This window comes from Sorex fumeus, unplaced genomic scaffold, assembly GCF_029834395.1.
Source record: "Sorex fumeus unplaced genomic scaffold, SorFum_2.1 ptg000061l, whole genome shotgun sequence".
Classification (NCBI taxonomy): Eukaryota; Metazoa; Chordata; class Mammalia; order Eulipotyphla; family Soricidae; genus Sorex; species Sorex fumeus.
In genome coordinates this window covers 44640380-44784558 of record NW_026606118.1, presented here as the reverse complement: position 1 = coordinate 44784558, position 144179 = coordinate 44640380, and the positions used below count along the sequence as shown (strand labels likewise).

At 44.5% G+C, this 144179-nt stretch overlaps 1 protein-coding gene and 1 pseudogene across 1 annotated transcript; one reads left to right on the top strand and one right to left on the bottom strand.

Moving 5' to 3' along the window:
- Nucleotides 1–55550: 55550 nt before the first annotated feature.
- Nucleotides 55551–143102, bottom strand: FOXO1 (forkhead box O1). Its single transcript, XM_056126204.1, has 3 exons — nt 142020–143102; nt 59498–60840; nt 55551–58828 (listed from the first exon to the last, which is right to left on the bottom strand). Exons 1-2 carry the CDS (start codon nt 142725–142727, stop codon nt 59512–59514), a joined length of 2037 nt encoding a protein of 678 aa, XP_055982179.1. The 5' UTR covers nt 142728–143102; the 3' UTR covers nt 55551–58828; nt 59498–59511.
- Nucleotides 61505–61653, top strand: LOC130034885 (uncharacterized; annotated as a pseudogene).
- Nucleotides 143103–144179: the final 1077 nt, after the last annotated feature.

Genomic DNA, 144179 nt, shown 5'->3' with positions numbered 1-144179 from the left:
GTTTAGAGAGGAAAGGAAGTCTGAATTGGTGGTGGGAAATGTACACTGCAGGGACAGGTGTTGAAACATAGTATGACTGAAACCCAATCATGAACAACTTTGTAACTGTATCTCATGGTGATTCAATTTTTAAAAAAGAAAGAAAGGAAGTCTGAGAGATTTTAGAGGATATTTGCCAAATATGATAATAAATTTTAAAGTGTTCCAACAAGAACTGCCAACAAAGACAATGTATCATCTAGCATTAAATTTTAACCTTAGGAGTCATTCAGAAGAGGAGTCATTTACCTGGAGAGTTGTTAGCTGAGGGCTATTTCAGTCAGTTGAACCACAGTCCCCTCGAAAGAGAGGCTGAGAAGGACAGTCGCCTTCTGAGAATTCATTTGAAAGTTCACAGGGGCAATACCATAGTTAAATGGTAGTTTTTGTCATCATCAACTATAATTTTTTAACGGAACTTTTATTCACTACTCTGGCCTTTGTTCTAGATCATTTAGCCTTTTTCCCCAAACATGGAGTCCTCTCCACTAGGCTTGTGACCACCACTCAGAACAGCCTGTACCTCATAACCTAAGAATGTCTTGCCTTACTGCCACAAGCCATTAAACTTTAAAGCACAGAATAGTGTTCGTGTTTCCAGCTTTGGAAGGAGATAAAGCACTTCTTCATAACCATTTGTTTCGGAACTTACTCACATTACAAGCCTGAAAACATTCCACTTTGGGAGCACAAGGGGTTTCTTGAGGGAGGAGCACACCCTTTTGCAGCAAAACTGTAGTGGGAATTCTCGGGATTAACTCAAGTCTCCATGGCTTTGGCAAAAATCCCAACAGCTGGTCTCGGGGCCCCAGATAAAAGGCTATTACTGTACCAGCCCTCTTCACTGTCTGTGCAGTTGGGGATCAACTTGGAAAGAGCCACCAAAGGGGTTTGTATTTAAAAAACAATTACAAGATTATTCAACAGTGTGACCTTCACTGACAGTTCAAAGTACTTCTACTCATCCAGAGACCATGAGGCCAAACCCTGATGTACTGAAAAGCAGAGAGAAGGGGGCATAGATTTGTTACGAGACAGACGGTCTTAGCATCAACCTGAACTCACTCCAAATGTACCTCTTTGTTTCCTATTATTGTAAATTTCTTCACATAATCCAGCTAATGCCAACGCCTGGTGAACTGACAAGAAACTGTCAGTACCTGTTGGATTATTGTTTGTCAGAACAAAATTCCACAAGAACTCTAGGAGGAGGAACCCTATATTTTGTATCTTGACATCCCAATTCTTTGCAAAAATGGCCAGCACCAAGCAAGCTCCACGAAGATATTTGTGGAATGAGTCCAGCATCATACTCTGAGCTGTTCACTTTCTGAGAACTTCCCCAACTTTTGAGGAATGGTTGAAGTGATTTTACGGCTCCAGTCACCCCATAACAAAAGCTAAATATCGAGTTCCATAGAAACACGTCTCCTTTCATGCAGTTCCATTGTTTCCCTAAACTAGAAGTCAAAAAGCACGAGGATGCAGGTTTTCTTGAACACACCTCCGTGGAATTCCCAGCTTGTGTGGACGCTATGAGTAAACGTCTGACATGGGCTACCTCCATCCACAACATCCTTTTCCTCCCATTAGCCTACAGCAGATTGAACCTGAAATACCCTTAGAAGGATATATTCATCCCAGCTCATGGTCTGACTGCAACCTCAGCCAAGTGGGCAGGATGCGGGGGTCATCACACATTCCTTTTGGCTCCAGGAGGCAAAGCCCAGACCTCCCACTGCCAGGACCTTGCCAGCCAACATCCACCCATCACAATGACATTCATTTCACCAAAGACCTTGCTCACCCGCCAACTTCCTCTCAATCTATTATTCTGGAGCACTTGGCTCTCCCGGGTTCCTGTGGGGTGGCCCATGTGGAGCGCTATTTTTCACGTCGCACAAAATTGAGCTGCTGTTTCTGGCATTGTCCAGTACCTCTGTGACACTTGCCATAGGAGCTGGTTGCCCACTTGCTCTTTGAGAATTCCTTTCCTGAAATTTCTTTCCAAATTCCAGTCTCTAGTTTGGGGTGACAAATGGATATGTTTTGTGTCAAAAGTTCTACTTGGACAAATAGAAGTGAATTTACATGAAGGTGGGGTTGGGAGGGCCTTGGAACATTGGTGGAGGGAAGCAGGCACTCTGGTGATGAGGGTGGTCTTGGAATGATGCATGCATCAAAAGTGTGAGTGGCAGTGTTATAAGTCCCAGTGCCTTAATGGCATAAACGCTCTGTTGGATGACATGACTGGAAACATGAGTGCCCCCTCCCCAGTTGTTGCACTGGGACCCCCTCATCACGGGCGAGGGCAAGCAAGAGTCGAGCTTCAGCTGAGTCCTCTGGAGAAGGATCTTTATCATCGGGGTTCACACATGATACTTGTTTTATTCCTCTTCATTAGATTGTCAAGAATCTGAGAATGTATCTGCTATTTCTTTTCAAAGACTTTATCTTCTGAATGTATTATGGCTTTTGTCATGATTTGATTTTTTTGCCGTAATTTACTTGTAAATACCAGAATATTTCCAGTATCACTGTATCACTGTATCACGGTCTTCCTGTTGTTCATTGATTGCCTCAAGCAGGCCCCAGTAACATCTCCTTGGTCCTAGCCATGAGATTTTAAAAAGTGCAACATTCGAGGCTCTTTCAGGGTCAGGAGAATGAGAGAGACCCATCATTGTTACTGTTTTTTTTGGCATATTGAATACACCACGAGGAGTTTGCCAGACTCTGCCGTGTGAGCAGGATACTTTTGGTAGCCTGCCAGGTTCTCCAGAGTAAGAACTAGGCGATAAGAGCTTCTGGAAGCAGGCTTTTGTAGTCTCCGGGTCTTGGCCGTTGATGGGATTACATGACACCGGGGGCAGTAGGTGGGTGTAACGCCTACATACTGGAAGATGGGAGATCTGGGTGGAGGAGGCCCCAGTCCCAATCCGAGCAGTCTTGGAGATCTACACCCTGGGTCCCGCACATCTGGGTTCCTCTGCTGGTTCCTTCATGTGTGAGGCTCATCCGAACGTGTGGAGAGTGGTCTTAAGCATGGCTGTGGCTGGAACCAGAGGTCTTCAGCTGCTGGGGCTCCCAATCTGAGCAGGCTTGGAGATCTATGCCCTGGTTCCCATATTTCCAATATCAATGTATAAAAATAATTTTATCAGGTCCAACATAGTTATTTATGATGCACTATGAAATATACATATATGTGTGTACACATATTTTCTGGATAAGAGAGAATGTCTAAAGCAGGAGAGATACTGCTGGGGTTCAGGCACTGGCCTTGCATCAGCTGACCCTGGATTGATCCCTGGGCACTTCATATGCTCCCCAAGTACTACCAGTATTCATCTCTGAGCACAGTGCCCAGGAACACTCTCTCCAAAATAAAATGTGAGTTAACTGGAACAATTTATTCCAGAATAGTTTCTGACCTTTTCAAACCTTAATTCTCTTCCATTGCCCAATATTTATAGCATTGGCTGCCTTAGAACTGGCAACAAAGTATTTCAGGGCCACAGCTCTGGTGAAGTCAATATAGCAGCTCTGGGCATGTGTCTGGAAACTGCTTCCATGCAAGATGTTGGAGGAGAAATATTTGACTAAACACCGAGGTGACTGGGAACTTCAAAGATAAATCCCAAAATGTGTATTTACCTGCCTTTACTTCTCTTAGCCTGCTCTTCAAAATGCCACAACTCAAGGAGAAGGCCAACGGAAAGAAAGTCGTCCTAAGAAAAGATACAGAAGTCTTCACCAACCCTAGTTAACTTATCCTAGGCATACATGTCTCATAAAAACTAACAAGACAAACAAAAATAATAAAATTAAGTAAAATAAACCAAACCTACAGGACTGGAGAGATAATTCAAAGAGCTGAAACACACAACTTAAATGCTGGGGCACTGAGTCCCATCCCCAGCGGGCATCTGTAGAGACTCCAAGTACCAACTTAGAAGCTTAGAAGCTGCCAACATGTGCCCCAAAACAAACCAACAGAAAAATCATATAAACATGTAAATACTTTCAATACATCACTGTGAAAATAAAGCACTCTAATGCTAAAGGCTTGATTTTTCTTATGTAAATCCACCCCTGCACCAATCAGAACAGACCATAGACCAGCAGTTCTGTCATGTGGTGTTTGCTTGGTAAACAAGTATCACCCGGTGCTTATACAGATGCACAGGAATATCTGCGAATGATAAATGCCACAAAAGGGGCCAAGGAGAACGGTCAGAGGATGGAGCTCAGCTTTGCTTACAGGAAGCTGAAGTTTGATCTTTGATACCACAAGGTCACTAAAGCAATCCCAAGTGTGACCACTGAACAGCTAAAACCATGAGTAGCTCTTGAACACCATTGGGCGTGGTCCCAAAACAGAAAAAAAAAGAATGCCATTTAAACAAGCTTCTCATGATGAGTGGTTGAAAGCCGTTTTGCCATCCTTTAATTAAATGGTTCATTCTTGCTTTCAAGAATTTCATTCTTGCCTTCCACTCAACTCTCATTTTCCGTAGTCTTAACCTCTTTCATTGTTGTGTGATAATTGCAGCTTAATGACAATACAGTAAATATTTTAAAATATGGGTTGGACTAAGGGATTTATAAAGGCAGGATCATAGAACACACATAACTCCAAAGGAGGATATAAGAGCAGGCTTCAAATAAAAATCAAAACACAAAGATCAGGCAAAAGAAGGTGGTAAGTAAGTACTAAAGTGATGTCCCAACCAACCAAGTACCAGCATGAGGCTCACCCAAGATGAGGTCAGAAGCTGATGTAGTGTTTGCTGATTGGTTCCCAGAACATACATGGTGGAGAGCAGGGACGGAGCCCTTGGCCAGGCACCCATCATGGGCCAAGAGCAGTAAGTCTTACTACTGCATCCAGCCTGGGAAATGGTTTTTTTGTTGGTTGTGACGAGTTTTTGGCCAAGTGTGATTCTGGCAAAGCAGAGGAAATCAGATCAGAGAAATTCCGGAAGTGTTGTTTATTACGGAAACGCATTGTGGATGCCGTTGCAGGATGTAAAGCCGAGAGTGTGGAGAGTACAGCTGGAAGCAGGCAAACACCTGGAGGTACGGAGACAGCGGATTAGAGAGATGGGGTCTGACCCCACATAAGGAATAGAGCTGGGGCAATGTGGAAGGGCAGGGACCTGCCAAGATGAGTGTATCAAAAGGTTCCCAAATGGGACTAAAGAGATAGTACAAAAATTAAGGCACTTGCCTTGCATGAAGTCAACCCAGATTTAATCCCTGGCACCCCACAGGCTCCCTGGAGCTCTGCCAACAGTGATCCCTCAGTACAGAGCCAGAAGTAAGCCCTGAGCACTTCCAACTGTAGCCCATAAACCAAACCAAGATCAAACAAAAGGCTCCTGGGGGGCCAGTGACTAGCTGACTTGTGGGATGTGGGGGTCTTGGGTTTTTTTTTTCCACAGGAACTTTTTTTTTCCGGTTTGGGGGCTATACCCAGTGGTGCTTAGGGCTTACTCCTAGCTCTGTGATCACGGATCACTCCTTACAGGGCTCAGGGAACAATGTGGGGGGTGCCAGGAATTGAACCCAGGTGCCAGGAATCGAAGCAGGACTTAAATAGTTTATTTTGTATTTCTTGTTATGAATAATCTGTTAAAAATGATCCAAAAAAGTTTCCTTAGAGGAAAGTGTGTAAAGATTGCTGTATTTCATCCTAGAGCCATTAAGCTCTTGTATAAGAGATTACTAACATGTTGTTAAAGGTTGAACCTTGTGTACTAATTTATATATATATAATATATAAATTTTATATATATATATATAATTTTTTTTCGAGATTAGTTCCCTTCTACTTTACACCCCATCAAATGTGGTGTGCTACTCTTGGCATAGAGTATGAGAGAGGTATGCAAGGCAAGTGCTTTAACCTTTGTATTTAACCTAATCTTCACCTTTGCCTTCAACCTTACCATTGCACTATCCCTCTGATTTCCTTTCACAGGAACTTCTTGACCCACTGCAGGAAACTGTTTACCTCAAGGCCCACGACATCAACACAAATGAATGGGCTTCCAAGTGACAAGAGAGAATTCAGAGGCTCTTCATCCTTCCCTAAAAAGGCATGAAGTAGAGATGTTAGAGGCACTGGGTGATAGGAGAGAAAGGAATAATCTGCTAAAGATGATCCAAAAAAGTTTCCTTAGAGGAAAGTGTGTAAAGATTGCTGTATTTCACCCTGGAGCCATTAAGCTCTTGTATAAGAGATTACTAACATTAAAGGTTGAACCTTGTTTGCTAATATATATATTTTTTTCTAATATATATATTTTTTTTCTTTTTTCGAGATTAGTTCCCTTCTACTTTACACCCCATCAAATGTGGTGTGCTACTCTTGGCATAGAATATGAGTATCATGTGGCTGTGAATACAGCTCTGTGCTCCAGTAATTCTAAAATTTTAAGTAGGGTGATACAGCAGAGATTAATTTAAATTTTTTTTTAACTGGATGGCGACTTTGGGGTCTGGAAGCATCTCTGCAGGATGCTGCTCTTATGTAGCTCTCTTCAAATAAATTCTTTTTCTTTTTTATTATGAAAGTAGTTCTCAATAGTTCATTAGTTCACAATAGTTCATTACAGATAACATTCAAACACCAATCCCACCACTGAGCACCTTCCCACCACAATAAGAGGGAAGGGTGAGAGGGTTGTTGTATTTCATTCTGGAGCCATTTAAGCCCGTATGTAAGGGAACACAAGTATGTTAAAACCAAACAAATGTGTGCTAATTTTGATAAGTAAGTGAGGTAGAGTATAAGAGGTCAAACAGCCATAAACGCGGGTGCATGCTCCATGAAATTCTGCGGCGCTCTCTTCTGGGAGCTTTAGTTTATAGTCTCTGGGCTTGGCCGTTGATGAGATTACATAGTGTCAGGGGCAGTTTGTGGATGTGACTGCCAACCTACTGGAAAACTGGAGAGCTGGGAAGAAGAGGCTCAGCCCCGATCCCAGTGTGCTTGGAGATCTCAGTCACAGGTTCCCGTGTACCTGGGCTTTCCTGGCGGTCCAGTCTCAAATGAGGCTCATCCCGTCCAAGAAATTCTTTTGTGAGTCTCTGGATCATGGCTGTTAATGAGCTTATATGATGCCAGAGGCAGTTTGTGGGTGTGACTGCCAGGCTCCTGGAAGAATAGAAAGATGGGGGGAGGTCACCCATTCCCGACTCCATACAAACTGGAGATTTTGGTCACAAAACCCACATACCTGAGTTTTTTCAGCAGATTCACTCATGGATGAGGGTCATCTAAACCTATGGAGATCACCCGTGAGCATGGTGGCAAGCGAGTTCTGGAGGTTTTCTGCTGCTGGGGCTCTGTTGGGGTGGGTGGAGGGACTCACCCGCCCCCATCTGGGTTGTCCCAGATGACAATTTTTGTCATTCCTTTAACTGCAAAGCATTCATTTCTGTTCTTCACTATTTTCCAAAACTTTCTCCTAGTTCCACTGAGAATTCTTTTTGTGAGGGGATGCAAGGGATGCACAAGACCCATTTAGCGGTGCCTGGGGGGACATGGGGTGCTGGGGAAGGATCCCAGGACACCTGCTTGCAAACTAGATATTCCCAGATATTTGAGATATCTCCCAGTCCCTCCACTGAGAATTCTTAAATGATAAAACTGTTGAATGGGTAAAAAACTATGCTAAAAAGCTCTGAGGAGAGAAGTCAACCTATTATGCTCTATTTTTTTTTAATTTGCAATTTATTTGCACCTAATCTTTTTCAGCCCTTCACTTTCAAATTTCACAGTAGTCCTTTCTATAAGAGTGTTTAGTTTCCCTGGGTGAATTCCTCTGTGATTGTAATCTTTTTATTTCATATGAATTAAATATGGTTCTTTCCCCCATTGAGCAGATCTATGTTGAGTTTTAACATAATGCACAAGGTGTCAACTTTTCCACCTAGCACAATGTCACACAAATTGAACATCCACACTAAACATTTATTCAGAAATAAAGCTACTCATTTCCTCTTAAATTAGAATTGTCCATTTTTCCCTTTATGTATATTTGATTCTTTGACCTCAATATGAAGCAGAAACAGAGAGAGAGAGAGAGAGAGAGAGAGAGAGAGAGAGAGAGATTCTTTTAAAGAAAATGATAGAGCCATACACCGGCTGGCAATAAAGCTTGGAACTCCATTGCCACGTTGCCTGGCAACCTAGGAAATATTGTTCTGATTAAATAAAAACTATCTGGAGTAAATTCACAATGAAACGGCTGAAGAGCATTATTTCATTCTGCATTCCACTGAGGCATTTGCAGTCAACACCTTGTGTTCAACCCCGATAAGCTAAAAACAAAATGGCTCTCATCACCAGGAGAGACCAAGAACACACAGAACTGGGGTCAAAAGTCATGGACAAGTCTGAGTATCTTTGGGGGACCCTTTCTTGTTTTCTTCTTTCTTGTCCTTCTTAGTTTGGGGCCATTCCTAGCAGTTCTCTGGGATCACTCCCAGTGGTACACAGAGGACCATATGGTGCTGGGGATCTAACCCGTGGCTCCCACAGTCCAAGGATGCACTCAGCCTTTTGACTCATCTGCTCATTGACTTGGTCTTTTTATAGGTGAAAAGAGCAAGTAGATTAATAAACTCTAGTATGTCATGGTTCAAAATCAACGCGAAACTGGAGAGCATGGTAAACAATATAAATGAAATAATCTTTTATTTGCTAGAGCGGGCCCAGTAACGTCTCTATTGGAGACTTTGTTGTTACTGTGTCTGGCATATCGAATACGTCACGGGGAGCTTGCCAGGCTCTGCCGTGCGGGCGAGATACTCTCGGTAGCTTGCCGGGCTCTCTGAGAGGGGCGGAGGAATCGAACTCGGGTCGGCCATGTTGGCTGCGTGCAAGGCAAACGCCCTACCACTGTGCTATCGCTCCAGCTTTTATTTGCTTTTTTGTTGGCTAGTTTTTGGTTTCTGACCATGTCTGGAAGTGCTCAGGTATCATTCCTGTTGATACTCAGGGTATCATACTTGATGCCAGGGACTGAACCTGAAACAGCCGTGTGCAAGGCAAGTACCTTGCCCACTGTACTCTCTTCAGTCCAGGAATCATCTTTATAAACTGCACCATTATTATATTCACATAAGCATGAACAATGATAAAAGGTCTGCAGGGTGAAAACCTTGCACCTTAAATGAAATCCACAGCAGGGACTGGTTGGGTTCTTATAAGCTACTGGTGCCATTATTATTATTATTATTATTATTATTATTATTATTATTATTAGAAACTCCCTTTATTTTGAAAAGCAGATGCTCAGCATTATAAAAACTGCTCATCTCATTAAGATAAAAATACCTCCCAGAAATTTCTTCAAGACTATTATAGTAAGTAATCCTCAAGTCAAGGAGCTTGGCAAAATTAAAGCAATTTTTGTTGGTGGAAATCACAAATGAATGAATTATAAAGTTATCTCAAAAGAGAGACGGCAACTTGAAGAGTTGTGGCAACAAAGCTTTGCACACTGCACTATGGCATTTTAAAAGCAGCAACTCAGCTACTGGGAAGATAGTTTAGAGAACTGGAGTGCATGCCTTGCCTGTTCAAGGCCCTCAGTTTGATCTCCAGCACTGCAAGTTTCCAAACATCATAGGTGTGTTCTGAGACACGCTGGATCAAGTAATACTGCATTGCTAGGCCAAGCACAAAACATTAGGCCAGCATCTCAAGGTCAAGTATAGCCAGGAATGGTCCCTGCGGTCCAAGCAATGCTAAGGAAACCTCCCAACCCATCACATGAAATCAGAATTTCTGAGACTGGAGAGATAGAAAAAAGGGTAGAACATCTACATTGCATGCAGCCACTTCAGCTGGCCCTGATTTGAATCCCTGGCACCGCATAAGGTCCCTCTGAGCACTGCCACCAGTCACTCCTGAGCACAGAGTCAGGAATAGACCCTGAGTACTGTTGGATATAGTTCAAACTCCACCTGACCCAAAAAAACAAAAGTTCCAATGAAGGGGCAGGGAAATGGTTTCAAAGCCTGGTGATGTATGTTTTGCATGAAGAAACCCCAGGTTCTATCCCTGGATACTACACAATCTCCCCAGAACTTGCCCCCTCTAAAAAAAGTTGGGGAGAGAAAACTGGGATTCAAATTCTAGCTATACTACTTACAGGTTTTGCTACTGGTCAGTTGGGCTCTGTTTCTTGGTTCATCCACTCATATGTAGACATTAAACTAGTAACCATCCCTCCTATGTAGGTATGTAGCAATAAAATGACTTTGTAATCTACTTAGAAATATCAGTGTCATTATTATTATTTCTAGCATGAGCCTATAGTTGTTCATATCTGTGCTGAGTTAGATGGGTCTAGATTCAAAATTCAGCATTGCTAGTTAGGGTAAGCCTCTTAACCTCTCTAAGCCTCACTCTATTTATAAATAAATGGATATAGTAATGATCTAGCACTGTAAGGACTACAATGATAATATTCATAGAATTGTAAGGATTACATAAGATAATGCTTATGACAGGCACAGCACAATATAACTACCACAATATCATAACATTTAGGATTCATCAAGAAATCCTAAGAGATTTCTCTATAATTTCCTTAGTTTCTGATTCTTGTACTTTCTATGTGATTTTTTTTTAAGTAACAATGTATGCTAAGACATTTCAATTTCTTGGAAAGAATACTCCTTCATTAAATGATGCTAAAGGCTGGGCATGTAGCTCAGTTGCAGAGTACATACCTTGTATGGGTGAGGACTTGGGTTCGATCTCGAGCACCAGGTACATACAAAAGGAAGAATCAACAAATGATGCTGGGAATATTGAATGCCTATGTGCAAAAGAAGGACTTGTACCTCCTTCTCATATTACATACAGTATGAACTACAAATGAGTGAAAGTCGTAAGTATAAGTACTACAAACTATTAATCCCTTAGAGAAAACGGACATAAATCTCTGTGGCCTTGGATTAGGCCTTGGATTATCTTAGCTATGATACCACAGGATAAACAACCATTAAAACAAAATCAGCATCTTTTGTGCTCTAAATAACAAAAAGACAACCCCTGTCATGGAAGTTGTTTTCAACTATGAAATATACCTAATGAGGGATTCCATTCTAGATTATACAAAGACCACACAACATAGATGAATTTCAGAAATACGGTGTTGGAATTTTAAATCTATTTAGAAAGGGCATAAGGAGATAGGTCAAGGATCAACTACATGACTAGCACGTTCAGGGATCTTAGTTTGATCCTCTGTATCATATCATCCGAAAACCTCCAGAACCCAGCCATAGCCATGCTCAAGGCCACTCTCCACATGCTTGGATGAGACTCATGCATGAAGGAACTGACAGAGGAACCCAGGTATGCAAGACCCGTGGTTGAGATCTCCAAGCTGACTCAGATCAGGAATGGGCCTTCTTCACCCAGATCCCCCATTTTCCAGTTGATTGGCAATCACACCCACAAACTGCCCCCGGCACCATGTAATCTCACCAATGGCCAAGATCCAGAGACTATAAAACAAAGCTCCCAGAAGAAGCACCGCAGTATTTCCTAGAGCGATTTCCTAGAGCGACCTCTTATAGTCTATCCCACTGACGTACCTAAAGCAGCACACATGTGTTTGGTTTTAACATACTTGCTTGTATTCTCCGTCCCTCTTGGAAAGCCCGGCAAGCTACCGAGAGTATCCTGCCTGCATGGCAGAGCCTAACAAGCTACCTGTGGTGTATTTGATATGCCAAAAACAGTAGCAATAATGGGTCTCATTCCCCTGACCCTAAAAGAGCTTCCAATAAGGAAGCATTGGAAAAGAGGAGTAAAGAGAGGCTGCTAAAATCTCAGGACTGGGACAAATGAGACGTTACTGGTGCCCGCTCAAGTAAATAGATAAACAATGGGATGACAGTGATACAGTGATCTTATAAGCTTTCACAGAGCACCACTCTGTATGATCCCTATTTCAAATATATATATACATATTCCTGGAGAGATGGCCCAAAGGACTGGAGCACATGCTTTGTGTGAAGGTGCTCTGGGTTAAGTTCCTAGCATCTCATGATTCCCTGAGCACTGCCCAAAGTGACCCCAAACACTGAACCACAGTAGTCCCCAAGCACCTCTGGGTGTGAATTAAGGATGTTGCTTAGTGGTAGAGCACTTGCCTTGCATATATGAGGCACTGGTTCAATTTATAGGACCCCACACAAATCTATATAAAGAAAGAATACAAATAGTGTGACCCCATGTTTATAAAGCACAAACCAACAAAACATATTAAGGTTTTAGGAATATGATCAGATGTACTAAAATTATGAGAAAAAAACAAGTAAACAAAATCAAGGAGCGGACTGAGATCAAACACACAAGCATGGTGGTGAGTAGTCAATGGTAGCTTCAAGGGTGCTGATTGTGGCTTTCTTTTTTTTTCCCCCTTTTTGGGTCACACCTAGCGATGCACAGGGATTACTCTTGGCTCTGCACTCAGGAGTTACTCCTGGCAGTGCTCAGGGGACCATATGGGATGCTGGGAATCAAACCCGGGTCAGCCACGTACAAGGCAAACGCCCTACCCACTGTGCTATCTCTCCAGCCCCTGATTGTGGCTTTCTTAATTTAAATATTCCCTCCTTTTGTATTGCTCTATCTGAAGCTTACAGTATTACAGAATTTACAGGATGTAGCCAATCGTCTTAAATGTGTATGGTTTTCACTATACCCACCACCAATGTTCCATATCATCCTGTCACCAAAAAGACCCTCTACTCATTCCTCTTGCCCAATTGAGGGTATTCATTTTACTCTCATACTTCTTAAGTAATGTACATGCATATATGCATATATACACCAAATCAATCTTATACTATACTGTATAATGAAAAACATATAATAAAACTGAATGTGTGTTTAGAAAGACCACTCAAAAACCTGTAGATTATGCTTTGCAAGATAGAACTCTGGGTTTGGTCCCTGAGCACTGAGTGAGGAGTAGCCCCCCAAAATACCCCTAGGTGTGTCCCAATTGAAACAAGGCAAGCAAACAAAAATCCCTGAATGTTTCAGCTTAGAAAAAAATGAGAGAGAGAGAGAGAGAGAGAGAGAGAGAGAGAGAGAGAGAGAGGCCAGAGTGATAATACAGCTGGTAAGGCATTTGCCTTGCATATGGTCGACCTGGGTTAGATCCCCAGCACCTAAATGGTCCTCTGAGCAATCCATGAGTAATTCCTGAGGGCAGAGCCAGGAGTAACCACTGAACAATACCAAGTGTGACCCCAAAAGCAAGAAAAGAATAAAGAAAAAGAAAAAAGAGAGAGACTGTTGAGTCAGAGAGACAGTACAGGAAATAAGGTTCTTGCCTTGCCTATAACCAGCCGTGGGTTGATCCCCAGCACCGTATCTAGTCCCCTGAGCACAAAGTCAGAGGTCACTACTGAACACAGAACCAAGAATAGCCCTTGAGCCCTTCCAGATGCACCCAGCACCCACACCCCAGCCAAAAATTTAAAAAAAAAAATCTGGCATCATCCAGCAGTTTGCCCAGTGCTGCCCTGACTACTTACTCTGTCCCGTGGGTATTTCTCCACTCTCCTGCCCCATTTTCACCTGGATTCCTTCCAGGTTCCAGTCCTCATCTCCCCTCTCAAGTAGAAGCCTTGCCATGGCCTCCTGATTGGCTCCCTGGAGACTTCCTCTGCCTACCAAACCTAGAACTATCAATGTCTGTCAGGTCCTGCCTTTCACAACTCAGGTGTCAGGGCCTCCTTATGGCCCTGCACTGAAACCTGGAACCTTGCTCGCTTAGCTGGCAGTGAAGTCCCCAGAGCCCAGCTGCTTAACACTCATCAGGCAGCAGGCTTCCCTGGGAGATATCCTGAGAGCAGGTTCTCAGTGCCAGAGTGACTTCAGCCCACATATTATGCCTGCCCCTACTCAAAGCTTCGCAGGTAAGAAGAAACACTACAGAAACATGAAGAGCACTTTACCACGGACACCTTGCAGAAATGGGTGGCCACACACACACACACACACACACACACACACACATCTCTTTTTTGCAGTGGGTTTGTTCAGCAGCATCTTGCCAGAACAGGACAATGAAAACAAATCACACAGTGGTTTGTGATCTTCTGGTACTATGAATCCCTTCCAGAGCATAGCATGAACTAAGGACCTACACCCCACAAATAGAATCACTGGTCCCCTAAAATCAATAGCGTTTCTGATGTCCCACAGCTTCCATACAGGGGAAGAACTTCAGAGAGATGGGAATGGGGGGGTGTGGAGGGTACCGGAGTGGTAGTACAGCGGGTAGATTGTTTACCATGTATGCAGCCAACCCAGGTTCGATCCCCGGCATCCCATATGGTTCCCCAAGCACTGCCAAGAGTAAACTCCTGAATACAGAGCCAGGAGAAACCCCTGAGCATCGCTGGGTGTGATTCAAAATGCAAAAAAATAAAAGAGAGAGAGAGAGAGAGAGAGAGAGAGAGAGAGAGAGAGATGGGGACTCACTGGTGTCCACATTTCTGCAAGGTGTCTGTGGTAAAGTGCTCTTCGTGTGTCTGTAGTATTTCTTCCTCTTACCTGTGAAGATTTAAGTAGGGTCAGGCAGAATATGTGGGCTGAGGTCACTCTGGCATTGAGAACCCACTATCAAGACTCCTTCCAGGGTATCTTGAGATACCTAATGCAACAATGGCATGGCTGAATTGAAACTTCAAGCAGATGGTGGAGTCTCTTTTCTAAGGGAGAGTGTCCGGGACAGGGTAGAAGACAGCAAGCCCGTGGCAATGGACAGATTTGAAGACAAGTCAAATCCCAGTTCTGCAGCTCACTTTGAAATTTAAACTCACTCAGCAGCAGTTGTGCAGTCTGAAAAATGATTCCTAGCCAGGCCCACCTCCCCGGGCTGTGATTAGAGCAAAACCAGTCACAGTCTCCTAAAGGGTCGGGTCCCCGTGGCCACCTCTCCACCCCCGGGGCCTGCTCCCTGGCCATCATTCAGCAGAAGCAGTTGTTCAATGTCTATCACCCACAGGAGAGTCTGAGCTTTAGGGGGGCTTTTTTCCAATCTGTTATTCCCCAGGGCTTTCTACTCATGGAGAAATAACTGTTTTGCTCAGCTTGTGTCTGGCGCATGGTATGTGGTCCATAAATGATAGCTCTTTATTTTATTTTATAAATTCCATATTGATGGCAATCATCCCATAGCTTAGTATGTTAATTAAACTGCAAAAACATGGCTGTAATATTAAACTATTGTCATTCAAAGTCTCCACAGTCCTTTTTAGTGAGTGTAAAATTAGATGCATAGGACTTCATATAACATAAGGTTTTGGTCCAAACAAAAATGATCAGAAAAGGTACTAAATAAATAACAGGAATTTTAAATCATGGTTTATAAGGCAGAAGATGCAGAATTCTTTTCATCCTTTCCTTAGATATTTGAATATTTAAAATAGTTTTATATTTAAAGGACATATTGTTCAAGTTAACAATAAGCATGAGTACAAATCAAATTAGCTAAAAACTAACATATCATTCTTATTTCTATTTCCTGAGTATCCCACAGAAATTAATTTTCTAGCTGATTTCTTATTTTTTCCTTTTATTATTTCTGAGGTAGATTTTTCTTATTATAGTGTTGATGTTTATAATTTCAGGGTTCAGTGGTACTACACCAAATCCACCATAGACTCACCATGTCCTGAGAATGATTGTTCTTCCTATTAGCCCAAACCCACAAACACAGCAAATATTGTCCATCAAGGAATGACTGCTGAGACCATTGACCTCGGAAACCTATTGCTAAAATTGGGGGCCCCAGAGGAGTCAGAGAGATAGTATAACAGATAAGGCATGAAACTGGCACGTGGCCAAGTGAGTTGGATGCCCAGCACACCACAAGTTTCCCCAAGTACAACCAGGAGTGATTCCTGAGCACAGAGCAGAAGTAAGCCCTGAATGTCACTGATTGTGTCCCCAAAATTAAAAATAATAAAATTAAGATATTAAAACAGGGGACCCCATGGAGAAGGAAGAGGTGCTGTGCTGCCACTATCCCCAAGCACAGGAGGGGGGGTTCAGACACCCAGTCTCCCCCACCCCTGCAGACCACCAGAAAATGAGCTGCTCCCCCAGTCCAGGTTCATACAGCAGCTTTTGAAACTCAGCGGATCTTTGAGTCCCAGAATACAGGACAGCCAACTGCTGAGTTGGAGATCTACACTAGAGGCCTCGCCCTTCACCCAAAAGGTGTTACTTTTGATTTCCTTCAAGCATATACAAGGTACAGAAGGTGGTAGCTGCTAGCAGGCTGGCTGAGACTGAGCTGTGGGTTGGCTGAGTTAGTGCTGGCCAGGCTCCCCCTGGGAAGCTCCCAAGGGGAGGGGCGCACTGGCCGTTGTCAGCCTGGAAATTAACAGGTGTGACTTCAGGACCTTTGGATAGATTCTAATCTGCCTGGGTCTAATTAATGGACATTTGAAAGTACTGTAGTGTTTAGGATGAGGTCCTTTACCTTGGCCCTCTGGGTCTCCAAATGACATTATTTCCCACCTTTAACTCACATGAATATTGTTAGAATAAATAAAATGAAAATGGTAAATACACATGAAATAGTATATGAAAGAATTGAGTCGATTCTCTTGCTCTTAGTTTTATAAGCAGAATAAGATTAAAAATATATAGTATTTCAAAAATATTTCAAAAATATAAAGTATTTCAAAAAAAATATAGGGCTGGAGGGATAGCACAGCGGGTAGGGCGTCTGCCTTGCACGCAGCCAACATGGCCGACCCGAGTTCGATTCCTCCGCCCCTCTCGGAGAGCCCGGCAAGCTACCGAGAGTATTCGATATGCCAGACACAGTAACAACAAAGTCTCCAATGGAGACGTTACTGGGCCCGCTCGAGCAAATCGACGATCAACGGGAGGGCCTTTTCAAAAATATTAATGAAAAAATATTCAGGTCTGCTGGCAAGAATAGCAACTGGTTCAGCCTTCTTTTTGGAAAACAATATAAACACTTCTCCAAAAACTGAATTGAGCTTCCATATGATCCAGGAATTCCACTTCTCAGCATTTACCCCACATGTCCAAAAATTCCATCAAGAAAAAACATTCACACTTCTATGTTCATTGCAACACTCTTCACAATAGCCAAAATCTGGAAAAATAGCAAGCTACAAGAATAGAGGATTGGATAAAGAAACCATCATATAAATGCACAATAGAATACTACTTGCCCATAATAAAACATGAAATCATGCAATTTTCTGCTATGTGGATGGATTTGGAGAATGAGTCAAGTTGCTGTGTTGGTATGAGGAGAGGGAATGACACAGAATGATCTCTCCCATATGTCATATTAAAGAATAAAGTTGAGGTATAACAAACAGTCAGAGAACTCATCTTCAGCAAGAAGCTTATCACAGGGAGTGTGGGAGGACACTGGAAAATGGTGAAGGGGTGTGATACTCAATTGCATTGTGCATGACACCTTGCTATTATCAGTAGAGTAAGCCATGGTGCCTAAAACAAAATAAAAGTATTCAGTGGCAGAGAGCATTGGTACAGTGAATGATGAGCTTGCCTTGCATGTGGCCGACCTGAGTTTGACCCCTGGCACCACATGTGGTTCCCTGGGTACCATCAGGAGTGATTCCTAACCAAAGAACAGGAATAAGCCCTGTGCACATTGGTTGTGGCCCCCCTCCCAAAAACACAGAAAAAAAATTGTTTCTCCTTCTGGCTAAGACCAAGAGAAAAACACGCACACACACACACACACACACACACACACACACACAAACAATTCAAGTATGGTATTATTGTTGTCGTTGTTGTTAGTTAGTTTCTACTTTGCACCAATAAGCAGGTATCCTCATTCTTTGTGGCAAGTTTTCTTCTAAAATATGAAAATTAACTAAGGAATTAGATACTTAAATGACTTACTTGACTAGCCATGTGATCTAGGATCAGCTAAAAGAGAAGTCTTGGACAGGCCAGCAAACTCCAAGGGCTGGAGCAAGTGCATGCAGTAACCCAGCTCCCCAGCACCTTGGTTCTCCTGCCCCCCCCCCCCGTCAGTCAACATAGTGCTGAGCACCATAGGGACTTTCCCCACCCGCCCAACCACACCCCCAAAAATGATGTCCTAGAGACATTTTAAACTACCCACCACGTCCTGTTTAAAACAAGCATACAGGGGCCGGAGTGATAGTACAGCAGATAGGGTGCTTGCCTTGCACGCAGCCGACCCCCGGATTCCATCTCCTGCCCCCCAGATAGCCCCCTAAGCCTGCCAGGAGTGATCTCTGAGTGCAGAGCCAGGAGAAAGCCCAAGCACCGCTGGGTGTGAACCCAAAACCAAAATAAATGAATTAATTTTATTTAAATACTTTTTTAAAAATTTTTATTAGTGAGACACCATGAGGTACAGTTGTAGACTTACAAATTTTTGTGCTTGGGTTTCAAGTATACAATGATCAAATACCCATTTCCCACCAGTGCCCATTTCCCACCACCACAGATCCCAGTATCCCTCCCACCCCCCATTCCTCCCATCCCACCCTGTCTTCCCCTTTGTTCTCTCTCTCCTTTTGGGTGTTGTGGTTTGCAAAAGAGGCATTGAGTGGCAATCATGTTTGGTCTATAGTCTACTTTCAGCATGCTTCTCCCATCCTAGCACCTTTTATTTGGTGCTCCCTTCTCGAGAAAGGGACCCTCCTTCACTGCTGGTGAAAATGTCGACTGGTTCAGCCCTTTTGGAAAACAGTATGGACGGTTATCAAAAAATTAGAAATTGAGCTCCCATTTGACCCAGCAATACCACTCCTGGGAATATATCCCAGAGAGGCGAAAAAGTATAGTTGAAGTGACATCTGCACTTGTTTGTTCATTGCAACACTCTACAATAGCCAGAATCTACATTTTTAAAATAAGCATGCCGGGGGCTGGAGTAATAGCACAGCGGGTAGGGCGTTTACCTTGCACACGGCCGACCCAGGTCCGATTCCCAGCATCCCATATGGTCCCCTGAGCACCGCCAGGAGTAATTCCTGAGTGCAGAGCCAGGAGTAACCCCTGTGCACTGCCGGATGTGACCCAAAAAGCAAAATAAATAAATAAAATAAGCATGCCTTCCAAATACAAATTCAGGGTGATCTGGGGAAGAAATCTGGGGAAGGAGAGCCATAAGATCTCCTGCTTCCCAAACATCAACTGTCAGGGCAAACTTCTCCCACAGCGCACCCCGCCTTCTGCTGTGACTGCCGTGAGGCTAGAAAGACCATGTCCCCCCGACGGGAGCACCAACAGTCACTCATTAATGAAGATTTTCATGCTGTCGCGCCCACTATCACGACGCGTTAGGTGCATTGTATGCATTGTCGCTTACCCTCAGCACAAGTCCCAGTGTATAAACGAGGCTGAGAGCACTCAGGGAAGGTTATTCCCTGCAGCCTAGGCAGCCGAATGCCCCGCCAGCCACCCTCGTTCCACCACCCGGATCGCGAGGGTGCAGCCCCGAGTGGGCGGTGCTGTGGCCTCGGGGCGGAGCATCCGAAGATGTGGTCCAGCCGGGCATTTTTGCAGGCTGGGCTATGCTTTCCTAAAGTAGGGCACCTTCACTGCCACAAGGCCAGTATTGAACTAGACACCCCCTCATTTGAGCTCTTCTCCAGTAAAGTGAAAATTTTTAAACCAGACATGACAAAAATATTTTTTTAACTTTTTATTATGGAAAAATTTAAACACACAGGAAAGTCAAGACAGTGGTGGAAATTAACTCTTCCTCTGTCGACAACCAGGCTCCAGTGATTACCAACGTCTTGTTATTCTTGTTTTTAAGCTGTGCTCCGGCAGGCGAAGACCTCCAGAACCAGCCACTACCATGCTGAGACCACTCTCCACATGCATGAAGGTACCAGCAGAGGAACAAAGGCATGCAGGTCCCAGGGCTGAGATCTCCAAGCCTGCTCGAATCGGGACTGAGCATCCTCTACCCAGATCCTCCATCTTCCAGTAGGCTGGGGGTCACACCCACCAACTGGCCCCTCTGAGCCGTGTAATCCCATCAACGGCCAAGACCCAGAGACTATAAAACCCAGCTCCCAGAAGCACTCAGCCGCATTTGCAGCCGTGCGACATCTTGCTATCTCATTCTTACTTTGGACAACCTGGCAGGCTACCGAATGTAACCTGTCCACATGACAGAGTCTGGCAAACTCCCCGTGGTGTGCCCAATATGCCAAATACCAGTAACAATGATGGGTCTCATTCTCCTAACCCTGAAAGAGCCTTGAATATGGCACTTTTTAAAAAATCTCAGGGCTAGGACGAAGGAGACGTTACTGGGGCCTGCTCGAGGCAATCGACGAACAACAGGATGATCATGATCGTGATGATAGTTGTTTATTAACTCCAATCCACATACTACAAGATACAGTTATTTCGATACAATCTTTGCTTTGGGAATATATATATACATATATTTACATACATATATCAATAATGAAATATTATTGGTGGGTGGTCCAAGATAGTCTTTTCACAACCAGCTCAGGGATCACACCCATCCTGGCAGAGCCATTATCCATTATCCATTATCCAAGCAACATATCTCACGTTGGCTGGAATCATTTCGGAGTTATGAACTGATTCCTGTGGCTGCATAGGCACAGAGTGGATTTTCAGTGGAATGAATTATGTGAGGCACAAGGAGGGAAACAGAATGTGCGTGGAACGGGTGAGAAGTGAACTCTGATCGCAGCAGGGTTCATGCTTGTTCTACAGTAAAAGAACCGTCTCTAAACCTCCTCAGATGCAATGCAAATCACAACGGCAAGCCAGCCATGGAAAAATGCAAATGCTTCTTAAAATGAAGATCAAGTTTTATACAATCCCTTCTTTAGAAAATGAGCCAGGCCTGCACAAGTCATTTTTGTGTTTGCAATTAACACAAGAGAAAATGTGTATGCGATAAACAATATCTGCACACCCCGTGTGTCACGGTTTCTCTCACTTCAAAATGCGGTTGTGGAGTGAGGCTGATGATCGGCATGAGCTGGAGGGTTGCTGAATTAGTCACCTGTAGCAGAGACTGTGCTGTGTCACCATGTGCCCCTTCGAAACTGGAAACTGTAACTTGATCTCCAGGTAACCTGGAAGCCTGACTACAGGTGGCTCACAGTTGGGTCCTTCCCCAGGAAGTAAGATTGTTATTCACTGTCACTGTCACTGTCCTCCTGTTGTTCATAGATTTGCTCAGTGGGCCCAGTAACATTGTGAGACTTGTTTCTGTGTTTGGCATATGGAATTCCTCACTGGTAGCTTGCCAGGCTTTGCCGTGAGGGTGAGATACTCTCTACTCTCAGTAGTTTGCCGGGCTCTCTGAGAAGGGCGAAAAATAATAAAAACTATTATTATTATTATTATTATTATCATTATCATTATCATTATTATTATCTTGGTTATCACCCTGTAGTGCTTGGTGCACAGGCATCAAGGTGCCAGGAATCAACCCTGGGACACCCACATACATAGCACGTGCTCCAGCCCTTTGACCCATCTCCCTAGTCCCCAGGAGTGACCCTTGGATCAAGTTCCTGTTCCATTTTTAGGGGCTTCCCACAACCACTGACTAGCTGATGTGAAAAGCACTGAGGTGGGTGGGAGGGATATTATCCATGGTGGTGGAAAATGGGCACTGGTGGAGGGATGGGTATCTGATCATTGTATAATTGAAACCAAAGCACAAAAAATTGTAAATCTACAACTTTAAAAAAAATAAAATAAAATAAAGGGAAAAAAAAAAGAAAAAAAAAAAAAGAAAAGCACTGAGGCCCAGATCTCATACCTAAGTTGCGCTAAAGGTAGTTATTTTGGGAATGACTCAGAGTTCCACGTTGTCAAGACCTCGGAGTCCTTTACCCAATCCTAAGCCCTCCCCGTTATCAGGCAAGGCCCTCCCCGGCCCTCCCACTGAACTTCTTTCAAAAGCCTGAGTTGCAGAGTCAGTTTCCTGGAAACTGAGAAACAACTGTGTCTGGGATTCCATGATCCACCATCAGCTCATCAACAGGGACTGTGCCACATGTGTCTGACTCCCTAATGCCAACTCTCACAGACCAGGTGCAGCAGACGACATTTGGAAAGAAGCTGACTTCCTTTCCAACTCCAGGGTTCTCAGTGAAATATTACTCTGTCACTGCAATGAGGAAACCAACAAGGAATAGATGGAAACAGAAGTGATTAAGGTAAATGAAATAAGGAAAGAGGTGGAGATAAATGTTGGCCATTTCACTCAAATGTGGAATAGAAATCACTTAAAACAAACAGTGGCAAGAAGCAACAAGACCAACTCCTAAACTTGGTAAAAACCATAGTGGTTACCAAGAGGAGGGAGGGCGGGAAGAATGAGCAGAGGCGCCTTTTTCTGGTGGGATGTGCTGGAACATTCATGATGTGAGTGATAATGATTACACACAGAGAGCTGTGGAATTAAACTCCTGAAAATTCATAATACTGTAAACCAAAGATAATGTCAATAAGAAAACTTTATAATTATAAAAAAAATTATCAAAGAGTCTTGAGGTCAATAAAGCCAAGAAAATCACTCACATAATAAAAGCCAGTTTCATTTGTGGAATATAAAATATCATAATATGACAATTACACCCAAGGACAGTAGAGACAAGAGCCAGGAAGATCGCTTCACAATAGTAAGCCTGCCTTATGATCTGGGGGAGAAGACAGCTGGGATAGAGAATAGATCACTAAGTCAATGATTATTGGAGGGATCACTTGGTATGGGAGATGTGTCCTGAAATGAACAGAGCTGGAGGGTAAAGGACCAAACATGATGGTCTTTCATCACTCATATTGCAAACCATAATGCCCATAAGTAGAGAAAGAGTAAGAGGGAAATTGCCATAGAAGCAGGGGGAGGGTTGGGGATGGTGGGAGGGTTACTGGAGACATTGGTGGTGGAAAATGTGCACTGGTGGAGGAATTGATATTCGATCATTGTATGATTGGAACTCAAATATGAGAGCTTTGTAACTGTATCACATGGTGATTCAATAAAAAATAAAATAAAGGCCAGATAATTTTCATAGCTGTGGACTGTTGAAACTGTTATTCATTAAGAACCCAGAACGTACTGTCAGCAAAACTATCTAGACATGACAATGATAACAATATTTCCATGTCATAATCAACATGGCAGCAAGAACAAGCCTTTCTAAAGTCAGGTATATCATTCCGAATAGAATCTCTACCTCAGAATAAGTCTCTCACCAAGTTTCATTCTATTAAGGGTAACTTTATGCCTTTTCCATAAAAGGATTTTCAAAATAGGTTACATGTTCCCAAATATACAATTTCTTTTTTTTGTTGTTTTTTAAATTTAATTTTACTTTTATAAAGTTGTTAACAATATTTGATTACATTTAATATTCAAACACCAATCCCACCACCATTACACCTTCCCACCACCATATTTTGGATGTTTTCATCCCAAACCCCAATCCCTGCCCCAAATAATTTATTTTATATTGTTTGTTATGAATAAGACACTGAAAATACTCCAAAAACTTTCCTTAGAGGAGAGTGTGTGAAGGTGGTTGTATTTCACCCAAGGATCATTAAACCCTTCTATAAGAGATTACTAATATGTTGTTAAAGGTTGAGCCTTGTGGGCATATATATATATACAGATATATACAGATATACATATTTGTAAAAATACCCGAGTTTGATTCCTCCGCCCCTCTCGGAGAGCCCGGCAAGCTACCGAGAGTATTCGATATGCCAGACACAGTAACAACAAAGTCTCCAATGGAGACGTTACTGGGCCCGCTCGAGCAAATCGACGATCAACGGGAGGGCCTTTACCTTTTATTTCCCTAAAAGATTGGTTGTCTTCTACTTTAAATCCCATCAAATGTGGTATGCGACTCTTGGAATATGAGTGGTGTGAGGTCCGAGATGTCGGGCCCCATGGCCCAGGAATAGGTTCACTCATGGGTGAGGCTCAGCCCAAGCCTGAGGAAAGCAGCCGTGAGCATAGTGGCAGTTTATTTCTGGAGATTTTCAGCTGGTTCCCTTGAGGAGGAGAGGGGCCTCAGCGACCCCCCAACAAACCAACTGTCCAAAGATAGATAAATAACGGAGTTGTGTCACATAAGTACATTTCATTTTATTTTTTAATGAAGCCAGGTATTTTTTATTCAATGAGACTTACTTAGGTATATGTGAGAGAAGAGAAATGGGGGAAATATGTGGTCAAGGGAGACACAGGCTTCTTAAGGGAAAAAGCAAGCAAAGATACACAGAGAAAAGCAAGCACGATCTATGTTCAAGGGAGAACACAGGCTTAAAGAGCAAGTCAGAGAAGATGGGCGGCATCACCTTTCCCAATCTCAAACTCTACTACAAAGCGGTGATCATTAAAACAGCATGGTATTGGAACAAAGGCAGAGACACAGACCAGTGGAACTGGGTTGAATATCCTTACACACACTCAAATATATGATCATCTAATCTTTGATAATGGAGCAAGAAATGTGAAGTGGAGCAAGGAAATCCTCTTTAACAAATGGTGCTGGCAAAACCTGACAGCCACATGCAAAAAAAAATGGACTCAAACCTCTACCTAACACCATGCACAAAAGTCAGATCAAAATGGATTAAAGACCTCAACATTAGAAAAGAATCCATAAGGTACAATCTACACAAGGGAATACTACGCAGCTGTTAGAAAAGATGAAGTAATGAAATTTACATACTAGTGGTTCGACAGCTCAGATAGAGAAGGAAGGCAGCTCAGATAGAGAAGGAACCACCAAGTAAAGGGTGCTTTGGAGGGCCTGCTGGGGATGGGATATGCATGCTGAAAGTAGACTATAGACCGAACATGATGACCACTTCCTACCTGCATTGCAGACAACACCCTAAAGGAGAGAGAGAGTAAAAGGGAATGCGCCTGCCATAGAGGCGGGGTGGGGTGGGGGGTAGGGTGGGAGAATGGGAGGGATACTGGGAACATTGGTGGTGGAGAATGGGCACTGGTGGAGGGATGGGTACTCAATCATTGTATAGCTGAAACGTAAGCTCGAAAGTTTGTAAGTCTGAAACTGTACCTCATGGTGATTCGTTAAAAAAATAAAAATAAATTAAAAAACTAAAAAAGTTTAAAAATTTTTTTAAAAAAGCAAGCCAGAAGTTCATTTTAAAACAGAGATAACACTACTAATCTGTGGATATTAAAATGAGTAAAGAAATATTATGTAAAATTCTATTACCCCAAATTTGGCAGCTTAGATTTTTAAAAACAAAAAGGGACAAATTCCATGGAACATACAAACTAACGAACTCACACAAGAAGAAATAAATTATCTGAAACAAAGTAACAATTGTCACAATGGAGATGTTACTGAGCCCACTTAGGAGGACAGTGACAGTGACAGTGACAACCTAGATCTTTAAATGATTAGTAAAAATAACATTCCTAAAAAGAAAGTAACAGGCCCAAATAGTTTTGTTAGTGAATTCTATCAAACATATAAGGAAGAAATTCTATAAGCCTTCTGCAATCCCTTCCTGAATATAGAAACAAAAAATACTTCTTAATACCCTCTAGAAAGACAGAACTACCCAAATAAACATATTGCAAGAAAATTAAAATTATAGAATAATTCTTCTGTTGAATATAAGTGAAAAATCCTCAAAAATCTATTAGTGAATGAAAACCAGCAATACATGAAAGTCATGATAAACTGTGACCAAGTGGGATTTCATCCAGATACAGAAAAAGTATCTGACAAAATGCAACTTAATACCATGCACAGTATGAGCTCTCTTGAAAAGCTGTCAAAGTAATAAAAAAAAATACAGAAAGTCTGATAAACTATCACAACTAAGAGGAGGCATAAGGGCATGACAGCCAGAGGTAATATGATCTGCTGGTTGGAACCGTAACAGAGAAGAAATAAACTTCAGAGGAGGAAAAAAGTTCCATGACCACATTATGCAATGCTGCAAGGAGAAGTTAAAAAAGACAGAAGAAAAATGTGAAGATATTACATGCACATGGCTAAGACAGTACCACTCTCTATATTCATTACACACAAACTCTAACAAACCCTGGCTAATATCCCAGCAGGTATTTTTTGCAGTCATACTATTGATGGCTTTTTTAAGTCTATATGAAGATGCAAGAGAATTAGGTTAACCAATATTTTTTTGGTTTGGGGCCACACCCAGTAATGCTCAGGGGTTACTCCTGGCTCTGCACTCAGGAATTACTTTTGGTGGTACTCAGAGAACAATATAGGATGCCAGGGATCAAACCCAGGTCGACTGCATGCAGGACAAGTGCGCTATCCACTGTGCTATTTCTCCAGCCCCACAAAACAATTTTTTAGAAGAACAAAGTTGTAGACTAACATCTCCCAGTTCTAGTGTTTGTAATAAAACCATAATAGCTGGGGCAAATAGTGTGGAAATAATATAAAGAAAGTAAAAAAAAATCCTTATGCCTATAGTCAATTGATTCTCAACAAAAATATGAAAGCAATTCAAGGCAGGGGGAGATCAGATGGTGCTCAACAAATAAAGCTCAAACAATTGGATACTGACACATAAAAAGGTTGATTTAGACTTCTTTGCACCTGACATACACAAAAATATCTCAGAAAATGGATCCCAGACCTAAATGTAAGAGCTGAAACTGTAAAATTTGTGGAAGAAAAAAGAAAAAAATCTAAATGACTGTGGTGTGGGTAAGGATTTTTTAAAAGTCTAAATTTATTTAAAAAATCCAATAAATTGGAACTTGGGAAACAGAAACAATGAATGTGTGCATGGGGGACCTTAAAAGAGAAAGGTGAATCGAAATCCTCCCAAATAGGTTAGCCAAAAAATTGCATACTTGGCCATTCATTTTACATGGAGGGGAGAATTCTTCAAGTACAGATTTGCAATGTAAACAATGCAGAGCCTGACATTCACACACAATTATCCTGAAGTTTATAGGAGAGATGAGCAGTGGAGATGGAATCAAAGGCTTCCTCCTCCCGAGCTCTGAAGGTGCCAGTGGAATGAATCCCATTGCAATGAAACCTGGGACAAGGCTGAGTCAAGTGAAAACTGAAGCCTTAGGTACAAAATTAAAGAGTGCAAAAGAAATTTAAAAATCAATATAACTAATATTTAATGCTTAAAAAATTAAAAATCAATATTAAAATGCACAGTAGGCAATATATCGCACAAGTGTTCCTTGAAGAAGTATTTGATTCCAGATCTGGGTGCAAAATGTACCATCTTTGTCACACCACAAGAGAAGGAGATTTCAAAAACTAGTAGAGTCACATCCAAAAGAATGAAGTTACCAAGCTGATTACAATCCAGTTGACCAAAATACAACAACTGAGCATCAAAGAGAATAACCTCAATAAATGGAAATACCTCCAGAATATGTTTGAATCTTTTAATGACACTTGAAAAAAAAACAACAAAAACATTCCCCCAGCTCCCCAGTTTTCCAGTAGCTTGGCAGTCACACCCACAAACCACCCCCACTCCCCGACTCCTCCCCAACCCCCCTCCCCCCTCCCCTGTGCCATGTAATCTCATCAATGGCCAAGACTTAGTCTATAAACTAAAGCGCCCAGAAGAGAACACAGCGGAATCTCATGATCCCACTCCAGGCTGTCCTCAGTGGGGCACCTTGGGGAGAAAGGGTTGAGTTTCCCTCCCTGCCCCAAGCAGAGCCCCAGCAGCCGAAAACTGCCAGAACCCAACCACCGCCATGCTCAAGGCCACTCTCCACGTGCTCGGATGACCTCTCCCAAGGGGGGGATGAGCCTCACCTAAGATGGAATGAACGTAAGACGGGATGGACTGCCAAGAAAACCCTGGTATGCAGGAATCCGTGACTGAGATCTCCAAACCTGCCCGGACTGGGGCTGGGCCTCCGTCCCCCAAAGTCTCCAGTTTTCCAGAAGCTTGACAGTCACACCCATGAACTGTCCTGGGCACCATGTAATCTCATCAACGGCCAAGACCCAGAGACTATAAACTAAAGCTCCTGAAAAAGAATGACACAGAATTTCCTGGACATTATATTCTATCCATAACAAGCAAAACAAAACAAATCATCTAGTGTTGCCTTTTCAGCAGATTTGAGTGGTGGTGAGACTGGTGTTGAAATATCAAATGTAACCAAAGTAAAGAGAGAGTCTGCCACGCAGGCAGGGGAAGGGTTGACACAGGGATGGGAGTGGGGGAATACTGGGGATTTTGGGGGTGGAAAATGTGCACTGGTAAAGGGATGGGTGTTTGATCATTGTATGGCCGAAGCTCAAACATGAAAGCTTTGTAACTGTATCTCACGGTGAATCAAAAAAAGGGCCAGGGGAAATAAGAAGAAAATAATAAAATAAAATTAACATTCTGAATAAAAAAGAAAAAGGTAGAGAGTTCATACCCAATTCAATTAGCTTAATCAATGGCTGAATAAATAGCAGTACTCCTACATTATTTTTTAAAAAATGGCCTCAAAGGGTCACTTCTGAAGGATGCTAGGGTGATCATCTCATAATTTTGAAAAATGAGATTAGACAAGCAAAAGAATTGGGCATTTAATTTAGCTTTGTTATTTATGTTGAACCTTTGAATACCAAATGGTTTAAGAGGACAAGTTTATGTTTATAGAACTATCCCAAAGTAATATAATGAAAGAGGGAAAACTGAAATTAGAAAATCACTATTTTACTATCCTAATTATTTCCTGGATTTGGATAAGAAACAACAGAGTTTACTTTATTAAGAAAATAGAGATTACAGAAACTTGGTCTTTTTTTAAAAAAAACAGATTTTATTTGGAGGTTTTATTTGTTTGTCTTTTTGCTTCTGGGGTCACACCCAGCGATGTACAGTGTTTACTCCTGGCTCTGCACTCAGGAATTACTCTTGGCGGTGCTTGGGGGACCATATAGGATGCTGGGAACTGAACCCGGGTTGGCTGTGTGCAAGGCAAATGCCCTACCCACTGTGCTATCACTCCACACTCCAGCCCCTAGAAACTTAGTCTTATACTAAGTCCCTCTCCAGCTGAGGACTTTCTTTTTCTTTCCCTTCTACTTCTCTACTTTCCAATAAGTAAGAAAGGAATAAGGAAGGAAAAAGGAAGAAGGAAGAGAGGGAGGAAGGGAGGGAGGGTGGGAGGGAGGGAGGGAGGAAGAAAGGAAAAGAAAAAAAAGAAAATAGAGATTATGGTATGGGGATAGTTTAGCTGGTAGGCCGGCCTTGGAAGTCTGAGGCCCAGGTTTTGTTCCTGGAACCCCACATGCTAAGTGTACTTCCCAGCTTCACTGCTCTTTGGGATCCCAGCACCACCATATTGTGCTATCACCAGCTCACTGCCACCAAGTGTGCATGAAGCACCAATACCAAAGTGTGTGACCCTATCTAACACAGCAACTAAATTGTGCAAGCATAATTATCTCACAACAACCACAAAGAGAATAACTGCTAAAGAGAGATTATCAATACTACATGCTATCAAAGGTCTATTACACCGTTTACTTGTTTAAAAACGGGGGTGGGGGTGGGAGTGGCAGGACAGCAAGCAGGTAGGGCACTTGTCCTGTATGTAGCCTACCCAGGTTCAATCCCCAGCACCGCATATGGTCCCTCAAGTCTGCCAGGAGTGATACCTGAGTGCAGAGACAGAAGTAAGCCCTGAGCACTGCCAGGTGTGGCCCCAAAACCAACCCACAAAGAGAAGGTAGGGAGTTGGCTCTAAAGACTGGAGGACTCACTTTCCATGAAGAGCTCCAAGTTCAGTCTCCAGCACTGCAGGGTCTCCCAAGCCCCGAGAATAGCTTCCAGCAACACCAGATGTGGCTAAAATTAAAAAAAAAGAAGAAGAATTGAACCTGAATCTGAAAGAGTCTCTAAACCCAGTTTACATAAAATCCAGTACTTTGGAGTGGAAATGGGGCGGGGGGGGGGGGGGGTGTCTGTAGGTGTGGGAGACATGCTAAAACCACAGATCTGTATTTTGGGAAATTCCAATGATAAAGACCTAACTCTTCACTTTAAAAAAAAAGGGGGGGGTGGGGAGATACCAAGATATCATAGTATATATCTATAGAAGAAGATTTAAAAGACACCAACCAATCACAATGTCTGGACAATAATAAATCCTGATGCAAACAAACCATTAGCGGTGCCTAAGTCTTTTAAGTCTTGATTGTAGCGATGTTTGCACAACTGTATAAATTTGCTAAATAACAGACAGTGTATTTACATTGGGTGAAGTTTATAGTGAGGAAATTATACCTCAATAAAAGAGATAAAGGTGACAGACTATCAAGTAAATATTAACACTAAACGATAATAAAGGATTTTTATTGATTTTTTAAGACATGATAACTATATCGAGATTTAAAATTAAAAAAAGAAAAACACTTAGGACCTGTGGAATGGCACAGACTTTTACGTGCAAGTTTGAGGTTTAATCCATAGAACTCTAAAGCCCTTTCCTAATCATTTTAAAGATGAATATTGAAGTATTTACAAATAACAGATAACTTGGAGCATTTGTCAATGTGAGGTAAGTGAAAGCTGTAAGTACAAACAAACCTATAACATAATAAAAGCTAAAATTATTTTATTATGGTCATTATGTTATTCCACAGTTGGTGCATATTATAAGTTTTTTTAATGAGCTATAAAAAAGCTGGTTTGACCAGAAGCAATCCTCATAGCTAAGCAGGGAACAACCCTAAGAAATCCGTTCTTCCTCTGGTCATTAGTCCTTATGTTTCCAGCTTTAATATTAATGCAAGCTCAGATAGAGAAGGGAGAACCAAATAAAGGGTGTTGGGAGGATCCTCCCAGGATGGGAGATGCATGCTGAAAGTAGACTATAGACTGAACATGATTGCCACTCAATGCCGCTTTTGCAAACCACAGCACCCAAAAGGAGAGAGCGAGAACAGAAGGGAATATCCTGCCACAGAGGCAGGGTGGGATGAGGGGATGAGGGTGGGAGGGATACTGGGACCCATGGTGGTGGAAAATGGGCACTGGTGGAGTACTTGATCATTGTATAACTGAAACCGAAGCACAAAAATTTGTAAGTCTACAACTGTACCTCATGGTGTTTCACTAAAATTTTTTAAAAAATATTAATGCAAATACCTTGTACAAATAGATAGCAAAGAACACAATATAGCTCAGGCCTCGTGAATTCAAAATTATAGAAAATGTGGAACTACTATCTCCCAGCCCAGTGATTTGACCATAAAAATCCAAACCAACCACCAATGCACGAATGTGATTCCTCAAATGGGAGTTGAACTTGGAGCAACGACAAGAACATGTTGCAATCCTGGTCCATGCACCCATGCCTCCCTCACCGACATGGGCATTGGCTATAGCCAACTGGTGAAGTGGGCACCAGTTGACAGTTTCATGACCTGAATAGTCAATTCTGAGAAGAAAGGTTTTCTGGCAAAACTGGGTAAACCAACCTTGTAAAGTTTAAAAGTTCGGGCTGGAGTGATAGCACAGTGGGTAGGACGTTTGCCTTGCATGCGGCCGACCTGGGGTTCGATTCCCAGCATCTCATATGGTCCCCTGAGCACTGCTAGAAGTGATTCCTGAGTGCAAAGCTAGGAGTAACCCCTGAGCATCGCCAGGTGTGACCCGAAAAGCAAAAAGAAAAATAATTAAAAAAATAAAAGTTCTCCCCAAGCTCAACATAATGACTATCAATGGGTTTCTACAGTTTGATTCATTCCAGCCCCCTTTGTCTTGAATCCTGGATTATTAGTTCTAAATTCCTTAGTTCGAGAAAAGTTTGGACAACCACATGTCGGTGTATTCAACTATCTTCCCCTCCTGAGAACTGCCTAAGTTGTGGAATCATATCTGTCAGGTAGAAAATGTTGGCACTTGTCAGGTGGGTAACATGCTTTCCCATAACTGGACATTGTCCACTCAGTTGCCCGGGCATTAGCTAAGGGAAAGGACTTGGGCTGCCTCTGGGTTTTACAGTCAGACTACAGAACATGGTGATCACGAACCAGATCCCTGGAGTTAGACAGACAGGCTCAGATCACAGAGCTGTGCGGACCCCTGCGCCTTTCTAACCACCAGACTCAGACACTTCCTTGGGCAAATAAGAGAAAAGACACTATCTTCCCAGATTTGATGTGGGATTCACCAGATCCTGGAGGCATCGCCTCTCCCACCCTACCTGGCCCAGAAGATATTTTACCCAGCAGTTAGTGGCTAATAATTGTGCCCACCAGACTCCTAAAAAGACTTGCAGAAGAGTAAACTCTTGCAGCCTGTTAGGAAAAAAAAAAATAGGAGGCAAAGACCAGATGTGTGTGTGTCTGTGTCTGTATGTGTGGAGGTGGGGTGCGGAGGAGGGTGGGGGGGGAGTGGTGGAGAATAATAATTGTGGGCACCTGGGCTGTGGGGGTTGTAGTAAGTCCGTGTATCAATATCATAAATTTGAACACATTGCAACTTCCTAATTGTAAATTCCTGAACTATAGTCAATGAAATAAGATAATAAAATAAAACGAATAAATAAATAAACAAACCAGCCCTGGGGCACTGGATGACCTGGCAGGGCACTTGTCTGATGAACATATTTTTCCAAGGATGACTCTGCTGTGGCAAAGATATTTAAAAGTGCTTCAAAGGTCAGCCAAGGTCTCTCTGACCCCCCCCCCCCCCCCCCGCCCCAGCCCGGGCCTGAGCCATCCAGTGGGTGTGGGCCTGGCACATGCGCAGAGCAGGGCTGGCGGGTGGGGAGGTCACAAAGCCCTCAAGGCCTTGGCCAAGCCGCTTCACCTCTGCCTCCTCCTGGGAAATGACGATGTTAATCACCACCTCGCTGAGAAGCTCCGACGAGGCTGTCCTCTGTGCCTGGAGCCCACCTGGGGCCTACCAGCCCCTGCGTCCCTTCATCCTCGTGACAATCCAGAAAAGAAGGCATTATTCTCCCATTCCGGCAGTGGGGAAGGAAAAGCTCAAGGAGAAGGCGCTTGTCCCACGTTACATAACTGCCCTGCTGAGGAGCCAGGATTTGACTCTGAGGTGGAGAACAGAGCCTACCCCTTCTCCCCATTCTGCTCCTTCGGATCCCCACCCTACACACGGAGCACCCCAAGACTGTGCTCTGTCAGAACATGACCTCTTAGGTCTGTCCCCGCCTCTCTGGGGACACGAATTCCTAACCCAGTTGCTCAAAGGAAGGTGGAACAAGGCCAAGCTAACCTCCCTTTCTGGTTTTGCAGTGGACTTTCCACACAAGGGTTCACTCTCTCACATATGTGAGACCAAGAACAGACACCAGGCCCGGAAGTTTACGGGGGATATTTACTTGACACCTAGGCGATGCCTGGGGTGGAAATAGGATGACACATCTAAGGCATATTTCTTTTTCTTTTTTTTTTTGAATTATAATTATTTTATTTTATTATTACTATTATTATTTTTGCTTTTTGGGTCACACCCGGCAATGCGCAGGGGTTATCCCTAGCTCGTGCACTCAGGAATTACTCCTGGCGGTGCTCGAGGGACCATATGGGATGTTGGGAATCGAACCCAAGTCAGTCGTGTGCAAGGCAAACGCCCTCCCTGTTGTGCTATCACTCCAGCCCCTCTGAGGCATATTTCTTCAGAAAATTAATTCACAGAAGGATTGCCCCAAGTCTCAGAACAGATGATGCACAAAATCTCAGACTTCACTTTTTTTTTTTAAGTGTTCTCATGTGGCTTTTTTTTTCCCTATTTATTTCACTTATCTGTTTATTTTTTGCTTGGGGGCCACACTCAAGGTAAGGTAAGGTAAAGGCCCTCCCGTTGATCGTCGATTTGCTCGAGCGGGCCCAGTAACGTCTCCATTGGAGACTTTGTTGTTACTGTGTCTGGCATATCCAATACTCTCGGTAGCTTGCCGGGCTCTCCGAGAGGGGCGGAGGAATCGAACTCGGGTCGGCCATGTTGGCCGCTTGTAAGGCGAATGCCCTACCCGCTGTGCTGTCGCTCCAGCCCATCCGGGCTAAATCCTGACTGAACTCAGGGTAACCCCTGTCAGTGTCCAGGGGTCCATATGCAGTACCAGGTGTGGGACCCAGATCAGCCACAGGCAAGGCAAGTGCCTTTCCTATTGTACTATCTTCTCCAGCCCCCAAGACTCGAATTCTTTAAAGCTGAAGTTTTAGTCTCCAGACCCCAGGGTTAACCTAAATGGAAAACTCCTATGGCGCCTGATCTACCTCAAGGGCTCTCTGGCTGCTCTCTGGCCACGCACACAGCACAGTGCCAACTGCCTCCTGGCCAGACTGCCCTGTGACCCTGGACCACATGGTTTGGCTTCTTCTCCACATGGTCACTGGGTCCCATTGGCACTCATCCCCCTGGCAAGCTGAGTGACTGCCTCCTGCAGCTGGGTGACACTTGCCACTTCCCTCAGAACAGGCTCCTCCGCTGAATGGCCACTGTCCCTTGCTAGATGTGTCATAAGTTCTCCCAAATATTCCACTGCCACTCAGGAGCAAAGCAAATGGGACAGCAAACAGAGCCAGCGAGGGGCGTCTGGCTGTGATGTAACAACCACCCAACGCATTGCTTGAGAGAAGTGTCTGTGTCCAAATCCCAATCTGCCTCTCAGACACCTGGCAGTCACTCCAGAGGTGACATTATTTCTACTGGGACGGGCAGGAACTGGGCCAGACGCTCTCCATCCTCATCTATTACTCTGGACTTCCACAGAACCTTCCCCAACCACTGCTAGGCCCAGAGATCATATTTGGGGTCCCAGAAAGTCAAATCAATCAAAGCAGCTGACAGGGAAAATGTTCTCTCTCAGCAGGCCAGAGGCAGCCTCCTTGTGCCTCCAGGAGAGGCAAAAAACACACAAGAGCCAGAGGTGGAGCCCAGAGCTCACACTTGCTCCCACAGGCTTCGGTCTTCTCCAAACAATCAGCTTCGGGACCCCTGCCCACCTCTCCACACACACTTTGGTCTCCCACTTCTCCCTCCTCCCGGACCACAAAGCCCTCAAAGTACCCAGTTCCCGTGGCATGTGCCCGCTCACTTTGTCACCCTTGAGGCCACAAGGGTGGCTTCACATGCAGCGACCCCAAGCCCTACAGTGGCGAATGCCCCCATGCTGGCTTAAGGAGCGACTTGATCTATGAGTCTCTGACCTCAGCCTGGTCTTTAGCTTCACTTTAGCCTGAGTGCTGTCCCTGAGTCCTCCCAGGCCTTGACCTCCAGCCAAACTCCCCTACTTGCTCCATTCCTGCCCTTCTCCTCATCAACCCCTCCCCGCTGCTTTAGTGGAATTATTTATTTAGACCTTTAACCTGAATAAATAAAGGTCGTTTACTTCACAACCTTACCTACCCCACCCAAACTTGTCTAAGTTCTCCCAGCCTTGGAGGCCCAGTCAAACATTCCTGTTCCCCCCAGCCCTGGAAGGTTCCCACCTCCCCATCCTCCTCCTCCTCACTCCAGGCCCACATCTGACACCTGGGAGCAGTTATTGCCCAGCTGGGAGGAAAGGTGACTCAAAGGGTTTGTACATGCCCCATGCGATTTCCCTTAGTGCTAACTTAACCATTGCACAGAATTCCAAACCAGGACATGGGTGGTGGCTGCTACGGAGCTCTCCCACCAACAACACACAGCCTACATTTGGATTCCATTTTTTGCCCCATCCAGGTCTTTTTTCTCTTGCCAGATCCAGGATCCCCACTGCACTGAGCTATTCCATCTTCTTAGTTGTCTCACCAGTGACAGTTCTCCGTGTCTTCCATGACCTGGATGCCAAAGATCAGATTAGATGGAGCAGATTCCTTTTTAGCATGAATAGCCGGAAAGAGCTGAGTCCTCCTTGGACCTCTATCAACAAGTGTCAGAGGTCACTGGATTTCACTCGTGACAATACATCAGGATCCTTCTGCTCAGCTGCATCTACTGGATTCTCCACCAAGATCTCATTCCTTATAGTTCGAAAGTATTTAGGGAAAAACGCTTTGAGGCTACACAAATATTGTTTCCTTCTACTTATTTTTTTCTTCTTTTGTCCTTTGAGCCACACCAAAGCTTATTTCTGGCTCTGAACTCAGGAATCACTTCTGGCAGGGCTTGGGGTAACATATGTGGTGCTGGGGATTGAACGGGGGTCAGCTCTATGCAAGGCACAGAACTTATCTGCTGTACTTTTTCTCTGGCCCCTGTAATAGATAATTTTTCAGACTGAAGTCCAGTGCTAGGAAGCAGAAGACGACATCTGACCACAGAAGAAATAACTTCTTTCTCCAGTTAGGAAAGAAGATGTAAACTTCTCTGCCTATGAACCTGCCAAATGGCATGTGCCCTTGAGAAGGGGCTGCTGGGAAGGGGTGCAAACTCATTAGTCCTGCAAATTTAAACACTTTCTTCTCTCAAGTCAAAGCCAATTTTAAGCATTCTTAATAATTTCCTTCAAACATCTAGTCACTGAGATCATTTCCTCTGAAAACACACCAAGGCTTGATGAAGGTGACATGGGGACTCTCACCAAGCCAGCTGTGTTCCCGGGTTGCTGTGCTCCAGTATTTATTTGGAAGTAATCACAGACCCCAGTGTCGACCCAAGCTGTCTCCAGCCAGTCTAGAGTGGGAAATACCTCTTTGGCAACAAGTCATGACCCGTATTATTTTTTCCCATTCTACCAGGAGGAAATGAAACCATTGTCATGGGCAAACGATCAAGTCTGGCTTGAATCAGAAAGAAGCCAGACTTGGAATTACTCATGCTGTTGCCGTAGCCCTTCTCTTTCAACTTTAAAGGGAAAAGTCAACATCGTAAGAGATGAACCTTGATCCTGGGTTCATATGTTTTCACACAGGAAGATGTTTGTAATGGTATAAATATTTTCAACCTTAAGAAAGTTCAAAAAAGAGGGACGTCTTCCATGTGTTTGAGTGGGGAAAATGTCTGGGGGTTGGGGATGTAGTAGTTAAATAGCCTACCCTGCATGCATAGACCTGGTTCAGTCCCTAGGAAGGGGAGGGGAGGGGAGGGGAGGGAAAGGGGGGGAGGAGAAAGGAGGAAAAGGATGGAAGGGAAGGGGGCACTGACTTGCCCAGAACAGGGTTGCCACACTCCTTAGGAGTGCAGTAAAATGAAGCACAATAAAACATGGCATGCCTATATTTAATATAAACTACATCAGGTATACAAATTGATGTTTCAGAAAATCCTCTCCATAGAAGTTTTCAGCTGATAAGTTTAAATGAAACAATATGGGTTGCCGGAGATCAAATCTGGATTGGCTGCATGCAAGGCAAGTGCCTGACCCACTGGACTATCTCTCTGGCCCTCAAGCCAGTTTTAGAATGGGGAAATACTTCAATATACACTTCACCAAAGAAGACTCACAGATGTCAATAAGCACTTGAAAGGGCTTCACGGTCAGTAATAATCAGGGAAAGGGCAACTAAGATCATAATGAAATGCCACTATACACACCAGAATAGCTCAAATGAAAGTACGTCGAACAATTAGAACTCTCAAACATTTTCTGAGCGAAGTATGAAATGGAAAACACACTTTGGAGAATCATTTGGCATTTTCTTAAAAATGGAAACATACCTATGATGCTTCAGTCCAACATCTATGCATTTGCTGGAGAAAGAAAAATTTATGTCCACAGAAAAACCTTGCACAAAAGGTTTGGATACTAAAAGCAATCCAGATGTCTACCAACCAAAGAAAATTAATTACTACCCAAAATAATAGTGATCGGGGCTAGAGATCAGCACAATGGAATGAAAGCAGCACTGTGCTTCATGATTTGCCTGCCAAAGGCTCAGGTTCATCCCCCAGCACCACATGACCCTCTGTGCACCACTGGGAGTTATTCCCAAGCACCAAGCCGAGTGCTTTCCCAAGCACTGCCATGTGTGGCCCAAACACACACACACACACACACACACACACACAATTGTGTTTGGTATCGTGGCGCTTTGACCTGACCCATTTCAATGCCAGGGTAGCTCACAGCTTGCCCTGGGTCCATTCAGTCCATCGTCGGGACCCTGCTTTTGGGGTGCTAGGAACTAAGGGAAACTGAGTCAAGAAAGCAGATGCCCAGGAGTATTATTATTATTCAGAGTCAATCAACTCCCAAGTTACAAAGCATAATATTAACTGTCTTCCTGTGTCCATACAGAAAGGACATTGCTTATAATACAAGTTCAGTGTCCATAGGTGGGTGTGACCCGATAAATCTAAGCTACCCGAGGAAAGACAAAACAGTGTTTTCCTACATCTTTTGATCACTCAATAATTAGTGATCACTGCCAGGAGTAATTCCTGAGTGCATGAGCCAGGAGTAACCCCTGTGTATCGCCGGGTGTGGTTCCAAAAGCAAAAATAAATAAATAATTAGTGATCAAACTGCTAATACAGACAACAGAATAAAGCAAACAATGCACTAAGTGAACAAAGCCAGAAGCACACACATAGGGCATATGACTAGGGAGGTAGTTTCATTGTGAGCACATGTATGAAGCCCTGTGTTCTGTTACTAACACTGAAAAATAAAATGTAGTATATGATCCAATTTATATGAAATTCTAGACCATACATACAATAATCAGCAGAAGGGGCTGGGATGTGCATGTCGTTCAGTGATAGGCCATGTTGCTTGCATGATCCCCTGCACCAGACATAAATAAATACCAGTAGTAATAGAAAGTAGGTGAATAGTTTGCGTGTCAATGAAGGGAACTGACTAAAAGGCAGCACAAATGAATAAGCTACAAACATGTATCCTATATGCAGTTGTCAAAATAACAGCATAGTTCAATCTTAAGCATCTGTATTTTTTTAAATAACATGTCAATAAAAAAATTATGTTAAGGAGTCTCAAGGTTATACAAGCGTTAAAGTCCTTGCCTTGCTTGCTGCCAACCCTGGTTCAATCCCTGGCATCACATATGGTCCCCCAAGAACTGCCAGGAGTAACCCTTGAGTGGAGACAGGAGTGACCCCTGAGCACCACCAGATTCTGCACAAAATTTTAATTTTGCTTTAAAATATGAAAGGGTAATGCATATTTGAATAGCATGATATGATTTATGTTTTGCTTAAAAAATAATCGTGTCAAGGACAAATAAATATAAGTTGTAATTATTCAACCTGGTGATTAAAAACATGCAGGTTGATTACACTCTTTATTCTCCTTAACTTTGGTTTCATTTGATTTTCTTAATTGAAGCAATGATGGTTTATATTATTTAGTCTTCCAGAGTATGTACAGCATTTTAAATCAGCATCTGCATATAGCGCCATCAAAACTCCTCCACCATACAATTGACCCCTTTATAGCTGATATTTCCACCTCCCTTCCTCTTTCCCTTCAGCTAACCTCTGTTTTGCTCTTATAGCCTGAATTTACTCTTCTCTGATTTTGTTCATTATTTTTCATTCTTTCTTCCCTCTCCCCCCTTGGTTTTAGGGCCACACCAGTTGTGCTTGGGGCTTACTCCTGGCTCTACACTCACAGATCACTAACAGTGGGGCTCAGGGGACCCATGAGGTGCCAGGGATGGAGCCTGGTTCAGCCACATGCAAGGCAATCATGCTACCCTCTGTGTTCTTTTTGGACCTAGCTGTCTTTATCTTACAAACGAGTGAAGTCATACAGGGCTTCCCTTTCTCCATCTGACTCACATCACTTGAGAGAGGAAGGGTAGGGGTGGGGCGACAAGGACAGAGCTTGGGAGAAAGGCAGATGGAGGGAGAAAGAGAAAGAAGGGAAGAAGGGGAGAGGGTTCAACAAGCACCATGTTAACTGCCCTCAAAAACGTCTTTATACAGAAATTTGGCACAGTCGTAGATAACCCCTAGTGACAATCCTGAGCCTTCTAACATGTCAGATGGTTCTTTTCATGACACAGATTTGTGTCTCTCTTTAGGAGACACTTTAGAATCAGAACAGAAAACAGACAGGCAGTCGCAGATCAACGACTGCTAGTGATCTGGAACCTTCCCTGTTGTGGGACAGAGCTGAGCCTGAGGACACCGCCCCAGAGAAGTTCCAGCTCTTATCAAAGTGTTTGGCCCCGTACTGCCCTGGCTCACTCTGTGAATTCTACTCCTCCCTGGGATTTGGAAGGGAAGGTTTTGAATGTGGAGCTGCTGCAGGCTCAGCCCAGAAGCTAGGCTGTGTCGGCCAGATCACAGAGCTGGCCACTCACTTCCAGGGCACAAATGGGCCCTGGTCCCATTCTCTTAAAGATTGTGCATGCTGGGCTGCTTCTCTCACACCTCTTCTGTCAAAGTCCAATTCATTCAACTTACTTCACTCAGCCTTTAAAACAGGTCAGGGCGCTGGAGCAATAGTACAGTGGGTAGGGCGTTTGCCTTGCTTGTGGCCGACCCAGGTTCGATTCCCAGCATCCCATATGGCCCCCTGAGCCAGGGGTAATTCCTGAGTGCATCGCCAGGACTAAGCCCTGTGCATTGCCGGGTGTGACTGAAAACCAAACAAATAAATAAATAAAATAGGTCAGGCAGATGAAATCCTTTGATGGATGATGGTCATTGTTAGAGTCTCAGAGCCAGTTAGGAGGCCAGTATTGATCTAACACAAGTCGGCTTTTAAAGACTGCTATGCCTTCTCTCTGGGAAATCTCACCGTGGCTCTGAAGAGCCAAGGGCCCTACATGCCTCATGGGTGGACCACAGGCCTGTCCTATGCACCACAAGGTACTCGCAGTATTTAGTAGAATCTGGAACACAAGGTTCTTGATCGGTATTAAGTTGGTGGATGAATGGATGGGTGGATAGATGAGCATTCGTAAGCATGACACACCTCCACAGATTAGTGGTAGATCGGTGGTGGGAAATGTACACTGGTGAGGGGACAAGTGTTGGGACATTGCATGCCTGAAACACAATCATGAAAAGCTTTGTAACTGTGTATCTCACTGTGATTCAATAACAATATATAAAGTCACCTGAAATAGTTAAAACGCAGATTTTCTTAGCTAAATAGACCCAAACTCATACCCAAACACATGGACCTGGGAAAAAGGCCCCATAACGTGACATTTTCATATCTTCCTAAATAATTCTGTGTACAAAGTGAGCTGCTTACACTGAAAAGTTGTCTTCAATCATATTTCCCTGGAATCCTCAGTGCCTAAACTCTGCCCACTAAGAGTCATTTCCTCATGTCCGTGGTCCCTAGAGAGTAGCTTGGTCTGCTTGCTTTTATTCAAAGGCAAGCTGAAAAAACTAAAATTGTCAGAAGTGTGGGGTTGCCTTTAGGGGAACTATTATGACTGCATATTAGCTTCTAATAATCACAAGACCTTATGTCTCTCCTAATAATTCCTTCACTTTTCTTAATTACAGTTTTTCCTTCCCAAGTTTAAAAAAAAAATAACAGAAGCTTAAACTCACAGAGAAACTTGATTTCTGCATTTCCTTTATACTAACAAATGACCACCCCCAATGTCACTGAACTTCTCATAGCTCTTAAAATTTAAAAGGTGACTGGAGCCTATTCTATGACCATGTTGGCAGATTCGCCCTCCCAGAACAAGTCAGGGGACTTCCTTCTAGGCAGGACTATTCAGCACGGAAGAGGCTTCCTTGAAGACGCTTAGGTGGAAACAGCATCTTTGGAATACAATGTTAATGCAACTTTTTTCTTGCCATCAAGTACATTAAGAAATTCTAATTTCAGAGAGAGTATCATAGACTCTACTAAAGACTGAAATTTCATTTTTTTCCCTCAATTCTTGTCAGTTTCTCTAACACTCAGATATAGCAGGAGGAAAATTAATGGGTCTTTGGGTTGGGGGCAGAGAATGGAGGGGGGGTTGCTTGGGCGATCCCACGGTGATTGAGGGCTACTCTTACTTCAGTGCTCAGGGCTCGCTCCTGGTGTTCAAGGGCTTATGCCCTTCAAGAGTCCAGGCTTCCTGCATGCAAAGCAGTCATTGAGCTATCTCTCCCAGCCAATGGCTGGGTTTTGAGCCAACTCTTTGAGGAAAGTAAGGTAACTCAGACTTTCAAAGTATTACACAACAGAATACTCAGTCCTGGAAACATTCCGAAGGCTTTTTTTAGTTACCCAGAAATGACAAAGGAAATTATTGACTCCAAGAAGGTTTGCAGATTGGTATGGCTGAAGGATCCAAGAATGAATTTTTCTTGTCTTCTTCCTTTTCCTACTCCTGCCAGTGACCAAGTGACAACAGAATTATTGCTAGTCATCGCTCTTTCTTAAATCATGTGCTTTTCTTACAAAAGACAAGGACAATTGTTGTTTCCAAAAAAAGGCACATGATGGTTACATGAGATTTCATACAGCTGTTCGATGCTTCCAGCCAGCCCTATTCAGGGCTTAGGAAAATACTCATACTTTTAAAAGAATACTAATTATTTAAAACAGAAAAAAGGAGTCAGTAGGGAACTGAAGACTTAGATACTAATTTAAAATACAACGCATGGGCTCAAGGAATTTTTGAGTCCCCTCAGATATACTGATAGAGAATAAAGGACATTTTCTACCCAGGATATATTTTATCACAAATGCACAAGAATTTCTAAGCAGAAATTCTCTACTTTAGGAGTTATTTCCTTTTTTGTTTAAGGAGGTGTCATGAATGGAAGTACAATTTTTTTCTCATAAAGTAAAACAATTATATTCCTTTAGAAATTTTTTTAATAGGGATCATTCAGCACTGGAAAGATAAGGTAAATAACTTGTCTTGCACCTGGCTGTATGCAGGTTCAATCCTCAGAACCCTGTATGGTCCCCCCAACCTGTGCCAGGAGAGATCCCTGTGCTCAGAGCCAGGAGTAAGCCCTAAGAACTGCCAGGTAAAACATCAATAAGAAGGAAGAGGAGAAGGAGGAGGAGGAAGAAGAAGAGGAAGAAGAAAAAGAAGAGGAGGAGGAGGAGGAGGAAGAGGAGGAGGAGGAGGAAGAGGTGGAGGAGGAGGAGGAGGAGGAAGGAGAGGAAGAGGAGAAGGAGGGAGAGGAGGAGGAGGAGGAGGAAGGAGAGGAGGAGGAGAAGGAGGGAGAGGAGGAGGAGGAGGGAGAGGAGGACGAGGAGGAGGAGGAGAAGGGAGAGGAGGAGGAGAAGGGAGAGGAGGAGGAGGAGGAGGAGGAAGGGGAGGAAGAGGAAGAAAAGGAGGAGGAAGAAGAGGAGGAGGAAGAAGAAGAAGAGGAAGAGTAAAAGGAAGAGGAGGAGAACGAGGAGGAAGAAGAAGAGGAGGAGGAACAAGAGGAGGAGAAGGAGGAGGAGGAGGAGAGGGGAGGGGATATTTCAAGCATTGTAAGTAAGGTGATATGTTTTTAAAAATCAGAAAGTGAAAGTCACATTTTATCCAATTCTACTTGGGGAGAAGTTGGAAAAGCTCCAATGACACACACTTAGGAAGCATTATAAATGACAGTGCTCATGGTTTTCTCAGATAGAAGTCTGGTGACAATAAATCAGTCACTGTCTCTGCAGGACCACCTTCCTTTAAAAATAAAAGTCTTGAGGCTGGAGCAATAGTACAGCAGGTAGGGCGTTTGCCTTGCATGCAGTCGACCTGGGTTCGATTCCCAGCATCCCATATGGTCCCCCGAGCACCGCCGGGAGTAACTCCTGAGTGCATGAGCCAGGAGTAACCCCTGTGCATGGCCGGGTGTGAAACAAAAAGCAAAAGAATAAAATAAAAAATAAGAGTCTCTAACACCCAAGAGTGGCTGAGATTAGTACCAGGAATTTTGCTCCATGGCTTGGAGGCCAGCCACATATACCAGGGGAAAAGGGAGCTCAGATAGAGAAGGGAGCACCAAATAAAGGGTGTTGGGAGGATCCTCCCAGGATGGGAGAAGCATGCTGAAAGTAGACTATAGACCAAACATGATTGCCACTCAATGCCTCTCTTGCAAACCACAGGACCCAAAAGGAGAGAGAGAGAACAAAAGGGAATGCCCTGCCACAGAGGCAGGGTGGGATGAGGAAGATGGGGGCTGGGACCCGTGGTGGTGGAAAATAGGTACTGGTGGAGGGATGGGTACTCAACCATTGTATAACTGAAACCCAAGCACAAAAATTTGTAAGTCTACAACTGTACCTTATGGTGTTTCACTAATAAAAATTAAAAAATAAAAATAAAAAAATAAGTCTCTGCCACTTTCAGGCTTGACACCTCCAGACTGTTTTCTAGACAGGCAGGTGAGTGAATTGGGCATCTCGGCCATTGTTAATGGCAGCACTGGTCACTCATGGGAAGGAACAGGCTGTGGTGTCTCACACAGCAAGGGAAGGCTTAGAGTTTGGGGGATACCTCACTGCAAGGAAAACCAATGATCTCCTTCAGGCATTTCATTGTTGGTCATTACCTCTCTGACCTTTGAACTTCCCTTGGTGGGAGAAAGCAAGTGACATCCACAGACTTGTCAAAATGCCTTGAGTGGCTCCGTCTGCTTTTCTGTGTCGTAGTGTTGGCCGCCAAGGACAGCTCAGCAAATAGGAATGTCCCTGGCGGTGTCTGGGGGTCAGGTGCCCTGGCCCCTACTGCTACAGACTCCGTGGGAGCTGGCTGATGCCCCCAGAGGCAGGCCTGGTTCAGAGTTTTTCAGAGAAATGGCGCTAGGGCTGCTTTGGGAGGTCATTGAAGTCGCTTACCTACCACCTGGCTTCTTGGACGGTGGGCCTCAACCCTTATGGGGTCACATAAGGGAATGTGGGGGTCGCCTTATACAGAGAATGTAGGATTATCAGTATGTATCTCTCTATACACTTGGGGTCGTGTGAAGAAAGTTGAAGAATCCTGATCCCAACCCAGGCTGCTATGTTTGTACCTGCTGATACTCAGGGTAGGGAGAGGTCTGAAGGGCAGAGCAGACATGAAGCTGATTTCAGTTCCTAAGGAGAGGACAGGACCCAAGCAGTAGTCCAGGGAGCAGGGTGTTTACCTTGCACATGACTGTTCCAAGATTGATCCCCATCCACGGTCAGGAGTGATGTGAGTACAGAACCAGGAGTCAGCCCTGAGCACTGCTGGGTATGGTCCTCACCAAGTGAAACAAAAATGAGAGGAGAGGGGTTGTCAAGTATTTCTTCCCCAGCATGTGAAAGAGCTGGAAACAGAAAGGCAGGTGTCTCAGCTGGCCCAAGAGGACGGTCAGGAAGGATGAGAAAGACCAACTTCAATCTATCCTCAGCTTCTGGCTAGCATGTCTTTGGAATAACGTTCCAGTCTTTCGGGGGAGTGAGAAGCTGGTAGTTCAGCCCTTGACCCACTGAGGGCTTTAGGCACATGGTCCACTGGATCGTGAAGGCTTGGGGGATTCACTGAGATTCAGGCACGGCAAATAGGGTGAGCCTCGATTTACCCATCCCAAACGTGAATGCTTCAGAGTGCCGGGGGTAGCAATGGGAGCCAGGGAGTGTTCGCCCAAGCCTCTCCTGGAGAGAGCAGAAGGTTGCTGAAGGTCTGCCACCCTATTTTTTTTTTTTACAGTTACATAAATATTTACATGTTTTAGGGATACAGTGGAGCCCAGTCCACCGGAGCCAATGATATGGAACAGGCCACAGGGCGGAGGGCGAGAGGGGAGAGGTGCTTTTTGCTCTCAGGGATGGGTGGGCCTGCAATGCACAGAATGAAATAGGTCCTCACTTGGAATCAGGATGCCTGGCTGTCCCTTGGTGACCTTCTCGCACACGCTCTCGGCACCACACTCCCCCCTGTGCACCGTCATGGAGTGGCTGTACTCCCCTCCAGATCCAGAGACCTTCCCGTGGCAGGGCACTGTGCTCAGAGAACAGCCTAGATCATGTTCTCTAAATGATTGATTAGCTATTCTCATTCATGGTGAACACAATTTTTATCTTATTTTGCTTTCTGGGTCACACCTGGCGATGCTCAGGGGTTACTTCTGGCTTTTCACTCAGGAATCACTCCTGGCGGTGCTTGGGGGGACCATATGGGATGCTGGGAATCGAACCGGGTCGGCCACGTGCAAGGCAAACACCCTACCCTCTGTACTATTGCTCCAGCATAATTTTTAAAAGGGAAATAAACTGAGAACCTAGCAATATGGCTTCCTCGAGGGGCTCCCTGGACTACAAGGGTGGACCCCTGGCAGCTTCCTGTCTGCAGGTGACTCACAGTACACCTCCTTGTGGAATGCAAGGTGTGGGGGTGGGGGGGTAGAGACTCCCAAGCAGTTTTCTGGTAGGCCGGGGGCCATTCCTAGCAATATCCAGCCAGCCACACCCATTGCTGTGCTAGGCCCTGAGAATTCAGCCCTGCTGGGGCCAAGCTGCACCCGAGATCAGCAGGGCTACCCTGGCAATGCTCAGGGGGCTACAAGCCAGGCCCAGCGAGGCTCAAGAGGCTTGGAGGCACTGGAGATAGAACCCAGGGCCGAGCGAAGGCAGGGCATGTGCTCTAACCCCTGTACTATCTTCCCAGCAAACCCCCCACCCCTCCTCTCACCACACACACAGGACAACTGAAGAAATCACACCCTAATTTCTCTATGATGCAACAAGAAAGTCACCAGGCTGTTTTTTCAAAGAGATAAAAAAAAAGTTGATGAGGTAAGGGCAGCACCCCTTCCCCGTTACCTGGGGGGCTGCAGGGTGGACCACGCCAGTGCCTGTCTGCTAACTCTGTGCTCGAGAATGGCAGATTTGATGAGTTGGTTTCTGGTCACAGACTGGTCAATGCAGAGGTGGCCTGGATGAAGCTGGGGTAATGAGGGTCTGGGATGCAGTTGTGGGCAGAGAACACTGAAGGCGCCCATAGCGAGACCCCTCTAGAGAGACGCTGTCTCCCCTCTTCTACGCTACCCGGGACAAGCATGTGCTTCCCTTCCCGGGGGGGTTGGAGGCTTAGGCTCAGCCCGGTTCTCTTCTCCAGAACTTTCTAGGAGCTTCAGTGGCCCCATTATTTCCAATGGAAGACTTCCCACTAGAAACCAATTTCTATTTGGTCCCCAAAAGGCAGAGCCTTAAAGAGATTTTCATTTTTGGGGAACTGAAAGCAAGGGGTGGGCTTCCTGTCTTTTCTTCTTTGCCATGCAACTGGTCTCTTCGCTTAGGTGCTTGATTTCCTCTTTTGAGCTACGAATTATTGAATGCTGTGTGCCAAGCACTGTCTCCCGGCATTTATAGAGACTATCAACCGTATTCATGAAAACCTCGTGAAGGTAATTCATATTCTCAAATTTATTCCAAGTGAAAAATTGAGGACTGTGAACAGAGTCATTGTTTCTCAGCATTTTTTTAATAGAAAAGAGTTGAAAGCAGTTTTGAATGGGAAGTAGATAAATAATGGATGTTGCATACATAGAAGGGAATACTTTAGACATTAAAAATCATATTTTTGAAAAACATTTAATGCTTTGGGAAATGATTCAATGTGTTATGAGGTAAAGATGCAAATAAAAGATGTATAATGTCATTCTGTTTTTTCTTTTTAATTATTTTTTATGTGTGTATGTGGATATGGGCTGGAGCGATAGTATAGCTGGTAGGGCGTTTGCCTTGCACGCAGCCAACATGGCCAACCCAAGTTCGATTCCTCTGCCCCTCTCGGAGAGCCCAGCAAGCTACCGAGAGGATCTCACCCGCACGGCAAAGCCTGGCAAGCTACCCGTGGCATATTCGATATGCCAAACACAGTAACAAGTCTCACGATGGAGACATTACTGGGCCCACTTGAGCAAATCGATGAACAACGGGAGGACAGTGACAGTGACAGTATGTGGATATATTAAAAATGCTATTCTGCTGTATTCATTCATTTCCTTAAAAAGCTATGCATTTCAATACAAATGCATTTAAGCAATAATGATTTCAGTGGGGAAAAATAGTGGGCAACATGCCAGAAAATTTTAGGCACACAACCATAATGATATTTTTACATTTTATATATACATATGTATACATATATACACACATATCATGGATGGATATATATATATATATATATACACACACTTACATACATACGTGGACTGAAGCAATAGCATAGCAGGTAGGGTGTTTGCCTTGCATGCGATCAACCTGGGTTTGATTCCTCCGCCCCTCTCAGAGAGCCCAGCAAGCTACCAAGAGTATCACGCCTGCACAGCAAAGCCTGGCAAGCTATCTGTGACGTATTCAATATGCCAAAAACAGTAACAACAAGTCTCACAATTTGTTACTGGTGCCTGCTCAAGCAAATCGCTGAACAACCTGAACAATGGAGGACAGTGCTACAGTGCTACAGTGCCATATCATATACACCATGAAAGTGAAAATATCTATGCAACACAGTCCACAGGAACCTAATTTTTACCCTCCACCCTACGGTAACTTCAATTCTGTTGCCTGGATTTAAGTAATCCTTACTAGATATTCTCTATTTCAGTACTTTGTTTCTTTTTGTTTTATTATTTTTAAATTTTTTTAATAGTGAATCACCGTGAGGTACATCTACATACTTACAAACCTTCGTATTCGCATTTCAGTCATACAATGATCGAGTACCTATCCCTCCACCAGTGCCCATTCTCCACCATCAATGATCCCAGTATCCCTCCTACCACCCCCACCCCATCCCCCCAACCCACCCCGCCTCTTTGGCAGGGCATTCCCTTTTGTTCTCTCTCTCTTTTGGGGGCCACCCTATTTTTGTGTTCTAAGTGCCGACCTGTGACAGGATAATAACTTAGGTCATGGACTTCCCCTAGTAACTTCAGTCAGTGGGTATAAATACTTCCATCTGACAAGCAGATTCAGATGAGGGTCAAAAGCAGAACTACTTTCAACACTTAGTTCTTGTCCAGGGTGGTCATTTCCAGCTAATGTTGTCATAATGGGCTCTCCTCTATCTTAACTACCCTTCAATCCCCCAAATACTTGTGGTAATTTCCAACCATTGATGAGTCCTCCTAGTTCATTTTCCCTGGCCTTGTCATTGTATGACTGAAATGCAAACACAAAAGTTTGTAAGTACATAGCTGTACCTCGCAGTGATTCACTATTAAAAGAGGATATTAGTTTCATACTTTGTACTATTTATACCATAAATGAATGCAGTCATTCTATATCTGTCCCTCTCCTTCTGACTCATTTCACTCAGCATGATACTCTCCAAGTCAATCCATTTATAGGCAAATTTCATGACCTCATTTTTCATAACAGCTGTGTAGTATTCCACTGTGTAGATGTACCATAATTTCCTTACCCAGTCATCTGTTCTCGGGCACTCAGGTTGTTTCCAGATTCTGGCTAGGGTGAATAGTGCTGCAATGAACATAGACAGACGAGCAGATGGTGTTTTTTGCTGTGCATTTTTTGACCCTCAATGTATATTCCCAGAAGTGGTATTGCTGGGTGAAATGGGACTGAGTATTGAAAGTAGGTAAAAGAATATACATGATAACCTTTCAGCATCTGTATTACAAATCATAATATCTAAAATGAGAAAGAGAGCAAGCGAGCAAGAGAAAGAGAGAGAGTGAGAGAAGAGAGAGGTGACTGACATAGAGGCAGGCAGGGTGGGGTGGGGAGTGGTTTGGGGGGATGGAAGGGAAACTGGGGACATCAGTGCTGGGAAATTACACTGGTGGAGAAATGGGTGTTGGAACATTGTATGACTTAAACCCACTCATCTCATGACGATTCAATAACATTTTTGAAAAAAAAATTTAAATGAAAGGAAGAAAAGGAGATATCAAGTCAACAGAATAGACATATCAGAATGGGAGGCAGCAGCAGCATTCCTTTTCAACTGCATCCTCTACTCCTCCACCCTGAGGTTTGGAATGACTGGCTCGTAGGGCGGCTTTCAGCTGCCTCTCCAGTGGGCATCCTCGCTGGTCACTGACAACTGCTCCCTGTCTCCATATGGGCTTGGATATAGTACAATGGTTTAGGCACTTGCCTTGCACATGACTGACCCAGCTTCCATCCTCAACACTGCATAAGGATCCCCTGCGCACCACCAAGAATGATCCCTGAGCTCAGAGCAAGACTAAGTCCTGAGTCCGTGGGTGTGACTCAACACTACCCACCATGCACCTGAAAAAAGACAAAATGCAAAAATGCGAGGCGAGGCACTTGAATTTGGGACTACCTCTCCAGTCTAGGCCTTGCTGTCTGCTCTGTGGCCTCTGCATACCTGTGCGATCTTCAGGCTGCCCCGTCTCCTTCCTCATCACTTCTTGATCTCCCACTGCCACTCTAGACGTTGTCACAATGGTCCGATCTACCCCTTCCCTTTCTTCTTGTTCTGTGTCTCCCAAACTGCCAGTGGTTCTCTGTCCCTTCATTAGGCCCAATCAGTGATGTCAGAGAGCCAGGCTGTGGGAAGTCACGTATACTTGGATATACATACACCCATTTAGGATACACGTATTGCCCTAACGGATTCGCAGCACACAATTTACCCATCACCAAATACACAGAACCCTACTGGTTATCCCATTGGTCCAACTCTCAAGAGAACGCTTTCATGAGTTTTTGCTGAACTCTTTTCTTTTACAGCCAACATACGATGGCAATTCAACCAACATCAGACAAATTGATTTGTATCCAACCCACTAACTTCTCTCGGCAAGTTTATGTTCGCCAACAAACTTAACTAATTGACTGTATAATGATTTTTTTTTCACCCTCAAATTGTCATCCTTAAAATTTTGTTCAGGTCCAAATAGGATTTCCAACACAGACATAATCAACATAGATGTGTCACGAGTGCAGTGTAGTTACATAAGATCATGAGTTTTAGCATTTATTACTCTATGTGGCACCCACATAGTTTTAGTATTTATTACTCTATGTGATGCCAGATATGAAATCTATAGCTGGGTCCATACCCGGCCATATCTTTTTGTTCCGGGGCCACACCTGGCGATGCTCAGGAGATATTCCTAGCTCTACACTCAGGAATATACTCCTGGCTGTGCTCAGAGGACCATATGGGATATTGAGGATTGAATCCAGGTTGACCATGTGCAAGACAGGTGTCTTATCTGCTATGCAATTGTTCTGGCACCAGCCCCATACAGGCATAATGTTTTCATATTTAATCAAATTTTAATAATGGTGATACTGGAAACCAACTCACAAAATTCCTGCCAATGGAGTCAGTTCTCCCAAACTGGGTGATCAGGTTCCAGCTCACCCTATGCCCCCTTTCTTCCTCTCTCCTCTCTTTCCCTATTTTATAGGTCAGCCTAATAGGTGTTGGGGTTTCCAGAGTCCTATGTGAGAAAGACTCGGGGAACTCATCTGAAATGTCTTAGTATGGGTCCAAAGGAAACTTCCCAAGAAATACTATGATTCATTTACTCTGGGCATTCAATGTGGGTTTACTAAGCACTTGTAGTTAGCAAGAGAAAGCTAAAGCTCTCTTGAGATATGCTTTGGCAAACTGTCCAAGCACTTGGTTTTTTGAGATGGAGGACTGCCCGTAGAAGAGAGAGAAAAGCATGACAACAGAACCCAGCCCTCTCCCCACTTATCCTGCAGGGAAATGCTGATTGCCCACAAGCCCCACCTTTAAGGAAACCAATCCCCCAAGCCTACTATTACCTACACTGACACAGCTAGTGAGACCACAGCCCTCTTGCCTGACACAGGAAGCCACTTAGCAGACATTACCTCATCCTCGAATCCTCACATCCAGCCTACAAGGCAGGTAGCAGGTCTTCTCAACTTGTCATTTTCTATGGGGCAATCCAGTCCAAGCATCAGAGGTTCGTGGTCATACAGCCCGAGTGGCCGACTAGCAGCACAGACCCAGCAGCAAGCATCTCTGCTTGCACTGGAACCAAACTTGTTTTGAAGATGCAAAGGGGAGAGGCCAGAGTGCTATTCCCAAGGGTAGGGTGCTTGCTCAGCACTCGGCCAAGTTGGGTTCAATTCCCAGCACCCTGTATGGTCCCCCAAGCCCTGTCAGAAGAGATGCCAGAGCACAGAGGCAGGAGTAAGCCCTGAGCACAGCCAGGTATGGTCCCCCCTCCAAAAAAAAAAAATAGAACTTGCAAATTGTATTTCTCCCGATAAATTCCTCAGAGAAAAGTGTTCAAAACAGTTTGGTGTGAGCCCTGTCTGCACTGTAGCACTGTCCTCTTGTTGTTCATCGATTTGCTCGAGCGGTACTGTCTCCATCATGAGACTTGTTACCATTTTTGGCATATCAAATACCCCATGGGGAGTTTGCCAGGCTCTGCAGTGCGCGCAGGATATTCTCGGTGCATGCAGGATATTCTCAGAAGCTTGCTGGGCTCTCATGAGAGGGACTGAGGAATGGAGCCTGGGTTGGCCGCGTGCAAGGTAAACGCCAAACCTTTGTGCTATTGTTCCAACCCTATCCTAAGCAACTGTACCACTGGGTCAGCAATTTTAGTTGTCAGAGGCCAGGATGTGTATAAATCCCAGAACTACATCCCAAATGGCTGCTAGGTTGGCATTTGCTATCTCTGAGTTTGGACTTTTGACTTAGCAACTTTTGACTTTGGGAATTTGGAGAAATGTTTATGTGAAACTGGAACTTATAAATTAACAGGAAGCTGGAAGACAATACAGCAATTCCAGTCCAATCCTTAAGACCCCAAGGAACCTGGTAATCACTAGAAGCAGTCCTGGGGGACTCTGACCACCATGGTACAGCCCTCAGAACACATCCTCACCCTTCACCTAGTGCCGTCTGGCCCAGCTGGTCATCCATCATCAGGACTGGTCCCCAGAACAGTGTTCCCCATCCACAATCCCAAGAATGAATGTGAGACTTGTTAACTGTTTTTGGCATATCGAATGTGTCACGGGGAGCTTGCCAGGCTTTGCTGTGGGGGCGGGATACTCTCAGTAGCTTGCCAGGTTCTCTGAGAGAGGCGGAAGAATCGAACCTGGGTCGGCTGCGTGCAAGGCAAACGCCCTACTTGCTGTGCTATCGCTCCTCACAATGTTGTCCTCTTTATCCTGTAGAATGTAAACTTCTACTTCTCTACCAGTGACCACCAGTGCAAGTAAAGCTTCCATTTTGAAAAATGCCAACACAATAAACATTTCTAATTTTCCTTATATTGATATGGTATAGTGTGTGGATCAACTTGCGTATATGTAGCCATCCTTACAATCCTAGGATGGATCCTACTTGGTTATGGTGTATGAACTTTTTTGATGAACTGTTGAATTCAGCTTGTTAATAATTTAAGAAACTTATAAAATATTTTCAATTTAGTCTCAAGTTCATTGACCACCATGACTACTGAGTGGAAAAGGGAGGTTACCCTGCCACCTGGGAAGAAGAGTTAGCAGAGAAAGCCTGAAAGCCTGGAGCAGATGCTCTGCATGCAGGAGCCCCATGTCCAACCCCTGCCACTGTGGCTGGTTCCAAATGCTGTTGGGTGTGGTTTCCAAGTGCAAAAAATTAACATTTAAAACTCAACTTGGGGCAGAGAGGTGGTACAAAGGTTAAGGCATTTACCTTGCATGAGGCTGTTCCTGGCTCTGAATATGGTCCCTGTTCCTTCCCCCCCCTCCCCCCACCCGCCCCACACACGGCTGAGAAAAACCCCAGAGCAGGTGTGGTCCAAAAACAAAGTTAACCTGAGAAAGTTGCTCCAATCTTCCTTCTGCATCAGGCCACCTGGAGAAACAAAAACCTTTTTCCATTTCAGAGATGCATACCACTCCGTGGCTCCCTCCGCATGACCCAAAGGCATGTAGTCATACCTCAATCTCCCACCTCCCCTTAGCTACTACCAAGGACTTCCTATCGTCTTCCTTGAGGCTGGAATACAGCTCCTTCAGCGTTCCAAACACTTAACTCATTTTCCAGTTGAAATAGAAAACATCCTCATGTTGACATGAGACCATGTGCCAAGTTCTTGTATCAACAGAATAAGGAGACCTACTGTGGATCTACTCTCCATTTTTTTTCTTTGGTGTGGTTTTGGGGCTGGCCATACCTAACAGTGCTGAAGGTTTACTCCTGGCTCAGGGATCCCTCCTGGCACTGCTGTCAATACATGGTGACAGGAATCAAACCGGAATCAGGTGCATGCAATACCAAGTGGCTTACCCCTGCACTCTCTCCAGCCTTGATACGCTCGTGTTAAAGGTCATGAACCCGTAATGATCATTAACAGAGGATGCAAGGACAATGTGACAGTGATTACTTCTGAAGCTCTTGAAATTGTCCCCCCACCTAACCACACCAATGCTAGCTAGCACCCAACTAGGGTCCAACTAGCACCCACTGTCTCAGGTCAGATCAGAGGAGAAACAACAGGTGAGGCTAAACAACACACCAGTCCTTTGCTGGTTCGGCATCAAGAAAGAATTCATAGTACACATCCTGACTGCTCATCAACTCTCCAGTCGTGGCAGGGGCCTAGATACTGGACAAAGAAGGAAATCTCTCCCTTTCCCTGAACAGTCAGGAAAACCTTCCTGCTGTGTTGCTTCCCCTTATCAAGTCATGGAAAACTTGGAAACAGGACTCGGTAGTTAACATTAGCAACATGATTTTGTGAGCAAATATACCGGGTTTAGAGAAGGAAATCGTTGACTAGTGGTACAAGAAAGGCCGTCTTCTACATCTGTGCTGGGCTAACAGTCTTCAAAGTGATCTGTACATGAGCCATAGCATCTGGGAGTGGGAGCTTGGAACTGTGTCTGAATTGCTGCCTATCATGTCTTCTTAAAAAAAAAAAAAGATTCCCACTGCTGAAAGGGGGCCAAAACAAACAAGCCCTAAACACTACACTGACCTTCTGGTATCTCAACAGATAAACCTTAGAATAATCTATTTCTTGTGACGCCTTTCCTATTCTTTAGCCTAGCAAAACCATTAGAAACAAGGAAAGTGAGGCTTTGCCCTGGCTTTAAAAAGGATTTTAATCCTATTAATCTAATCCTCGTTCCTTGGGCTTTTTCTGTGGGCAATATTTGAAAAGATCAAATACAAAAATCTGCAATGAGCGGCAGAATAGGTGCTAAAAGGGGGCGAGCGCCCTCCCAAAGTCCTGATGCCCCATGCCATCCCATGCCTACTCAGAGCCCTTGTTCTGGTGCCCCCATGCCAGCTATGCCTGCTCAGTGCCCTCCTAGACAGGCCCCTCCCAATTTCCCTTCCAATGACTTGACTTTCAGCCTGGTGCGTTCTGACATGGGATTCGGTGGCGTCTCAGACATTCCAAAGATGAAGTAGCGCAGAGTTGTCTATTATCAGGGATTTCATTTGTTCCCCAACACAGGGGCTGTGGTGTAAACCCAGTGGGACTAATCCCCTCAGCGTTCAAAGGAAACACCAGATTTGATAAACAAGGCACCATGGCTGACCAGGCTTAACTCAAGCTGAGAGCTCCATCTTCTTTCAATCCTAATTAAGAGCTTAGTTTTGCACCATTAGAAAAGAAAGACACCAAACCACTGGAACGTAGTTTATGTACATTTATGGCTTTATACAATAATAGCAAAGATTGTTCTTGTGTCTGTAAGTACATCAGCGTCATCAGGCACTTCTCTGAGAGTATCAGAACTGGAATATGGAATTTGAACTGTTATTGAACTCAAGGAACAAGATGCAGGAGGGCGTGACTTGTCCTGACAGGACTCAGGTGGCCACGGCTGCCACATCCCCAGACCGTGTCCCACCCTCAAGGAGGAGGCCAGGTTTGTTTTCATGAACCACATTGATTTTTTAACCGAATAATTACTTTCAAATTCAAACCACCAGGAAAAGCATGTGCTCCGAAGTCAGTTCTAAATGTAGAATGCTTAGGAGCTGAATGTAAGATTTCCAGGAGGGGGGTGGGGGTGGGGCAAGGGTCAGGGGCAGTCCTGGTAACATTCAGCAGGTAAGTCCAAATTTGAGATCTTTGGGGAACTGTTTCCATTCTACATGCCCTTCTCCTCTTCTTGGGGCTGTCCACTGATTTACTGCTCGCTGGGATACAACATTTGCTAATGAATTGAGACTTAGCCTGTCGAAGTAGACCTTTGCAAGTCATGTGTCTATTACCTAAATATATTCCATACAGCTATATTACGGAAACAATACTTTATATTTAAAATATTTGAATAGCTCTATAATACAATATGCTTTTAATAACAGTACAAACCAGAGGAAATGAATCAAACAAGGCTGCATAGGTGATATCATTTGCACATTTCACAAAGCAATCATGTACAATAACTGATATACTAATTATTCCAGAAAGTCAGTATTCGTACAGAAAAAGGATTACCAGAGGTCACATAATGTTTGCTTTCAAAACAGACAAGGTGCTTTTTCACTGGACTTCACTGTACCCCAGGAGAGGTACCCAGGATTCATGTCAGAATTTCAACACAAAAGAAAACCTGGGAGGGGGCGGGGGGGATATTTACACAGACCGAGGAGGAAGAAACATCCAAGTAGTAAGATCTCAACAGTGATTTTAGCAGTAGTTGCTTCTTTGAGGAAGAAATGGGGGGGGGGGGGGGGGGGGGGGCGTGCGCGCTCTGAGGCTCACTATGTAAGGAAAGGGATGAGAGGAGGGGCAGCAGAGAACAGGAATGACAGAAGTACTCTGGCACCAAAGAATCCCATCTAAATGTGGGAGGATTGAAGATGTCTCAAACCAAACACCTCTGGGGGCAGCCAGCAACAAAGATGGCCAGAAAGAGGCTGCTGGACGAGTTTTCCAAACAGGTACCCCAGCAGGAAATTTCCAACAGAGCTGGCCTCTGGGAAGCCTGACAGATACACCTGTGTTTCTGTTACATCTGTAGGATGATGCTGAGCCTGCAGAGATGCGATTCACATGCAGGACAAAAAAAAAGTGAGTGTGATCTGGGCTGAATTCATACAAATCGGAGTCTTCTGGAGAAGGCAAAAGGAACACTTCTGTGCACCTGTTCCTTTTATCCTGTTGGTTTGGGGCATTCCACGTGACCTGAGAATACTGATGGATTCAATGGGAGGAAAACCAATTACCTAGGTCTGTCAGTTATGGGTAATTGGAGAGTATTAAAACTTAATGGTCAAAATTATAGTTTAGGTTGTAAAAGGCTAAAGAAATGCTCCAATTTTGTACTTTGAAAAAGGCTTTTAACTATATCCAAATATACAGCTTAGATCTGGTTAGTGTTTTTTTTTTTTTTTGATTAATTGCTCCCATTTTAAAACACATTCTTTTCCATTTGGTAGCCATTTGCACTCATGAACATAAAACATTCTATAAATCACGAGTCCCACTAAAAAAAATTTTCCTTCTTGAACTCAAACTTCCACAGCACGCTAAGAACTATGCCAGGTAAGGAAAGGAGGATGGAATCCGGGGCTTCGCCTAATCCTTATAGGTAAAAGCTGAAGACAAAGCTCCCGCCCCAGCCAAAATTAGAGCATGGTAGTAGGTGGGAAAACTCGGCTGAAGTTCAACTTAAAAAATGAGCTGAGCAAGGAGTACAATTTGAGACACAGGCCCACCCTTTCTGATCTGCACAGAGCACAAGGCCTCACGGGAGGAAGTGAAACCTCTCGGCATTCAGGCATCTGTGAGAAAGACGTACTGCGATGTGGTGCCCCCAGTTCACAGGATGAAAAAAAGCTGATGACATTTCTTTAGAACACATACATGAAAAAACATACTTAGTTCTCTTAAACATGACACGCAAAATGTCTATACCTATACATCACTTGCCTGTCAAAATAGGGCCATAAACATTGAGTATGCAAGTATTAATTACAACGATTTTAAGATTAGTCAGAAACATCACCACGCAGCATCCCAAGTGTACAAACCAGTTAAGCATGTATAAAATTAGTACTAATCCAGTTAGAAATACAAAAGGAAAATTACGGATGCTGCCTCAAATATCTGGGATTCCACAAATTTACAAGCAGACTATGTAACAAAGTAGACTCTAGTTTTAAGAAAACATTACAATTCAATATCTATTCCAAAATGATCTCAAGTCCCCCACAATAACATCAAAAATCATTTATCTGGAAATTAGAACCATTTAAATGTTTGTACAAATTTGCAAAACAAAAATAAACCAAAAAATAGAAAAGACCTGTACAAGGCTGGCATTTAAAACCACCCCACCCTACCCCCCAGAGTTTGACAAGTCCGTTAGTTCAGCAGATTGATAACAGGCTACTGGTTCTCATGTGAATTATGTGGCAGTATGAGTAGGTCAAAACTGTTCAACAGAGGTGCAGAATGGAGAACTAAGTTCTTTGTGATTCATCAGTTCAGCAGAACACAGGTAGTACAAAGGAAAGTTTAACTTATCAAGGACATGAGACCATCACAGTATTACAAAGAGTATAAACTTTTCTTGGACCAAATGGAGATTTAAAAAAAAAAATACACACACATACAAATACAATTCTGCAGCTACTGCTTATATACAAAACTTGAAAGCACACCAGGATCTGAAAAGTCTTTTCTGCAATTCTATGGTGTAGTGAGTTTGGCACTTCATTGTAATGAAATTTCCAATGGCACAGTCCTTATCTACAGCAGCACATAACCTGCAAACATGGGGCAAACATCCTGTACAGGAAAAGTGTCTTCGTTGCCAAGTCTGACGAAAGGAAAAAAGAAACGCTTTTTTTTTTAATCAAGAAAACGAAAAGGAGGGGTGAAGGACATCTTTGGACTGTTTCCCTCAGTTCCTGCTGTCAGACAATCTTAAGTACTTTTAAGCATAACCTAGAAGGAGGAAAAAAAAAAAACACAAATGAAAATGTAGCCGAATTCACATCAATTCAACTTAATGCATTAAGAATGATAGACGTATTAGGAGGAGAGCACACGGGGAGAGTGAGCTCCCACAGCTCTGTGATCATCCTATGGGAAAATTCCACTATAAAGACACACACACAACAATAAATTTTTGATTTGTATCCCAAATACTCATTTATTGAAGCTATACTAAAAAAAAAAAAAAAAAAAAAAAAACGCAGTCATTCTGACTATGAAAAAAGTATCTGGGGCTGGAGTGATAGCACAGCGGGTAGGGCGTTTGCCTTGCACGTGGCTGACCCGGGTTCGATTCCCAGCATCCCATATGGTCCCCTGAGCACCGCCAGGAGTAATTCCTGAGTGCATGAACCAGGAGTAACCCCTGTGCACCACTGGGTGTGACCCTAAAAGAAAAAAAAAAGAAAAAAGAAAAAAATATCTTTCCAACAGTTAGGAGGCTTACTTTTGGATTCAAAAGGAAAATTTTATAAGCTGCAAAAAGGGGTGGAGATGAATAATTAAAGATGACTCTTCCTAAGGGGCAGCTTACTCAAGTCATAACCCTGAAGATACATGACATGTCTGTGTTCCTCTAAGTTTTACTTTCAGGGAAGTCTGATCTTGGGGAAAACTTACCCGCTCAGTGACTCTTAGCCTGACACCCAGCTATGTGTGGTTGTCTTGACACTGTGTGGGAAGCTTTGGTTGGGCAACACATTGTCAAAGTTAAAATCCAACGTATCTCCATCCATGAGGTCATTCCGAATGATAGATTCCATGTCACAGTCCAAGCGCTCAATAAACATGCCATCCAGGTCACTCGGGAGCTTCTCCTGGTGGAGGAGGCCCACCCGGCCATAACCATTGCAGCTGCTCACTGAGGAGTAGCCCCCCAGTGTGTTCATCGGCATGGGGTGGGAAAGAGGCACTTGTAAAGCTGTCTTCACAGGGGCCAAGCGGGTCATCCCCGAGGGGTGGGGCATGGCGTGGGCCAAGGCGCGCCCATTGACGGCAGATGCTGACTGAGCGTGTCCAGGGTGGGTATGGGAGCTGGGATTCATCATTTTGTTATGAGATGCCTGGCTGCCATAAGAGGGCATGACTGGATTCGGACCCATCAGCACATTCTGCCCCAGGACTCGGCTGTTGGACTGGGCCACCCCGGGATCAACTGGTGTCATGATGTCGTTATGGGGAGGAGAGTCCGAAGTGAGTAACTCCTTCAAGAGCCCCGGGGCACAGTTATACTGTGTCATGCCACCGTAACTTGATTTGTTGTCCTGAAGGGTTTGCATAGGCATCTGAGGCAACGGGCTCATGCTGGATTGGCCGTACGAGTATTTTTGGTAGTTTGGGCTGGGTGAATTCAGACTGGTGTTGGGCGGCGCAAAGGAGTAGCACGGTGTCTGCTGCATCATGCTGCCAGGCGAAGACTGGGTGGAAACAGTCAATGACGTGGGCGAGGAGAGGAGGTTGAGATTATCCAGAAGGTTTTCCATGTTTTCGGGGTTGCTGATCTCAGACAGACTGGGCAGAGTGGAGGCCATCTTTGAAGCAGACGGTGGGTACACCATTGAATGCACATCCCCGTCTCCAAGGTCATCCTGCTCAGTCATGATGGGGGAAAGTCGCCCACTAATAGTACTAGCATTTGAGCTGGTTCGAGGGCGAAATGTACTCCAGTTGTCAAAGTCATCGTTGCTGTGTGAGCCGGGGCTTGCGGGCCACTTAGGAAACTGAGACCCAGGGCTGTCCCCAGCGCCCTCCTGGCCAGACTGCAGGGATGCTTTTTTCTTGGCAGCTCGGCCGCGGCTCTTAGCAAATTTACTGTTGTTGTCCATGGACGCTGCTCTTCTCCTGGGGGACTTGCCACTCTTGCCTCCCTCCGGGTTGAGCATCCACCAAGAACTTTTCCCAGTTCCTTCATTTTGCACTCGGATGAATTTGCTATGTAGAGACAGATTATGACGAATTGAATTCTGTAAAGAAAAACACATCATGTTAGAGAAATGAAACCTCCTCCTTAGAAAATTTACTGTTATATATACATTCCTACTTATTCTATAGCTCCTCACACGACTGTCAAATCCCTGAGGTCGCACATATCCATTTGTATAGCGTGAGAAGCTGTGCACTGCTGAGCCTATATGACTATGGCAAAGTCATAGTCAAAACGTACTCCTGGTTAAGAACTGAAAGACCAAAAGCTATCAAGATTGAATTCATCAAAATCGAATTCATTTACATCAGCAGCCCCCAAATTTATTTGGACCACTGCCCCCTACCCTTTTGGGGGGGGTGGGCAGATTACTCAGTGACTTCCGGGAAATCTACCTTCTATTTTTTTCTTTGGAAAAAAAAAAAAAAGAGGGGCTGGAGGGATAGCACAGTGGGTAGAGTGTTTGCCTTGCACACGGCCTACCCAGGTTCAATTCCTAGCATCCCATATGGTCTCCTGAGCACCGCCAGGGATAATTCCAGCGTGCAGAGCCAGGAGTCAGCCCTGAGCATCGTTGGATGTGACCCAAAAAGCCAAAAAAAAAAAAAAAAGGCCCCCCCAATTCCATACAAAGTTACAATTCTCCCCCCACCCCATTGGCCCCTCAGGGGCATGATTACCCACTTTGGGAAACATTGGCTTTTATCGCTTCTCGGCCTTTTGGCTAAGATCAAGTGTAGTGTGTAAAATTTATATATTAAGGAAATATATCTTAGGGGCTGTAGCAATAGCACAGCAGGTAGGGTGTTTGCCTTGCATGTGGCCAACCCAGATTCGATTCCCAGCATCCCATATGGTCCCCTGAGCACCGCCAGGAGTAATTCCTGAGTGCAGAGCCAGGAGTAACCCCTGTACATTGCCAGGTGTGACCCAAAAGGCAAATATATATATATATATATATATGTAATATATTTTATATATATATATCTTAGTTAGGAAAGTAAGGAAAACAGCATCTTTTTTCTTTAAGAAAGTTAGACCAACTATGGGGGTATTATAGTCAAATGATGTTTACTCCCCTGCTCCCAAGAATAACCAGTAATGTGCAAGAACAGCCCCAGGATATCAGACATCATGCACTGTATTAAAAGAACTCGAGGCTTCAATCAATCTCAATATCAAGGACAGCTCAATAACTAGCTTGGACAAATACACCACTCAGAAACTGAGTTTTTTAAAAAGGGCAACTTGTAGATTCCAATCTGAGTTAGGCCTTCAACCCAACACAGGATCCCCTGAGCACTGCCAGGAATGATCCCTGAGCACAGAGTAAAAAGTAGGTGCTGAGCACCACTGGGTGTGGCCCAAAGACTGCAAAAATAAATAAATAAAATAAATAAATAAATGCAGGGAATAGAAAACAAAAAGGTGGGAAGGGGAAGAAAGAAGAGAAAGATGGAAAAAGAAAAGAAATAACAGAAGGGGAGGAGGAGAAGAAGACGGAACACCGATTCTCACTTTCTAAAAGAAATAGAACCCAGATCTGATTCATCAGGGCTAAGACATCCACATCCCCAAGTGCCCTCTGACCCTCTGTTCTACATTCCACCCCGGGATTGCAACACAGCAGCTACGAGACCAGCCCTTCTGTCAGGTTATACTGCACTGGGTTAGATGGGGCAGAATAGGGGGCGTTCTGGGCGGGGTGTTGGTCCTCTGCATAGCTACCTGGCAGCAACCAATTTCTGTTGTTCGAGACTTCCAATACAAGAGAAACTTGGAGGACAATTTGAAGTCCATGCAAAGATCTGTAAAGAGGCCTAAAAGAGCCCGAGCCCTAGCCGAGTAGTCCATGTCCTATTTCACTCCTAAACACCACAGGAAGTTTTACACACAGATCCGTAGGGTCCCCAGAGCCACACCTCATCAGCTGAATCCACCAACACCTTCAAATCAAACTCTCAATTCCACCTTAAAGAAGCTGGCCTGTCTGAGGAGGTTGAGCCTTCGGTGTTTTCTACACACTCAGTCTGGGCACTTGCACAATATTCCACCTTGACAATCTTTCTCGTTGAACACATAGACACTGATAAGCTCCGATGAAATCTCTGGAGGGGAGGAAGCTTGACTCCTGTTGCGCTCACTTTTCCTCAATGATATAGGGGACAGATCAGCATAGATAGCAGCTTCCCACTGTCTGCACTGAAGAGGGAGGGGCTGGTGCAGCTCTACAACACACATCATTATCCTGGGTCACTTGCAAGTGCGATTGGGGGGACATTTTTAACAAGAGTAGAGAACATTCGATGATGGTACAAGTCATCTTTTCCAAGTTCAGGAAGCACTAGTAACTAGGGTGGGACGCACGTTTAGTCTTATCTCCCCCCTCCCCCCAAGCCCACAGTAATCCCCAACTTATCAAAACATCACGCTGCATATTTTTCTTAGAGGACATTTCAGGTCGCTCTTGGAGTAATAGAGCTGCCGTCTAACTTTGCCAACAATTAAAAAAAATTTTTTCCGAACAGGAAAAGGTTTGCTATGCAGGACTTGTTACATAAATTCCTGTTTTTCACACAGCCAAGAGGATATTAAAGAAGCTATGATTTTCACTCGGGGGTAGGGAGAAGAGTGGTGAATAGGTAAATCTTGTAAACGCGTTGCTGTTAATGATGTTATGTCTGCAAATCTCTGCCCGACACAGCTAAGGCCCAAAGGGGGGGAAACGCAGCTTACATCTGTGAAACGGCAGCACAGCAACACAGGTTGGTGCTGAGACGGGCAAATGTGTGAGGGGAAAGACAGGATTGGAGGACAGAGCACTAGAGCACACGAACCACTTACCCAAATCCTGAGTTTCTGTTTGACACCCTTAAGAGAAAGGGTGCTTGTCACCCTTAAGAAAAATATTGCCAGTCAGCAAATGTCCTCTCCCCTAGCCTTCTTTCTCTGCAGTTCCAGCTGAGCTCGCTTCTCCTTTGCACACACTCCCAACGGCCTGCTCCCAACCTCCCTGGCCAGCTCAGAGCAATGCAGTTGCAGTTCACGCAGAGGAGCCCGGACCCAAGGAGAGAAGGGCGAGGAAACAGATGATCGGAGGGGAAGGAGCCACACCTGCCCGGTAAAGAAGCCGTTCAGCTGTTTCCCACTCTTGGGTATGCGCCTTCATGCACTCGACAGACAAATTCCAAGCTCCTTAAGGGGTACCAGGCTAGAGTGAGTTTTTATTTTCAATCTCAAATTCCCTGACAGATGGTTTTACACACAAGATATATTTAACCAATGAATGTGTATGATGATTGACACCAGAAACATGACAGGGAAGATGTAATGTCTTACACATCTTCTAACCATCCATTCAGATGCCATTTGTCTATCCATTCATGAATTCATGCCAAGGAACATTTACTGTACCTATTCTGTGCTAGGTGCAGCAGGGAACCCAGAAGACACCGAGTCAGCCTGCCAGATATTTTATCATCTACCTGAGGAGAGACTGAGAGACTAAGTCCAGGCAAGCAGCTACTTGGGGCAGCAGACCCATGTCTCCCACCAAAAGTCCCCATGCTCACCCCACTTCAGTGCGAGCTCAGTGTCTTTCCTTCTGGAAATTATGCCTTATTATCCCCATCCTATCCTGTGACAAAGGACTTTAATTACTCGCCACGATTCTTTCTAATCCTGCCCTCCTGATCCCCCTGGGCCATGTCCAGCACCCACTACCTTATAAGTTACGGGGGTATGCAGAGATTTGGCCTGTCTTCATGCACCCTGCATCCTCACAGCTCCACCAAATAGGCACTCAAGTATTCACTGAGTGGATGAGCAGGTCCCCTGTTCGTAGGACTGATGACAAACCAAAGAATATAAGCAAAGAGTTTATCAGCTGATCTTGCACTTAAAGAGTTTCAAAAGCATATCTGTCTGTATTATAAATATCAGTCTATTTTTTTTCATCATATCTTGCACTGCTTACACTAACATGACTTTTTTTTTTTAAACATTCCAAATAATGGGGCTGGAGCAATAGCATAGCGGGTAGGGCGTTTGCCTTGCACGCAGCCGACCTAGGTTCTATTCCCAGCATCCCATATGGTCCCTCGAGCACCGTCAGGAGTAATTCCTGAGTGCATAAACCAGGAGTAACTCCTGTGCATCACCGGGTGTGACTCAAAAAAAGGAAAAAAAAAAAAAACCATTCCAAATACTGGTAATATAGGTCAATTTGGAGGTAAGAGTTAAGATATTTTATTTCTAACTAGACAGCATTTAAAGTGTTGTGGGCAGATGTGAACGAAGGACTTCAGAGGTACACAAGCTGGCCTGTTACTACCCATCAGGACCCTCAAGCTTTGCAAAATGTTGCCCGCAGCACTTAGGGCAGAAGATCACGCTGAGCTGTGGACTCCGGCCCTGCCAGCTACCAATTCCCGCACGCCAAGGAAGTGGTGGGTATTAGCACAGGGCTGCTTCAACAGACCATTGGGCATTTCCTCTGGGATGGCAATGTGTGTCTGAGTTCTGCTGACTTGCTACTTTCCTGCCTGCAGGCCCCAGAGGCCATGAGAAAGTAGAGGTCAGGAGCTACACTGCTCCAGAATGCTCCCAAAGCCCAGGGCAGGGAGGAGGACAGTCAGCCTGAGGCCAAGACAGGCCCAGGAAGTCAGGTCTGGGCCTGATATGTGACAGGACAGACACACGTGCTTCTTGATGGCCACCTGTGACCCACCTTTCGGAACTATACCACTGTATGGCCTGTGACCGTTATCATAAATATCCAAAGGGCCTTTGGCAGAAAAACATTTCCCCATCCCTGGTGAAGCGATAATCAACCGGCCATTGAAGCACAAAAGTAAATCTTATTCTGTACTCCATAAACAAGTGCATTCCTTCTAAGTCTGTCCCTCTCTCTCTGACTCATTTCACTTAGCATGATACTCTCCATGTCTATACACTTATGACTTCATCTCTCCTAACATATGCATAATATTCCATTGTGTTGATGCACCAAAGTTTCTTTGACCAGTTATCTGCTGTAGGACACTTGGATAGAGAAGGGATCACTAAGAAAATGATGGCTGGAGGAATCAGTCGGGATGGGAGATGTGTGCTGAAAATAGATAATGGACCAAACATGACCTGCTCTGGCCTCAGCTTCTCCCTGTCTCCAGTGCGCTTGTGCTGGACACGCAGATAATGGCTCTCACAGGGCTCTGCCCTCCCTGCTCGGTCCTCTCCTCTCTGCCCATCAGTCCAAGACCACGCATCTCTATGTGCAGCACAGCGCAAAGCAAAACGCAACAGTCATTTAAAAGGAACCCCTTCATATCACAAAGCCCTGCCCTCCGACTTTTGGGACAAGGGCAGGGAAAGAGGGGAGGCTATGCCACAGGGAGCACTTCTGGTTCCGGGCTCAGAGGAGCCAAAAATGGCAAACCTGGGAGAGCAGCAGGCAAGGCAGGCATCTAGTTCACGCTGGCCCCTTCAGATTTTCTATCTAGCACGGCCCTCCCGTTGTTCATCGATTTGCTCAAGCGGGCCCAGTAATGTCTCCATCGTGAGACTTGTTACTGTGTTTGGCATACTGCATGCAAGATACTCCCGGTAGCTTGCTGAACTCTCCAAGAGGGGCGGAGGAATCAAACCCGGCTTTTGCTGGGCCAGCTGCATGCAAGGCAAACGCCCTACCGCTGTGCTATCGCTCCGAGTGGTCTAAGGCGCCAGACTTTCTATCTGTAACTTTAAAACTGCTTTTGGTACCTTAGAAGAACCCAGTACAGAGGTATTAAGTAGACTTCTTTTAACTGAGGCTCAGAAAACAAACATATTATCTCGCCAGATTCGAGCCATGGCGGGGTGGCTGCACACTCTGCATCACTGATGAAAGCACACCCCGGCTTCTGCATCAAAGGAACAAACGCAAAGCTGAGGGTCCACATGCGCATCTTGAGAAATGTAAATTGTGTCGCTCACAAAACTATCTTCTGCCTTAATGGGTAATAAATTTACCAAACAGATTCCTCCGCTGAGGCTGGAGAGAGAGAGCATAGTGGGTAGAGCACTTGTCTTGCACTCGGTGGGCCTGAGCAAGTCTCTAGCGTCCTATATGGTCTCCCGTGCATCTCTAAGAGTGATCCCTGAGTGCAGAGCCAGGAGAAAACCCCTGTGAAGCCCCAAAACAACAGACAAACAAAACATTCTTCTTCATGGCAGGGAATTATGACAAGTGGAAATATGAACTGCATGGTCTAGAGAAAAGATTATGGGAAATGGGCTGGGATGTGGGCCCCTCGGTGTGATCCCCGCAACACGCATGTGCCCTGGAATAGTCCCCAGCCAAGCCCACAGTTGAGAGCTGAGAACACACCAGCTAAAAGGAAGAACTTTAAAATAAGGGAGTAGAAGACAGGAATAAGGAACTTCTTCTTCTAGAACTTCTTTCAAACAAAATGTTAGCCAAACTGGACTTTCCCAAGAGCATTATCTAATTTTTGTGAGGTTTGTCCCCGTGTGCAAGTGCTTGCAGATTCCTGATGAGGGATTTTTCTCCCTCCTCCTGCTTCCTCCCTTACTCCATCTCTTCCTATAGGTCTCACAAGTGAAAATAAATTTAGGAGAAAGTAGGAATAAACTCTACTCAACAGAGTTCCCATTTGGAGTTACTAATAAAACAGTGATTTTATAAAACAAACCACTTGGGGCAGGAGAGATAGTACAGCAGGTAGGCAGCAGGTGGGGTGTGTGCCTTGCACACAGCACACTGGGGTTTGATTCCAGACCACCAGTGTGGTTCCCCGAGCATCACCAGGAGTAATTCCTGAACATGGAGGCAGGAGAAACCCAAGTATTGCTGGGTGTAGCCAAAAAACTCCCCCCCATCAAATTAATCTAAAAACAGTAATAGCATATAAACCGTTTAATTTGCAAGCAGAAGGAAAAAAATTACCTTCTGCCAATCATTCACTTTAAGAGTAATATCAACTGATATCAAAAGATAGTATATAAACTTTAAAAGGTGAATTTTTTTTAAAAAAAATTTTTTTGGAGTCACAGTGAGATACACAAGTTGCAAAGCTTTCACGATCGGGTTTTGGTCATACTATGTTAAAGGTGAATTTTAATAGAATAGCTCCTCTACCTACTCACACATTAGCTAAACCCCAGCATTCAACTCTTCTATAAAGATAATTTCATTCCCCAGAAAGCTGAACTCCTTTTCTGAACCTCACTAATTCCAAAGATTCTCTTGCCCTCTAGTCTGTGAGGACCACTTCTCTTGAAATTTGAGGGCTGTAGAAAGGTTATGCAGTCTCAAAAAACTTGTCTGCTGGAAGCCTCTGAGAAGGTCGATGGTACTAGTATGCCCACAGAATGTTCTGGGAAGTACAGTTTGGAAAGATTTAAACTGCAGGCAGAAAACTTATAGGGGTTCCTTTACAAAGAGCAGAAAGACAGAGCTACAGTCCTGGCAGAAAAGCAGCAAGTGTGGAGATCACGAAATCCCTCCCCCACCAAACCAATTCTTTGCTTTGAATTCTCAATCCACCGTAGATGCGCATTTAGCTCTACACAGCTTTTTTCTGACTCAAACCATGCCAAAGAAAGGGAAAAATGACTACATAAAGTAGTTTCTACCAAAGAAAGAAGGTAGGAGAGATCATGCTCTCATGTAAAACAGAACCAAAAGAGACTCATTCTAAGAATTCAGAAGCACCGCAAGAAGTTTCATGTAGTGAGAGGTGTGTGCTCTGGGAAGCAGCGGCAGGGGTCACGTTCACAGCGGGCCCCTCTACGCCAGCCATCTGATCTCCACCCCAAGTCTTGGCCTGACATCCCTGGGACAGCAACGAGAGGCACACTGGACGGTTGGGAACCGAGGAGCATGACAGACATGAAAAGCACTTGGCCATCACCTGATACAAAGCGGAGGAAATAAAGGTTGGCTGTTTCGTTATAGGAAGTAACGGAATACATAAACAGGAATTGTTAGGCCATCGTGTATGGCTACCACTTGATTGAAAACCATTCATCACAAACTTCCCGTGTAACAGGTTTGTTTCCATGTTCTCACATCTGAGCTGCAATCGTGACAGAAAACATTGTTTTCCCTCCTAAGAAGATCTTAAATTTCATGTTTTGAGTAGTGGGTTGAACTTGTCCTGTTGGATTCCTGACGATCTTATGTCAGAACGTGTGTCCATGAGAGACGCACCAGTAAACTCACATCTATGTGTCCAGAAGAACAACGATGAGGACAAAAATTGGTTAGCCACCATGGTTTGCAGAGAAAGAACCCCGAGAGAGGCCCCAAGAGATCAGGGCTTTAAAGAACATCCTGCAGAACATTTGGGTTCTGAGGTGACAAATCAGGAAACAAAGAATGCAGAGACAGGCACTCCTTGAACTAAGAACAAGGACTAGAGCTTGCAGTGGAGGAGTTGGGCAATGCTCCTTGGTGTGCTTAACCTGGAATCAGCTAATGCTCCAAACTGAAATACTTAAGAGCAGAACTTCAGTCAATAACCTCATACAGTTAAAATTTAAATTAAAAAAGTCTTCAGGGATAGAACATAAAATTTACTTAATGATATGAAATTACACCAAGCTTTTACTTTTCAAAAGGTCATAATTAAAAAGCAGCACTGTTTCCCTTTACTGCATCCTACAGGAAACTCCCCTATCAAAAATGCCACGATTTTATGAAAGGAAGGGCAAAACCCTTAATTTTCAGAATGTGAAAATGGCAATCTTTCTATCACTATTAAATATATGTGCTTTTTTAACACACTATCAGGAACTAAGAATTCCAAAAGATTGACCCAACCAAAACAACCCAGGTAAAATTGAAAGATGTAAGCATCTTCTTCCCTTCCACTCCAGATCACATCCCTTTACCTCAATCACCTTTCCTCAACGACCTCTGTAAGAGCTGCTGGTATGAATCCCTGTTTCCCTCGGGTTTGGAACAGAGAGGATGCTTTACACCGGGATACCACTGGGCCTTGCGAGTCAAGGAGTCAACTCTCAAGTGAGTGTCATCATCTCTGGCTAACGCGGTCCCGAAGGTAGGCAGAGAGGAACTGGCTAAAAGTTTCATTTAGCTGAAATCCCTTAAAAGGCTTGTTTTCTCTGAAAGCTATCTGTGTGCTCCTAAGGATTTTAGCGTGGAGCTTGTTTCTCCTGGGATTAATCTAGTTTCCCCGGCAGTGAGCAGACAGCCCTGGTGATAGTCTAACCCACTTCCCTCTTTCCCCAGGGAGGCAACAGAGAGCAGGTAGCCTCCCCCTGTGCAGCAGGTCATCTAAAGTGGTTCCTTTTCAAAAGTTCTCACTGAATAAACCACCCAAAATATAGACAGATATAGACAGTCTCTCTCTCTCTCTCTCTCTCCCCCCCACGCGCGCGCGCATTCTGCCTTAATGACAGTTTCAGCCCCACCAGAATTGAAAATTAAAAGGAAACTCATTTGTTCTTTAAGTGATTCTGCTGTTTCCTAATGAAAATCTTTGTCTATTTTATAGGCCATACCACTTTTCTCATCTTCAAAGGCACTATAAATGAACTGGCTTACAAAGCGATTAACTACCTTCTGGATCTGGCTATTGAAGGATCAGGAAAAACAAAACCACCCAAAACAAAGAACACACCAGGATTTATTTTCTTCTAATGAAAGAATTTAAATCAGGCATAAAATAAAGCCTAGCAAATCGATAGTTTGTTCAATTTTAAAGTTTTCTAGGGACTGGAGTGATAGCACAGCGGGTAGGGCATTTGCCTTGCACACGGCCAACCCGGGTTCGATTCCCAGCATCCCATGTGGTCCCCCGAGCACCGCCAGGAGTGATTCCTGAGTGCCTGAGCCAGGAGTAAGCCCCTGTGCATCACCGGGTGTGACCCAAAAAGCAAAAAAATAAAGTTTTCTAAAGTTACTGACAAAATAAAGTGAATTTTGAGGTATTCTGTCAGCAGCAGTGAGTTCATTAAACCTGTTCATGTAGGGTATTTTTTTTCCAAGACACAAATCTAAACTACTTACAAAAGCCAATGTAAAGCTTTGTGACTATAAAATCGAAGGCAGAAACATTGTCATTTTGACCAATTAAGAGCTCTAGAATAACATCCTATCCATAGGATCTTATCACTACTTATCCTAAATATGGGCTGGAGCGATAGCACAGCGGGTAGGGCATTCGCCTTACAAGCGGCCAACATGGCCGACCCGAGTTCGATTCCTCCGCCCCTCTCGGAGAGCCCGGCAAGCTACCGAGAGTATTCGATATGCCAGACACAGTAACAACAAAGTCTCCAATGGAGACGTTACTGGGCCCGCTCGAGCAAATCGACGATCAACGGGAGGGCCTTTACTTACTTACTTATCCTAAATATATTTACTGGAAAATCATGGATTAAGATCTTAACTATTGCCCAAGAACTACTATTCTTAGTAAATAGAACTTAGTAACTAGCACACACTAGAACCAAATGATGGTAAATAAATTCAGGCTTACAAAAAGAGCAGCTAATTGCAATAATGCATAAACTTTTGATATTCATTATCTGTCATGCAGAGTATTCTTATGTGCCCAGAATCTTGAAACCAGCTTGTTCATTCTGAATAGAAAGTCTAATTCAACACTGATTTGTGACAACTATGTATCAACTGTCTTTGGCTGCATCTCCCTAAAATCTTAAAGAGTTTTAATTCCAAGTCAAATAGTTATAGAAAGTTCATTGTCTGGCTCACTAATTACAAAACATTTTGGGCCCATTTATTCTACATTAAAGTCCAGTTCCTCCATGTTGGGAGACTGGGTCTTAGCCGTCTGTGCACAGCAGGGATCCACCAATAAGCAGGCCACAGAAAAGGCATGTCTGCAGCCCTGCACGCCACTCTTTCTCTTAAACAAAGGCTCCGTTGACACCACCAGTTTTAAGAGAAACCAGTGGAGCAGGGAGCCAATGGTGGGACAGGGAGTTACAGGAAGGCAACAGGATAGAAGGGGCCCATGGCCAAAAAGAAAGCTCGAGAAATGCCACAATAAACTATGTCAGCATTCAATTTCCAAATACCACTTTCTCTACACCAATAGGTAGCCTCACTGGCATTGTTTTTAATTACTAAGAACTCTGACAGATTGTCATAGTTAGGATAGTAACAGAGGCTAGCAGGATTGTGTAATCACTTTGTATGAAGTTTGACAAGAAGGGTTAGAAAGCACTGGGGCCAGACAGAAAAAACGATGAACTTAACATATGGATATCTACAAGAAACTACTGTTACTCTTTTTTAAAAAAATTTTTTTATTGAAGCACAATGGGTGGGGTATTTGCCTTGCACGCAGCTGACTGGGTTCGATTCCCAGTCTGGCCCTCCCTGACCCTCTCGCTCCTCTCTGTATTAAGGGCAGGGAGGTGTTTTGGGGATCACAGAAAGGGCCTGGATAAGGAGTATCCTAAACATAGGTTCTCCTCAATACCATAAAAAAGCAACAGAAACTGGAGCGATAATGCAGCAGGGGCGGCCAAGCCAGATCCGACCCCGAGTACCCCACAAGCTCCCTCAATCCAGCCAAAAGTGATCCCCGAGTAAGGAATATGTCGGGAATAAACTCTGAGAACTACTCCTAAAGGGATGCAGAGCAACAGTCTGGGCAAAATAGCATCAAGGATTAGAAAATTTACATGCAACAATCAACAATATCCCTGGAATTGCCAGTGCACGCGAATAAATGGTGACCTGCATTAGCAGTCAAATGAGATCTATATAGTCAATTTTTTTTACAAGATAGTCTTAATAAATATAATGATGTTATTGCTGGGTGATGTAGGTAATGAGGATTTTCACTTTCTGGTTTCTTGAAATCACATCAAAATAAGCACTTTCCCTTTAGGGGGAGTAAACCAAAACCTATGTCTGTTCATCTTTCATGTACTTGGGCTGGGTTTGGGGGATTGTGGGATAGGGTAAGGGTAAAAAGAACATTTCCTATCAAGTGCCAGGTTCTACACAGACATATAGAACTACTTAGACAGTCAAACAGGATGTTTACATACTATATTCCAAAATGTTGTGGTTTTATAAAACACCCTTTCTAAAGTTGAGTAGAGGACACAATGACACAGTACTTTGTATTCTTACAGAAAAAAAGTAGTATAGTGATCAAGTGTCCAAAATGAAACAACAATGACAACAAAAAACACCTGAATTTTTCTCAGGCACTTAGCAAGCAGTAATCTTGGCTGAGAAACTTCATCTCTGCCTGCTTCTACAGCCTCATCTGCCACGTGGACATAAGAGCTGCCCAAGAGTTTTTCTTATAAGAATTAAGCGCCGGAAGAGATAGCTCATCCAGCTGAACACAGAAAACAAGGGGTTCAATCCCAACACCAAATGGTTGTCTGAGCACCTAGAGACGCAACTCAAGAGCACAGAGCTGGGAGTAATCCCGCACTACATTGCTGAGATAAAAAATAAACCCCATAAAGCAAAAATACAAAATATGCCAAGCAAATGTCAGACCTTTGGTAGGGGCCAGGCAATTTGCCTTCAATGTCATGTCACTGTACTAATTAAGAAAAGAACCTAGTCTAGTATTTGGTACACACACACACACACACACACACACACACACACACACACACACACACACGTGCGCGCTTGTGCGCGCGCGCGGCTAACCACATCCAGGGCACTTGGTCCTAATGTTTATACAACCATTATTAGCAGTAGCAACAAAAGATACTGTCATTTGAAGGTGAAAGTCATCCAAAGCGCAATCAAGCAAAATAAGGTCATCCAGAAGCTCAACAACACTTCCCATCAGGTATTTTATCCCAGAGCCTAACAACATCTCACCCCACACACGGCAGAAATTAGGCAGACGCAGACGCAAGCCTTCTTGAGCCCCAACATTTTAACATCTACTAGAAAATGTTGAAAACAATAGATACAAAATAATACTGAAATGCTTAGCCACATTCCTGGGAAATTACAGGAAAGAATGTAGGATTTTCCAGAGCATCCCAGGTATCCGGAAAGGATGCAGCACCAGTGAGGAGAACTATAGGTAAAGTTCAGACACCCTTCCCTTCCCTAAAGAGAGTCTCTGAAGGGCCAAAAAATAAATAAATAAAGAGGTAACCAAAAATAGGGCTCCAAAGCCTTCGCACTTGTTGCTGAAATACATTCCTTTGCCTCTGAACTGGACTGGAGCAACAGGACAGTCCGTAGGTAGGGCATTTGCCTTGCATGTGGCTGACCAGGGTTTGATCTCAGCATCCCATATGGTCCCCCGAGCACCACCAAAAGTAATTCCTAAGTGCAGAGCCAGGAGTAATCCCGGAGCATTGCAGGATGTGACATAAAAAGGTCCCCACCCCACTCCGCCACCGCCAAAGAAAAAGAAAGCTATCCTCATGCAGAGGACTATGCTCATACAGAATAGTACAAATTCTGTTTAAATTGGGAAACCAGCTGCTCCTTGATCAGTCATCCTTTTATCATCCAGGGAACTTTAATTAGGCCCCATCTGCTTCCTGTTTTATACAAGAAACCTTAGCTTTCACCTGTTTGGTCTAAACTGCAATAATTGTACCCTTAGAAAATAAAAACAGCTAACTTTTCCTACAACATGCAACTTTCTCATTAAGCTGATATCGGGTCATTCAAAACAATGCATAATCCAAATAAATCATTTTCCCATAAATGAGTTTTATACTTAAAATTTGAACAGAAACTCCACCACCCACATCTCCTTCCACTTTTTCTGCTAAGGTTTCTAAGGGGCAAGAGAGAAGTATGGCAGGTAAGGCGCTTGCCATGCACACCGACCTTGGTTCATGTCCTTGCATCCTACATGATCCCCCAAGACCCACTAGGAAGTGATCCCTGAGCAGTGAATCCTGAGCACTGAACCAGGAGAAAACCTGAGCATGGCTACATGTGCCCCCCATCCCCCCAAAAAAAGTTTCCAAATTATCTGGCTTTGCTTACCGCTTACTTTACCACAGGGTCATATCACATCATGGAACAAGAACTGGTAATCTCGGGGCCAGAGTGCTAGTACAGCGGGTAGGATATCTGCCTTATATATGGCCCACCAGGTTAGATCCCCGGTACCCATATGGTCCCCGAAGCACCAGCAAGAATGATCCCTGAGCGTAGCCAGGAGTTAACACTAAACACCACCAGCTGTGGCCCATCCCCAACCTCCCTCCCCCCACCTCCCAATAAGTAAAGTAAAGGCCCTCCCGTTGATCATCGATTTGCTCGAGCGGGCCCAGTAACGTCTCCATTGGAGACTTTGTTGTTACTGTGTTTGGCATATCGAATACGTCACAGGGAGCTTGCCAGGCTTTGCCGTGGAGGCAAGATACTCTCGGTAGCTTGCTGGGCTCTCCAAGAGGGGCGGAGGAATCGAACTCGGGTCGGCCATGTTGGCTGCATGCAAGGCAAACGCCCTACCGCTGTGCTATCGCTCCAGCCCAATAAATCTCAAAGAAGTTTTTCTTTTTAAATAAAGTTTATATATAAGCTCTTAAAAGGAGGATGGTCCTATATAGCATTTACCCAAAACTATCAATTAGGCTGAGGACAAGCATCTAGAAAAAAAGGGGATTCTCCAACACACACATCCTTTAAACTGGAAACTGTCACTGCAGAGACAGAGGCTTATAGCAAGAAACCAGATGGGCATATGTGGGGACTAATTGTATTAGCCTCTGTGCTTCTGTGAATGTTTGTAATTATTGTATGAAGTAAGCAAAAGTCAAGGAAAGGATAGTGAGCAGGCAGCCGGGGAGGAACAAGAGCTGGTATTTACTCTTGACTTCCAAAGACACAGCCAACAGCTGCCTGCCACCTGACAAACTTCTCTCAACTAAGACTGGAAGAGTCCGCACTTCTCTGAGGGCAGGGGCTCTGCTCCCTCCGCCTGAGACCTAGTACCTACTCAACATACTAACATTATATCTGAATGAATAAATGAATGGGATCGGGAATATTTGTTCTAGTCCAATAACCAAGCACATCAAGTAAACTTCCCTTTCTGAATAGATGAGTGACTTCAACTTCAGACTAATGCTCAGAATCTTCCAGAATGATTGCTAAATATAAAAACTTATAAAGCCCCTGTTTGAGGTGAGAATATAACAGATTTGGAGTGTGACCCAGGGACCTGCATCCAAGTCATGACACTAAGGGCTGAGGAATACCCAACATTATGTCCAACTTTCCTTCAGTGCTAACATTTTTTAAAAAAAAATAAAAGAGGGGGCTGGAACGATAGCACAGCGAGTAGAGTGTTTGCCTTACACGCAAGCCGACCCAGGTTCGATTCCTAGCATGCCATATGGTCCCCCAAGCACCGCCAGGAGTGATTCCTGAGTGCAGAGCCAGGAGTAACCCCTGAGCATCACCGGTTGTGACCCAAAAAGAAAAAAAGAAAAAAACCCTAAAAGAGTGTTGCTCCATATAGATACTGATTCAATAGAAGAAGTGTGAAGCCTCAGAATCTCCTCGACAATGATCTCACAGAACAGGCAAGTTTAAGAACTGTGTTATGCCAGTATGCTTGGTCATGAACAACGAATAATAAAAGGCAACTTATTTGCATGATGTTATTTAATAATCCTTAAGAAAGTCTGTCTAATTATTACATTATGGAAGAAAGCCACTTTGTTCTTAGATCAACTTTTAAACATCATTGTTGTTGAGAAAGAAAAACAAAAGCATCATTAGTGAATGAGGAAGTATCAACATCACCTTTCAATTTCCTGGAATTTTCCTCCCCCGCTTTCCCCTCAACGTGTAATATTTCCTTTGGGGACACACACACACACATACACACAGCGCCAACTTCACAATGGAGTCTTTCAGAGATCACTGCTCCAGATACCAATAGGCAAGGGAGTGGGAGGGGCTGTGGCAGCCTGACTGCCAGCTTCACCTATTTCTGCTCTGGAATGAAATTCGACTGGTCATTTCTTACTAATGTCACCTAAAATTCCTTTACATTTCTGACACCCCAGGGTAGAAGTGCATTTCATATATGTGCTCTGAGAAAATGAGCAGTGGAATGTACTATCATGAGACCAAAGATCAGGTGAGCCTGGCTCACATTATGAAAGGAGTGTAAAAGTCCATCTGACAAAGTGGGCCCAAGAAGCTGCCAGCTTTGAAGCGTTATAGGCAAAATCTGAATGACAAAGTGCAAAAACTATCCTGCCACCTCAGGGCTCTTTTTAAAGAAGTGTCTTTGGAGGAGACTTAAAAAATTTTTTAAGTCTCATTTTTTTTAAAAAATTTTTTTAAAAAAAAATTTTAAGTCACATTTTTAAAAAAAAAAAAAGTCTGTTTCTTAGTTCAGCCCAAATCTTGCATTACTCAGCCAAGTGCACTGTGGACTCTCTCAATTCACACACATGGTCAGTCTGTGAAATCAGCATCCACCTCTCTCTCCAACCAAAGATCTTTAAAGAGTAAATGAAGGAGAAAGCCCTACAGCTAAAATCCTGTTCTGCCCAGAGCATAGTAAGATCAATTTAGATGGTAGACATCAGCATTAATAATAATAGTAATTAATAATAATAAATCAAAGAGTTTATCTCAAATAAATGATTAAGTAGTACTTTAAAAACTTGTGTGTGCACATATACAGAGTCAGCCTATAAAATGAATTTCTTACCAAGCATCAGAAAGGGGCAAAAATTGAGAATGCCACACAAAGAGAGAAATTTACTACTTTCAAGATGCTAGGTTCTCCCTCTCAAAGAAAGGCTTAAAGACAAAGTCCACCAAAACACAAGCACAGCCCACCCCCCCCCAAGAGCTGTTGAGGTCTGCCATCTATTTGGGGGTGCTCCCTTCTGCACAGGGAAACCCAGTGTCTTTGGCAGTGCTGCTCAGCACCCTGTCTGATAGTTGTGCAGTATCACATTTAATAACTTTTTCAAAAACGCATTTCTGAACAAGTTACCTCCTTATCAATAGAATGAGCATGGTATGCCAGACTTTCACAGGATGCCATTTTAAAGAAAAATTATTACTTAAGCCTTTTATCTGGAGAAGACTGTCCCTCATCTTTCCTTTTGATGGGTAGAGTGTAAGGCAACTGTGGCTTAGATAAGTGAGAAAAAATGTATTTAGATTCTGTTTATGGCTGTGGAAAGGAGACACGTTGAACAATCCTCTACTGGAAACACTGCTGAAGTGTTTTTAAACTGAAGATTATACCACCACTTAGGATATTTTTTCTCTACTATTTTGCCCAGCATATTACAAACTGCCTCTAGGACTGAAATAGCAGATTGCCTCAAAAGCAAATGACAATATTTGTACCAGAAATGTTGGCAACCAACGGCACAGATGGGTTTCTGCACAGCAATCTTCAAACTGGGGCTCCAAGAATAACTCCACCTACTGCACCAATGCTAAATTGCTGAATCCCAAGTCAGAAGGGCTCATTATCCCAAACTTTTTCCAGCACCTCCTTCCCGAAGGCTCATGTACCTGTTTGACCTCATCTCCTTAAGAAGAACTCAGAACAAAGGGGAGGATGGGGGGGGGGGGGGGGGGGAAGAACCTGCACATCACTAAGTATCAAATGATCAATTATCCACAAAAAGGGATTAAATAGCTGGACTACCCAGGTAGGCCAGGCAGTTATCTAGTAAATTGTTCTGGCTTGGGCCAAACCCAAGCAGCACTTGAGGCATGGAGAGAAGAGACAGGCAGAGAGAGAAGGTCATTTTCAGCGGTGCCTGGAGGGCCAGGTAGTTAGTGCTGGGGTTCAAAGCTGCAAGGGGCTCCCCCGTGCGAGGGATGCACCCTGAGGCCCCTCACCAGGCCCAACACAAAGAGTTTTAAGCTTACCCTCCAAACATAAATTTTAACGGAAATAAATACTGACTTAAACTTCACCTCCAAGATGAAATGCATCTTTTAGAAAGAAAGCCTCAAAAATGGACAAATGGTAGCCATATAATTACTAGGACGGTCCCAGAGGCACTCCTTCACTAGAGGCACAGTTCACTAGATAAACACAGTATCTCCTTCAAGTGCCTGATGAAAATAGACACCTTTCAACAAAATAAAGGGAGTGGCATATACACGCCTCTTCTCACTGCCAACTGAGATGTGCCTTCTTCCTCCATGCCTCTTTCTGCACCTTCCACCAAATGGTCTGGACAGACAAACTACACAGAAGTCTTCACTTATAGAGACCTTAATTATAAAACCCAATCAAGTAAAAGTGCCATGCTTAGCGTGGTGATACCCTTCCCCCACTTCTGAAGAGCGGCCAGAGGCTTGCTCGGTAGCCCAGTAAATCCCAGGTTCCCAGACACAAAAAAGAGGCCATGCACAAGCTTTCCAGCATCAGACACACTTTCCAAATTATATTTAAATGACATAAAACAGAGTGGACAGTGTTTTAAGCTCCATCTCTATGTTCCCCCTCTTCTATGAAATAGGAGGACAGAACCTCATGATTTCAGTTCCATTAATTAAAGGTTAGAGGCTCCGGAAAATAATCCTACACCTTCCTTCCTAACAAGAGAAACAAAAACAAAGCAAAACAAAGAAAGATTAATAATAAGAAGCAAATGTGCATGGAAGATGTCGAGTAAACAGCAATTTCAAGGTCCTACAGTTAAATTAATTTTATTTGTCCTTAAAGAAACTGAGAATACTGGGGTGCAAATCCCCCATCTTTCCTCTCCAAATGGTCAGTTCTTCAGGTCAGCTTTGGTTGTAATTTCTTGAGCTATACTTTCAAGAATGTCAGATTATCAGTCTCTAAGGAAAGAACCTCTACTTTTCTTAAGATGCCCAGATTCGTATAAATCTGTAACAAAAAGAAAATTCCTGCCTATCTTTTCATTTCTCACTGAGTTCAATGAAATCCCAGTGAAACAAAATAGGGTGCTGAACCCACCTTATCACTAAAAGAAACAAACAAAACCCAGAGAACTACTTCTAATCTCTAGGATATACCTTCACCCGTATCTGTCAAGAGTATATAAAACTTTAGGGGGGGATAAATTTTACTCCGAGCCAAAACGTGAGACAAGGAGACAAGAAGCAATATGATCATTTTCTAATTATCCATTCATCTCATCCTGTACTAGACATAGAAGGTACACCAGTCTAGTAATGCTCATCAAGCAAGCTTTATAGAACTCCAAAACAATGATGGGGCATTCTTTGGTAGACTAGACCAATGGTTTTCAATCCCAATCCACAGACCAATGCCAGAGAGAGGAGTAGAGACATGCTGGTCCCTAGGTGTCAAAAGGCTGAAAACACTCTGCAACCAGAGGAGAGTCTTTCACAAAGGCAACAGTCAGTCAACAAGATTATTGTTGAGGGGTCTTAATTAAGAGTACAGTGCTTGCTTTGCACACAAATGTCCTGGATTTGATACCTGGCACTACCTATGGTTCCCAGAGCACCATCAGGAGTGATCCCTGAGCGCAGACCCAGGAGTAAGCCCTGAGCACTACTGGATGTGGCACAAAAACAAACACACAAAACCTTTAGCACTGTAGTCCCATCCCGTTGTTCATCAGTTTGCTCGAGCGGGCACCAGTAACATCTCCATTGTGAGACTTGTTGTTTCTGTTTTTGGCATATCGAATATGCCACAGGGAGCTTGCCAGGCTCTGCCGTGTGGGCGGGATACTCTAGGTAGCTTTCCGGGCTCTCCGAGGGGGACAGAGGAATCGAACCCAGGTCGGGCGTGTGCAAGGCAAAAAGCAAGTAAATGCCCTACCTGCTGTGCTATTGCTCCGCCCCAAACCAAAAGAAAACCCCTCTTTTTTAAAAATGATTCTGAGGTGCCACTACAAAAGGGAAAACATCAAGTTGATAGTAAGAATATTCTACACAAAAGAAAACTCCAACAGGCCCATCTAGTCTTCCAAAGAGTTCGATACAGTTCAAGCCAATTTCCATCAATTCGAAAGAAGGTACAAGACATAAAATTTATGTTTTCTGCCCAGCCAAAAATTTCCTCACCAACAAAGACATGGAAGAAAAATATGTCACATAGGGGCCAGAGAGATACTACAGTGGGTAAGGTGCTTGTTTTACATGACCCTACACAGGTTAGCTCTCTGGCACCCCATGGGGTCTCCTGAGCACCAATAGTAGTGATGTCTGAGTCTAGAGCCAGGAGTAAACTCTGACCATCACCGGGTATGCCTCCCCCACCAAAACAAACAAACAAACAAGCAAACAAACAGATTTCACACAGGAGCCAGAGAAATAGCTCAAAAGGCTGAGCATATGCTTCGCATGCAGCGAGGACTAGGGCCAACCCCCAATACCATGCTGTTTCTCCAGTTCCACTCAGCCAGGAGCAGCCTCTCAGAGTTGCCAGGTGTGACCCCAAAAGCAAAACAAATGAAAATAAAACAAACAAACAAAAAAAACTCTGCATTATTTTTAGAAACAACTTTCATTTTCATTCCAAGTTACTTAAAATTCAATATTTGCTAATAACAGGGAAAGTATTTTAAGTGTCACTAGAACCGGAAGTTGATGCAAAATAAAACAGTTCTTTTAGAGTCAAACTCAACGATCTGTGTTGTAAAATATTTGGTCTTTGTTACTCTCTCAGAATTCAATTTGTAAAAAGAAAACATGTTCCAGTTTGGTTAATTAACCACTAACATAAGTCAAATAATGAACACTGCTGCCTACTAAATAAATCAGAATAGATTAACAGAACCTTCTGAGTTTATTACGCTTCAGAACAAATTTCAAAGCCACCACAGCAACTGTGTCTGGAAGTTAAGAAAGAGGAAATGTGCTTCTGTATGTCAACAGTGGAGCAGTTTTCTGGAGCCCCATTGTTCCCCTGTGCAGGGAGCTCAGCTGTTCCCAACTGGCGTGAGTCGAGACAGGAAGAGCTGTCAGACATCTGGGGCTCGTCACCAGGGCAGGACTGGACAAGACCTATGAAGTAGCAGGTGTCTGTGGGAGTGTGTGGAAACAAGAATGTAAAGAAATAAATGCCACTGCCTTCAAGTCACAAAGATCATACTCGGTGGCCATCATTTGCAACCAAGAAATAAGCTCTAGCAAAAGTATGAAATTTTTGTCTGTGCGACTCTGCCTCCTCCTTGGCCCTTCTCCCTCTGACCCGTGCCCCTCCCCAATTCCTCCCAGTAACAACAGTATTATCTGCTGTTCTACCTACCTTCTGAAAGGAGTCCGGAAAAGTAACTGAAAGTTACCTTTTTCTGTCCAGAACAGTGATTTTAGCACAGTGGCAGAGAGAAGCCCGCTCAAACAAAAAAACCTGCCTTTACAAAACAACAATTAGAGGAGTAGCATACAAATGGAGTGAAGCAAAACTTTACGACCTACAGTGCCACCAATAGGGACATGCTCTCCTTGCTGAGATGCCTTGGCTCCTTCTTAGTGTTGGAATAGTGACTCGCAGCAGTTAGAGTGAAAGAGTTTGCTTTCCAAAATGACCATTATCCAAATGCCCCTGCCTTCCAGGGTTTGAGTAACTGAGGTTTGAGAGAGGTGTTTTCTCTCCCCAAGGTAGGGACTACAGAGACTACATTTACTTAGAAATGAAACTGGGAAGGGCCATAGCAGCAAGACAGCAGACTGGGCTCAGGTATGCTCTCCGGGACCACACGGTCCCCTGAGCCCAGCCACGAGATATCACTGAGGACCACCAGGTATGCCGCCCATCTCCCCACCACTTAAAAAAAATTAATTTAAAAAGAGAAGAATGAAAGACATGGAACTGAGAAGAGACACCATAAGTAGTAAAAAGTATACCGAGACCTTTCTTTGCTCCTTACTGTCTCTAGTAATAATCTGGTTATATGCAACATCCTCTGAAAGTCTGTGATTGAGAAAGCAGGAGGACCCCATCTTAGAACTTCAGCTGAGTTTGAAGAAACAAAGATCCACAAATATTCTAATATTCCACGATAGAGAGTAACTAGTAACTAGCTAAAATAGTAGTCCAACAAGAACTAAAATATGCAACTAGTGAAACGTAAAGATGAACAAAAGGACCCGACCCAAACACAGAAAATTAACAAGTCAGGCTGGTTTCTCAGATCCACAGCACTGGGACTCTCAGCGTCAGTATTCCTAGCACTGTCAAAGTTAAGAAAGACTTAGTTGTTATATTAGCCCAGACCTGCTGCCCACAGACGCACAACAGTGGATATGGGTAAGCATGCTGAAATGGCATCCCAGTTTGAACAGTGCACATAAGAGCTGTCCTCAACATGTATTCTCTTTTATCCCAGTCATTTTTTTAAGGGGTCGTGATAAATATAAACAAAACAAAGCAGAACTTGGGAGATGACTCCAAGGGTTAGAACACACACTTTGCAGGCAGACACACCAGATTCAAAATCCCCAGCACATGGTTTCCTGTGCTGTGCAGGAAGTGAACCCCAGCATCCTTCTGGTCAGTAGTTATCCCCCAGGCACCATACTAGACCATGAGGAAACGCATCGATTCTGGAAAACCTCAAGGACAGAGAAAGCATGATGCAGAAGAGTGGAAGCCAAGAGCATCAACAGAAAGGAACTCAAGGAATCCACCTGGCACCCAGCATTTCTGCTCTGCACATCAACTGAAGAACAAAGAGGTCCTTCCGGCCACTAAGGCAGGCCGGTAATACTGAGAAATCTAAGGATGCACTCTGCTAAAGGAAGGCAGCAGTGCAGACATCTCCCAGGGGTTCCGACCTTCCAGACATGCAGGTTCACGACCAAGTATGGATTTGGTCCAGAAAGTCAGCAGCTTGGATGGAGAAGGCAAGACTCATGAAGGAGCAGTAGCTGGAGAGAAGCTTTCTGCTGAACTGTGTGGCACTGCAAACTAGAGAAAGGAAAACTAGAATCTGAGCAATGATAATCCCAGAGACTGCCAGGAATGGAGGAAGTGATCGGGAATTTAGCCCAAGGCCATCAAAGGCTCAGCAAAGGAATCTCTTGGCCAGGAGAACCAGGCAGGTGGGCCAGGCTATTGGGAAGGAGACAGCCAAGTGGAGACCAACAGGTGAAACACCCAAGGGGGCCTAGATGCTGAGGAGAATTAAACCAGAAAAGGCCAGTCCCTGTGCAATTTGACTGTTTTTGCTATTCTTTACCATCCCTGTGATGGAAAACCTAGACGAAAAGCAAGGAAATTGCTTCTTCCTTTCCATCTTAAGAGAACTGGAAGAACTAAAGTTCTTTTTATCTAACTCAAGGCCAGTCTGAAAGACAGATTCAGGCACCCCACACAGCAGACAGCCTTTAAGAAGCCAAGGACTGCGCCATGGCCACCCTACCCCTAACACCCAGAACTGTAACTTCCTTCCCCTTCCCCAGGCGTCTAGTCCAAGCTAAGTTCAAGATTCCCCTGACACAGAAAATGTACATGTTACTGTTTTAGACCACTGCCCATTGTGGAACCCTCAGAACAGGGCTGATGTGAAGCAACCCTTAACACTGATGATTCACAGGCTGCGGAGGGAGAAAGAGAGAGGGAGAGAAAAAGAGGGAGAGAGAGGGAGAGGGAGAGGGGGAGGGAGAAGGTGAAAGCACCTGATAATAAAATTAGTTCATGGGTGTATATCTTCAAGGATTATATGTATGGGGTATTTGTCATCTGTGATTCTGATGTTTATACTCTTGAGAGGCCAAGATCAATTTCTCTCTCCAAACAAAAGAATATCCTACCAGCTTTGCATTACAAATGGGGGAGAGAGTAATCAAGCTTTAGTAAGTCAGACTTTGCCAGAAATGGCAAACTGCCCCTTGATGCTAGAAAACTTACTCTTGAGACTTGTCTTCTTGAGGAACAAGCTCTAAAAATATTTTATCAGTGAAATGGGCTTTGTAGACAAAAGGGCTTCTATATAATTAGGGCAACCACTGACTTAGTGGGGAATGAGTAGCACGAAACCAGTGTTTCTCACACTTGAGTAGGAGGCATGGGAATCACAAGGGTCTGTCAGATTCTAATGAGCACTGTAGCACTGCCCTCCCATTGTTCATCGATTTGCTAGACCGGGCACCAGTAATTCTCTCCATTGTGAGACTTATTGTTACTGTTTTTGGCATATCGAATACGCCACGGGGAGTTTGCCAGGCTCTGCCGTGCAGGTGGAATACTCTCGGTAGCTTGTCTGGCTCTCCAAGGTCGGTGGAGGAAATCAAACCCAGGTCGGCCGCGTGCAAGGCAAACGCCCTACCCGCTGTGCTATCACTCCAGCCAGATTCTAGTTAAGCTCCCTGGTAATGCCCAGCCCCTGCACAATAAAGTGGCAGAGTGGTTCAAGGTATATTTATTTCAGAATTTGGAATGTTGGCTACAAAACAATGACAGGTGAGTCTTTTTCTTTCTAGTAAGTGGCAGTCTCTAAAAGTTGTCAACATAATTTCTTTGATGAGGGAACAGGACACTTTCATGCCCAACAAATTTCAACACATGGAATCATGATTATTTAACACAACACAATCTACTCTGGCTTCATAGGGAAATTCTTCAGCCTATTTGCTTGTCATGTAATGAAGGTGAGTAGTAAGATCCAAGAGAACTTTGAAACCTGATTTAAGTTCTGAGTGGTCAAATGCTCATTTGCATGCAGTTAATCATTCCTAAGAGGAAGCAGAAATTAAAACCCATCTGCTCTCCGGTGGGATCTGTATTCTTTTCCAGGAGCCCTAAGGCTTCTATTCAGGCAACCCTTAGGAAAACCTCTGATCAAGACGTGTAATTACCATTAATACCTGAAACCACTTCTTTCCATAATCTTATTAGCCTTAAGTAAAACTGTCAGCTTTCTGAAAATTATCATATAAACTTCGGAGTTGTCACATACTTGGGCAATAAAATTTTGAAAAACAGTCCAAGAAATAATGTAGTTTTACAAGTCTTGACTCAAATCCCTACCAATTACTAGTTACGTGACCTTGACCAAATAAGGTTTTAAGTCTGTTTCCTCAGCTGTAAAGAGGACAACAGCACCCAAAGTAAGATTCAAATGATGTCACGTACTTGGAGTGCCCAGTTGCTCCACGACCTACCCAGTGAGATGTAAGAAAGGCCTATCAGTTACCATCAGCCACTCTCCAAATTCAGCAAACTAATCCTGACGCACTATACGATAAACATTCATGTGATTGGTCAGCAACACATTTAAGTCACGACCACATTAAAAACAAGGTATCTTTACTGATTATTCTTGCTTCAACCCACACTGTGGCACGTTGTGAATACGCAGACCCATTCTTTCCCCTGTTCCCAGAGGGCCATCCCATTAACCTCCCCTTAGAACTGCATTCTGAACACAGGCAGAAAAGCAGTTCAACGAGAGGAAAGAGAATATCCCTTATTTCATGTCACCATAATTTGTCCTTCCTGTGCCCAAACCTGGCTTAATGTAAGAAGGAAGAAACTGTCTTTTTTCTCTACTAGTGCAGTACTGATTGATCACAAGACTCCTCAAAGGGGGAAAAAACCAAGGAGAACCATTATTCACAAGTAATTTTATGTGACTAATCCTTTAAAGTCCATAGTCTTTCTACACATATTATCTCAATCAATAACCCAGTGAAGTATTTAGAACTGCTATTATCACTATAGATGAAGGTCCACAGAATCTGGTTGAAAGACAAGTTAATGGTGAAGTCGCCACAGATGGTTAGATAGTGGTGGAACATTTTATGTCTAAAACCCAACTATTGATTAACTGTAAATCATAGTGCTTTAATAAAACTGAATTTTCTTAAAAAGGCAAGTTAATGGAGCTTTAAAGAAATTTAAGTTAGAGGGAATGCTTTGCTAGCAAGAGTCCTGGGTTCGAACGCCGGAATCGCACCAGCCCCTAACATGGTCAGAAATTACCTCGAAGTACAGAGTAGACCCTGAGCACTGACAGGCATGGCCAAAATAAACAAAAATGCCTCTGCATCTTGGAAAACTATAGATTCATTGTTCAAGGCAGAGATCATCCCGAATAAGAGGGTGGCAGATACATAAAAGCATCTCTGTAATTTGAGACAATCATAAACTTTCTGATCGCTCTGGAGCTTATTTTTATCAGTATGAGTTCAGCACCTCTAAATTCAGAATCTATGAACCTGCAGCCCACCACCATGCAGGGACCCTCAATCAGAGCTAAACAAGTCTCTAAATGGCAAGGCTGGGTCTAGATAGACTCTGAAACCTGCATTCTTCCCTTAAAATATCTTTTGTGCAACTGGAGATATAGCAGAGCAGGAAGGATGCTTGCCTTGCATGTGCTGGACCAGATTTGCTCCCTGGCATCCCATATGATCCCCTGAGCACTGCAAAGAGAAATCCCCGAGTAGAGTCAGGAATAAATAACCCCTGAACATCCCTGAGCATGACCAAAAAAAAAGCTGAATGACACAAAACAAACATACAAACAAACAGAAAAAAAAAAAAACACCTTTCCTTGGGGTCTGCAAAGATAGTGCAAGGCATTTGCCTTGCATGTGACTGACCCAATTTTGATCCCTGGTGCCGCACATGCTCCCTTAACCACCATCAGGAGTGATACCTGGGCAGAGAACCAGGAACAGGCCCCCTAAAGCACTACCAAGTGTGACCCTCAAAACAAACCTAACAAAAAAGCCTTCTCTTGATCTTGTTTGGGTCTCGACTAGTGATCCAGGGCAGGAAGACGGCAGCAGTGCAGGCACCGGCGGGCACCCGAGGAACGGAGGATTCTGTTCAGTGCTCCTCTCTCACCGCTGGAAAGACCTTCCAAAGGGATCAGAGGTACATTGCAAAAAGTCTCGCTTTAATAATGTGTCGGTCTGGTACTTCAATCCCAAATAGAAAGGAATGTGCCTGGGAACCAGTGCACAGAGCCACATTCTTCCTGCTGCAATGTTCCAGTGGGCAGGCTGGCAGGCACTGCTCGGGGGACATGTCCTTTGCTTCGTAACATCAGAGGGTCTGTGTCCATCTTCCACTTATGACTTGGACTTTTCTCAGTTTCAAATCAGAGGTTAAGAAGTTATAGACTGATAGGGTATAAAATGATCACCTGTCCAGTCCAAAAAAGGATAAGCAAAATGGAAGAGGGTAAAAAGATCCCAGTTCAGAGAAACGGTGAGGGGGAACGGACGGGACTGGAAATCTGCCCCGAGTAAGTGGGGGATGGAGACTAGTGATGTGACTTTGTCAGTCCTGGAACAGAGGGACAAAAAGGGAAGGGCTGTGTCATTGTGCTGATGGTATATATATATATATTTTTAGTTTGGTTTGTCTACATTTTTAACTTATGAGGGATATTCACAAGTAATAACTGTTATTTGTAATTCCCCTTTAAAATATCTGACTGAACTCGTAACATTTTCACGGACACAGCATCTGTTTCGAAGAAAAAACACCAAAACTTACCTAATAACAGGACCACCAAAAAAAAAAAAACCGCCTTCATAACACCAAAACTTCCAAAGGAACATTAATATTTCCCTGAATGAATTTGTTCACGATTACTTACACAAATCTGGCAAATGTATTCCCTACACACCCAAATTTGTGGAGTTTTATTGTCTAAATACTGTACCCTTTCTCAGATGACCGGTCTTAATCCAAACAGAGTTCAGTAAGCAATACCCTAAGCGTCCAGTGGGGAGCTGAAACAGATGCAAAACCTCAGATTTCACTCCTGAGTCCGTGCCTACTTTTTTTATACAAGACTGCGAAGAGATTCATATGCTTACTAAGAGTTTGTTAACATCCATCTCAAGAGGTATTTTATCATTTTTTTAAAAAATTTGTGTGACCTATTATAACAGTTCTTCTCTGAAGCCTTCCTTCTACGAGGCTGTATCATGCCCTCCCATCAGCCCCATCGGGACACATCCCCAGGAATCAAGACACTCCAGGAATAACTCCAATCTTGAGCTTGTACAAAATACTTTCCCCGTGCCTGTTGTTGCTGCTGCTATGTGCAAGGTTCCAAGGAGGAACCCCATGTGCTGCTGGAGATCCGTCGTAGCAAGGCTGTCGAACAATGCACTCAACAATGCAGGGCCCAGCTGGGATTGAACCCTCAACCGTGAACCTGCAGCTGAGCTATGAAATGTATTTTTCAAACGAACCAGTATGCTTCTGTAATGGATGCTGCACTGGAGGCAGGGGCTAGGAGTCTCGAATCAACTACAGCTTTCTAGGACATTACACTGCCACAATTTCAAGTGATGTGCAAACATGTGTCCTACACAAATTACACCATATATCCAGGTTAAATGAACAGTATCAACTGAGCAGTAAATATTAGCAAGATTCAAAAGAACGTAATTTTTTAAGTTCTCCAAGTCTATTTGTGAAATGTCTTGCTGGGGAATAGTTGCTATACAGGTTTCTAACTTTGAACTATTGTCAGAGATGGGGTTTTTCTTCCCTCGTGTCTATCTCTGTGTCAATTTCATCAATCTTTGTGTCAATCTCTTTGTTCAGTATTTTAAATGCATTTTCCGGCATTTTGAGTGCATTATCCCCTTTAAGTATTACCACACAGCCTTATAAGGAGGGCACTGTTTAGTCTATGTTCTATGACAAGTTTGGCTTAGACAGATTTTACCAACTGGTAAAATCTGCGTAGTGTCAATGAAGTTTTACACTTGTATTTCCAGAACCCTGACTGGCGAGCCTTTATACTCTAACCAGCCTACACCCCTGCCCCGAGCACATATACAAGTATTGCTTTTTCACTGAAATTCACCCGGATTCAACTGTGCAGAAGGTACTTTATTTGAATTCTTTTTCATTGAACAGTTCTAAAAGGAATCGTGGGATTAGGGAAGAGGAAATGCCTTGCAGGAGGAACCAGAATGAATAAAACTGCTGGTAGGAAAGATGGGACCCTTGCGGAAGGTCGGCTGGTAGAGGAGTCAGGGAAGAACTCTCGGACGGTGGGGCTGTGAGCAGTGGCAAATGTTTACAAAGGTGTTCAAAGGGAATGACATATCATTAGGCGGAATTATACGAAGCTCTATCAAGGAATCTCCAGGAGCAGTTTGCCCAGAGCAGCAAGAAGCAGGAAGCTGACGGCACAGGGAGGGCAGTAAGCCATGCCGGAGACAGGAAGGGTTCGTGAGGGAAAAGGAGAGGGGTAAAGTCACACGTGGGCCTTGACTAGATGCCCTGTCAGAGAAGTAGGAGCAGACGGCAGCTCCCCCACCTAATCAAGAGGAGGCGACTGAATGATGGGAAAGTATTAAGTGCTACTCTAAAACCCAAGTGCCCAGAAGTGGACCAGTTGTAGAGAAGACAGATTTAAGGCAAGAGACAGGGGTCAGGGAGAGAGGTAAAAGGGCTGGAATATGTGGGATCCCGGAACCATCTGGAGCCCAGAGTAGCCCCCGCCCGCCCCGCCCCGCCCCGCCCTCCCCTACACACACACACACACACACACACACACACACACACACACACACACACACACCCACCCACCACCAGGCTTGGCCCCAAAACAAAACTAACACAGTCATTTTGTTACCAGTTGTCTAAGAAAATGAAGCTGAAGAGGAAAGACGTGGGAATGGAGAGATGAGAGGTGGCGAGTAAGACAGCAAGCACTAAAAGTGTCTCCAGAACACCAGGGCACGGCAACTGGCGGATAGCCGTGAACAGAATGGAGGTGCCCAAATAAAGCCCAAGCATCCTCCCAGGATGGGAGATGCATGCTGAAAGTAGACTATAGACCGAACATGATTGTGACCCATTGCCTCTTTTGCAAACCACAACACCCAAAAGGAGAGAGAGAACAAAAGGGAATGCCCTGCCACAGAGGCAGGGTGGGATGGGGGAGGGAGGGATATTTGGACCCGTGGTGGTGGAAAATGGGCACTGGTGGAGGGATGGGTATTTGATCATTGTATAACTGAAACCCAAGCACAAAAATTTGTAAGTCTACCACTGTACCTCATGGTGTTTCACTAATACAAAATTAAAAAATTTTTTTAAAAAGCCCAAACATACTGACCCTTAGTGAGCATTCTTTTTTAATTAGAAAAATTAGTGTGCAAAAAAGGAACTGGCACATGGCTACATGGCTAAAGGATAAAAACCCAAAGAGCAAAACATGAATTTTATAACAAAGAGCCTATTTAGCAATGATTCCTGCTTAATAGGTGTGCAATTTAAAGGCCCTCCCTCCCCCTCTCCCCCCAGCACCATTGTAAGTGCTGAGTCAGATTCTCCAAGAAGACACTTCAGAAGCTTCATTAACTCTTTCTAGCATCTCCCAAGGTATTACTTTGCAAATTACTGCCTGGGCACATGCACTAAACTTAGTAAATTATTGTTTGGGTGGACTAAATAGTAGTCTATTTACTATGAAAGAGTTAATGAAGCTTCCAAACTGTCTAATTTTACTCCTAAAGTGCTTTTACAGATTCAAGAACCTAAATCAATCTATGTATCACACCATTTATGATTAAGAAGTAATCCAAACTAGACGTTCAATTTTCTTTCCATTCCTTCAGTCTTCCTAAACACTGTAAGTTCTAGATGATTAACAACCAATCAACAGCTGGAGAGAGGAACCCAGAAAACCTGGGCTGAATGGAGCGTGAGGGTGCCTGGTATTCATGGAAGCACCCACGGACACGGCGAAGCCCTGCTCTCCTCACAACCATCCTCCCCTTCACCAGACACTAACTTTAACCAGGTGACGAATGACAGATGTGTTGAGGTCCCTTTAGGCAAAGAGATTAGTAAGACATCTTCATTTCTCTAAACAATGACAATAAATAGTATGAAAAAGAAATATAGCTTTAGACTGGAAGCTAATTTTGGTGGTGGGGGGGGAGGGGGAGGAGGTTCAGGGTCTCTCCTGGTACAGCCTGGCTGATGGCTGTGGGCAGCCCCCCTGCGCCTCGCAGGCCTGAGACTGGTGACTCTCCGCTGACGTGTCCAGTGGTGCCCCTCCCCAACCCCTTGAAACTGATTTCTATCTGCTCGAGTCAGTTTCAATCATGCTTCCAATAATCCTATTTCACATAATTTAATTTTCTCTTATGAATCAAGGGAAGTCTTAAACAAAGCATTAAACAATGAAGTTTTAAAAGATAATATACAGAAAGTAAAATGGAAGCACTGTTAAAACATTCCATTTCATTTTATTTATTTTTATTGTTCATTTTTTGGGTTTGGGCCACACGCAGCAATGCTCCGAAGTGACTTCTGCCTCTGTGCTCAGGAATAACTCCAAGCAGTGCTTGGGGATCATTTGGAATGTCGGGATCGAAACTGTGTTGGAGGCATGCAAAGAAAGCATCTAACCCCCTCTGCTACCACTCCAGCCCCTCCACTTCATTTTTAAAAGATGGGAGAGAGTATAGCAAGTGGGTGTCATGGATGTGACCTGAGTTGGTACAGTTTTATCATTATGAATGTGATCAGATACTTATATAATCGTTAAAAAAAAAAAACACAACACTAAAAACGAGACCAGAGAACACAATGGATAAGGCATTGTGTAGCAAGCAAGTAGTCAACCTGTTTCATCCCCAGCATGCCATACGATCCCCCAGCAATGCCAAAAAATGATCCCTGAACACTGTACTGACCACGGAAGGAGGAGGAAGGGAGAGTGTAAGGGAGGCTATACTTTTAAGTATTCAAAGATTTTAAACCAAGTTAAACTCTATGGAGGTATGTTATTGTTCATAAAAAATTATGCACGCACAACTTTATTTGGATATGAGTATCAAGACATTGGTTGAAATGACAAACAGAAAAATTTAAATTAATGTCAATCCTTTTTTTTTCCGTTTTGATTTTGTGCTTTTGAGCCACACCCGGCATGCTCTGGGGTCACTCTTGGCAGGGATTGGGGTGACCATATGGGATCTCAGGGATAGAACCCAGGGCAGCTGCCTTATGTCTCCGGCTCTCATGTAAATCTTTAAAAATGATAAGCAGTCTGGTTTATGATTTTTCCTTTCTATCATGGTAAGTTTTTTAAACTTCTTTTTAATTACCAATAAAATAAATAGCCTACAACCTTAACTGTAGGTGGAGATCATACTTTCTCTCCCCTAAATTTCTGAAGGTGAATATGGGATGTAAACAATCATGGGGCAATAAATAAAAAAGAACATGCTGGCTTTAGTCATCTGCAAAAAAAGAGGCTGTTGGAGCCAGAGAATTTTTCAAGATAAATGACATAAAAGCTTTCAGAGAAAATTGGGGAGGCCGGAGCAATACTACAGTGGATAAGGCTTTTGCTTTGCATGCAGCCAACCCAGGTTTGATCCCTGGCATCCCCAAGCACCTCTGGGAGTAATTCCTGAGTGCAGAGCCAGAAGTAACCCCTGAGCATTGCTGGGTGTGACCCAAAAAAGCAACTCAGAGAAAGGCGGGGGGGGGGGGGGGTGTGGGGAGAAAGAAGGAAAAGAAAATTTGAAAGGCAATCCTCAGTCTCACTTTTGAGGACTAGGGAAAAAAAAACACATTGATTCAAAGAATAAAACTCATTAATACAGATCCTATAGGAATGGGGGGGGGGGGGCCTGATTCACAACATACACGTTAAATAAAATTAAGCTATAGAAGATATTCTTTCAAATCTCAATGGGGAGACATTTATCTTCCACTGCTAATATAAGTTTTTAATGTTCAAGTACTTCAACAGAAAAATCACTTAGATTTTTCAAAACACAAACTTGTTTCAACATTACATGCTCTATCTAGCTGACATGATTACATAGGCGTTAACCCACCATCTTTGGTCACTAACTGCCAATCACTTTAACGCTTTTCTAGGATTTGTGCCAAATATCTGGGGACAGATTAAGAGTAATGCATCTTTTTCAGTTGACATGTAAGGATGGCCTGAAAAGGAAAGACAACAGTATGAAGTTCATCTGCTTGATAAGTGAAATTTACTGTATATAACTTACACTATCATGGAGTTTGTTCAAAGTTCTAGTCTAGAGCTCCTGTTGGATGTGTAAGAGATGAATGTCAGTCCCTCTCAAGCACCCACTGCCTCTGCTCCTCATCACCACTGTGGGGGCTATTTCCCCAGCTCTAACACTGGCAATAAATCCTTCAAGTTTCATTCAACTTCTTACTAGGCCTACGCCTTTCAGTCTTCTCAGAGCACACAATGTGGTAGTGGGGAAATAAGAGACATTAAATAATACATTCAAAGATGTATTCCAAATGTTTAGAAGAGGCTTTTGGCAGCAGGTGAGCATTAGATAGAAACATGTATTTTCTCCCAATCCAATTTAAGCCAGATCAAAATCACTAACTGGTCTGTTAATGTTTTTTTTTTTAATTTTAACATTGTTTTAAGTAGGGGCTGGAATGTTAGTACTGTAGTAAGGTGCTTGCCTTGCATGAGGCCAACAGGAGGCCAATCCCCAGCATCCCATATGGTCCATGAGCACAGAACCAGAAGTAAGCCCAGAACACTGCTGGGTATGGCCAAAGGGTGTTTTGTTTTATTATACAAAGTTTTAAAATATATACGGGGGTTGGAGCAATAGTATAGCAGATCAGGCACTTGCCTTGTTCTCAGCCAATCACAGTTCAATCTCTGACACCCCTTGCGGTGGCCATGTCTTGCCAGGAGTACAGAGTCAGAGTAAGCCCTGAGTATCGCTCGATACAGACCAGAAACAAACAAGTCAGTCTGTCTCTCTCTCTGTATCTATCTATGTATATGCATACATATTTAATTAAGTTGGATTGATTTGGTAGAGTTGACCTGAACTGTTTCAAATTCCATTTTAAAAGGCCTTGCCACCCAAGAAGTACTAATATTAACACTGAAAATGTGTGAGAGTTTAATGTTACTTGTTACTACAAGTCCATCCTCTGGAAAATGTGAATAGTGATATTGCATATGTATGTACGTGTATATACACGTGAATTAATGTGCACATATAACCGCATGTAACATCCAATTATCTCATAATTAGTCTGATGCCAGATCTTTTTTTTTTAATTCAACCATGCTTTGGGATACATGGGATGGTCTAGATTTCTCTGAGCATAGTTACCTTCCTGTGGCAAGAGACAAGGAAACAGCATGGATGAAAAGGCAAGGAGACTAACAAATCTATACTGTAGGCAACTAAATATGGACCTACTTAATTAATCACTACATATCTTTCTCCAAAGGAAGCATTCTTCTTGGAAAATGTCATTATAGGCAATTCGGCTCTAAACCCGCACAGCGGGTAGGGCGTTCGCCTTACAAGCGGCCAACATGGCCGACCCGAGTTCGATTCCTCCGCCCCTCTCGGAGAGCCCGGCAAGCTACCGAGACTATTCGATATGCAAGACACAGTAACAACAAGGTCTCCAATGGAGACGTTACTGGGCCCGCTCGAGCAAATCGATGATCAATGGGAGGGCCTTTACCTTTTTTTACCTTTACTTGTAAGTATTACTATTAACCAAAAAAAAAAAAAAAAAAGAAAACAGCCATATATATAGGATAATAAATGACATAGCACGGGTTCTTAAAAAATTATCAATAGCAATTTTTCCCAGAGAAAAATTAAAAGTGCATTTATTCGACATTTTAAAGATTGAAGCATATTTACATGCATACCTCCTTTCTAAAAGCCAACTGGTTCTTATTCGACATAATCTCTTTGCCCGTGTTCTTAAACTGCTTCAGGAATGCAGAATTTGCTACGAATAATCACAGTTGTTAAATGCTATGGAAATTTTATCTTTGCTGTCAGAAATCATAAGTAAATCCATTATTTGCTGGCTTACTTTTTAAAAACATCACACAAATACTACAATGATGTTACTAATAATTTACTTTTAAAAATCTGACTTAGCATTTTTTAAACTGAAGTTTGGGGCTGGAGTGATAGTACAGTAGGCAGGGTGCTTGTACTGCATGCAGTAGACCCAGATCAATCCCCATCCTCACAGGGCTGGGCCTTGCCAGGAGTGATTCCTGAGTGCAAAATCAGGAGTAAGCTCTGAGCACAGCCGGGAGTGACTCCAAAACAAAAACAAACAAAACAAATGAAGTTTGCAATATGAGGGGAGTAACTATGAGTAACTATTACCAAGAAAAATAATTATTTTTTCTCAGTTATACTAAAATCCTTTTAACGTGCTTAAGACAAAATGAGTAACTAAAATTTTCCAAAACGATTACAATTCAAAGCATTCCAGGACTTCTTATGTTGCTTAAAACTCTAAAAACAGCTGGCAGCAATATACATATGAAAATTTTGCTGATCAACAGCTCTCCAATTTCAAATACAAAGAATGAGAACAAAACTCCCACTTTTCCAGCAAGAGTTCCAGTAATCCAACTCCAGCTACAATGCACCTTTCTCAATTCCTTTAACACACCCACCCTTCCGACACAACCATCTCTTTGTGTTCAGGCTGTTCCTACCATCGGAATCATATCCTTCTCTGACCTAAATACAGCCTTCAACCTGATGAAATTCTACCTTCACTTCAGCACAAATCTTACAAAACATATACACATACAACTTATACCATATACTTATACATTGATCATGTACATCAATAGCTATTTCTACATCAATAGCTACATAAACTCTGATCAGCTGTTAGTCTCTAAGACAAAAGAGTATGTAATCAACTGCACAAAAGAATCATCAATACCACTGGTGAACAACAGAGATGCAGGACTGGCAAAATACCAACCACTCAAGTGTGGAAGGATTTCAAATTTAACCAGTAATGCTGCAACCATCAACAAGAATGCAGCCATGAACTTCCAAGAGATTCCTCTTTATATCAGTTGAAAAGTGTATAAAGCTAGTATGACCCTTATCACTTAGAACATATACATAAGCTGAGCAATAATTAAATAAAAACCAACCTGGAACAATGGGAAAGACATTCTGAAACAATGCAGTGTCACAGAAAGCCATGTTCTCCCCTTATCCACACTATCATAAAAACCATTTTCCCAAACATGAGGTAAAGCAAAAATGTAGAGTTGAAGACCAAACTAACATCAGCAGGTCTTTGGTACCTTGGAGGTGGTTTCACAAACATACTAAGCGGAGAGTGCATCACACCAGGATTGTATCATCTTTACCACTGCAAGTACACCATAGACATCCTGTCACCTGAAACGAACTACTACATGGGCTAGCAAGACTGCTGATTAGTACATGTACCACCCAATCTTCTGTCTGCTTCTGAAAAGTAGACCTCAAACGACTGCTCATCAGGCGCTCTCTTTTTTGGAAGGTAAGAGGATAGGGTGCTGTGGACCTCAGGAAGGCAATGGAAGCAGATGTCAATGCCACTCGAGTCCATTCTGTCAAGTTCCTGTCTAAACCCCCCGCCCCACCATTCCTCCATCCTCAAGCCATACTGCTCAGTAAAGGTACCCGGCATCACCACCATCCAAATTCCTCGTTACCATTCCAGTGCTTACTTGCATTTAAAAAAGAAAAACCAAACCAACACCTGGACTTAAAATCTCTTGGTAGATTCCTTGTTCTATTAAGTAAAGCCTAACTTCCTAAGTTCATGCAAGGCTCTCATGTTTTTAGGACTTTGGCTGCCTACCTCTATTTCCTTGTCTGACCCCAACTCTCCCCTCAAGCCCTCCGAGTTCCCAAATATATATAGCATGCCATTTTCTGCTTCCCAGAGGCTCACTGTCAATCCCTCCGCTTCCTTGGGCGCAGTTTCCAAGTCCCTCCAGTTGCCTCCAGCAGGTCTCCCCCGGGACTCTCTTACAGAGGAACTGCAACACTGCAAAATCTTAAAAACCTGCCACTAGTGGAGATCTGAAGCCTACGTGTTAACAAGGCTGGCCTCCTGCATAAGTCTGACATCAGGAGAGTTTATGAGCAGACTCCTGCATGCCTTTAAGGGCATACCACTAGGAGTTTTAGGTTGTTACGCAAAAAAAGCTGCCTTATATACTCACTGTTAAGCTCTTCTAGTCGAAAATGGCTATTTCTGGGGCCAAGGAGATAGTCCAGTAGGCAAGCCTTGCCTGGTTTCATCCCCAGGACCCCATAGCGCTCCCCAGCACTGACCCTGAGCACAGAGTAAGGATTATGCCCCTGAGCAACACTGAGTGTGGCCCCAAAACCAAACCAAACAAAAAGGCAACTTATGGTTATGCTATTGAGTATACCCCCCACCCCCAGAGTACTAACCTTGCTTTACAAGAAGTAGAAATCACCTTGTTTTTATTCCATTTTACTATTTCTCAAGACCATCTTTTATTTGAATTCCCTTCAGAAATGATCATGTAACCAATTAAAGTGTCTTTGCCATGTGCTTTGCTGATTCTTGAGGTAGATATTATGTAAGTGGGAGGAAAATGTACCCTTTCAGTATTACCTCATAAAATGTCACCTCCCTTCAAAGCTGTAATGTTTGTCACGATCAGTAATTCATTAAAAGATAATTTTCGGCTCATATGATGGCTCCTACAGATAGGTGGGAAGGGAGAACATGTGCCTTTCAGTGCAGACATGAAGATTTTTTATAAGGCTGCTTTTAAATCTTTTAGCTGGAATAATAAAATCCACTGGGTTTTAAGATCATTCTAAAACACCTCCACACCGAAGTAACATTAAAAAAAAAAAATCACCCAGTGTCCTTCAGTTTAGTCATTTTCTTTTTCTAGTCCAAAGCTCATCATTAATTAAGGCTATTCCAATTTAATTATAATTTATAATGTCTTGAAGCTCAGATTTGAAATAGTTACATTTGGAAAACAAAACACATTATGCAGTAGTCATCTGTAGGATGGACCACCAAACTGAAAAGTGACCATTTCTTTTACTTTCTGCTCATCATCACAAAGTAACTTGCTTCCTTTCTTGAGCACCTTTTCTCATGTATCTAAGAAAGATATACTTCCTTTTGAAAAAACACAATTCCCATACTCTAATAAAAAGTAAACTGATATATATCAGTATACAGGTATTACATGCTTAAGAGCATAAAAGGGATTGTGTACGAGTACCTTGTACCCATGAGTCAATTTCTGCAACACCACAAAAAATATGGGTTTTAAGGCATCATCTTAAATGCCTTAGGCCAAAGAAGGTGATGATCTTAGAACAGGAAGGCTAATCTGTGCGTGAGTTGTACATTTTGACCAGGAAAACAAAGTTAAACAATTCCTCCTGTTTCTGACACCAAGACTATTGGAATGACTCTCTGTTCAGGAAGACTAAATTTGAACATATTCAAATTAATACAATGATATTCTTCTGTAGGGGGTGGGAGAGGATCCCTCAGCACCAAGGGCAACCATAAGTGTATTAGAACCACCAAAGGAATTTATTTAAAGAAGGCCTTTGATTCTGTTGAGATGGAAGCGGTCATTGAAGCCCTAGTCAATCAGGGCATTCAAGCCCAATACATCAGGATCCTCCGTGAGCTGTATTGCGGATTCACTACCAGGATCTCACCATTCTACAAAGAAGTGATCATTGATGTCAAGAGAGGGGTGCGGCAGGGTGATACCATTTCACCGAAACTCTTCAGTGCCACCCTCGAGAACATCATGCGACAACTGGAATGGGAAGGAATGGGAGTGAAGATAGATGGTCGGCAACTACACCACCTCCGCTTTGCTGATGACATTGTTTTAATAACACCAAACATCAGCCAAGCCGCACAAATGCTGGCCGACTTTGACCGTGAGTGTGGAAAGGTAGGACTACAGCTGAATCTTACGAAGACAATGTTTATGAGAAACAGCCTTGTTCCTGATGCCCCATTCGCTCTCAACGGAACGACCATCTCCGAATGCAACAGCTATGTGTACCTAGGTCGAGAGGTCAACATGACAAATGACCTGGCACCCGAGCTGCGCAGGAGGAAGAGAGCGGCTTGGAACGCCTTCAAGAACGTCGAAGAAATAGCTAAGAAGACGAAGAACCTCCGGCTCCGGGCACATCTCTTTGATTCCACTGTTCTTCCTGCATTAACATATGCCTCAGAGACCTGGGCCCTACGCAAACAGGATGAGAACGCTATTCAGGTCTCCCAAAGAAGAATAGAAAGAGCTATGCTTGGAATATCACGTTTCACTCAAATGAGAGAAAAAATCCGAAGTTCCGACATTCGTTGATGATCAAGAATCAGGGACGCTGTCTCATTTGCCAAGGTGTCAAAAATCAGATGGGATGGTCACGTAATGAGATTTAAAGACGACCGCTGGACTAGAGCTGTTACCGACTGGATTCCATGGGATGTCAAAAGACCGCGTGGCCGCCCACCTACCAGATGGTCAGACTTCTTTGTCAAGATCATGAACGATCGGTTTGAGGCTCTTCGTGTTCCTGGAATGAACAGATGCCATTGGGCTACACTAGCACGCGACAGGGGAAAATGGAGACGTTACTGGCGCCCGCTCGAGCAAATCGACGACTAACAGGAAGTTAAGTGAGAAAGGAATTTAATGCAATTAAGAAATCAGGGAACATAAATTTCTATTTTTATTCACTCCTTCAAATTTAGTATTTCTTTTAATTGTGAAAATAATAGTAGTCCACAGTATACTACCCTGAATGCACCCAATTTCCCCTGAACACAGGTAATGCAACATAGATGTATCGATACCAGATTCTAACAACTAAGGAGATATGCTGTTATGGACCAGAGATAATATATAGAAAGGGCACTTGCATTGCATTCAGCTGGTCTGACACTGGTTTGAATCACCAGCATCACATACAGTCCCCTGAGAACCACCAATCATCACTCTTGAGTACTGCCAGATTTGGCCCAAAAACTCCTATGTTCGTCGCAGCACTATATACAATCGTTAAAATATGGAAACAACCCAAACGCCCACAGACAACTGCATAAAGAAACTATGGTGCATATATACAATAGAGTATTACGCAGCCGTAGGAAAAGACAGGCACTTCACGGCAACATGGATGGATCTGGAGAGTATCATGTTGAATGAAATTAGTCAGAGGGAGAGAAACAGACTCCCAAAGATCTCTGTTGTATGTGAGATAGAAAGAAACCTCACAGGGGAATATCAAATGCCCAGTGGCAATCGAAATGAAGAGCAGGAAAATGGCTCTTCAGTAAGAAGTTTGGTACTGAGGCAGAGGTGAGGAGGATGAGTTGGGGGAAGGAAGAGTCGGACAATGGAGGAGGGGAAATGTTCCTGCCTCAGATGCGGGGTGGAGGGGTGGGGGTGAAGGGGGCAGAGGGGAGGGGGGATGGACTGGGGCATTGGTGGAGGGCATTTGGCAATGGTGAAGGGATTGGTTTTAGAACTATATACGCCTGAAACTCAATCATAAATATCTTTTTAACTTTGTAATTCATGGTTATTCAAATCCTTAAAATCTGTTGTTATGGGGCTGGAGTGATAGTATTGTGGGTAGGGGGTTTGCCTTGCACGCGGCCGACCTCAGTTCAATCCCCAGTATCTCATATGGCCCCCCAAGGAATAACTCCTAAATGCAGAGCCAGGAGTAACCATCACTGGGTGAGACCCAGAAAGAAAGAAAAAAAAAAAATCTGATATTACAGCTGCTGGTCAAAAATCTAATATATTACTTACTCAAAGTGAGCAACTGCCTAAAAATTATGGTGACTCCCCCAAATCTAATTATTTTAATGCATTAATAAAGTACATTTATTACCATAACAGTTTTGATAACTGTATTTGCTAAAACCGGTTTTAAAAAAAAAATCACATGCATCCATCTAACACAACCCTCACTCTCTTTATGAATTAAGTACATCCAGGGCTCGTTTAAGTAGGGGGGAAGAGGGTATGCTGGGGATCTAGAGGAGATAAGCCGTGTGTGTAAGTATGTATGTATCAATAAAAATTTTTATATATGTACGTATGTAACCATGAAATTTTTAAATGGTAATTATGATGAGGCATCTGTCTATTTGGCACCATCTAAAACCGGCAAGCAATAATTGTACAAGGGGTGTTTAGTGTGTGAGGTTTAGGACATTGTGCCAAAAAACCTAAAGCATCCAAGTTGTAAAACATTGTAATAAGCAGGTAATCCTAGGCCCAGCGTCCAAGTTTCTGCCCTAACCTGTTTCTTATGATTATGATTTTAAAACCTCCCAGTGTCAGCAGGTTCACAGTGAGTCAGACCTGAAATAATAAATGGCTTATTTTCCACCCTGATGGAGGAAATACATCATGGGCTCATTGTGGCTCACTTCACTGAGGCTGTTTTTACAGGAAAATATAAAAATAACTAAGTCATTCCTCCTTACCCTTTTCATTTTAATTATTTTATGAACAAAGCTCTAAACGACAACCTATTTTATAAAGAAAAAGGCAAAATAAGATCTCAAAATAATACCTCACAAGTATCTGGAAAGAAATAGAATACACTCAGAAAATCCACCTTCTGACCAACAAATACTCTGGTGGGCCAGATAACTATTAGGTACATTTCTCAAGGTAAAATGCTACTGATTCAAACTGTCAGCCACCAGCTAGAGAGGGGGTGAAGGTGCTTGCCTTGCATTCAGCCCACCCAGTTCTATCCCCAGAATCACATGTGGTCCCCCAAGCACCAACAGGCGTCATTCCTCAGCCAGGAACAACACTGAGCACTGTCAGAAGTGGCCCCAAAATTAAACAACTGGCCAACTACAAGATAATGCTATTAAAAGCTCAATTTTTTTCACCTCTGTTTATGCTAATGGTTACCAGACTCTACAAAACTACATATTCATGTATAAATTTATGCATGAATTCCAGAACCCAAAGTCTTTTCTCAATTCGAAGTTGAAGGAATGACTTCTTCAATGGCCTCTACACTGCACACCGTCTGTAAAATCTTTAATGCTTACCAATAAAATAATTAGGATGAGTGGAGCATTATATTTTGAGCACATTTAGTTTACTCTATCCATCCAGGTAAACACAATCTACATGATCTCAGGGGTTTATTTCCAGAAAACACTGATGCTGGTCCCACAGCAGAAGGCAATCTGATTCACACCCACAAAAGGGGCTAGATTAGAGTGGGTTCCAGTTCCATCCATTTCAAAATAAATCACAACAATCAATTAATACTGATTCATTTATGCCTAATTGATTTATGTCTAATTGACAATTTATGCTTAATGGTATAATTAGTCATAAAATACACAGATATAGTGTTAATTTCAAGATATGAAGGAGAAACAGCCTCTTAAAGGTCCCTGAAGCACACATTTCAAGACGATAAAGTCTCTGTAGCTACGCTGATTGATTTCACTGGGAAAGTTCAGGCCATCATTCCAACACATCTTCAAACACACTACATCAGGGGAACCCGCTCCCTAGGAGGATCCCAGGCATGCCTGCCTATTCTCTCCCCACATCCCATGGCCCTGTGTATGAGTAAGAAAATAAGAAAAAACATAAAAGACAAACTATCAGACATTGTACTTCAGTGTGGTGGGTGGCATTCTTGTTTTCAAGTATAAAAAGGATTTAAAAGGCAAAAGGCTTTTGTTTGTTTTGTTCTGGGGTCACATCCATCTGTGCCAAGGGCTTACGGGTGGCTGTGAGCGCGAGGATCACTCCTGGTGGTGCTCGAGGTACTATACAGTGTCTCAGGGATTGAACCCAGGTCAGCAGTGTGCAAGGCAAGTGTGATCTCTCCGGGCCTTTTATGTGGAAATCTTTCCAAGCCCCACCTTTAGTGCTTACTCCCGTCGAAGTGCTCAGAATGGAAGAACCTGAGCTGGCCAAGGGCAAGATACCACCTGAACTCACTGTATTATCTCTGCGGGCCTGATCCACAGTTTAACTGGCAACTTTTCTAAAGCAGCAGCCCATAGGCTCTGCTTTCCCTCTGAGTACTATTTCCCTTCAGCAACAAAGAGGCACAAAAAAATGTAACTTTTTGCCAGCCACAGTTTAAAGAGATTACTAGGAGATCCCAAGACTTTTAAAGGGGGAATCTTTATATGAAAGATTACTGAATGCACAAATCTTATCCCTGCCCAAGAAATAACCACTACACCAATAACATGCAGCCAATCCCAAAAAAAGTCCCTTTTAAAGGGGTGGCATGTTTCTTGGGGGTAGAGTCTGTGAGGAATGGTTAACGACAGAAGATGTCAGTGGGGTGGGGTTATGTGACATAGCTATATGTGGGGGCTTTTTTGCAAGAGGTATTTTCAAACATCTCTCTGATCTAAATTAATTTGTATTTTATTTTTAAAAAAGGGTTACCACACACAGAGGGCCTTCAAGTCGGCAGACTCAAACGCCTCCCACCTGGGCCTGAGCTCTGGCCGGAAGACTGCAGGGAAGGGGGGGAGGGGGCCTCGAAGTGCAGTACAGGCACTATGCATTTGAATTTCCTGATTCTCACTTGGCTGAGTTTAGCAGGTGATTAGGAGACGTTAACATGTACGTTTAAACAAGTGGTCAGGAGGGGGCTGTTGGTCAAGCTTCGCTAAGCACTGGCAGGAGGACCTCTCTATTGCAGGGGCCTCTGAGCGCTGTCAGGCCTCCCCCTGAGTCCCATAACCAGGACTGAAGGACAAAACTCTCACAGGTTTCTTCTTCTTCCCTAAGGTTTTTGGTTGTGGTTTTATAATTTAGGAGGCTATATCCACATCGTACCTGGAACCACTAGGTGCCAGGGATCAAACCTGCGGGAGGCAAGACAAATGTCTTTAACCCTGTACTCTCTCGCCAGCCCTCTCCTAAGACTTGATGTGGGAACTTTATGGTTACAGCCAGTAAAGAGTTCAAGCAGACAGAAATAGTAACTCAAGCCCCTTACCGGGGGGAGGGAAAATTTCTAGCAGTCAGCAGAATACACATACTACTGGTAGCTAGTTACCTTCTCTCTACCATGCAACACACAATGGGTTTCCCAACGGTATTTTCCAGCAGTTTTAGTTCCTAGTTTCAGTGGTCACTGTTTCAGGAATAAAAGCAAAATTCAACATAGCGACCAGTGCTGTGAAAGTCCCAGGGAACTAACCTGGCACCAGTGATCACATACAAGCTCACCGGCCACACCATGATGCTTCTAGAAGCCCAAGTATTGCTTCATGCTTGTTCTCCATATTCCCCAACTCCCCCACTGACTGGAAAGGTTGAGGCTAGCTACATTTAACTGCCAAGCTATGTGCTGACCAGAAACTAAGTCCACTTCAAAAAGGCAAGAGCAGGCCATTTAGAGTAGAGGGGCTAAAAACGCGTACCATGCATGCCCGTGCCCACGGCTCAAGCCCGAGCACTGAACGGCCACCATGCTCATTGGAAGCAGGCACCCAGGTGGCCCAGGTAACCCATGACCCTGCAGGGCCCCTGAAACCCTTGCACTGAGCTACAAGGCACCACTGAGTTGATCAAGAAAATATAGGAGTGGCCCCTGAGTACCCTGAGCACCACCTAGGAGCACTCCCCCCAAAAGAAAAGAAGGCAAAAGCACTTCTAGGAAAGACTCCATTTCAAAGTACAATCTTGGTATGGTGTCACAATGCCACCTTTAATCCATCTAAAACTGAAACTGTAATCTAGGGCACTACCAACTCCCTGAAAACAGTCACAGCCCAGGCGGGCCTGTGGGGGCAAGACGGTCACAGGGAGTTCTAAATCCTTGGGGCCACTCACCTGCACCAAATCAACCCCAAGGCCCCAGCATTCCAGAGTGCGTGACCTCCGGCCATCACAGCACAAAGAGGAGTGAAGGAAAAAATAGAAAATAAAACAAAATGACTCTGAAAATGTTTATACTGTCAGTCCCATCATTTCACAAACTAAGTAACAGGGGGAATCAACCCTCCGAGCTTTGTTACTGAGAATGATGCAGAGGAGTTTTGCTATTGCAGTCCGTGCAAGACATGGGCCCAGAAACCAACAGAGACAAGCACAAGCTTAGCAATATCCTTTCTCTAGCGGCCAGTTTTCTAATCAGTTTTAGCCATTTAGAGAATACCTAGGGATATCTGAAGAAACATGAACCAGAAAGTCAGAGCAGAAAGAGAAAGATGAAAGCAGAGTGTTCATCTACAGAGCATGAAGTCCCACTCAGACCCTCAATCAAGAGTCAACTGAATTTCATTTTTTTGAAAAAGCAAGTTATTAAACATATTCGACTCTGCAAGTTCAAGTGAAAACCACATGTTTTCCTAACTTGAAAACCTCCTTTCAGAAGCAAGCTTGAACCATGCACCCTGAAGAAGAGTTTGGAGACTGGAGACAGAAATCACCAAGCCGGAGCAAGCACATGCTTTGCATGCAGGAAGCTTGGGTTTGACACTCGGCATTGTCTGGTCAGCCAAGTGACCCCAGGGCACTGAGCAGCACCAGTAAGTGTGGCCCAAGAAACAGAAACAAGTGTCTCAACACTCCAGAAGGCATTAGGATCTAAGTGGCATGTGACAGCGTTCCCCACCATTGGCCCACTGCGGCGGGAAGCAGGGAACTCACAGGTACAAGGAAGTCCAATCATTACCCAGCAGAAATTAAGCGCCCACCAAGTCCTGGACTGCATGAAATTAAGAGCAAACGCTTCTCTTTGGGGACATGGTGCTCCAGAGGGGAGATAAGCAGAAAACAGACAATAGGTCTGGCAGCAGTAAGATGATGAAGGAGGAGAGGGGAAGGTGGGTGGCATTTACTGGCAATGAAAGAGGCTGTAATTATGAATGAGTGTCAAGGAAGGTTCACTGAGATGACATCTAGGTGAAAGAACCAAGGTAGAAGAGCATTCTGAACCCACGGAGAGAGCCAGGGCACCATGGCAGGGGGAAGCAACAAGTCCACTGTGACCAGCAGCTGCAGAGCAAAAGAAAACACAGCTAGGAAAATGACTGAAAGCACAAGGCTCAGAGAGCCTCCTCAGATGCTAACATAGTTTCTGCTTTTGCAATGTGCTGAGAGGTCACAAGGCACTGAGGATGACTCTGGCCCTGTTAAGAGGAGGCTGAAAGAAAGCAGAGGCAGAAGCAGGAAACCAGTCAGTAGACAAAGCAAGCACCAGATGAGAGATGATACAGCCTGGATACTGGAACAGCAATAGAGGAGTAAGAGGTGGGGGAGCAGTGGAAGGAAATCCAAATCATTGTAAAGGTAAAGATGACAGAATTCACTGATGTAGGGCAGGGAAGGAGAGCAAATGAGTATTCTTCCCAGATTCATGTATGCTCTCAAGTTACCTGGAATAGTTACTTAAAGAGATAACAAGTACCTTTAGCAGACTCTGCTGAGTCAAGAGCAGTGTACACACAATGAAAATAAATCAGAGAGCGCTGCAGAAGGGCTAATACTTGGAGAAAAAAAAAAAGAGAAAGACAAGAACCCAAACAAGTACTACTGGAAAATTTTACCTAAGAAATGGGTGTTTTGGCTGCCTCAAGAAGGGCTGGAGAGATAGCACAGTGGATAGGGCGTTTGCCTTGCACGCGGCCGACCCGGGTTCGATTCCCAGCATCTCATATGGTCCCCTGAGCAACATCAGGAGTAACTCCTGAGTGCAGAGCCAGGAGTAACCGCTGTGCATCGCCAGGTGTAACCCAAAAAGAAAAAAAAAAAACAGGTTAGGCATTGGTGGTGGATGGAAATGGGCACTGGTGGAGGGATGGGTACTTGATCACTGTATGACTGAAATGTGATAGAAGAACAGGTGGAGGAGGAACAGGAGGAGGAGGAGGAGGAGGAGGAGGAGGAGGAGGACTGCCAATGAAGAATTTCAGCAGGAGACAATGTATGGAGGGCAGGACAGGAAGTCTACCAGTAAAATGACCAGGATGCACAGAAAGAGCAATCAGACTGTGATGAGGAATGTTCTTTATTACAGAAGGTAAGTGACACCACAGGGGCAGAGTCAGGCTCTGTGCCAGAAATGATGGGGTTGGGGTGACTGCAAGGAGGTGAAGAGGAAAGCACTACAGTAGAAGTAAGAGAGAGAGAACAGGTAGGAGTCTGCCATGTGCACGGCTGACCCAGGTTCAATCCCCACCTAGCACTGCATACGGCCCCTCAGCCCCCACCCAGAATGATTCCTGAGCACAGAGCCAGGAGCAAGCCCTGAGCATGACCAGGTATGGCCCAAACCAAAAACCTGAGGTTTAAGAGAGACTCAAGGAATGGAAGGAATCACATAGTATTTCACAGCAGCTTAGATTAGGGGAAAGCAGGAGCACCAAGGCCAGACTGAAGAGCTGGGAGAAAGTAGCACCAAACCTTCTCCAGAAGCATGGAGTTGTCAGGAGCTGACTCTTACAGGAAACACTAAAGGAATTCTGAGTCTGCGTTTCAGAGATTCTTGACTCCCTCCCCCTCTTCCCTCTGTTAGAGATTGAGTAAGTGGGGGAGGGGGGTCACACACACTGGCTGGACTGTAGTACTCTACCCCAACATCACACACACACACACACACACACACACACACACACACACACACACACACACACACACACACGGAGCCCTGATCACCATTCTCACTGAGTAACTGAAAACAGTCTAACTATTGGGGTCAGGAGGACAGGTGAAGGGGTTAGTGGGCAGATACCACACGTGGGAACCCCAAGTTGGACAACTGGTACAACATACTCGCTCATGCCCCATAGGGAGTAGCCCACAGCACTGAGCCGGTTGTAGCCTCTGACAATCACACACTACTGAGGCCACTAAACAAATACTGCCCACCTCAGCCTCATTCTCTTACAGGCAACAAGGCAACCAACTCACAACCGCCTGTCAAAAGTGACTTCACCAACATCTCTAGATATTCCTTCCAGAGTAGCTCCCGATGAAAGAATGCTAACTGAGCAAGGAAATGCTGACTCACAATCAAACCAGCATTCTAGGCTTCTGAAGTCCCAAGCACTGGGTTTCATGCACAGGATTTGTCTAGTAGGTGATTTTTGCTAAAATGGGTGAAGGCAGAGAGAAAAATTCAGGCATTTTACTGAAGACTGGGTTACAAAGCCCAGAATACTAAGAGACAGACAGACTAGTATTCTTTTCCAGGTTGTCTTCGTCATTAACTACGCGAATAAAATTTTTAAGACTCGATTTCCACATCGAACAAGGGGAGTAACAAGACCATCCAGCTCTTTTATCAAATGAATACTTAGAGCTAGTATCTAACATGTAGGAAGTACTAAAAAGAAGCCATCTCACTAACTTGTCTCCAAGTTAGGTTCAATTTAGGTGTTTGTAGTTGAGGGTCATACCTTGTGGTACTCGTGTGACAATACTGGGGGATCAAACCCAGAACTCTTGCATTTAAAGTATGCACTCAGCACTTTCTTTGAGATATCTCTCCTATCCATGAATTCAATTTTCATTTCCACTGGTGTTCCAGTAGTGGGAAGCAATACAAAAATGGGCTTCTTGGGGCCAGAGCAACAGTACAGCAGGCAGGGCATTTGCCTTGCATGCGGCAACCCAGTGCCATCCCCAGCATCCCATATGGTCCCCTGAACACTGGCAGGAGTATTTCGTGAGAGCAGAGCCAGGAACCCCAAACATGACTGGCTGTGGCCCACCAAAGAAACAAAACCAAAAAAAGGGATTTCCTTCCGATGTCTAAACAACCTTTGTGATTGGTAATTACCCGCATTATGTTTGAAATTCTTTAAAATATTTGTTGCTATATTTCAGCCTTACATGATTATTTTTATATGGTGTTTAATTTTGCTGTGGGGGAGGAAGATTTACCAAAAGGACTTGTTTTCTTTTTTTTCCCTGCTTTTTGGGTCACACCCAGCAATGCTCAGGGGTTACTCCTGACTCTGCACTCAGGAATTACTCCTGGCGGTGCTTGGGGGACCACATGGGATGCCAGGGATTAAACACGGGTCAGCCGTGTGCAAGGCAAATTCCCTCCCCACTATACTATCACTCCAGCACCCAGGAGGGATATGAGAGAGAGAGAGAGAGAGAGAGAGAGAGAGAGAGAGAGAGAATATAAAGAACTGCATGAGCTGACTAAATTTCAACATGCACCCTAAGACATCATTCCTCCAATGCATGCATAGTCCCATACCTGACATGCTAAGTGCACATCTATTACTGATAAATTTCAATCCTTTGAAAATTATCTTCAAGGGCTGGGGAAATAGTTCATGGACTAAGCACATGCAGAGCATGCGTTGTGTGCAAGAGAACTAGTTTGATCCTCAGCACTGCACGGTCCCCCAAGACCACCAGAAGAGACCTCCAAAACCAGAGCCTGCAGTAGTTTCTGAGTGCCAAGTGTGACCCTCCCCAAAATAACTTTTTTTAGCTTACTCCTCTTTTTCCCATTCCCCAAGAGTTACTAGAACTGTAAATTAAAAAATGGAGAAGGGATGTTCTGCTCATAAAGAAACAACTTCAGACAGAGTCTTCTTCAAGGCATTATCTGTTTCAAGGCTTTGATTCAGAGATTTAAACTTACACCAATCGTTTTATGACTCTAAGTTTACTAATGGCAACACATTTTGAGGCTCCGCAAATTCCCAGCTCAACATATATCTTTCATCAACTGTACCACTAAATCAAAACAAAACCTAATTTACATTTATTCAATCTTTCCTCTAACCCTCCAATGCAAAAGTTAAAAAAAAAAAAAAGAAAAACAGTGAAATACAGGTAAAGAGAAGACGAAACAGACTAGGAAATGGTTTTTGAAGAATAAGACAACCATTATTGAAACACACTTCTCCAACTATCAAATATATGACCACAAAACAAATGATTGGTAAATCACCGTAGCAAGAAAGGCTTTTTAACTTGACAGAGGGAATCAAGTTGACCAATTGTTATTATTGCTGGTTGTTATTAATATTTTTACATACCACTGTATCACATGATACTCATTATCAAAACGGTTACTGCAAACTTGCCAATGAAAAGAAGCGAAAAGAGAAAAACAAGAAAATCAGTAATAGGATAAATCATACTGTCTTTTATCTGCCAGAGAGCTGGTACAAGAGTTAAGGCACTTGCCTGGCATGCTGTTGTAGCGATGACCCTACTTCCAACCCCAGCACCATACACAGTTCTCCAAACCTGGTCACGTGTCATCCCTGAGCACACAGTCAAGTTTGTGGTCCTGAGCACAGCCAGGTGTGGCCCAAATTTCTGAATTAAAAACAGGGTTTAAAAAAGTTTAACAGTCATGGAGGAGATGGGGGGAGATGTAGGAAACAAGGAAAATTCTTTGGGGTTAGTAAGAGAAATGTTTTCTGATTACAACCTTTAGTAAATCTTTGGAGTTACAGGTATTCCACAAGCTGTTAGGAACTAAGGTTGCATTAACAAAAATATAGTTTCCAAATTACCTGAAATGAAACTCTACTATGCCTGGAACTGGGTCACATCATAGCTAGAGGACTTGGTAAACTCTTTAAGTAGACACTGATAAATGAGCACGCCTGGAAGATTAAAGAAACTGGGGCTGGAGTGATAGCACAGTGATAGCATTTGCCTTGCACATGGATGATCCGGGTTCGATTCACAGCATCCCATATGGTCCCCTGAGCACTGCCAAGAGTAATTCCTGAGTGCAGAGACAGGAGTAACCCCTGTGCATCGCCGGGTGTCACCCAGAAAGCAAAGAAAGAAAGAAAGAAAGAAAGAGAGAGAGAGAGAGAGAGAGAGAGAGAGAAACAAACAAACAAACAAACTTGGGCCAGTAGAAATCATGAAAATACCTGTTACCATGATAAATGGATTATTAGTAAAGATAAAACTGCTTAAAGGGTTAAGAGCGGAATTTTTACAGTGAATTTGTTTTGTTTTGGTTTTGTTTGGGGGTTGCACCCAGCTGTGCACAAGGCTTACTGCTGGCTCTGGTGCTCAGGGGATTTATATGGGGTGCCGAGGACTGAACCCAATAAGTCACGTGCAAGGCAGGTAAGTGCCTAACCCACTGTACTATTGCTCCAGCCCTTCACGAAGAATTTTTTAAAAAAACAAACTAATCTAGAGTCAAGTCAAAATAAGAAAGGAAAAGAAAAACATTACCATGACGACCATAAATGTGGCACACTGATAAACTGTTTATTATGACTAAAACTAAGACATGGCACAAATGCATTGTTTAAGTACTAAGTGCATCATCCTAGAAGTCTAACGAGTCCTCCTTCTCACTGAAATAACATGGCATCAACAATTTAAACTGTTTGTTATCTCCAATGCTAATGGATTACTTTTCACACACCCAAAAAAAAGCAAAACCCTCAGCTAATTGCGAATACTGCTCATAAATGTCAACAATTTTCCAGTGATAAGAACAGAAAATCCATGGACCCACCATTAATCTGAGGTTCTTTTTCTAATATTTAAATCTTAAAAAATTAAAACTTGTAGTTAAAAATACAGCCCAGTTTTTCAAAAAGGAGAAACTATCTATTAGTAAGCCCCAAAAAAGCAACTGATCCTTTAAAATGCGGTACAAATTCATTTGGATAGCAATCAACCTTCCTGTAAGCCATATGGAGACACATCTTTATTCATGTATAGTCCGATGGAGCGATAGCACAGTGGGCAGGGCCTTTGCCTTGCACGTGGCCAACCCGGGTTCGATCCCTCCACCCCTCTTGAAGAGCTTGGCAAGCTACCGAGAGTAACCCGCCCGCACAACAGAGCCTGGCAAGCTCTCCGTGGCGTATTCAATATGACAAAAACAGTAACAAGTCTCACAATGGAGACATTACTGGTGCTCACTCAAGCAAATCGATGAACATGGGAGGACGGTGCTATAGTGCTATGGTTCAAAAGCAACCCAGGCCAGGGCAGAAGTGAAGTAAAAGAAGTAACATCCTACCTTGCACATGGCCAGTCACTGTGGTTCAATGGCAACACATGTCATTCTTAAGTACAGAGCCAGGAATAGACCCTACACCACTCTCTCCATTAAAAAAAAAAAAATTAAATTAAAAAAAAAACAGAAATCCAGGATAGTACAGATTACAATCCCTCTTCTAGATGCTGAAAAAATAAAACAACTAATTTGAATGATAGCTGCACCAGGCTGAAAAATATTTTCCATGTATTGTGTGTAACATATTATGTGTATCATACTGTGAGACCACTTGTTTTTAGATCACACTAGACACCACTGTGGGGGGACGGGGGGTGGGGGGGAGGGGGGAGACCACAGGTACTGCACTATCTCTCTAGCCCCCAAACCAAGATTATTTTAGAAAGCACCCATCCAGGGGCCCAAAAGATAGTACAGCAGATAGGGTGCTTACACTGCACATGTCAGACGGGGTTCATTCTCAGACATTTCATATGGACACCTGAGTACCACCAGGAGTAATCCCTGAATGCAGTCCTGACTGACCCTTGAGCATCTCTGGGTGTGGTCCAAACAAAAACAAAAACACAAAAAAGAAAGCACCTCAAAAACACAAAAAAGAAAGCACCTGTCCTATGATATCGGAGAAACGAGAAAAACTCTAGCCAACAGACAATATTGGTAATAGGATATATTTTAAACTCAATCAATTTCTGAACATAATGCAAAAACCTGAAAGGAAAATCCCAAATCCTCTAAAGATGAAGCATGTAAGATCACTGCTGCAAGTGATCAACAGTTTACAAAACAAAAAATCAAATGACGTTTCCAAAACTGTCCTATTGATAAAAGATCTTGTGCACCTAATTCTGCAATGTTCTTTGTGTCACGGGCATTATAATTTTCTGTCAGCTAAGATCCCCAAATTTTCCTGGCCCTGCAATAGAGAAGATGCTAAAATAGAGAACTAATTCCTTGTACTCAGAACTGTGAAATATCCATAGAAATAAGAAACACGAAGACACATACGAGACTGTGAAGTCCATCGCCCATCCTCAAGATGACACTGGCCCTTGAGCCTCCATGACACTGAGCATACTAGACTTTGCCCAAGATGACGTCAACCTTGACTCCTCAAAACCAGAGGTCAAAAAATCCTCCCCCACCCAACACTACACTGTACCAGCAGTCAATATGCACACAAAGGTGACTTCACCAGCAGTGGTTCAAATGGGAGACCTTGGATCCAAAACTCCTAAAATACCACAACCTCTTTCTTTAATAGTTACCACGAGGGTGTCATGGGGTACAGTAAAAATTACAAATAGCCTGTGTACCACTCAGGCATATGGAACTACCTCCTCTCGTTGTTCTTTATCCCTCTCCTTTAATTTTCCAGCGTTAGAATCCTGCAATCGCCTCTGCTTTTTTTCTTCTCTAGTACCACTGACAGCGAACCAACTGTGTCAGTACTTTCTCCACTCTGCTAAAGCCTCTGGGGTTTGGGCCAACAGAACCACTGCCCTGACTCTCAGAGATCCCTGTCCATTTCGTAGCTGTCAAACTTCGCCCAGACCACAGGGATGTCCACCCCCCTGTTCAAAATTCTTTGCCGTTGCGTGTTTTCACAAAAGAGACCACTACATTAAGGATGAAGACCAAGGAATGGTTTAAACATCGGGACACTAAAGATGGCTCAAAAGGCTAGAGCGCAATGCTTCCCATCAGGAACCCTGGGTCCAACACACTGGAGTCCTGAGCACTTGTGCCAGGAGTAGCCTCGAGTGTTATAGGTTGTGATCCTCAAAGCAGGAAAAAAATAGGAAAAAAAAAAAACTTAACTTTTGCAGGTACAGCACTTGCCATGCATGCAGCCAACTGAGGTTTGATCCTCAGCATCCCATAAGGTCCCCCAGGACCGCCAGGAGAAATTCCTGAGCATTGCCAGGCGTGCACTCCCCCACCCCAAATAAAGCGACACTTAAGTATATATGTAAATAAATTTACATATACATAAATTCCTAACATTTTTTAACTTCACAGTCTTCTTGACCCTTTTCTGCACTCCATGCCCATGATCCCAGGCTATCTGCGCTTATCATCAGTTTTTTAGTTCATGGACTACGTCCACCATTCATAGGACTACTTCCTAGAAAAGAGATTAGGAACTCAAGCTGGACGCTCACTAATCTCAGCTCTGGCAAATCTGGCCCTCAGAAGTGAATCTGTGAAACAGCCTCTAGAGAGGGGAACGGCAGAAAGATCACATTAACTGAGGTGGAAATTTGCCTTAGAAACTGAAATTATAGAGAATATTGCTGTCACTACCTCCAAGCAGCTGCAGTATTGAAGTTTGGGGACCTTCTTACCAAATGTTTCCTCCGCTCTGAAGCATGCTTCCCTCTGACCCCCATTACAATCAGATACTCGGATGAGGCCAATCTGTGATCTACCATGTCGACTCACAGGCTGCTCTGTTTAGTCTTTTGTTTATTTTGGCAGTGCCAAGCATCTAACCAGAGTCTTACGCAAAACATGTGTCCTACCACTAAGTCACATACCTGGCCACCGGGGGCTCGATATTTAAATTCAACGTTGCATTGAACTACAATGTCAGACCTTAATACTTGAAGAAGCCCCACAATAAATGTCAATGAGTGCCTGTCATAAAAGCTCAGAACTGCCTAGCCACATCTGGTTATAAAGTGACAGGACACAGGACCCAGGAACCAGCTGCACTCCCTGCAAAATTTAAGTTGTGGGCCTTGGTTAAATCCTGGGAAGAAACCCCATGTCCAGCTGCCCCGTGAAGCACTGGGTTCCTTGTGGTCTTTCTGAGGTCCCAGACTGTGCAAGAGTAAGCTACTAATGTTAGGGGGTCAGGAGCCACTCTGGAAGGTAGTCGAGTACGCGTGAACCGTGAAATTAGAGGCAGATGGTGGGGACTAGTGATCAGGAAGGCTCCAGAAAGAACAAATAACAGAGGTTATGTTTTTCAAGCTCAGCATTCAAGCCAACTGACGTACAGTGTGAGAAGAACCTTTAAATCGGGTCCTGTTTTATATTTTTTAACTTACTAAACAATGCTCTCAATAAAGAAAAGTATATCTGCAATCACCAAAAAAAACTGAGGAGGGGCTGGAGTGATAGTACAGTTTGTGCCTTGCATGCGGCCGACCTGGGTTCAATCCCCAGCATCCCATGTGGTCCCCCAAGCATTGCCAAGAGTAATTCCTGAGTGCAGAGCCAGGAGTAAACCCCTGAGCATCTCCAGGTGTGACCCAAAAAGTTTAAAAAAAAAAAAAAAGGAAAGCTACTACAATATAAATTAGATGTTAAAAGACATGCTGTTAAGTGAAATTAGTTTTAAAAGGACAATTGCTGTATGATTCCATACATAAAGCATTTACAGAAAATAAGAATGATGTTAGCCAAGACTGGTCGCAGAGGTTAATCAGCACTGGTGGTAGAAGGGTAAAAGGACTTGCAAGCCCAGCTTTAAGAGAAATCCACTCCAAGGAAAAACTTACTGACGCTACTGTTAATAGGCAAAGAGTTTCCACTTTACAAGATGAAAAGAATTCTGGAGACTTAGTGGTGATGACTAGTGAACAATGGGAAAGTATTTAGTGTCATTAAACTTTATACACTGAAACACGGTTATGATAGGTAGATTATGTGTATTTTACCACAATTAATATATCTACATAAACAGTAAAATACTATTTGGCATAAAAAAAAAACGAAGCAGTCATATGATTCCATTTATATACCTAGAGTAGGCAAACACATTAAAAGTGGGGGCGGGGGGCCTGGAGCGATGGCACAGTGGGTAGGGCGTCTGCTTCTCACGCGGCCGACTCGGGTTCAATTCCCAGCATCCCATATGGTCCCCCAAGCAACACCGGGAGTAATTCCTGAGTTCAGAACCAGAAGTAACCCCTGTGCATGGCTGGGTGTGACCCAAAAAGCAAAAAACAAAACAAAAAAGGAAGTTTGGGGGGGCTGGAGAGATATTGCAAGCAGGTAGGCTATACATGGCAAACCCAGGTTAGATCCCCAGCACCCCATATGGTGCCCAAACTCGCCAGGAATGCTGTTCTGTGAATATAGAACTAGGAATAAACTATGAGTACCACTGTGTGTGTGGCCCTCCCCACCCCTGAAAACAAAAACAAAAACATACGTGTGTGTGTGTGTGTGTGTGTGTGTGAGAGAGAGAGAGAGAGAGAGAATGAGAATGTGTGTACATGAAAAAGTTCCTTAGAATTCGCCTATCGACACTACAAAGTCTAGTTTTGTGCTAAGGTAATCTCTAACACAAAACTCATCGATTAACTAGTTTATGTCTACACAAGTACACAAAAACACATAATTTTCTTGCTATATAGGAAATAACAAACTTCACTTAGATATCAGCAAGCAGGTAATTCTAAGTACAATAAGCTGACAACAAACCTAGTTACCGGAAAAAAAAAAAACCATGCATTTTAACTATATAACAATAAGAGTGGTTTTAAGGACCGGAGCAATGATAGGGAGTGGGTAGAGTGTCTTGCCTAGCATGCAGCCAAGCTGGGTTTGATGCCCAGCATCCCATATAGTCCCCAGCACTGCCAGGAGTAATTTCTAAATATCGCTAGGTGTGGCTCCAAAACAAAACCAACCAGAAATAAAGTGGTTTTTAATCCTGGTTCACGCCTGTTCTCCATTACCCCTCCCCAGTATCTCTGGATACTCAGAGCAGCAGTACAAATGTCCATGCTAACGTCCAGCAATGTGGTTCATAGGGTCCAGCAGGAACTCAGGGAATCGTGGACCAATCTTGGAGCCTCACATATGCAAGGTAAGTAGCACACGCAAGGTATGCAACTCCAGGCCCTTAGATATACCCCTGATCCCTGGTGCCAATTAAAAAAAAAAACTCTTAAGTTTCAGTCAATTTAGCATCGTTTACTAAAATCTAAACCTCTAGACTGAACTCACAACATTTCTGATTCGTAACCAATTAAGTGTATAAATCATCATCGTGTGGGGCACCTGGCATTGTTCTAGCTCCTGAAATGAAGTACTAAACACCAGGAATGATTACAAAAGGGCCTTTCAATCAAGAAATCATAAGGCCCAACTTACTGCACATTAACCAAGAAAAAAGAAAGTTAAGGAAAACACTAGTTCCCGTTCATTGTTCCCTCACTTCCAGCTAGGAAGAAAGATAAGGCATGAACTCAAGAGGAGAAAATTTTTCTGTGCGTTACTAAATAGGTCAGTCAGCATTACAGAACCTATTACATTGCAAACGTGCATTTAGAAAAAATAAGCATTTCTAGTAAAAACTCAACACAGATGGCTGATTTTTAAAGAAAGGTTTATTACTGTACTCCCTGGCAATAAGAGTATAAAAAAGGAAAGGAAGAGAGCCCAGAGACAGGATCAGGCCTACAACAAGGGCCGGAGTTCAATCCTAACACTGCATACCTATTCCCAGTCCCAACCACTCTAGCACCAGGAAACTCTCCAAGTCCACCCCCAGCCACTCAAAGTGATCCTGGTGGCCCCAGGCCATCACCCACAGAGCACTGGTTAAATGGCCCTGGGGGCCTATGAGCACTACTTGGGAGAGCCCTCACCACCAAAAAAATTTAAAAAAAAATAGTTTTGTTTGTTTTTTGTTGTCTGTTTTTTCATTCAGATTTACAATCCATTTGTTTTACACTACAGCAACTTTTGAAATCAGGCTTAAAATCCTTGCACAAATAGCCTGCTTAAAACTATCATTAAAATACTTGAATCAATTTTGGCAGAGTATTTGTATGGATGAAAACTTAGCGGATAGGGCTGTACAGCCTTGCACGCAGCCGACTGGGGTTCGAGTTCCAGCATCCCATATGGTCCCCTGAGCACTGCCAGGAGTAATTCCTGCGTGCTGAGCCAGGAGAAGGAGCCCCTGAGCATCGTCGGGTATGACCCAGAAAGCAAAAAAAAAAAAAAAAAAAAAAACCAACTTGGTAAATGTCTCAAATCTGGGCAATACCCAGATCTCTCCCCTCCAATCACAGGTGGCTGTTGATAGCACATGGTTCCCTGGGCAAGAAGGGCCTCTGGCCAAGAGGCATATGGCTGATGAGTGAAGGTTGTGGGGATGGAATAAGGCTTTCCAAGATGATATCACAGTCCTTTGCCCTCCTCTGCCCCTCCCTTTTTAAGGGGCCCAACTGTGATCCTGACCACTGAGATAAACAATACTCTAACAACTGTCCCCTCCCTGGGGGCCCAATACATTAAATCACAGACTCACAGAAGCACACATATGTGCAAAAAAGTTGATGGATGAGATGAAGCTCTGCCACTTACAACTGCCACAAAGGCAATCTTGGGCTTCTACTTCTACCTCTCTTGATCTCCTGACAGTAATAATTTATTGAGGGGCTGGAGCAATAGCACAGAGGGTAGGGTGTTTGCCTTGCACGCAGCCGACCCGGGTTCGATTCCCAGCATCCCATATGGTCCCCTGAGCACCACCAGGGGTAATTCCTGAGTGCAGAGCCAGGAGTAACCCCTGTGCATTGCCGATGTGGCCCAGAAAGCAATAATAATAATAATAATAATTTATTGAGCAGTGAAAAGTTGCTGTCAGAAATAGCAATTTCTACAAGAAGCCCTGAGCAGTAGCCTGAAATAAGTACAAGCTAAATACATAATTTGCTCGAGCGGGCCCAGTAACGTCTCCATTGGAGACTTTTGTTGTTACTGTGTCTGGCATATCGAATACTCTCGGTAGCTTGCCGGGCTCTCCGAGAGGGGCGGAGGAATCGAACTCGGGTCGACCATGTTGGCCGCTTGTAAGGCAAACGCCCTACCGCTGTGCTATCGCTCCAGCCCAAATATAGTAATTATAAAAAGTGTCATTTCTTTTTTGTTTTGTGGCAATACCCCTTGGCTGACTTATTCCTGGCTCTGTGCTCAAAATCACTATTAATGATGGGGGACCATATGGGGTGCTGAGGATGGAACCCAGGCTTGGAGGCCGCAAGGCAAGTGCCCTACTAACTGTACTATTTCTACAACCCCAAAAGTGACATTTCTTAAGGACGATATAGCAGTTACTGTTCTTCAAGCATTTTCTAGGTATCAGTCATTAGGAGTTCTCACAAAATATTTCACATTGCCCAACTTACAGATAAGGAACTAAGGCACAGAAATTAAGAATTTCATTCATGGTCCAGAGGACAGCTCAGTGGACCGAGTGCATGCTTTGCGTGAAGGTGACACCTAGACTAGATTTTCCAGCCAGCAAGACACCCTGCCCAGAGTAGAAAGCCAGGAGTAATCTGGAAGCACTAAAGGTTAAAACCAAAATGAAAGAATTTCTCAGTGAAGGAAGTCTGGATTAAAACCACCTAAAGTGTTGAACTCAAGCAGTCCCATTAGGAACAGTAGCGGTCGTGTGCCGATGGTCCTTGCATGAAAGCTTCACACAAGTCCTTACTTGGACGATGCCCTTGATCTTAAGTCTTTCTAATGTTACAGTTTTTAATCAAGTCAAAAGAAAAAGACTCGTATCTTCTGGCCTATACTCGGTTCTATGCTAACGTGATTCTTAATAGCGGCCATTTATAAAGCACTTTCTGTCAAACACTGCATTTAGGTATTCCTTTATTTTACTGAAAACCCATACCCTGAGACTCAGCAATGAATCCCAGAAGGCAGCCACTCACCGGAGATCAATCTGTGCCAAGCCAATTTCACCGGGGCACACTCCAAATGAACCCAGCGGCCACAAACTTCCAGAAGAAAAACCCAGGTACGCGGGTTCAAGGACTAAGACTACAGGCCACACGGCAGCAGAAATGGTCAGTCCCTTCCGGTCTCCCCACCCCCTGGGGTCCTGGCGGTCACGCTCACAAACTGCCTCCAGGACATATTGAAGCATGCCACTGGCCTTCATCCAAGACTCACAAATGAATCTCAAAAGGAGTTAGCTCCCTACAGATGTCTCTGGACCCCAATCATTTAGACATTTAGAATTCCAAGAGCTCTCATATTCATAATAGCACTGTCCTCCCATTGTTCACTGATTTGCTTGAGGAGACACCAGTAACATCTCCATTGTGAGGCTTGTTGTTATTGTTTCTGGCATATCAAATATGCCATAGGGAGCTTGTCAGGCTCTGCCGTGCGGGCAGGACACTGTCAATAGTTTGCTGGGCTCTCCGAGACGGAGGGAGGAATCGAACCCGGGTTGGCCAAATGCAAGGAAAACACCCTACCTGCTGTGCTCTCGCTCCAGCCCTAGCACAAAGTAAAAAGGCAATAGAAAATAAATTATCTAGAATCTGCCTATGGCAGGCAGGCTTGAACAGTGGTGGGAAAATTCGAAATAATGATGGTGGGAAGGTGCAATGGTGGTGGGATTGGTGTTGAGATACTGAACGTAATCAATTAATGTGAACAACCTTATGAAAGTAAAATTTTTTAATTAAAAAAAAGAAAACCCATAACTTCTGTGTTACTATACACATATACACATACACTCTTTCTCCCTTCCCTTTGCTGCTGCCATTGCTCTGGTGTCAGGGGACAATGCGACTGGGCACTAGGGTGGCCCTGGGAATCATAGCAGAGATTTGGGAGAGAGCACTCGGGGAGGTGGTCAGTGGTGGAATCAAACTCAAGACCTCAAGTATGCAAAATAGGCCCGTACCCCTGTACAATCTAAAGGTTAGAAAACTAAAGCCCAGCGAGGTAACTGCCCAAGTGACAAAGTTTCTAAATATCAGAGGCATGATTTAACCCAAGGCATTGTGACTCGCAAAACACAGGTGCTTAACCACTCCAGTATATTCAATTTCTCCCAACTATTAATTTTAAAAGAATAATCATCACACCTATGGTTCAATTAATAATACTTCAGAATATCAAAAATACTACTACCCATAAATTAATGACAGATTAAATGGCTAACCTACTGTGCTTTATGGTCATCTCTTCTAAGCTGCAACACATGGTTTAATCAAGAGTTAATACAACAGCACTGGGCATCACATGGGCTCAGACTCAGCATGTGGCAAGAGACTGGGGTCAAACTCTCAGTCTTACGGCTGTCAGACAGACATCTGCCACTAAGCCACATTCCTATCAGCAGCAGAGGAGAGAGAATACTGTTGAGGAAACCCTAAATCTGGGAACAGCCTGGTTTAGGTTAAGACTAGTCCAACGGAGCAACAAACCAGATAACTTAAGGACCCAGTAATTTTAAAGGTTGCTGAAAAAACGTGTCAAGTCAGATGAGAACATCAGCATAACAATGTGACAAAATAAAATTGATAAAATTAAACTGTAAGGTAAACAGTATGAATCAGTATTTTTTTTAATGTTTCTATAAAGAAATATGTGATGTGTCACTTTCTAAATGTGTTTTTCTTGCCCTTTACAAGAGAAATTAAGGGTTGGCTAGTACAGAGGGTAGGGGGCTTGCCATGATGCCGTTCAACCCAGTTTGATCCTTTGCACTCCATATGGTCCTCGAGCGCTTCTGGGAGTGATTCCTACATGAAGAGCCAGGAGTAAACCTGAAGCATGGCCCGGTATGGCCCAAAACAAAACCAAAAAAACAAGAGTAACTATAGTCATGTGTTTTCCAAAAACCAGTTAGGAGAAGGTAAGATTTCTACCCTCAAAGAGTCAAAGAGCTTGCAATCAGGGGCCCACGTGATAGTACAGCAGATAGGGCATTTGCCTTGCAGGCGGTCAACCCAGGTTTAATCCTCAGCATTCATATGTTGCCCCCCAAGAGCACCACCAGGAGTAATTTCCTGAGTGCAGAGCCAGGAGTGGCCCCTGAGCATAGCAGGGTATGACCCAAAATGACCCAGAAAAAAAAATAAAGTTTGCAATCAGATGAAACCAGGAGCAAGAGACTGAGAAATTTGAGAAATTCCATAAGAAAGTACTTGTTACTGGAACTGGAGGGATAGTACCATGGGTAGGGCATCTGCCTTGTACATGGCCAACCAGGGTTCGATCCCCGGCATCCCATATGGCCCCCAGAGCACCAACAAGAATGATCCATGAGTGCAAAGCCAGAAGTGACCCCTGAGAATCACCAGGTGTGACCCAAAAAGAAAAAAGAAAAAGTACTTGCTACTAAAGGAAAGTGGGGTTCCATTCAACAGTGAAGAAATCACTGAAAGTCGGTAAAGGGGACAGACAGGCTATGCCTGCGGACAGAAGAGCAGCAGAAGCCGCAGGGACAAAGACTGGCATAGCCTAGGCTGAGCGCTTGGCTCACATCGACAGCCAGCACAGAGGGACCGAGGGCAGCAACTGTCCTAAGAAAGCTAGTGATTTCTTAGGAGAGCAAACTCCATGTTCAGGTGAGGCTAAGGAGTAGAGAGGCCATAAGTCTCCTGAAGTCGATTCCTTTGAATCACTTAGTAAATAATTAGTTTTATGCAGAAGAGTTTGCCTATAGCAGATCTCTCAACCTTAGCAGTACTAACATTTTGGCAGGGAGGCAGGGAGGGACAGGTAGTTACATGAGGGGGATTTTCCTGCCATTGCTGAATGTATGAGCAGCAGCGTCTCTTTGTAGATATTTGAACATTTCACACAACAGCCAACAGAAATGCAACAGCACTTCATGCAATCTGGTTTTTGTTTTGTTTTGGTTTTTTGCAATAAAGAGGATCAAACCCAGGCCTCATAAAACACACATGATGAACTCTATTACTAAACTATATTCCCTGGCCTAGATACAATATTACATTCTGCCCTTTCTATACAGAACAAATCTTTCAGATTGCCCTCATCAAATTTACTACTAATAGTAAAGCTAACATAGTGTTCTAACTCTTTCTTTGGTTCTGATTTTTTTTACCTAGTCATAATATTTCATATAATCAAGAATTCCATAAATTAAAAAATAATAGCCCAGATTCCCATTTACTTTAGCTTTTAAGCCTAAGTGTTTCTGGCTAACATGACATTGTCTAATCCAGCATAATTACACAGCTCCCTACTCTGAATATCTCAACTTGCTCTACAAGTATTTCCCAGTGGTATCATTAACCCCATTTTACAGATGGAGAAGCTAGTACAGCAGTGATGTGACTTGTCTATATATGAATTATCTAATTAGCAACCTAGAAACGGAATCTGAGACTCCTAATATTTACCACAAAATTACAGATCTGGATGAGGCCCACGTGGGGATTAGAAGAAGTCAATGCCAGGGAGTATTTGGGTAGCCCTGAACTGATCCCAGCATTGGGTCTGGAACACTCTGGGAACCTTGCGGCATCTTCAGGGTATCTGGAACATGAGTCTCAGCAGGGACCTCCAAGCACACTTAACAGACACTGGTTCTGGCTGGGCTGTTATCACTGTCCAGAATCAGGTGAGGAAACTGAGCCAGGAGACGGAAGCACACAGCCTCAGCATTCAAATTCAGTCTCCAAGCCAAGTAGGCAGGTTCCATGGCGAAAGAGCAGAGCTAGTAACCTGCTGCCCGTGACAAGACGGAAAAAGTCACTGATGGGTCGATCCTGCAGGAGACTGAAGGAGGACCAAATAGAAATTGGAGATCTGGTAAGTGCCAAATCCAAAGGCGCCAGAGAAACCTTCGTGATGTAAGATCTGTACACTAGCGCCAACACATATGAAGTGTTGCTCGAGCACTTCCAAGTGGTTTACAGGAGCTGAGAGTCCTTAGTACTTAAGATTCCAACTCCATGCAACCTGACTTAACTCGGTCAATCTTGGGAATCAAAAGATAAAATGTCTATCTAGGACAGGGAGACAGACACAGGTTTGCATGAGGAAGACCAGGGCTTGGTCCCCAACGCCTCTGGCCCCCCAAGCACCATTCCAGGAGTCATCAACCAAGGGTTTCCAGATACGACCCCAATTCAAAACAAAACCAAAACAAAAACCTATCCAGGGAGATACTCATCCATAACACTGGAGAAGTATTCTTTCTCACCCATTACAGCACAAGTACTACACAACCCCGATACTACCTGAGGGGCAGAAGGGATGTTTGAGACACGCCAGGCAGTGCTCAGGGGGTTACTGCTGGCTCTGTGCTCAAGAGTGACCCTGGCACTGCTACGGGGACCATTTGCACTGCTCAGGAAGCAAACCAGGGGCAGCAGGACGCAAGGCAAGTACCAGCCTGGTATCTTAAAGGCTTTAACTAACACACACTTCTCTAGTCCACCCATCCTCTCATTTTCTCTAAGACAGAAATTAAAATATTTGAGGGCGGAGTAAGAGTACGGTAGTAAGGCATTTGCCTTGCACATGGCTGACCCGGGTTCTATCCACAACATCCCACAGTCCCTAGAGCCCAGCAAGAGTGATTCCTAATTGCAGAGCCAGGAGTGACCCCTGAGGACTGCCAGGTGTGGCCCAAACACCAAATGAATGAATAAAATAAAATGTTAGAGGCTGGAGCAACAGCAACAGTGAAGCCGGTAGGCACTGGCCTTGCACGTGGCCAACCAGGGTTCAATCCGTGACATTCCATTTGGCCCTCTAAGCACTGCTAGGAGTAATCCTGAGGGCCAGGAGTAAGCCCTGAGCACCACTGGGTGTGGTTCTAAAACAAAACAAAACAAAAATTGAGATTTTAAAGTTCATAAAAGTGTGGAACCAGAAAAGACAGCCATGCAGGCAGGGATTCTAGATTCAATGTGATCCCTGAAATTCAGGCAGGGATTCTAGATTCAATGTGATCCCTGAAATGAGCTGGGCTCTTGGGCTGGGGGGGGCGGGGGGGAGGAGGGGGTGGGGGCGGGGATCCCTGAGCAGGGAGTAACCTCCAGTACCACAATGTGCAGCCCAAAATACAAACAAAAATCAGGTTTTTTAAAAGACCAACCTACCAACACAACTTCTCAAACCTTGAATTTTCTACTTGTACATAGTTCTGGGATGTTGTCAATCCTATCAATAATGGCAATGGATATTATTCATTCTTCTTACCATATATACATCCCATATATATCTACCATGTGTATATACATTATAAGTATTTTCAAGGTCAGTTATAACTATATTGTAAACTAAAGAACGCTAGCAAAACCGTCCGTGGCCACTAAAATAAACTCTTCTCTGGCCAGACTGATAGCCCTGCAGGTAGGACACTATCCTTGCACACGCAGACCAGGTTCGATCCTTGGCATCCCACATGGTCCCCTGAGTCCCACTGGGCATGATCCCTGGGCACTGCTAAGTGTGACTCAAAAACCAAAACAGAAGGAACAGAAGAAAGTGACTTGTTTGTTTCTTTGTCCCACACCCTGCAGTACTCCAGTGATACTCAGGGCTTACTCTTGGCTCTGAACTCAGGAATCACTCCTAGAGGGTTGGGGGGACCTATACAGGGTGAAGGGGATAAAACCCAGGTCCGCCACATACAAGGAAAATGCCCCACACCCTTCCCGCTGTACTATCACTCCCCATACACACAGTACACACAAGTCACTTAGGGTTGTACCCTCAAAGTTCAGATGGCTACCTATAGCTGACATGGCACGGATCACTGAAAAACAAAGGCAAGACTCCTTATCGTAAACTAATAGTCTGAGATGGGAAAAGAGAAAATTAAAGAACAAAAAGCAAATCTAGTATGGGGGGTCATTTTTTGTTAAAAACTCTAAAACGCCGCAAAAACAAACAGCAGAAACATCATCTGCACTCCTATGTTCACTGCAGCACTATTCACCACAGCCAGAATCTGGAAACAACCTGAGTGCCCAGGAAGAGACAAATGGATAAAGAAACTATGGCACATCTACACAGTGGAATACTATGCAGCTGTCAGGAAAAACAAAGCCATGACATTTGCCTGTAGATGGAGAGTAAGTATCACGCTGAGTAAAATGAGTCAGATATAGACTGACAGCATTCATTTGTGGGATATAAAAAATATATATGGTAGAATAATATCCATGGCCAGGGAAAACAGGGGTTAGGAGGACTGGGCAATGTTTGGAACTAACCACAAGTGTGTGTGGGGCTGAGGGTAGGTAAGATCGAGAAGAGACCACTATGACAACAATTGCTGGGAATGATCACGGTAGACAAGGTCTGAGGGCTAAAAGTAGGTACGGGATATTTTTGATAACCTTTCAGTATCTATTGCAAACGAGAAAGAGAGAGAGAGAGAGAGAAAGAGAGAGAGAGAGAGAAAGAGAGAGAGGCCTGCCATAAAAGCAGGCAGGGGGTGGGGGTGATGGGTGGGAACCTGGGGACACTGGTGGAGGAATGGGTGTTGGAATACTTTATGGCTGAAATCCAGTCATGAACAACTACGTAATGGTATATCTCACAGAGATCCAATTAAAAAGCAAAAAAATATTTTTTTTAAAAAAACACTGAAAACATAACGTTGATTTTTATGACCTTTAAATGGGAGAGTGTCAAATGCTGACATCAACATTCTACTCAATCAAACCCGGGATATTTGAATTTCATGGCAATTGAGGAAGGATACTGTTTTATGGTGAGTCAGGGAACAAAATCACACATGCAAACCTCCAGTGAAAGACAGCAAAGAGCAACTCCTTAGGGGTAAGTACGTTCCATTTTGCAGCATTTTCTGCAACTGATGCACGCCTAGGACTGCTGAAAACACAACAAGGATGTGGGTTTTTCCTGCTATGTACCTTAATGCCAAACAGTCCACAGAAATAAAACATCTAACTAGCCCCCAAAAGTTTTGATCAAAGAAAATTAAACGATTCTAGCATTTTCTTAGTATTTTACATTACATAATACACTTCAGTTCCTATTTTAAAAAAGAGGGGGACAACAGCCAGCCCACCGACCACACCCAGCAGATACCATCATTACCCTCTTTCTGCATTCCAGTTTTACTTTTTTCCTGTCTTCACCACTGACTGAAAAGAGCCTAAATGTGTGAACATATCCCGGACTATCGCAGGAAGCAAGGTAAGGGAAATCCATCTAAATGGAATGATGTAAACTCCCCAGGCACGGCCAAGCAGGATGTCAAAGGTCATGCCCCATCTGTGACCATATCTGTAGCCCAAATGAGTAACTACAAACCCCAAAGTTACAAACCAATGGAATATAGAAAAGGCAAAAGTCTTTCAGCTTGCACCCATATTCTATGGCAGAGAAGCTGAATTTGCACAGTAAATGTGGTACCAAACCAAGTACTGGCTCACGAAAGTGGGCCAAGGACTCAATGTGTCCTCTAACGCACGGTGAAAAAAGCAGCTGTTAACTTTTTCAGGACAAAGGAACAAGAGCCTAAGCGAGCACTGACACCTACCCGGTATGTTTTTGTGCAAAGGCAGGTCATTTCCCTGGAAGTTCACTTCCTATAATTCAGTTGTTTATAAATGAGTTCCTGAAACATTCTCAGCAACTCATCCAGAAACAACTTCAGAGGGGGCAGGACTAAAGGGGGTGGAGGGTGAGTGAGGCGGTCTCTGTGCCAAAATTCAATATAGTCTAAGTAATAACCATACGGTCGATAAAGACAGTACAGAGGCTAGGCTCTTCCATTTCGCACGCACCAAATTCCAGCTCTATTCCAGACACCAAGTATGATCCTCCAAGCACCACAAAGTAAGCCCTGAGCACAGGGCCAGGATCCCTGATCATAGGTGGGCATGGCTCAAAAACCAAAGGGGGAAAAAATCATTAAGGGGGACACCAGAGAGATAGTACAGCACCCAGCGTTGGTAGCAGCCCCTGCAACCATTTCAAATCCTGGGCACCAAAGAGAGTTCCCTTAAGCAAAAACAGGAGTCTCTTGAGCAGAGCCAGGGTCAGTCTCAGTGCCACTGGGTGTGGCCCACAAATACAAATTCTATTTAATTTTAAGAAAAAAATCACAGACGGCTGGAGAGACGGTACACAGGGTAAGGCAAACGCTCTGCATGCAGCTGACGCCAGTCAATCCTGCCATTATGTGGTTTCAAGAACTGCTGGTGTGGCAGGCGTTAACACGGCATCAAGAGGCACCACACTGAACCACCAGATGCAGTCTAGAATTGCCAGGAGGAGTCTCCTGGGTTTCCTGAGCACCAGTGAGCCAGCCACCACATCCACCTCGGGAAATAATAATAATAACAAAAATCACAAAGAATTTAGACAAGAATCTCTCTCATGCACTAGCAGAGTTTCTGTTATGGTTTTAGTTTTTATGTTCTCTCTCTGACTTCCATTACTTTATTTCTCCCAGTATTCTTTTTATTTTAATCTCAAAGAGATTTTTTTTTGCTCAGCAGTTACTTTATTTCTTTTTAATTTTTATTAGTGAAACACCATGACATACAGTTGTAGATTTACAAATTTTTGTGCTTGGGTTTCAATTATACAATGATCAAACACCCATTCCTCCACCACTGCCCATTTTCCACCACCACGGGTCCCAGTATCCCTCCCACTGAAGAGTGGTCTGAAACACAAATCGGAGTAACAATGTAAATGAAGCTTCACAGAGGGGCCTTGAATTGTCAAGCACGTTAAATTCAATCTCTCAGCTCAAGCCTTCCTTAATTAAATGCCTTTTCCTTCTTCTCTTGCCTTTTATAAATACACTTGGAAGTCAAGTGGTATAAGAATCATAAGCATCAAAACTTGTCTCCATAATGTCATGACCAAAGAAATTAAGTATAGTCTAACTATTTATAGGGCTGGAGCGATAGCACAGCAGTAGGGCGTCTGCCTTGCACGCAGCCAACATGGCCCACCCGAGTTCGATTCCTCCGCCCCTCTTGGAGAGCCCGGCAAGCTACTGAGAGTATCTCGCCCGCACGGCAGAGCCTGGCAAGCTCCCCGTGACGTATTCGATATGCCAAGCACAGTAACAACAAAGTCTCCAATGGAGACGTTACTGGGCGCGCTCAAGCAAATCGATGATCAACGGGAGGGCCTTTACTTTTTACTTTACTAACTATTTATACATTTCAAAGGTCATGGAGGCTCTGAGATAGAACAGCAGGTAAAGCACTAGCCCTGCATATATCCAATCTGAGTTCAATGCCTGGCACCACACACAGTTCTCTAAGCTCCGTCAGGAGTGATCTTATCTTAAGCAAGAGATCCTACCTTCAGACCAAGCTAGGAGTAAGTCCTGAGTACCTCTGGGTGTGGCTCAAAAACAAAATTTACACATATGTTGGCTAAATATCAATAAAATAAACATTTCTCCACTTTACTGTTATCTTCCATATCATTCACCTTCAGTTCAAAATAAACCAATCGGACTAATGTAGGCAATGGAGTAATTTTTCTTTTTGGGTCGCACTCTGAGATGCACAGGGGTTACTCCTGGCTCTGCACTCAGGAGTTACTTCTGGCAGTGCTCAGGGGCCATATGGGATGCTGGGAATCGAACCCGGGTTGGCCGCATGCAAGGCAAACGCCCTACCTGCTGTGCTATCTCTCCAGCCCCAGTGGCACAAATTTTAATAGTCAAATGTTTTATACTGTTTCAACCAAGATAAGAAATTAATATTTGATATGAGAGTCAGACAGACAGTATAGCAGGTAAGGCGCTTGCCTGTGCACAGTCAACCCAGGTGAATTTCTGGCACTCCAGAACTAGGGGGGGAAAAAAAATACTGAAAAGGATTTGGAGGGGCAGGGCTGGATACTGAACTCACATAAGTAAGGCAGGTATTCTACTAACAAGCTATCCCTCTCCCCTGGAGTATTTTGCTGAAATTAGACTGCACAGTGAGAAAGACTAAAATTATCATAAAGGGCAGTCAGTGACAGACTGTGGGGTTCCACTCCGGAACACGGGGCCATCCTACCCACTTGAATTGAAGCAGCAGGGTAATCATTTTGTTTTGTTTGAGGGGCCACATCCAGCAGTGTTCAGGGCTTGCTCCTGGCTCTGTGCTCAGGGCTCACTCCTGGTAGCACTCAGGGACCATGTGGAATGCAGAAGATATTCAAACTGGGTCCCTGAACAGTGAGGTGTGGCTTAAACCCGCCTACCAAATAAATAAATAAATAAAAGCCATTTCAGTGGCCTATTCTGAAATAGAAACTCAACAAATACTGTGTTTGAGTTCTATCATATGGAAACAGAGCAACAGTGCAGCAGGTAGGGGTGCTTGCCTTGCACGCAGCCAAGCCGTGTTAGATCCCATGTATCCTCTGTGGTCTTCTGAGTACAGTCACCAGTAAGCCCTGAGCACCACAGGGTTTGCGCCCCCCTACCTCATCCTCACAGAAAGTTCTGTAATAATCTAAAATCCTGCAGGTCACTATAAATACATATAACTTGAGGCACTACAGGATTCTATGAAATCTGAAATCCAAAGGATTCAAGAAACCATTTTCAGGCACAGAAAGCAAAAGAAGAGAAGAGGATGCTATTCTTTCACATTATGTATGCTCAAATCCTAATAGCCACCAACAGAGTTGCTTTCAAATTTTACAGGGTTGATTGAATTTACTTTTTTTTTTTTTTTTTTTTTTTTGCTTTTTGGGTCACACCCGGCGATGCACAGGAGTTACTCTTGGTTCATGCACTCAGGAATTACTCCTGGTGGTGCTTGGGGGACCATATGGGATGCTGGGAATCGAACCTAAGTCAGCTGCAGCTACTTGCAAGGCAAACGCTCTACCCGCTGTGCTATTGCTCCAGCCCCAGACTGAATTTACTTTAAATTCCACAGGGTTGAAGTTACTTTAAGTCACACTATTTTAAAAACAAAAAAAACAAAAAAAACTTTGAGTAGGAAGGCCCAGGGAAGCATTCAAATTCATTGTATGTTAATTTCAACGTGCTGCAGAGAGAAAGAGACAAGGTTTCTATTCCAGTTTAGTTTAGGTAGAGAAGCATTTCAGGACTTAGAACACAAACAACCTGGGAGGATATTTACAAGCTCTGGGCTGCTCCTCAGGCCCTCTCCAAGCTCCTGAGGTGGCCCTGCAGGACCCACAACAAACAGACAGGGCAGGCGTACCAGGAGCCGGGTGGATTCTCCTATACTCAAGTCACTGTACTCTCACTGAAACCTGCACTGGGTCACCACAGCTGTCACAAACTGATGCATCTGTCACCGAATCAAGAAGTTGCACACTCTGGGATATAAAACTGTAGTGACTGAATGTACCTACCTGGATGTAAAAGTAAAGGTTACAACTGTAACAACAAGGGTTTTTTTGCAGGGGATATAGCTCAACGGTAGTGCTTATTTTGCAACTGTGTGGCCCTCAACTCAACCCCTAGCACCAGAACAAAAACTAAATTCTCTTTGTGTCAAATGGTACAATAAACTCCGGCATTTAACAGTACTAACTCAAAATCTGCCAAAATAAGAACCTCTAGCTAAACCATATGCAAACCATTTCCTTTGACCTTGCTTCTAAGCAGCCAAAACTGAGGTATTTAATATTTACTCATATAAGCCATTCCCAAATATTTATGTAGTTATTTTGTGTTCAGGCTTTGAAGGAATAGTATTTACCAGCACAAGAATTAGGCACTTACATTACAATCCCTCTCTGAATTAGATTTGAAATCCAAATATACTTCTTTTCAGATACTAAATGTGAAGTTAAGTATCGCTGACTCTTCACCGCCCCCGCCCCAAGGTCTTAATAAAGACCCTCCCAATTCCCCTCTGAGGGCAAGGGCTTCTCAGACAAGACGCAGTCGTCTGCAATAGGGGCTTGAGAGGCAGTGATTTTTCTGGATTAAAAGAGGAAAACCTAGGGAGGGGAAGGGGAATAGAAAGTGCCTCCAGGCCTCCACTAACTGTTGCAGAGATAGGAGGTACAAGAAGGATCTTTATCTTCCTACGAAAACTAAATTCTTCTTCCTCCTTCCTTCACTCGGCCGCTCTCCAGCCTTGCTTCCCAGGCCTTGCTCTCTTACTGCATGCACAGATCGCAGCAGCCAGAGGTCCCCTCCCCTGTTCCTCATACCAGGGTCACTTAGTTACTTTCAAACTTTTAATTCAGCAAACAAACCAACAGAGGCCTCCCTTTGCCGCAGTTAACAAATTCAGAGTGTCTGTAAACAGTAAAATATTTTTTCCTAAATTTGGATGCCTACCAAGTCTCTAGTATAGTAAAAACAAAAGCAAAGGGACCAGAAGAATAGGACAGCAGCTGGGGCGCTTGCTTTGTATGCAGCTGACCCGAATCTGATCCCCGGTCCCCCACATTTAGGAAGTCAGGCAAACCCCAGTTAGGTGTGATGCCTGAGCACAGAGCCAGGAGGAACCCCTGAACACCAAAACCCATAAACTAATAACAACAAAAATTAGAAACAAGTTGCAGAATAAAATACCTCTATTATTCTTTACTGTATTACTAAAAATATCATCCCTGGAAAAAAATAATCTCTCTACTTATGGAAAAAATAAAAATCAATGATGAGCTACAATTTGTTTTGGTTTGGTTTCCGGGCCATACCTGGCAGTGTCATGTCAGGACTTAGTCTTGGCTCTGCACTCAGGAATCACTTCGAGTGGGCTCGGGGAAGACATATAGGGGTAAAAAGAATCAAACCTGGATCCGTCACTGCAATGCAAGTGCCCTACCTGTAATACTACCTCCCAGGTCCCACAGCCATAATCTGGAATTACACTGGATCTACAAGCATTAATGGGAAAAAAGTTAGATTGGCCCATTCCGTATTGTTTCTCAGTTGTTTTTGATTAATTTGTCTGATACTACTATCAATCATCCAATATTGGCTAGTGTGCTTTGAAGGTTTACTGTCCAGATGAAAGGTAACTTGCAACTCAGTAAAACCCTGCATAATTTCAAAGTTAGCTGACTTCATTCTTTGGTCTGAGGGCCACACCCAGTGTGGGGGGGTGGAGGGGTGGCATTCCCAGCAGTGACTGAGGAGCCACACGGTGCCAGGGATGGAATCCAGGGCTCGGGCATGCAAAGTATGCGCTCCAGCCCTCTGAGCCATCCCCAGACCCCTGAAAATTTAAATGAAGAGATAAGATGGATTTATGGATAGGAAGAGAGACATGAAAAGAGATGATGAAGTACAGGGAAATGGATAGGAGAAAGCAGAAAATATTGGGGTCTTCATGGGTAAAATCCATGCCAATTTGGTGATCACCTGAAAAACTTGATAGTAAAATTTGGGGAGAGTAACACCCTATTTCATGGTATAACTCAATGTATAGCAGAACCCAACATACACACACTGAACAACCAGGTACTTGGATGTCACATTTATTCTCCCCACACTTAATCAATTTCTAAAAAATCAAATGGATCTAGTACAATCTTATACAAAATATTCAATAGACGAGAAAAAATACTTTGACCATCTATTGAAAATAATTAGTTCTTTATTACACTGCTATTAAAATTATTCTCACAATTGTTATCTTTAGGGATAATATTACTGTTCAGGATAGTGAAATATGAAAGACCCATATTTCAAGAAAAAAAATCCCTTCAACCATATCTAAAACATGCAAGCAAGAAGTTAAATTACAATCCACAGGAGCGAGAATTAAGAGGCTGTCGAGCATCCCTGAGGGAAGGCAAAAACACCTTTTGGGACGGCGCCAAACTGGAAGTCGGTGGCAACAACTGAAGCCTTCCAGCAAGATATTTGAAATTTTCAGTAGGGGGTTAAGGCAACTCATTCAACTCCCAGGATCAGGAGAGTCTAGGGCTGAAATGAGACCTAACAAGGGAAATGGTTGGAGGGTGGGAACTACAACTGCTGGAGACACTAATCACCTTGAGGAGTGTGCTGAAGAGAATCAAGGTCTAAAAATGAGGGAAAGGATACTAATCAGTAATTATTAAGAAAAACAAGGATCTTAATATAGGAATCTTACCTGGGAGAGGAACATAGAGCATCTGTGAGTTTAAAGATGTGGATGGAGTGAAAGTGGGACCTGTATAGCCTTTGGGTAATTTGTGATAGACAGACAGGCTGGGGCTGGAGCAATATAGTAGGTAGGGCTTCTGCCACGTACAAGGCAGGTTCAATCTCTGGTGCCAGGTTCAATCTCTGGCACCCCACCACGAGTAAACTCTGAGCGCAGAATCAGTAGTAACTCTGAGCAATGCCTAGGTGTGGCCCAAAAACAAAAAACAAAACAAACCAAAAACCAGGAGAGTCAGAAAAGTCATCAGGAAAAGAACCAGAGAAATCGTCCACATCCAACCCTAAAACGTATCCTTCAGACTAAGGATGGAAGGAAAATGAAAAGTGACCGGACCAAGAGGCCACAGGAGTTAAGATCAATGTCACAAAGTTTGCCTGAGAAAGGGTTCCTAGAGGCCTGGGCTGAGCCCAAGTAGCCAGGGTTCAATCCTTGGAAACAATGGCCCCTAATCCACACTAACCTAGCACTTCTGGGTAAGGCCCTGGTGGTCCCTGAGCACCATCAGGAGTGTCCCTGGGCCCAGCACAGTCAGGTCTGGTCCCACAACGAACCATGAGTAAAAAGGATTCCTACAGAGGGAGTGGTCAACTGAAAACTAAGAAAAGAGAACTTTGACATGCCCTGCCATAGCCTTCATGATTCACTGACCATAAAGACACGGTCAGAGGAGGGCTGGAGCGATAGGAAGCAGAGGAGGAAGGGCGCATGCTTGCACGTAGCCAACCTGGGCTCGACTCCCAGCAGCGTCTAGTCCCCGCAACCTCACCTACACTGATCCCTGAGCTCAAAGCCAGGAGTAAGTCCTGAGCACCTCCAGGTAAAGCCCCCAAAATAAACAGATTAAAAATAGGAGAAGTACAGAGCACTATAAGAAAACTGAACTCAGAGCACTGCTGGGTGTGGTCCATGTGTCCCCCCCCCCCCCGCAATAATGCAATTTCGGCACTTAACAGAAACAAGATATTTGGCAGTTCTATCTCTATTCCAGTATGGTGTAAAATAAAAATAAGCATGGAATTTATGTCCTTATTGAATTAATGCATAAGCTGAAAATTCCCTAGAAAAAGAAATCATTTTTCAGATTGTATTTCTCAGTTTTATTTAGCTTAATATAAAAACTAGCTTACTTTAAAAAAAAAATGGGGGACCAGAATAATAGTACAGTGGGTAGGGCATGTGTCTTACAAGCAGCTGATGGAATTGGAGTCCCTGAACCATATGTAGTCTCCCAAGCCCTACCAGAAGTGACCCCAGAGAGTACAGAACTAGGAGTTAAGGAGCCCTGAGCACAATGGGTGTGGCGCCAAAACAAACAAGCAAGTAGGGGAAAAAAAAAACAGGCCTAATTAAACAGTACTCAGGAATCACTCCTGGAAAACTCAGGGGGTCGTATGTGGTACCTGGGATCCAAGTGGGGTTGACCAGATGCAAGTCAAGTGCCTTAACTTCAATGTCATCTCTATGGTCCCCAGATTTTTTTTTGACCAGGGAGAAGGCTGGGGCACCAAACTGATAGTTGTCAGGGGTTACTATTTCCGGGTCAGTGCCCAAGAGTCACTTCCAGCAGTATTTAGGGGACGATGAGGGTGGGACCAATGATCAAACTCAGAACTCTTGGCAAGCAAAGCATGTGCTCCAGCCTGTTGAGCTATCTCTCTGGCCTCCTTTTATGTTGTCTTTTTAAAGGCCATGGCCAGATAGAGACAGAGCTCAAAGGGGCTAGAGAGCAGACCTGCACGCACACAGCTCTGGGTTCAATTACAGGCATTCCATCACTCCCAAGCACCTCTAGGTGGAAACCTGGGAGTCCCCAGAACCAGTGGGGTGCAACCATCACTACCAAAATAAATAAAATCTATGTCAAACATACATACGTGAGACAGATTTAAAAAAAAAAAAAAAAAAAGAAAAAGAAAGAAAAGAAAAAAGAGAAAGAGGGGGAAAAGGGCTGGAGAAATAGTACACCAAGTAAGGAATCTGCCTTGTGTCTTGCCAACCTGATTTCAATCCCTGGGACCCCACAGAACCCCTCAATCCCTGACAAGAGTGATCCCTAAACACAGTTACAGGATTAAGCCTTGAGCACTACCCAAAAACCACCTTGCATCCCAGTTTGAGCTAATCTACCTGTGGTTATCCGTTTATAATCCCTAGAATCCCTAGAATGTTAAGTCCTCACTCTGGCAGACGGCCAAATATTTTTTCCAGTTCATCTGGTCCTCTTTTTCCCAAATGAAGAACCATATCAACTTCAGAATTTTGATGGTACTAAGAAAAAGTGGTCATCTGACCTGGGGTGCGGGCAGGGAATAGACAAATCTCTGTAAAGCTGTCACCATAAGAAGGCCAAGGAGGGGCTGGAGTGATAGCACAGCGGGCAGGGCGTTTGCCTTGCATGCAGGCGACCCGGGTTCGATTCCCAGCATCCCACATGGTCCCGAGAACCACCAGGGGTAATTCCTGAGTGCAGAGCCAGGAGTAACCCCTGTGCATCGCCAGGTGTGACCCAAAAAAAAAAAAAAAAAAAACTCCATAACTTAGAGGCCAGCCGGGTATCCTAGAGGAAAGGGCAGTTCAGATAGAGAAGGGAGCACCAAATAAAGGATGTTTGGAGGATCCTCCCAGGAGGGGAGATGCATGTCGAAAGTATACTATGGACTGAACATGTTTGCCACTCAATGCCTCTTTTGCAGACCACAAACCCAAACGGAGAGAGAGAACACAGGGGATTGCCCTGCCACAGAGACAGGGGGGATGGGGGGATGGGGGTGGGAGGGATATTATCCATGGTGGTGGAAAATGGGCACTGGTGGAGGGATGGATATCTGATCATTGTATAATTGAAACCAAAGCACAAAAAATTGTAAATCTACAACTTTAAAAAAAAAAATAAAATAAAATAAAGGGAAAAAAAAAAAAAACAAAGAAGGCCAAGGAAAATCTGAACCACAAGCATGGCTGAACACACTGTCCTCACTACCCTCTCTCCTGCTTCATACGACGGCATCTCCTTGCTCTCTCCAGTAACCATGGGATTTATTCTGCCTTTCCAAGAGGATTCCCGGAAGCTCCAAAATTACAACACACGGAGGGGGGTGGGTGATGGGGGGACGGGGGACGACTGGCCAAGTAAATTCCCATGATGCCAGGGTATTGGGTAGTTTCCAAGGGCAGAGTGTTCCAGAAAAATGCAAATAGTTCAGGCTTCCCAAAGAAAGTCCAGACAAATACAGGCAGCTGCTCCCTTAGAAAATCCGCACAGACCTGCAGTTTAGAAGCCGGGATGAAGAGGTAAGAGCACAAGGACAAGCAATAAACACATCTCCAAACACTAGGATTGTACACTAGGACTGAGTCTTCTTTCTCCTCATCCCCATTTCTCATCCCTTAGGATTTCCCACCGCACCCATGACTTCTAGCATTATTTGCGTCCACCGCCAAAGTAATAAGAGCTGGAGGTCTCAATGAACTCCGAGAAGTTGATGACTATTAAAAACGCCTTCTTTGGGGCTGGAGGTAGGGCGTTTGCCTTGCACACAGCCGACCCGGGTTCGAATCCCAGCATCCCATATGGTCCCCTGAGCACCGCCAGTGAGTGCAGAGCCAGGAGTGGCCCCTGAGCATCGCCGGGTGTGACCCAAAAAGCAAAAAAAAAAAAAAAAAAAAAGCCTTCTTTTCAGTTCTTAAAGATTACCACTTACAAAAAAGAAGAGAAGATGAGTATCATTTGAAAGAAGAAACCACCTCACCTGCCATACTTTCCCAAGGATTTACCAAGAAACTGTAAAGTTATTGTAAGTCTCAATAAAGATTCACATCTAAACTATGCCATCTATTTTGGAATTTCTCAATAAAACATCTCAGCCATAAGATCATTTTTAACATCAATCCCATGAGATGTGAAGCCTGTTTAGCAAATATCACCTTATATAATCCCTTTGTCCATTTTTAAATTTTTTTCTTCCTATTCCCTTCAAATGCGTAATTGAAATGTTCACCCAGCTACGAGAAAGGTTTAACGTATGTAACAAACTAGAAATTGGCCTCCCTAAAATTCTCTTAAGTCAAATATGACCGCTAATAGAGAGCAGCCACCTTCCAACCAGGTTTCTGTAGCTAAATTACTCGAGTGCACATTAGACATCCAATGAACAGAGTACATATTAATATTAACTTACTGGGGATGGGGGGTTTGTTAGGTCCATACTAGTGAGTGCTCAGGGCTTAATCCTGGTGGTGCTTAGAAAATAACTCCTAGAGATTCCACAGACAGGGTCAGATGCCCTGCAAAGCATTAAGTAAGGCCTTAAACCTGCACTATCTCTCCAGCCTCATAATTTCAAAACATAAGAAAAATAATTCATAGACAAAATTAAACTTCATTTCATAATTAAAAAAAACATGAAACATCAAAATAAATTTTAAATTAAACAACTCTTATTGTAGAGGCATTCTCTTAACCTAAATTAGTTCAAGTAATATCAAACAAAAAGAACAAATTAACTCAAAACTGCTGGGGAGTGCAGGGAAGCGGTGTATTAGAGTTAGCAACACTAATTCCCAAGTTTCAGGTATCTTTTTTATCTGAGAAATCAGGTCATGGAAATGGAAGTTTCACTATTTATAAATACTGTCGACAGAAAAAGATTCTTGGGTTTTCCAGAAAGTATTAGGTTCCACTTTGTGCCTGTCCTTATGACTATTTCTGCCACTTTAAGATTAAAACAAATTTCAGTACCATTCCAGAAATTTGAAAAAAAAAATGTATAGCCTGCACATTTACTACCTGTGGAAGCAAAGTTTTCTTGCTTTCTTAACTGTTTAACAGCTTTCTAACTATTTTGCCCTTTGCAAATAACTTTCAAATTCTCAGGCAAGCCCCAGAAAGTCAAGCACAATAAACCATATTTAAAGACTGAGTCTAATCCCCAGCCGTAAATCACAGGAAATATTTATTCCAAGGGAGAGTCTCTGCTCAATCTGACAAGGTTTGGTTGATTTGCATTTTAGGATTGGATTTCTCCCTAACTAAAATTCATTGTAAAATTTCTCCCTTTTATGACTCTTTAAAACAGATGAGTCTTTCAGATCTGAGAGTGAAACTTGGTCTTAACAAGTAAATGAAAACTCTTAACTAGCAGACCAGGTAAGAGAACACTTGTCGTTTCTTTTTTTCCTAAAATACCCTTTTACTCAAAGTGAAAATGTGCTTGCTGTAATCTGAGGTGCAACTGACTGCCCACACCTGAACACTGGCTCCTCTGAAATGGCAGTCTGCCCCGCCAAAAAGCACTGGGGTGGGGAACAGGTTTCCACTGGGTCGCCCATTCTGAACCGATAGTCCTTACTAAGACCAAGACCAAACGGGCCTAAGTAAGTGAAATTACAACTGCACCTGGGAAGAAAGCTCCATCAAGAAATGTAATACAAAAAGTGGCTGGGGGCCAAAGATGTGTTTCAGTGACAATTGTGCATGCCCATTATGCATGAACTCTGGATTCAATCCCAGCACAGCAAAGGGGGGGGGGGGAGTGCCAAATATTAAACATACTAAACGTTTAAATTATATTCCTAGTTTAAAACCACTACCCTGACTTAAGGCCTTTGAGGTAAATAATAATCCCCAAATCTTGCCTTTACTCTCTTTAGAAAACAGTCAAGTCCCTCCAGCAATATAAAGTATGCTGTATCCACTTCCAAGGACATAAAACACACCTACTAAAATTCTCCCCAAAAAAATACGCTATTTTTCTAATGCAAATGCTTTAAATAATTGCTCAAGTTAAAAGGGAAAAAAAAAACAGGTGAACAAGTACTTAAATCCAAATGCTAAAATTGGATTTGACACAATTCCGACTTGGCGACTGAAAAAAAAAGTTATATACTTGTGTGTAGATATATATATAACAGTGCGCTGAAGGAGACCTTTTGAAACGCTTGGCAAATAAAATTGCATGCAATGCCTAGTAAGGCACTTGCTAGTGATACCTTTACTCTCAAGCACACTTTGCAGAAAAAGTACATCGCGGTTGCTCCTCCGGGAACTCAGATACGAAGGGAATGCCTGGGCCTCGGTGGCTTGCCACCGGGGCGATAGCATATAAAACAAATTCGAAGTGAGCAACTGCGCGGCAAAGAGCAGCCTTTATTTTGCTCTACAAATCCGGGTGAAGGGTGAAGAGGAAATCTAGCCCGAGGAGAGAGAGCAGTTTTGTATCAATTCCCTCCCCCGGTGAGGGGGAGAAATTGTCCGCTCCCAGAGACCACGAGGCAAGGAGAACCCAGTAGGGCTCCCTAGGGCACAACCTCGAGGGTGCCGTGCGGGGTTCTCTCCACCTCTGGGTAGGTAAGGCAAGGGTCTGTCCCCTCTAGGAGCCTCTCTGGGGGTCCCCAGGGGGCGCAGAAAAAAAATGGTCAGAGCCGCCTCGAGCACGGTCCTCCACCGAGACCAGGGGTACCTGCCCACGCCCGCAACGGGGAACTGCATTTTCACTACTCAGACAAAAGCTCCCGGGTCTTGTCCCTCCAACCTGCACCACCGTGCCCGGCAACACAGAGGTGCCAAAGAAGAGGGACACACACACACACACCCGCCCAAGACCCGGGAGCGCCTCTCCGCAGCTAATTACAGGCCTCGGACCGTGGGCGAGGCCAAACGGGGGGGGGGGGGGGGGGGCAGCGGCGGGCGCATCCGCGGCGAGCCCCGAGCGCGCGGGACCGGGTTGGGCCGGACCGGACCGGGGCGGGCCGGGCGGCGCGGGCCCTTTAAAGGCGCGGGCTTCCTGCGCCCGCGGCCCCTCCCTCGCGGCCGCCGGCGCCCGCCCCCGCCCCAGCCGAGGGTCACACTTGAACTTCAGCTCGCCCCGCGCGCCCGGGCGCCGGCGCTCCGCAGGCGGTGGCCGCCCCGGCGCACGTGTCTAGTCCGACGCTCTCCCTCGGGCTCGGCGCGCCCGCCTCGAAGTCACTCGGGGTAAAAAAAATCAAAACAACTCAAACTGCGACCCGGGCTCCCTCCAAGGCCAGCGCGCGGCCAGCGCGCCCCGGCCCCACGCGTGCACCCCGGGCGCCCGCCCCCTCCCCCACGCAGCCCGGGGCTCGCCACCTGCAGCCGCCCCGGCTCCCTGCGGCCAACTTCCGACGCCCCTCGCCGCGCCCTCCCCGGCCCCGCGGGCGGAAACTGCTCCGCGCCGGGGCCCGAGGCCCTGGGGGAGGGGATGGGGGGGGACGGGACGCGCCGCGACGAGTGGGCGGGGGAGGAGCCGCCCTCACCTCCCGAGTCCGGGCCTCGCGCGATAGAGAGAAAAAAAAGAAAAAAGTCCTCGCTGCATTTGCCCGCGAACTTTTCTGCCCCGTGGACGTCCACTTGGGGCTGTGCTTTCTCCACTCCCTGGGATTCCCCCAGGGCAGCCCGCGGGGCAAGTCCGCGCGGCGCGCGCGCACCCCTCCACGCCCGAAGCCCCCCGGCCCAACCCGGTCCGCCCACACCGCGCGCCCCGACTTTCGGCGCCCGAGCCACCTGCCCCGCGGCGGCGACCCCCGCCCGCCCGCCCGCCCGCTCCCGGAGCGCGACAGGTCCCCCGCGCGGCGCCCCCCTCTCTCCGCGCCCGCGCGCGCTCGGCTCACCTTCCAGCCGGCCGAGCTGTTGCTGTCGCCCTTATCCTTGAAGTAGGGCACGCTCTTGACCATCCACTCGTAGATCTGCGACAGCGTGAGCCGCTTCTCGGCCGAGCTCTCGATGGCCTTGGTGATGAGGTCGGCGTAGGACAGGTTGCCCCACGCGTTGCGGCGGGACGAGCTGCTCTTGCGCGGCTGGCCGGCCAGCGGGCCGCCCGCGGCGGCGGGGGGCACGGGCGGGTGCTGCGCCAGCGGCCCGGGCGGCGGGGGCTGCGGCGGCGCCGGGTGCAGGCAGCCGGCTTCGGGGCCCTGGAAGTCGCCGCACAGCCCCCCGGGCGGGGTGGTGCCGGGGCCGGGGCCCGGGCCGGTGCCGGTGGCGGCCGCCGCCGCCGCCGCCGCCGCCGCGGCCGCCGCTGCCGCCGCCACGGCCGCCGCCGCCGCCGCCGCCACGGAGCCCGGCGCCTGCGGGAAGTCCCCGCTCTCCTCCAGCAGGCTCAGGTTGCTCATGAAGTCGCCGCTGACAGCGGCCGCCGCGGCCGGGGGCAGGCCCAGGGCGGCGTCGGGGTTCGCCGTCGCGCCGCCCGACGGCGCCGGGCTGGAGGTGGCCGAGTTGGACTGGCTAAACTCCGGCCTGGGCAGCGGCCAGGTGCACGAGCGCGGCCGGGGCAGCGGCTCGAAGTCCGGGTCGATCTCCACCACCTGGGGCGCCTCGGCCATGGTGGCCCCCGCCCCTCCCCCGGTCGCGGCGGAGCCCAGCGGGGGTAGCGCGCGGCGCGGCGTGGGGTGGCGGGGGTGGGGGGGGGCGCTGCCGCCGCCGAGAGCCGCTCCGAGATTGGGAGGGAGGCGAGGAGGCCGGCGCGGTCCGGGCCGCGAGCGGCGGACGGAAACGCCGCCGGGGCCGGGCGCCGCCGAGTGGAAGCGCGAGCCCAGAACTTAACTTTGCGGGTCCATGGACACCCCGACGGCTCCTCGAGGTCCGCTGCGCGGACGCGCCGCTCGGCAGGCCGGGCTGGCCCGAGCGCGGGCAGCTCCCCGGCGCGCCGCACTCCAGCTGACAGGGCCGGCGGAACCGAGGACCGGCGCGCGCGCCGGGCACGGCCGACTCTCCCGGGCGCCGCGAGCGCCGCGCGGCTGCCTGTTGAATGTGGCGGCGGCGGCGGCGGCGGAGGCTGCAGCGACTACGCGGCCGCCCGACTTACGGGATCTGCCGCCGCCCCCCGCCCGCGGCGGCGCGCGCGCGCGCCGGCCCGCCCCTCACCGACAGCCCGCGCAGCCAATGAGCGCGCGGCGCCGCTCGGCGGGCAGCCAATGGGCGCCGCGCGGGGCGGGGCCTGCGTTTCCACTGGAGGCGGCCCGGAGGGTGGTGGGGGGCCGTGGGGTGTTTTTCTCTTTCACACTCACGCACACGCTCACGCGCGCACACTCTCGCCCGCCCTCGCTCCCTCGCTCGGCCCTGAGCGCTGGTGTTTTTTTTTTTTTTCCTGGTGCTTCTCGAGGGTTTCTGAGTCTCTCGGTCCCGCTCGGCTGTTTTGATTTGCTGGGAGGCAAAGCGGCGTGGAGGCGGCGGCGGCGGCGGCGGCGGCGACACTTTTGTTTACTACGGGGAAGCGGAGCCGAGTACTCGCGGAGCCCGAGTGGAACGACACTCGCTCGCTCCCACCTCTCGGGGGGCCCCCGGCGGGGCGGGGCGGGGGGCCCCCGGGCATGCTCGGCGTTCCAGGGGCGCGGCGGGGGCGGCCCGCGGAATTCTGCTCGGGCGCTCCCTCTCTCCACCCACGATTTCTTTGCAAGAGAAGCGTGGGGAACTCGGACCCCGTCCCCGGAGTGTCGTGTTTTTGTAGTTTGTTTTCTTTCCTCGCGATCTGTCAAGGTCTTGTCTGGGGCCCACTTGGCGGTCGGGTCCCGGCTTCGGGCGCCCTCGCCGCCGCCGCCGCTGCCGCCGCCTCCGCACCTGGCACCCACCTGTCTGAGCTGAGCCTGCACCGTTCGGGCCCGCAGGGGACCGGGCACCCCCAGCCAAAAGCACCCCTTCGCGTTGTCAACCTTAAAGGGCTTCTGAAAAGACGAGCCCAAGGGGCTCGGCGTGAGCGAGCAGAAGCTGATCCTGGTGTGTCCGCACCTACCGCTCCAAAGGCCCCCTAGACTGCTCGGAGCGGGCACCTCTGGGCG

Coding starts and splice junctions, on each gene's coding strand:
- FOXO1 (XM_056126204.1), bottom strand. CDS start 142,727: ATGGCCGAGGCGCCCCAGGTGGTGGAGATCGACCCGGACTTCGAGCCG. Junction 60,841..142,019: donor ACAGCTCGGCCGGCTGGAAG/GTGAGCCGAGCG, acceptor TTTTCTTTACAG/AATTCAATTCGTCATAATCT.